General features: G+C 50.1%; 5 protein-coding genes across 7 annotated transcripts; 3 read left to right on the top strand and 2 right to left on the bottom strand.

Annotated features, from left to right (window-relative positions):
- Positions 1–3,821: 3,821 nt before the first annotated feature.
- LOC101045901 (putative tubulin polyglutamylase TTLL2) lies at positions 3,822–9,520 on the bottom strand. The gene is given in 4 exon segments (XM_039467690.2): positions 3,822–5,402; positions 6,599–6,663; positions 6,666–6,742; positions 9,474–9,520. Coding segments are annotated over 4 exon segments (1,770 nt in total).
- Positions 9,521–11,750: 2,230 nt separating this feature from the next.
- On the bottom strand, positions 11,751–48,616 carry LOC141584218 (protein unc-93 homolog A-like). 2 transcript variants are annotated; one of them, XM_074397150.1, is made up of 9 exons: positions 48,255–48,616; positions 38,281–38,418; positions 35,227–35,408; positions 34,043–34,272; positions 32,250–32,375; positions 26,292–26,506; positions 24,711–24,846; positions 23,142–23,273; positions 11,751–17,194 (listed from the first exon to the last, which is right to left on the bottom strand). In XM_074397150.1, exons 2-9 carry the CDS (start codon positions 38,365–38,367, stop codon positions 16,929–16,931), a joined length of 1,374 nt encoding a protein of 457 aa, XP_074253251.1. In that variant the 5' UTR covers positions 38,368–38,418; positions 48,255–48,616; the 3' UTR covers positions 11,751–16,928. The 2 variants fall into 2 exon arrangements, with proteins under 2 accessions (XP_074253251.1, XP_074253250.1); XM_074397149.1 differs by lacking the exon at positions 48,255–48,616 and having other exon boundaries at positions 38,281–38,510.
- A 14,619-nt stretch (positions 48,617–63,235) lies between these two features.
- Positions 63,236–100,762, top strand: UNC93A (unc-93 homolog A). 2 transcript variants are annotated; one of them, XM_074397152.1, is made up of 11 exons: positions 63,236–63,399; positions 67,968–68,127; positions 68,582–69,340; positions 79,034–79,171; positions 82,044–82,225; positions 82,872–83,101; positions 84,768–84,893; positions 90,639–90,853; positions 92,300–92,435; positions 93,872–94,003; positions 99,924–100,762. In XM_074397152.1, exons 4-11 carry the CDS (start codon positions 79,085–79,087, stop codon positions 100,187–100,189), a joined length of 1,374 nt encoding a protein of 457 aa, XP_074253253.1. In that variant the 5' UTR covers positions 63,236–63,399; positions 67,968–68,127; positions 68,582–69,340; positions 79,034–79,084; the 3' UTR covers positions 100,190–100,762. The 2 variants fall into 2 exon arrangements, with proteins under 2 accessions (XP_074253253.1, XP_074253252.1); XM_074397151.1 differs by lacking the exons at positions 67,968–68,127; positions 68,582–69,340.
- A 9,204-nt stretch (positions 100,763–109,966) lies between these two features.
- On the top strand, positions 109,967–116,798 carry LOC141584118 (putative tubulin polyglutamylase TTLL2). Its single transcript, XM_074397064.1, has 2 exons — positions 109,967–110,102; positions 114,251–116,798. Exon 2 carries the CDS (start codon positions 114,438–114,440, stop codon positions 115,824–115,826), a length of 1,389 nt encoding a protein of 462 aa, XP_074253165.1. The 5' UTR covers positions 109,967–110,102; positions 114,251–114,437; the 3' UTR covers positions 115,827–116,798.
- A 10,977-nt stretch (positions 116,799–127,775) lies between these two features.
- On the top strand, positions 127,776–129,870 carry GPR31 (G protein-coupled receptor 31). The gene has a single exon (XM_003933793.2). The coding sequence runs from the start codon at positions 127,833–127,835 to the stop codon at positions 128,802–128,804; it is 972 nt and encodes a 323-aa protein (XP_003933842.1). The 5' UTR covers positions 127,776–127,832; the 3' UTR covers positions 128,805–129,870.
- The last annotated feature ends 12,101 nt before the right edge of the window (positions 129,871–141,971 follow it).

Raw genomic sequence — 141,971 nt, forward strand, 5'->3', positions numbered from 1 at the left:
TTCTATATATAAGATTATGTCATCAATAAACAGAGACAATTTCATTTCTTTCTTTCCTATTTGTATGCCTTTTTTTTTTTTTTTCGTAATACTGTCTAGGACTCCAGTTTCATGTTGAGCAGAAGTGGTGAGAGGAGGTATCCTCATGTTGAACTGACCTGAGAGGAAAAGCTTTCAACACTTCGCTATTGAGTGTGATGTGATCTGCAGGCTTGTCATCTATGGCCTTTTCTGTGTTGAGGTACCTACTTTGAATTTACTTTGCTGAAAATTTTTATCATAAAAGGTTGTTGAATTTGTCAAATGCTTTGTTTTTTTATGCCTCTGTCAAGACGACCAAATTATTTTTGCCCTTTATTCTGTTAATGCAGGGTATTATATTGTTGAACCATCCTTGCATCCCAGGGGAAAATCCACTTGATTCTGTGAAGTGCTATTGAATTCAATTGGCTAGTATTTTGTTGAGGTTTTTTATCCTTAAGTATATTGGTCTATAATTTTCTTTCTTGTAGTGTCCTTGTCTGGCCTTGTAAAATGAGTTTGGAGGTATTTTCTTTTCTTCAGGTTTTTGCAAGAGTTGAGGAGTATTGGTATTTGCCATTCTCTAAATATTTGGTAGAATTTAGAAGTGACGTCATCAGATCCCGGACTTTTCTTTAATGAGCGACTTTCTGCTACGGATTCAATCTCCCTACTTGTTATTGGCCTATTCAGGTTTTCTGTTTCTTCGTGATTACGTCTTGGTAGGTTGTATGTGTCTAGAAATGTACCCATTTCTCTTAGGTTATCCAATTACTTGGAATGTAATTATTCACAATAGTCTCTTATGATTCTTTGTATTTCTGTGATATCAATCGTAATGTCTCTTCCTTCATATCTGTTTTTATTGTCATGTTATTTTCCCTCAGTTAGTGAAAGTTTAACGACTTTTAAAAATATTTTTTAAAGGCTAAGTAGTTTCACTGGTCTTTTATATTGTTTTTCTAATGTCCATTTCATTAAGTTCTGCTCCTTTTATTTCCTTTCTTCTCCTGACTTGGAGTTGAGTTTATTCTTTCTTCTAATTGCTTGAAATGCATTGTTCAGATGTTTATTTGAGATCTTTCTCTTTGTTTTGATGTGAACTTTTTTTTGATATAAAGTTTTCTTTTAGAACTTCTTTTTGCAGCATCTGTAAGTTTTGGTATGCTGTGTCTCCATTTTCATTTCTCTCAAGACATTTTAAGTTTTCCTTTTAAATTTCCTCTTTGACTCAGTGGTTGTTCAGGAGCATATTGCTTAATTTCCACATATTTGTGGGTTTTATTTTTTAATTCCTACTTTTTGATGTCTATTTTTATTCCACTATCGTCAGAAAAGAAACCTGATGTGATTCCAGTCTTCTTAAAGCTGCTAAGACTTGCTTTGTGCCCTAACCTGTGGTCTATCCTGGGGAATGTTCTGTGCATGACTGTCAGGTCCAGTTGGGCCAACGTGAGCCTCAAGCCCAGTATTTCCTTACGGATTTTCTGTCTCATGATCTGTCTGCAGTTGAAAGTAGGGTATCGAAGCCCCCCTGCTGCTATGGTATTGCAGTTTATGCCTCCCTTCAGATTGATTATTATTGACTTTACATATTTAGAGGGCCCAATGTTGGGTGCATAGACTGTAAAATTGTAACATGCTCTTGATTAATGCCCGCCTTTGTTATGAAGTAAGGATGATCTTTGTCTCTTTTTATAGTTATAGACGTAAGGTCTGTTTTGTCAGATAAAAGGATAACCATTCTTATTCCCTTTTGGTTTCCGTTTGCCTGGAATATCTTTTTCCATCCCGTCACTTCCAGTCTTCCTAAACCACCTGCCAAGGAGTCCAGGGGAAGTCATGCACAGCAGTGCCCCAGCAGGCAGGTCCGCCAACGTGGTCCCAGCCGTGGACCTGAAAATTGCCCTGTGCCTTGGCACGAGCCGCCCTCAGCTGTGGTTCCAATCAGTCCTGCTCCCCCAAGGACCCAGAGAGAGACATACCCATCTGAAACACCCACGGGCTTGTGGTGGGTCTTGTTCCACAGCGGATGCTGACGGGGCCTCTCTTGGCTCTAGGCCGTCTCAGCTGTGGCACAGGCACCATCTTAACACCACAGGGTCCTGCTGGAGACTCACCAGTTTGGGCCACCAGGATAGGCTTGCTGGCTTCTGTCCCATTGCAGAACATGAACGGGCCCGGAATGCTGGCTCCAGCCCCACTCTACTGTCACCCAGGAGAAGTTCTGGTCACATAGGGAACTGCTGGTGTCTCACCCAGCAGAACTCCTGGGTGGAACTTAATGAACTTGGACTTGGCAGATCCTGACATAGCCCTGGGGCTCGGGTCTAGCCCTTCCAGGCTATGGTCTAGGAGAGTTCTGCCCAGCCGGGGTCCTGCCAGGAGATACCCCGTTCTGTCACCGGAGTAGGCTTGCCCGCCACTGTCCTACGATAGATCCTCAGAGGGTCCTGGACTTCAGTCCTGGCCCCTCCTGCCTGCAGACTGAGAGTGGTTCCGCCCACCTGGGGACCCTGGAGGCGTGCGTCCAGCCATGCCCCTGCAGGCGGACTTCTGACCTTGGTACACTGTGGGTCTTCTCAAGTGGCTCCAGGTCTTCTCACCTGTGACCTGTGAACAGGCCTGCCCACCCAGGAACCTTCTGAGAGATACGCCTGTCTGAGTTTCCCCCTCCGCAACTTTCTTTCTTAATTAAAAAAATTAATTTTTCTCAAGTGATAAGAGGTTCGTTAGTTTCCCAGGCTGGACTTGAACACCTGGGCTTAAGATATCCTCCCACCTTGGCTTCCCAAAATACTGGGATTGAAGGCATGAGCCTCCATGCCCAGCTTTCACCTTTTTTATTGTAGTGAAATACACGTAACATGAAATGTCCCACTAGTGATATTGAGTGAATTTCTCGTGTTATGTAACCGGCACCTCTCTATAGTTTCAGAACATTTTTGTTGCCCTGAAGGGAAACCACCTACCCATTAGCAGGCACGCCTCGTTACTCCTCCCGTAAACCACCAAAGTGCTTTAGGAAGATTTGCCAGTTCTGACCTTTCATATCAATGGAGTCATTCCATATGTGGCCTTTGGTGTCTGACTGCTTTCACTAGAATCATGTTTTCAGGTGACCTATGGGAATTTTATGTCTTAGGACTGCAGACGCTGTTTACCTGGCAGGAAGGGCTGCATACCTTGATCTGGAGCCGTGACCTCATATGCTGTGATGGTGACCAAACAGCGACAAGGCCAAGGGGGGAACCATTTAAATACGGCTGAAGGAGGCCCCCTTCCCCCGGGGAGCTCTTTAGTACAAAGTCTGACTCAGAGTTTTCAGTAATTCATCTCACTCTGAATGACTGTCTTTAAGTTAACAAAATAAGTTTCACCAAATGTGGTTGATTATAAAAAAATACAAAGAGTTAACTCCTGGCCTCTTTTGTCCTGTTTTGACCTAATAATTCTTTTAAAATGTTATAATAAGCTTTTTCTCATGTTTAAATACGTACATAGCATAATTATGGTGTAGCCAATTCAATTACACATAGGATGCTGGGTGGTATTTGTGGAAATCTTTCAGAAGACCTGAGCAAATAAACATGTGACAAAATGTAGTTTAATTACGACTGGAACGTGCTATGCTTTGTCAGACCTCTTATATTTATACATACGGCCACATCTTCAGTCCCAATGACAGAGTTAATATGCCGATGGCATGGGTTATGGACTTGAATTATCGCTTTCTCAAGGATACGAATCCATGGTTTTTAAAAATCCATGTCGCTTGTCTTGGTTTTATTTCTCACCACTTAGGAATGTTGCTTATTCATGAGTTTCTGGAGCTCTTGGATTATTCTTTTGACATTTAGTCCATTCCTGGAAGCTCCAAGGGTAGCTTCATTGAAAGGAAAAACAAGAACAAAGTTGCCTGCTCGGGGGTCTGGGGCTTTGCCATGGTCTGAGAGGACAGGCGGGGTGGTCTTGGTCTTGCAGGGGTGCGACTGCATGAGGGCCGTGTAGGGCCTGAGCGTCTTGTGAGGTGTGTGCCTCCTCCGTAACTTGGGCTTGCTTTGTGGCGTCTTCCTCGTGGGTGGATGAAAATCCTCCTGCCCACTCACCTCCCCTTCCAGCTGGGAGGCGGGTGCAGCTTCAGGACACAGGCTCACAGCTTTCTCCACCACGGAGTCATCCTCATTGTACGTTCTGCCTGTGAACGAGAGAGACTCATAAGGAAGACAGTCGTGAGCGTGAAGCCCACGTCTCTCACTTTTTGCAGCATCGATGTTGGAATTTCCACGTGTGGCCTTACTGCCTTCTCGCCCCTCGTTTCTTAGATCATGTAAGTAAATCAGGTCGATAATATCGTGGATAAGTTTTCTCTTCACCAACACGTCTGTTGAACAATCCAAGGTCAACGCTGGGCTGTAGTTGACCTCTAAAAGCCATGGTTTCAAGTTCTCATCAATCAAAATATCAAACCCAAAGAGCTCAAAGCAATTGGCAGCGAAGGGGACAGATGGCGCAATGGCAAGGATGGTGAGAATAACCACGCGCTGGATTTTCTGCCACAAAAGCAGATCGTCCACATCCCAGCTCCGAAGGTAGGAGAAAAATCTGCTGAGGGTCCACTTACAACCGTGGCCAACCCCTTCTTTGATCTTCCCATAGGAAGCCCCGGATTTATTGATGCTGCTGTTGGTCAGATGGGCGTAATCGTTTTGCAAGTTACCGAGGTCGAACTTTTCTGTGGCGAACCGAACCAACCCTTCCCGATACACGTAAATGGTCAAAGGCTTAAAGCCGGTGACACAGACATAGATGCGGAGATCACTTTTATATCTGCCAATAAGTAAAGGGTTGGAGATGTATTTCTGCACTATGTACGTATCGTCAAAGATGAAGTCTTTAAAGTCACTGAAAATGAGTATCCCCCTCCCACGAGATAACTCGGCAGGCTTGCAAATCCAATAGCTGTGCGTGGCGCCTGGCGTCTGCCTCTCCTGGAAGTATTCAGCCACGAACTTGGTGTAGTCGCTGGGCATGACGAACGTCAGGGGTGTGAACTGGTACAGGGCAGTGCCGTATACCCTCCTCATGTGCTTCAGGTGTTTGGCCAGAGAGTCTTTCCTGGTGAGCCTGGTTGTTCCGGGGTGGTGGTTGAGCTGCTGCCACGGTTTAACGCTGATGTGCTCGGTCATTCGGAAGGACGACGTCCTCCAGTACAGGTTCCAGTCCTCCACGTTCTGCTCCTGCTCAGCGAACTTACTCCACCCTCGCTCCAGGAGGACGCTTTGCACCACGCCCGGGGTGGTCTCGTCAACGCGGAAAACCAGTGGCTTTGAGAGGACCCCTGGAGGTTCATCTTCCGCCACCAAATGAGGTTTTCTTTTCTAAAAATGGATCATCGAGAAAGGTCAGAGGAGTGTCCAAGATTACAACCTAGTAGATTTTCCTGATGAAAGCGTGCACCTGGTGCCGCCGGCCGTCCTGCCTGTCCACCCGCCCTCTGTGCGGTGTCACTGGACACCCCGTCTCTTCACCAACATGCCACCTCTGCTCCCTTTACTAGAATACATCCATCTCGTGCCGGGCACCCCTTTACTCTGTTCTTCAGAGTGTACCCTTCTACTGCATGGTGTTAGTAACAGTCAAAACTGTTTGCCAATACTGCGTCATACTTTCGAGGGCTGAGTCGCCGTCAACCCACGTCTGTTGGCCTAAAAAGTGAGCATGATTAAGAACAAAACAGGAATGGCGACTTTCATGTAGTTAAATGCATTTGAGTATGTTACAAGAGGTGTGAAACAATGATGCCATAAAATTAGTGGGTGTTCTATTTGCCTGAGAAATTTCAGAAGGCCAGACTCCTACCGTGGTTCCCCAAGCTCCGACCCGACCCAAGAGGCCCACTGGAGGGGTTTCAGTGTGCAACCCACTGGAGGGGTTGGGTCACTCAAATGGTGGTTTCAGTGAGAAAGAGAGTTGGAAAGAACAACTTACGTTTTTATAACCTATTTAGTAAGAACAATAATGTTGAGATTTTACCTCACATTTTGAAAGATAAAATGCAGATCTGAATGATGCATTTTGAAGAAGGAAAGCAGGATAATTATTAAGAAGATCATAACTGACGATGAAGCGTGATGTTTCATTAAGATCTAGAGAAAGGGCAGGGAAGGTCAAAGCCTCTTGGTAAAAATGTGCATATGTCTAAGTCCTGCGACAACGTGCTCATCTAAACTTTCAAGTTAAGGCAATTTTGATTTGTGTTGTTCGTGCATCGATGATCACATGATGACGCACATAACCTCCTCGGGGGACGTTCTACAGTGTTTAAAATGTCTAATTCATGTAAAAGAAGTAACTTTTGACAGACGCTGTACTTTCATTGAAGGTTTACAAGAAAGGAAGGAGGGAGGGAAGGAGGCAATGCGGGAAGGAAAGAGGAGAACAGGAGGAAGGAGAGAAGGAGGGAGGGAGGGAGGGAAGGAGGGAGGGAGGGAGGGAGCGAGTGACGGACGGAAGGAAGGTGGAAGGAAGGAAGGAAGGAGAAAGGAAGGGGGGACTTCCTGGCGTGCCCACCCACCTTTTTCTCCAGCGTTGCTGTTGGGCGGCCTGGTCCCGGAGGGAAGGAGACACCCGCCTCCTGTGGCTTGCTCCCAGGCCTGCAGGCCGCTGCTCAGTGTGATTTGCCTCGGAGGCACAGGCTGGGGTGGTGGTTCTCTAAGATCTCTGAACAAAGCAGCATCAACTGTGAACACACAGCTCTCCAGTGTTGCTGTTGCTTTGACAAGGAGCATACAGAATTGGTCAATCCATCAGGGTTATTAAAATTCAGTCATCCCAGTTTACAGCATACACACACACACACACACACACACACACACACACAGACATTTGTATAACATAAAATACAGCTTTGGATATTTGAGCTTATAGCCTATAATACATCAGAAGTGCTGGTGAGACACTGCTGGAACCAGACGAGAATGACTACTTGTGTAATAAATTTAATGAAAGCTGCAAATAACATATAAAACCACAGTGGTCTGGAGCACTTGACTGCAGAGGCTGGGTCCTGGCTAGGCCCTGAAGGCATCCATTTGTATTAGCCAAAGCTTATAGCTAATGATTTACATTATCTAGAGAAGATTAAATTAGGTTCACTGTACTCAGATTAAAAAGGCAAAGGAGTGTGTAATATACATGCTCTATGCAAATATACAAACATATTACAACAAAAAATAACGTGAAATTATGAATTATTTAACAATATTTCCCATGTATTTGAGGCAGAAGCTGGGACACCTGTCAATTTCACCAACCCTGTCTGAAGCCTGATTATAGATGGAACAACCCAATTAAAAGAGCTCTCCAGGCTGACAAGCGTTATCTGGAAAGAAGTTATTCAACATTCCCTCAAAATTGTGAAGAACTTTATTTGGAGCCAGGGTTTTCAGCCTCACTGGGAAGTCACACTGTTGAGTCCTGATTGTCTCTAAAGTGGATAGAAGTGTAATTTTGCTAATAATATGTAAACTACAAAAAACCTTTCTGATGATATCAGTAACGTCATGATCTCCGCCTTGCACCGCCAAATGCTTTCTCAGGTGGGAGCCTGTGTTTCAGGTGTGGCCAAGGGAGGGGTCCTGTGAGCAGGTCCCTGTCAAGGATGGGGCCACAGAGAGAAGGTTGGGCCCTTTGAGCCACCTGAAAGTTGAAGACCCTGAAGACCCCGAAGGTGCTCTAGCACATAAACTACCTAAATGATTGACTTGCCTTGGTCATTTTCTTTGATTTACATGGTCTACCAGGGGGTCCAGGCTTTTGGCTTCCATGGGCCGCACTGGAAAAAGAATTGTCTTGGGCCACACATAAAATACACTCACACCAACAACAGCTGATGAGCTAAAAACACACAAACAAAAAAAAAAAATGGCAAACAAAAACAAAAACAAAAAACACCTCGTGATGTTTTAAGAAAGTTTACAAATTTGTGTTGGGTCACATTCAAAGCTCTCCTAGGTTGCATGAGACCCGAGGGCTTGGGGCTGGGCAGGCTTGGCGTAGACAGACGAAATATCCCACCGTTATTGGGTAGGAACGCACAGTAGCTGCAGGCCTTGTGCGCGGTTATTCTAGGTCAGCAAAACCATTTGTGGAAATCAGTTGCCCTGAGGCATCTGGCCTGTAGTGGTCAGCGTCCTGCTGGTCACCTTTCCTGATGCGTAGTTGATAGCTGTGGCCTATGGTTTATATGGAATGAGGGTGCTTCTCACACTAATTATAGATGATATGGTTAGTCATGTTTTGAAAGTTGACCAACTTAAAATAGTTCTCACATAAATGTACTTTTGAATAAAATTTGTATTGCTTGAAATGCAGAATAATTATTTTATTATCAAACCAGAGAGCATGCGCTATTTTTTCTGTTCATTATCAGGAAAGTTCTGTTTTCTCAAGAACGTTCTAAGGTCCCAGAGGTCAAAGATCACATCCCATGTGCACGTTCGGCCCCAGGACACCCGGAGTAGCCTCATTTCCAACACACCCGGGGTGGACTGAGCTGATGGAAACGCACGCGCCGGCACTAGTCCCAGGCTGGGAACGCTGACTTTGCCCCTTTGCAGGCTGGAGAAGCAGGTGCGGTCTCTTCCTTCAGCAATACCTCTGCCTCCGGTGTGGAGTCCACAGGCCGGCACGCAGGCACCAGGGCCTTGCCCCTGTCCTCGGCCACTGTTCAGAATTTCACAGCCCGCTTCCCACCCTCAGGTGATGACAGGAGCCCCATGCTTTGGCCCACCCTCCTCGGCCTCAAAGGCCCCCAGAGCCCCTGAGTTTCTGCCGATGGAAGTCCACCTCTCCCAAGGAGCCCACCGTGAATGCCCACTCCTCCTCAAAGTCCTTCCTTTCCCCTACTGGGGGAATTTTATTCTCCCCCTGTGGGCTCCATACCACTTCACACTTACCCTATGGAACAATTATGCTCACCCCTAAATTATAGCCATGTGTGTTTCATATATGATCCAATTCAGTCTCATAACCCTAGCACCTGTCACAGCTCCCAGAAAACAGCGGCCATACAATCGGTTTTGGCTGAAATCAGTTGAATTTCCTATACCTACTATGGGATGCATTTAACTTGCACTCTCCTCCTTGGATCACTTGAGTCTCAGAACTGGGTCTACTTTGTGCCCTCTGGTATAACTGGCATCCCAGCATGCAGAAGGCCCTGGACGCCATGAGAACATGTGGACTGAAAAGTGCATAACTTAATAGAACCCTGGACGGCTTTTCCTTTGAAGGAGCATGAAGCACTGACTACCAGTGCCCCAGGGCTCCCCGGGCACACTCACTGCTCCTGGTGACCTGGCCTCTGTGCTCCCCGGGAGGGGCTGCTCCTGGGACAGAGCTGTACACGCAGCCACCCTCCCATCCTGCGTGTCTCTTCCTCCACTTACCCGGGCGCCTGGCTTGGTGTGGAGGAATGCAGGTCCGGCCTTCTCATCAGGTGCTGTTGTGAGGGTGGCCTCTGTGGGTCTCCGTGCACCTGCTGCAGGGCCCCGCTGAAAGGTGCGGGAGGCTGGAGGGAGGCTGGTGGCCTGATGATGCAGGGCCTGCTGTCCTCACAAAGGGTAGGCCAGTCATGGACTCAGGGCGGGGCCTGAACAGTTCAGTTTCCTAAATGAGTGTGTATCCTTTTGTTTAAGACAAGTTTGTGCCAGAGATCGCAGACGGACCCCTCCCGCCAGCTCAGGCCGTGTCCTCGCTAGTCTATCGGCCTGTGCCCGCCACCTCTGCAGTCCAGAACTGCAGGAACTAGAGAGACCTTGGCACGCATTTCAGCCGCAGACTCTCCCCTCGGCCCGTGTCGGCTCCGGCAAGTCGCTGCCTCTGTGCACGACAGCTGAGCGCGTTATTGCCATCCATGCAGTTACAGGCACCGCCTTCATCGTCCAGGAGGAATCAATTGCTTCACGTCACTCTATATAAACTGCGCAACAAGCCGCTGAAATGTGGCCTAAGCTCTGCCCAGCATAGGGAAACGTGGCTCATTTTCTAATCCGCAAACCAAGATCAAAAGTGATTCGTAATACGTCATCCGAAAGGGGTTTTTCTTTTCCCATGTGACGTGTTCATGCACTGTTAATTATTGATTGTTTTCTCCCAGCAGGTTCGGGGGTAAATTTTGTAAAAATAAGTGAAATTAAATTCTTCCACCTGGACTGTCCTACTGAGCGTACAGGAAGGGTGGATGGGTGGGGTTATTTTATCTGGGCGTCGTGCGTGGCCGAGGAATGCAATCCCGGCAGCAGCAAGAGCACCTGGGCCCACGTCACCTGGTGAGGCGATGTGTAAATCCTGCGGTCACTCCACCATGTGTCATCGGTCCCTTCACCTGGAATGTCCTCACACGCACCTCTGTCACCTCCATGCTGCCTTCTGCCGGGGTGTTGGCAGAAGAAGGCGAAGCGATCGAGATGGGAGGAGATGGCTAGGGGCACCTCAGCACGAAAAGCGTGCGGTGTGAATTTTCTATAAAAATGTGTGTTTTTCTAAAGTGCGCACTAGGAGCAAACACATCCTCCAAACCATCTGTTGTCCCCTTTGATTATTTCCCTGACTTCACGTGGGGCTCAGTTCTCTCCTCGGCTTGAGTTCTCCATGCAACTCCTGGTTACCAGACATAGAAAGGCTTGGAGATGGGCTTCATACCTCCTAGGGCCTGACTGCGCAGATTGTGGACTTGAGGTCAGAGGCCAACCCAGAGGAACCCTGGATCCCACCACAGGGTCCGTCCAGCGTCTCCTCCTGCCCTGGCCTCATGCTGCAGTCGGCATGCGCGGGAGGGGGTCTCTACATTCTGTTGTGTGGACCTCACAGATGCCCACTATTATGGCATAAATCTAGCCCTGGCTTCCCACTCTTGGCACCAGGACACACCTATTTTATACCTCTCCTGATGGGATCAAGAGGAGGTTGGATTCATAATGATGTTTGCATCTATAATTCTGGAGAAGTGAAAACATTCCGTAGAAATATGTAGAATTTTCTCCATTTTATGACACGCCTGCCCTATCCCTCCAGTGAGCACCAAGACTTGCCTCCTGGGTGGCTGATGGAAGAGGAACCCCGTCTACCCTCTACCGAGCCTGAGAGAGAAAGACTGAAAACAGCCTGGCTTCAGGGAACTCGGGGGGCCTTCTGTGCCTCCCAAAGATCTTCCCACCTGGTGGCCAAACCCTAGACGTTTTGCCAGTTACCTTCCCCAAAACCCCACAGGGAGCACAGTACCTGATTCACTGGGGGAGGTAGTAAACAGCAATTGGGAATGGACTTTCATTACCGCCATTACTTCAGTACTGCTTGAAGGACTATAATGAACATGATACTTTCATAATAAATGTTAATCAAGATGGGGAGACATCAAATTAAGTACATAAAATGAGCCTCCAGCTTTGGAAGCTGCTGTCTTGGGGGAAGTGCAGGCAGTGGGTGCCCAGGGTCTCGGCTGGTGCTGGTGGTGTTTCATGACATGGTCTGGGTGCTGGTTACCTAAGTGTGTTCTGTGTAAGATGCTTCAATCTCTGCACGTTCACAGTAGCGGCCCCTAATTCATGGTTTTGCTTTCCATAGTCTGGATATAGGTGATGAGTGCCCCAGAATAAGATATTGTAAGAGCAAGAGAGACCACAGTCACGTAACTCTCATCACAGTATATTGATCTAATTGTTCCATTTTATTATCAGTTTTATTGTTAACCTCTTACTGTGCCTATCATTATTTTTTTACTCTAAGTTCTAGGATACATGTGCTGAATGTGCAGGTTTGTGACATGGCGACACCTGTGCCGTGGCGGTTTGCTGCACCTATCAACCCGTCATCTAGGTTTTCAGCCCTGCATGCGCTGGGGATTTGTCCTAATGTTCTGCTTCCACTTTCCCCCCACCGCCAGAAAGGCCCTCCTGTGTGATATTTCCCTCTCTGTGTCCATGTGTGCTCATCGTTCAACTCCCCCTTATGAGTGAGAACACACAGTAGTTGGTTTTCTGTTCCTGTGTTAATTCGCTGAGGATGATGGTTTCCAGCTTCATCCACGTCCCTGCAAAGGACATGAACTCATTCTTTTTTATAGCTGCATAGTATCCCATGGTGTATATGTGCCACATTTTCTTTATCCAGTCTATTATTGATGGGCATTTGGGTTGGTTCCAAGTCTTTGCGATTGTAAATAGTGCTGCAGTAAACATTAAGGACTGACTACCAAGTGCCCCTGGGGGTCCCAGTCCACACCCCTGCTCCTAGGAACCCCATCTCCTGTGCTCTGCAGAAGGGGAAGGTCCTGGGGTGGGGGCATGCACAGGGCCACCCTCCCAACCTTGGCTTGAGTTCTCTATGCAACTGCAGGTTATCAGACACACAAAGGATTATAAATCATTCTACTATAAAATACAGGCACACATGCATACACCTGTCTTTATAGTAGAATGCTTATAATCCTTTTTGTGTGCATGTGTGTTTATAGTAGATAAATTGATAATTTTTTGTGTAGATACCCAGTAACCCATTGCTGGGTCAACTGGTGTTTCTGCTTCTAGATCCTTGAGGAATCGCCACATTATCTTCCACCATTGCTGAGCTAATTTATGCTCCCACCAGCAGTGTAAAAGTCTTCCTGTGTCTTTGCATCCTTGCCAGCGTCTGTTATTTCCATACTTTCTAATGACTGCCATTCTCACTGGCGACGGTAAATGAGATAGCATCTCATTGTGGTTTTGACTGCGTTTCTCTAATGACCAGTGATGATTTCATACGTCTGTTGGCCACATAAATGTCTTCTTTTGAGAAGTGTCTGTTCAGATACTTTGCCGATTTTTTTCATTGGGTTGTTTTTTCCTTGTAAACTTGTTTAAGTTCCTTGTAGATTCTGGATATTAGACCTCTGTCGGGTGGATAGATTGCAAAAATCTTTCTCCCATTTTGTAGGTTGCCTGTTCACTATGATAGCTTCTTTTGCTGAGCAGAAGCTCTTTAGTTTGATCAGATCCCATTTGTCAATGTTGGCCTTTGTTGCCATTGCTTTTGGTGTTTTCGTCATGAAGTCTTTGCCCATGCCTATGCCCTGAATGGTATTGCCTCGGTTTTCTTCTTGCGTTTTTATGGTTTTATGTTTTATGTTTAAGTCCTTAATCCATCTTGAGCTAATTTTTGTATAAGGTGTAAGGAAGGGGTCCAGTTTCAGTTTTCTGCATATGGCTGGCCAGTTTTCCCAGCACCATTTATTAAATAGGGAATCCTTTCTCCATTGCTTGTTTTTGTCAGGTTTGTCAAATTTCAGATGGTTGTAGATGTGTGGTGTTATCTCTGAGGTCTCTGTTCCATTCTGTTGGTCTGTACATCTGTTTTGGTACCAGTTATCATGCTGTTTTGGTTAATGTAGCACTGTAGTATGGTTTAAAGTCAGATAGTGTGATGCCTCCAGCTTTGTTCTTTTGCTTAGGATTGTCTTGGCTATAGGGGTCTTTTGTGGTTCCATATGAAGTTAAAAGTAGTTGTTTCTAGTTCTCTGAAGAAAGTCAATCGTAGCTTAATAAGAATAGCATTGAATCTATGAATTACTTTTGGGCAGTATGGTCATTTTCACAATGTTGATTCTGCCTATTCGTGAGCATGGAATTACTTTCAATTTGTTTGTGTCCTCTCTTATTTCCTTGAGCAGTGGTTTGTAGTTTGCCTCAAAGAGGTCCTTCACGTCCCTTGTAAGTTGTATTCCTAGGCATTTTGTTTGTAGCAATTGTGAATGGAAGTTTACTCTTGATTTGACTCTGCTTATCTATTATTTGTGTCTAGGAATGTTTGTGATTTTTGCACATGGATTTTGTATCCTGAGATTTTGCTGAAGTTATTAGCTTAAGGAGTTTTGGGGCCAAATGATGGGGTTTTCTAAATATACAATCATGTCATCTACAGAGACAATTTGACTTCTCCTCCTCCTACCTGAATACTCTTAATTTCTTTCTCTTGCTTGATTGCTCTGGTGAGAACTTCCAATACTAAGCTGAACAGGAGTAGGGAGAGAGGGCATCCTTGTCCTGTGTTGGTTTTCAAAGGGAATGCTTCCAGCTTTGGCTCCTTCACTATGATATTGACTATGTGTTTGTCATAAATAGCTCTTATTGTTTTGATATGTGTTCCATCAAAACTCAGTTTATTAAGAGTTTTTAGTATGAAGGGGTGTTGAGTTTTATCGAAGGCCTTTGCTATGTCTATTGAGATAATCGTGATTTTGGTCATTGGTTCTGTTTATGTGATGGATTACACTTATCGATTTGATTTGTGTATGTTGAAACAGCCTTGATCACAGTGATGGAGCCAACTTGATCATGGTGGATAAGCTTTTTGATATGCTACTGGGTTTGGTTTGTCTGTATTTTATTGAGAATTTTTATGTTGATGGTCATCAGAGAACTTGGCCTGAAATTTTCTTGTTTTGTTGTGTCTCTACCAGCTTTTGGAATCAGGATGATGCTGGCCTCATAAAATGAGATAGAGAGGAGTCCCTCTTTTTCTGTAGTTTGGAATAGTTCCAGAAGGAATGATACCAGCTCCTCTTTGTACCTCTGGTAGAATTTGGCTGTAAATCTCTCCAGTCCTGGACTTCTTTTAGTTGGTAGGCTACTAATTACTGCCTCAATTTCAGAACTTATTACTGGTCTATTCAGGAATTCAAATTCTTTCTGGTTTTGACCTCAGACGGTGTATGTGTCCAGGAATTTATCCATTTCTCCTGGATTTTTAAATTGATTTGCATAGAGGTGTTTATAGTATTCTTTGATGTTAGCTTGTATTTCTGTGTGATCAGTGGTGATATCCCCTTTATCATTTTTTAATGTGTCCATTTGATTCTTCTCTCTTTTCTTCTTTATCAGTCTGGCTTGGAATCTATCTAGTTTGCTAATCTTTTCAAAACCCAGCTTCTGGATTCATCAATTTTTTGAAGGGCTTTTTATGTCTCTATCTCCTTCAGTTCTTCTCTGATCTTAGTTCTTTCTTGCATTCTGGTAGCTTTTGAATGTGTTTGCTCTTGTTTCTCTAGTTCCTTCAATTGTGATTTTAGGGTATCGATTTTAGATCTTTCCTTCTTTCTGCTGAGGGCATTTAGGGCCATAAATTTCCTTCTACACACTGCTTTAACTGTGTCCCAAGATCCTGGTGTGTTGTCTATTTGCTCTCATTGCTTTCAAAGAACTTCATTATTTCTGCCTTAATTTTGCTATTTACTGTTATTGTTATTTAACAATAAAAATAATTATTGTTATTTAATAATAATAATTGTGTTATTATTAATGAATGCTCCATAGTCATTCAGGAGAAGGTTGTTCAGTTTTTAAGTAGTTGTATGGTTTTGAGTGAGTTTCTTAATCGTGATTTCTAATTTGATTGCACTCTGGTCTGAGAGGCTGTTTGCTATGATTTCCACTTTTTTCGTTAACTGAGGTGTGTATTACTTCCAATTATGCAGTCAATTTTAGAGTAAGTGCTATTTGGTGCTGAGAAGAATACGAATTCTGTTGATATCGGTTGGAGAGTTCTGTAGATATCTAATCTATTAGGTCCGTTTGGTCCAGAGCTGAGTTCAAATCCTGAATATCCTTGTTAATTTTCTGTGCCGTTCACCTGTCTAACGTTGACAGAGGTGTGTTTAGTCTCCCACTATTATCGTGGGAGTCTAAGTCCCTTTGTAGGTCTCTAAGAACTTACTTTATGAATCTGGGTGCTCCTGTATTGGGTGCATATATCCTTAGGAGAGTTAGCTCTTCTTGTTGCATTGATTCCTTTACCATTACCTAACGCCCTTCTTTTTTCCCTTATTTTTGTTCATTCAAAGTCCTATTTTACCGGATACTAGGATTGTAGCCCTGCTTTTCTTTTTCTTTCCATTGGCTTGGTAAATATTCCTCCATTCTTTTACTTTGAGCCTATCTGTGCCTTTGTATGTGAAATTAGTCACTCCAGTGACTCAGAGGACGCTCGTGCTCCTGACACACAGAGCCTGGCACTTTCCTGTAAGCACAGAACGTGATCATGGCTCACTCTCTGAGCAGAATTCTGACGATCCTGCTGCCTCAAGTGGACTCTTGTACACTGGCAAGCTCGCTGTCCCAGGAGCACTTGGAGATGCTGCCCTGCTTCACCTCAGTCCTGAAACGGAAATAACTCCTTGCTCCCTGTCATTGGGGTAAGGTTGGTCTTGGAGCCTGGAGTCCAAGATGGGGTCTCCCTACATGCTCCTCATGTTCGAGTGTCTACCACAGAGGGTCAGAGAGATACCAGCGGGGCAGGGGATTCCCAGCACTGAAATCCAGTCTCAGGAACTGAGTCCTTCCAGCAACACTCTGGCCACTCACGCCCTCTTTTAAGCCAGGTCAGTCCACCCTGCAGCTCCACCTCCTGACTGTGAGGCTGAGTCAGCTGACCTGTCAGGACCCCTTTGAGAAATGTTTGATGTTTTCATCCAAGTAGAGTCAGCGTTTAAAAGTTTGCCCACGTGTAAAATTATGGGGTTAGAGTACATTATTTTAAGCAGACTTCCAATTCTCAAAATAACTGTAAGAACAAAAGCTAGGGTGAGTCTATGATTGCAGGCAAATTCTGATTCTACTCTAGACCTTTTCCTTTTGTATCTAAAGTTTAATTAACTGACACCTTCCCGTATACACTTGATCTCTGTTGATAAGATGGTGCGCTAAAACGTGTCAGAAGAGAAGGAAGGGCCTGAAGCGTGCAATGATGTATCTTCAGAACGGCCACCGGTGCTGAATGGCGGTGAGGAGCCAGCTCTGAGTCCTGAGGCATGTTCTACAACACTCTCTGGCGGGTCCGTCCTGATTCCTCCTCCTCCGACCTCCCTGCTCTCACATTTTTGTTTGCGCTTCTTTGTCTTCTGTGAGGTTGGCCTGTCCCGGGTCCCAGGGTCTGGTCGTGCTCTTGGACTCCACACACTCCACAATCCCGTATGCCGCCATGGTCAGGCTCAGGACCCCCAGCAGAATGTAGAGCTTGACGTGGACGCACAAAAACGTGCTGTACCCGAAGGCAGCCACGAAGCCCAGGGCCTCGCCCAGGCGGTAGTTGGCGAAGGCAGCCTCCTTGCTCTTCTCGAACAGAACGCCGTAGAGAGCTGCGGGGAGAGAGCGGAGTGAGAGCCCTGCCGGCCGCAGCGACCCTGCTCCTGAACAGAGCACGGCCTTCCCGCCGCCCCGTGTTCTCAACAGAATCAAGGCATCTCCTAACAACAGAGTGCTCGTACATGGCGGATGAGAGTGTGGACCCCGAAAATCTGAGACAGGTCTCAGTTAATTTAGAAAGAGGGTTTTTCCGAGGTTGAGGACGGGTGCCCGTGACACAGCCTCAGGAGGTCCTGACCACGTGTGCCCAAGATGGTCAGAGCACAGGGGAGTGTTACCCTCTCTAGGGAGACCTGAGACATCAGTCAACACAGATAAGAGGAACACTGGGTTGGTCCGTAAAGGCGACACAACTCCAAGCAAAGTGGGAAGCCTGGAAGCGGGAGGAGCTTCTGGGTCCTGGGTAGGCAGAGACAAACGGCTGCACTTTTGAGTTACGGTCAGCCTCCAAGGAGACCACCAGATGTGCACCTGTCTCAGTGAGCAGAGGGGGACTTTGAATCGGATGAGAGGCAGATTGGCACTAAGCCGTTCCCAGCCTGACATTTCCCTTTAGCTTCGTGACTTTGGAGCCCCCGGATTTTTTTGCTTGTGCCACGGCCTTGGAGGGCCTGGGGGGGCGAGGCCAGGTCCATCTCAGGCAAACAGATGATGTCCCTGAGATAGGGATTTCCTGCAAGAAACGCAGCGCCCAGATAAACCCCCCACAACACAGGCGCTCACCTTCCTGGGGCCGGGTGCTTGTTTCAACAGCAATGTCACAGACGTCCTGGGAACAAGGCCCCGGGGACCTTCCACTCCCATCCAAAGACGTGTTCCCCCACCCCCACCACCTGATTTAAAGAAAGTGATGGCACGCAGCTGGTCCCAGGGTTTGTTAATTGGTTGTATACAAAAAAACTCACATCATGAATGTTCCTCTACTGATGAGGACCACGGTGCCCACAGGAACGGGGTTCGCATCGCTGGTGAGGAGGCCCATCACTCTCCGGTACCCCCCATATGACGGGACAAGCAAGCGCCTCACCAGGGGGTCGTCCACCCCAAACCCACAGCCCCAGCCTAATCATGAGAAAACAGTGAACAAACCCGAATTAAGGAACAGTCTTCAAAATACAGTGCTCTTCAAAAAAGGTCATGAAAAACAAGGAAAATCAAAAGTTGTCACAGACCAGCCTAGAAGATATGATGATTGAGTACAACGAGGAACCCAGGATGGGATCCTGGCAGAGAAATGAACACTCGTGGGAAAACGGGGGGAGCCCAAATAAAGGCTGTGCCTCCACTAACTGTCAGCTGGCAGTGCCACTTCCCAGCTGTAGGAATGTGCCGGGCTACGTAAGGTGCTCAGCATTCAGGGAAGCTGGCACAGGGCCGACGGGGTAGATGCCTTGGGTCTGTAGGTTGGTACCTTTCAAGAGGACTCTCTGTGCTATGTTTGCAACTTTCCTATAAAGCTACAACTCTTTCACAATAAAAAGTGTCTCTAAAAAGACAAAGCATTGCTCTCAGCGTGGCCTGTCTACCTGCTCTTCCCAGGTGGCCCAGGGTTAAGAGACCAGGATGTGGCTCTTGTCGTCTAACACGGGGACGTGGATGAGAAGTCCTACAATCATGTTTGGTCAGAGAAGACAGTGGAGTGAATGGGACATTGAAGGTAAGTCAGATTTTCTGAGTTTATCAGCTTGAAAACAGCCAACAGGACAAAGGAGCATTTTTAGAATACACATTCTGTATCTTAGTGGCTGCACATTGGTGGGGACGGTTGCCATGGTCACCGCACCAATGTTTCACTGGCTGTGGGGATGAACAAGCAGACAGGAGTGCCTGGCAGGGATCTCCCCGAGCAGAGGTGGGGGGCTCCCTGGAGCGCAGTGGGATAGTGAGCCTCGGATTCTGGATCCTGCCCCAGGAAGGAGGGGCTGGAACGAGGAAGTCCTCTGACCTGCCTCCAAGAGAGAGGCTGTAATGATCCGTCTTTCAACTGAGCAGCTGTGACTGCAAGGCGAGGACAGACGGCAGTGGGCTTTACTCAGTGTCGTTAATTAGGAAGGACTGTGGCCCGCAGGTTTTCTTTTTCTTTCTTTCTTTTTTTTTTTTTTTTTTTTGAGTTTCTCTCTTGTTGCTCAAGATGGAGTGCAATGGCGCTATCTCAGCTCAGCAGAAGCTCTGTCTTCTGGGTTCATATGATTCTCCTGCCTCAGCCTCCTGAGTAGCTGGCATTACAAGCGTGTGCCACCACACCTGGCTAATTTTGTATTTTTAGTAGAGATGCGGTTTCTGCATATTGGTCAGGCTGGTCTGGAACTTTCGACCTCAGGTGATCCACCCGCCTCAGGCTCCCAGAGTGCTGGAATTACAGGCACGAACCACTGTGCCCGGCCTACTCTTTCACTTTCTTTTCCTTTCTTTCTTTCTTTCTTCTTGTTTTTCTTTTTCTTTCTTTCTTTCTTTTTTTTTTTTTTAAGTGAGACAAAGTCTCCCTCTTATGTCCAGGCTGGAGGTCAGTGGCACGATCTTGGCTCACTGCCACCTCTGCCTCCCAGATTGAAGCGATTCTTGTGCCTCAGCCTCCTGAGTAGCTGGAATTACATTACAGGTGCCCACCACCATGCCCTGCTAATTTTTTGTATGTTTAGTAGAGATAAGGTTTCGTCATGCTGGCCAGGCTGGCCTCGAACTCCTGACCTCAGGTGATTGATTACCCCCTCAGCCTCCCTCAGTGCTGGGATTATAGGTGTGCCACGTATTTTCTTGAAGGAAAGCGCACATTTGGGGAGAACAGGATTAGAAATCTGACTTGCTGTTTAGAAAAAAAAAGTCAGAGAGAGCTTTCTTGAGATGCAGCCAAAGCTACATAAAATTTCCATTTTTTTCCAAAAAATAGAGAACAGAGACCTTGTGTGCGCTGTGCCACACGGAGAGCCACCCTGCCCGACGCGCAGGAACATGGCACTGAAGTGCCGCTCACGCAGGAAGATCACGAGTATAAAGCCTGCAGGAACTTCTCAACTAGATTAAAATATTTTCCCCAACATTTTTTTTTTCTTTTTGAGACAGAATCTTGCTCTGCTGCCCTGGCTGCAGTGCAATGACAAGATCTCGGCTCACTGCAGCCTCTGCCTCCTGGGTTCGAGGGAGCCTCCAGCCTCAGCCTCGGGAGCAGCCGGGACTACAGACGTGTGCCATCACACCTGGCTAATTTTTGTATTTTTAGTAGAGATGAGGTTTCACCATGTTGGCCAAGCTGATCTCGAACTTCTGAGCTCAAGGGATCTGCCCACCTCAGCCTCCTCAAGTGCTGGCATTGCAGGCGGGAGCCACCGTGCCCAGGCAATTTGGTTTATTTCTTTTTTAATTACTTTTTTCCTTTACAAAAATACAGAAATAATTTTCATTTAACTTAGCTTCCCTTATTAAAAGGAGCCTTTATTCCAGTCATTCACTGGACTTGGACATTCATACTCTGTTTGACCTCAGGTAACTTTAACAATTCAACAAGTTCTGCCTGAGAGGACCCTGCGTCCGCATAAGGAAGGGAAGAGTTGAGTCCACTATTCAATGTCTCAGGAAGAATAAAAATCAAATGTGAATGATCGCATTCACTGGGAGCATTTAGAGAATCATCGTATAGAACACTGTGGGGGTATTTGTCCCAGTGTTTTCCTTTTAATGTGTAAACACATTTTAAACTTAAGTCAGTTCAGAGAAGTCACTGTGCATTTCTGGCAATGGGGTGTGGCTTTGGGGAGCTCAGTAAAACCCTGGCTCTGCCACGCCTCCGGGCACGCTTGGAATAAATGCTGTCTGATGCTGACTGGTAGCGTAGCCAGGAGCACTGCAGCCACGTGGCATGCCACTAGCTCATCATTCTGCACTGCCAGAATCACGAGTGAGTTTCTGTTTGTCTCCCTCCATTAAATCAGTGTTCGTTCTGTGACGGAATGCCCCCGCCTGGCCTCCATGTCCCGTCCACCCGTCCCAGGCTCCTGGTCTCCATCCCGACAAGCCAGAGCGTGGCGCCCGGCCGAGGACACACCCATCTTGGTAAAGAGCTTCACTGCGTCTGCCTGCAACACTGAGGCAGCAGAAAGGACGTGAGGCACGGCTCCTGCAGTCCAACCGTGTGGGCTTTCTCAGCTGTCCTACAGAGAGGGGACCCATCACCGCCAGGAAGACAAGAGAGGAGGTGCCTGCAGTGTTCCCGCCGCGATCCGAGGTCACCCGTGCCCTTTACCTCAGCGCCAGGTCTCTCATCTCAGAAACACTGGCCTGTAGTTCGTTTGTGGATTCGCTTTTTCCCATTTTCTAAGCCCCACGCGTTTGCCGGATAAAGGCAGAAGGGTGATGTCTCTCCGGAAGGGAGGAGGGTCTCTGTGAGCCCTGCTCACCTCCGAGGGGACCCTTCCTCTGCCTCATCCGTGAGCCATGCTCACCTCCGAGGGGACCCTTCCTCTGCCTCATCCGCATCTCTGAGGCGGGCAGAGTCTCACCTCTTTGGGCCTCTGACAACCCTCGTGGCCTTAGATGGGTTTTTGGGAAACTCAGGGTTCTCACCCTAAGCCCTCATCTCTCCTTTTCCACCAACGCCCACCCCGCGGCCAGCCGCCACACACACGCCCCTGCTTCCTTCTCTCCCTCGGGACTTTCTCCAAAACCCTTCCGCACTTCTCCCTGTGGAAAACAAGGCCCAGCAGCACAAAGCATCGAAGGGCAGAGCCTGGCTGGGCTGCAGTGGTGCCGTCTCCACTCACTGCAAACTCTGTCTCCGGAGTTAAGTGATTCTCCTGCCTCAGCCTCCTGAGCAGCTGGGATTTAGGTGCAATGGCTCGTCCCCTTCTGGCTCGCCTGTCCTGAGGCCCCTTTCCTGCCCCCACCTGGGCCTGGGGCTGCTTCCTCCCTGGCTCCTCCTGGGCTTCTGCTCACCTCCCACCGGTGCCCTCACAGAATAGGGCCACCCTATTCTGTGAGGACTCTGGCATTGGCTCCTGCCATCATCAGGGGACGTGACCTTCCACCCAACAACCAGCCCTCCCGCTCCCTCCAGGGCTGCACCTTGGACCTTGTCACCTGCCCTTCAGATTTGATTGCTGGGACACGGGCCGGACTCCGTGTAGCTCCTGGTCATTCCGGGGTGTCAGCGCTTCCTGCTGCTTCCACTGAGCCTGGGTGCGTCCGGCCCTCTCCCGCAGGCCAGCCGGCGGGTGGGGACCTGCTTTGCCACTCCACCCCACCCCTCTGCACTTCCCCAGGCCGCCTTCTCAGGGACCCCAGCTTCTACAAGGCCTTGCAGCGCCCCTGCCCTCCTGCCCTGGCTTCCTCCTGCACCCCACCCCCCTGGAGAGCAGTCAGCCCAGAGGGGATGTCTCTAGGACGATGCCCACCCTGGCCTCCCCTCCTCCCCAGCATCCACAGGGCCCCCACCTGCTGCTCCCAGAAAACCGACCACTGCCCAGGGAACCCGAGAGCCTCATCCACAGACACGGATCCTGGTGACTTGTGACGCGTGTGGCTTGTGGTTCACACTGCCACCTCCATCGCCCCTAGGGCTCCTGGGAAGGCCCTGTGCGTTTACACCCCGGGCCCTGGTGCATGGAGAGTGCACCTCTGCTCAGGAGCTAGCCTGAATAAATGGTTTTATTCATGACGAGACCACTGTCCTGGGGTCAAGAGTCTCACCCCCAGGCTTGAACCGGAGACCTGACTTGAGGAAAATGACATCATCCCCAGGGAATGGTGCCCCAAAGGAACCTCGGGTGGTTTTCCTCTTGCATCATGAATCTGAACAAACGCTCAGAGGAAATACATCAGACCGAGAGGGGCCATCAAAGCCCTCTTGGCCCTCCCCTGTCTCCCCTCTCACCTCTCCTGCCTCGGGTCCATTGGCACGTAACGGGCCTAGGGACCCCCCAGAGGAAGGGGCGTGGGCTGGGTACTCACCGTTGTTCTGTGTCTGCCAGACAGCATCTGCCACGCCCCACAGGCCTGAGAACACGAAGAACACCACCAGCTGGTCGGCACGGGGTCTCCACAGCAGGAGGGCAATCATGCAGGACAGCTGGGTCACCGCGCCTGGGGGTGCAGAGGGGAGACCCCCGGGTGATGAGCGTCATCATCATGGCCTGAAGGAGCCCTCTGAGGGATCAGTGCTGGAGCCACCGTCTTCTGGAACATTAGCTGCATGCTCCATGTTCTCTTAGGCTCTGGAAATGTCTTTTCAGTTGGAACCTTGACATTTAATTTGTGAGCTGGTGTGTCTGCCTGTTGCCAGCTCTAAGTCAATGCTCTGTACCCTGCTGTGTGGCCCTCAGCCTCAGCCTGCAGCGTCTGGGTGTGGTCTGGCATCACCTTGGGAAGGAAGGTCGCCCTGTCTGGGCCTGAGGTTGCCCCTAATCTACGAGGATTAAAGTCAGAAAGAGAATGGACTTCTCATTAGGGAAGAGTTGAAGGATCCCAGCTCCCTTCCGGGGGTCAGGGGAAAGGACTCCGTGTGCCCTGCTGTCATCTGAGGCTTCCAAATGGGGGCATGGGGACAGGAGGGAGGAGGCCGCAGACCTCCCAGGCAGGTGGCATCTGTGGCCCCACCCCGTGACCCATCCTAGCAGGTCACAGCTTTGGGCCCCGATTTCCACAGACTGTGGCGTCCCTAGGATACAGTAACGAGGCTGCCCATTGATGCTGGAGACGCCACAGAGGAGTGGGAAGAGCAGGGTCTCGGGAGGCGGAAAGGCAGGTCCGCATCGCGTACCCAAAGCTGCGCCACCTGGGGCAAGTCCCTCCACTTCTCCGCTCCAGGATTTCCTGTCTGTAAGGAGATACTGTCTGCTTCACAGGGCGACTGTGAAGATGGATAGGAAACCCCAGGCAGAGACTCTGGGCTCCATGGCCCTGGGGGACTCTCAGTGCCTACCGTTCCTCTGGCTGCACCCCACGCCCAGCCCTGCCTGAGGCATTGATGTGCCAGGCGCTGTTTGTCTTAGTGCCCACATTTCTCATTGCTCACATGATCTCTAACCCTTCTCTTTCCTGCCCTTCCCAGGAAAAATGGAAGGTGCTGTGTGTTTAGGGAGGAATCTGCAGGCTTAGAAGTTTTGTCTTTATCTGCTGTGTGAACAGATGCCGAACAGAGCCCCCTCAACCCCAGCGTGGCCTTCCGTGACCCCCACGGCCTCACCACTGGCTTCCTGTCCCTCCATTGCGCCTGCAGAGACCCTGCCCCACCCCACCCTGGTCTGCTCACCACACCGAGTGCCCACTCGGAACAGGCACTTGCTCTGTGGCCTCGTGCCGGGCCCAGTGCCTGCCCAGAGTCAGCTCCGGGGGAGATCCGATTCATGCTTGTTGAGGGGACGAAGGAAGGCCTGAATGAACGCATGCATCTCTGCAGGACATTACTAATTTCAAAGCAGTTTCAGGGGCAGCTTTCCGGCCCTGCCCTGTCTGCGAGCTGCAGGCTTTGGCTACTTGGAACCGTGAGGACGGCCGGGATGGACCCACGCTGCCACCTACCCAGCACGTAGAGCGCGGCCCTGCCGGTGTACTGCGAGACCTTCCCGTACAGCACGGAGCACAGCGCGTCGGCGGCCGAGAAGCAGATCATCACGTAGCCCACGAAGCGGATGCCCAGGGCGCAGGTGACATAGGACTGGGGAGGGGAGCAGAGCCTCGTCAGGGACGCTCCCAGGCCTCCCGAGCTCAAGCGGAGGCTGCAGTCGGGTGCCTGGAACGTCCACTCTGAGAGGGCCGCGGGCCAGGGTGGCACACGCCTTCCTCTCGCCCCGTGGCTCCCGTGCAGGAGAAAAGCTCGGCTTTGTAAGAAAACCCTCTCTGGGGAAGAACCAAAATGCGGAGCTTGGGCGGCTCTGGACGAAATTCCTCCCCATACAGTCTCCGCCATTTGCTGTGAAATGTGCATGATTTCACATGGAAGCCGATAAGCCCTACCCTTGCCGGGGCCAGTCACTGCCTATTAGGGCTGAAGAGAGCTGAGGGAAAGAGGAAAGTGACGACGCTGCCCTGCCACCTCCCCGGGCCTCAGAGCAGCCCAGCCGCTGGCTGCAGTTGCCCTCCCTTGCCCACCCCGCCCCGCCCCCATCACGGGGGCTCCAGGGCTGGCACGCAGGACAGGGGCCGAGATGAGCGGACTGCGGCCACAGCCACATGAGGGGTGACAAGGACAAGCCCAGTGGAGGAGCAGGAGGGTCTCTCCCCAAAACGCCCAGTGGGCCTTTCTCTCTTGTGTTTGCTCTTCTAAGCCCCTAAGAGTCTCCGTCAAGACCGTCCTAGAAGTAGCAGTGCCAGATAGAAGCAGGTGCCCGGGACTGTTGCAAGGGCACACTCCCCTGAGAAACAGCTGCGGTTTATCTGAAATTCACCTTCCACCTGCAGGTGCGTTTTACTTGCTAAGCTGGCGTCTTGCCTGGGAGGGTCAGGGGTGGGGACAGCAGGGAAGGTTCCTGCAGACGGAGAGCCTCAGAGGGCGGGGCCGCAGACACAGGCCCCTGCTGGTCCGGCTCTGGCCCCCAGCTCTCAACAGTCCCCAAGAGAGGCTTCTTTCTTTATGGACCCGAGGTGGGCACCGCCTCTCTCACCTTGTGGGGGAAGGGGCAGGAGTGGACGGAGAAGCAGCCTGGGGAGCCACATGGACTTTTAGATTGTAAGGCATGATTGACAACTAGAGGGAGAAGGAATCTCAGTGGTACTCATGGACTGAATGCCTTTCTATCCAGAAACTCTAAAGTAACCGTGCAGGGTGAGGCCCAGGCAAGGTTAACCCGAGGGAGCGTCTGCCTGGAGAGTCAGCAGCAGCTTCCCAGTCACTTGCTCTGGCTCTTTCCCCAGGAAGCCACGGATCGGGCTAGAAGTTCCCTGGAGACAAGAAGTGGAACTCTGGGGAGCTGGAAGTGACTTGGAAGTTGAGCCCTGGAATCATGAACTCAGCTGTGGCAGGACTGGGAGTGCAGGATCCTGTTCCCTCCAGCCCCAGCCCCGAGGTGGCCTGAGACACTCTGTGGTCCTGCTGGTTCAGACACAGGCGGGGCAGTGATGCCCCTCCTGGCCTCGGCCACCAGCCCTGGCTTTCGTTCCTACCCTTGTGTATTCGCCGGAGAGGAAGCCTTGCTGCAGTCCACTGTACAGCGGCAGCAGGATTAACAGGCACAGTCGTTTATCCCGGTAGAGCTTGAAGGTCGACAGTAACGTGGACCAGAAAGGGGGTGATTGCTTCTCTCCTCCACTTTGTCGTTGAACATCTCGTATGGGTTCGAGGAATGCAGCTATCATCAGCACAGCCAGGACACCACTCCCTGAGAGGAAAGAGCAAAGGCTTCAGCGTTCAGGAAGGCCCCGAGGAGGGTGCCTGGACGGATTTACTTCAGTGGCTCATCCTCCTCTCCAGAGGGTGGGCTATTCAGATCCCGATTTCAGGTGACATTAGATGTGGCACGCTTCAGGATCTCAGGGGTCTAGTTGCATTGCCTGTGCTGATTCTATGATTAACTCATGACTCACCAGCTGTCACATGAAACCTGCCACAATAGGTCAGTATTGTCTTCACCGGCATAACATACAAAAAATTAGGGAGAGAACGCAGACCTCCTTAGCGTACTTAACCATTGAGAGTGTTCCTCGTTCTAATCCTCTCAGCAATTTATAACAGCAGCCAGCTTTTTATTGATTTTTTTTTTAGGATAAGGATTCTGACAAGGGTTCTTTGCTATACTTTTGTTTATTTCAAATAAATAATTTTGTGTAAAACTCCTCCAGTAGGAGCTGGTTAAAGATAATAAGGGGTATCCCAACTGCAAAGAAATGTTATGCATATGGAGAAAATAAAAAAGAAGTTCTTTATGCAAGGATGGGAAAATCCCCACCATAAATGGTAAAAAGAGAAAAACCAGCCCCGATGCAGAACTTGGTGTCGAGTGTGCTACCACTTGAATTTAGTAGGAAGGACGTGAAGATGTGTTTGTTTACAAGTGCGTTAAATATGACTAGGAAATAGACATGGGCTTTCCGGGTCTGGGGACAGCAGTGAGAAGGAGACCCCCGCACATGCCCCATTACACTGCAGTGGTTCCCGCTAAAGGGGTTCATTCCAACTCCCCAGCGGAGGCCTGAAACAATGGGTGGTGTCAGACGCTACACATAGCACGTATTGTCACTCAGACAACAGAGGTGGCTACGAGGGACTGTGGCACGGGAGCACATTTGGTGAGAACACGCCAGACAGAGGGGTGGGTCACGGCCTGGGCGGGACAGGCAGGCCCATGAGGGATTCCATCGCACCACTCAGAACAACGCAACTTAAACCTTATGAATTATTATTTCTGGAATTTTCCACTTAAGGTTCTCAGACTGCGCTGGCCTCAGGTCACTGGAGCCACACTCAACGAAATGGGGACAAGGGGGACTCCCGGATTTGCACTGTGAACTATATAAATGGGTTATCTATGCAAAAATATTGTAGCTATTCATGTCACCTATGAAGAAACATCCTGTACTTCCTCATAATTCCCAAATGTGATGAGTAAATGTCCATCACTTGTGTCCACCACTTGATTATTTGATAACTTAATTTCTGTCCATGGAGAACTGAGATTTGGGCGTTTCTCCCTGAACATAGAAGCCCTTTGGTCCCTTGACCCTTGTGAGTGCCCTCGGTGATGTGGTCACGTCTCCACTGCTGCTCTCCCACCTGGCAGTGGTGACGATACAGTGTCTGCAGCACCACAGGTCGCTCAAGAGGGGCGGCGATTCCTCCCTTCGCTCCGGGCCAGAACCTTTCAGAGCGGCTCATTCCTGCCTCCGAGAGCTTAGAGCCCTGCTCCTCTAAAGACGGGACTTGTCTTATCTGCCTGTGCCTGAGCAGCCTCATCTAGTGCTCTCTCTGCCTCCCTCGTGCCAGCCTCCTCACGTGCCACGCACTGGGCTTGCTGCCGCAGGACGGCCTAGCAGCTGAGCGTTCCTGAAACTGGGAGGTTTTGCAAAGCCAGCTGCCTTCCACACTGTGCGAAGACACAGCAGAATCCTAGCACCCATCTCAGAAGGCACCACTGGTGATGCTGGTCCACCCAGAAATGCACAGATTTATTTCTAGGCTTCACTTTCTGTTATCTGGCTACTTTCCATCTTGGCTAAACATATGCCCCTTCCCGTGTCACGACAATTCAACATTCTCTTGAAGTTTGTGAAATTCCGTATGAAAGCGGGAGTCCCGTGGCCCTGCTCCTTTCTCAGTCACCCTTCACTTCCCTTGGCGTTTTCCTGGCCCCTGCACGGTCTGGCAGGTTGTCACGCCTGCACGGGACGCCGTAGGGTATTTACAAGTGTCGGGGCTCCCTTCCAAGCTGACCCCTCGAGCTGACCGTGTGTAGGCCGTGTGGAAAACGCACATTTTCCCCCACTCCCTGAGGGAAGCTCCTTCTCCACCATCTCATCCTTTGGACCAGGACTTCAGTGTCAGGCAGCCCAACAGGACAGGACACAACCTGCCATCTCCCCCAGAAGCCTCCTGGGAGGGGAGAGGCAGGTCCCGGACACAGAAGCCACACGGCTTTGTTCAGAATTATGCGTCCAGATGACGTGTGACTCAGAGCCCTTGGAGGGGCCTGCACTGGGGGATGCTGAACAACTGTGTCCTAAGCTCTAAAGAGAACGGCTCTTTTGCAAGAAACCTGACTATGAGTGCAACGCTCAGGAAGCTGGGAAGGTTACCCAGGTAGAGGCTGTTCTTGTTCTTCCAGGTCCATTTTTCTCCTTCCTGTGTTTTCCTTTATGGTGACGTGGCCTGGCTTTATAGAAAAGGAGACCTGTGGGATCCTGCAGGTTGCGATGATCACAATGGTAAGACAGCTTCTCCATTCACATGCGTGTGATCTCTGCTGCAGGTCACTTCTACACCTGGACCCCCTTAGCCTGAGGGATTCCTTGAACCGAGAACTCTGTGAGGCCTACATGGCTGTGTCTGTGGCCAGGGAGCACTCTGAGGGTGTCCCTGCAGGGGAGGCCCAGCAGACAGCAGCCACCTGTGGAGGACACTGGGCAATGAAGGGCCTGGAAGCCACGGAGATGTCTGTGCTCTTCCTCTGGAGCAGGGGCGGACAAACTGTGGTCTGCGGGCCAAAGCCTGTTCACCGCCGGCTTTTGAAAATAAAGTTTTATTGGCACGTGGGCACGCTCACGTGCTTACGTGTTGCCTGTGGCTTTTCCCACTACAAAGACAACGTCCAGCAGTTGCAACAAGGACCCTGTGATCCTCAGAAAGGTCTTTACGTGGAGAAATATTTGCGGCCAGCCCTTCACAGAGGAAGGCTGCCAGCCCTACTCCAAACTTCGGTTCTTTAAAGACAGGAGACATCCTTGCTGGTGACTGCACTGGACCTGGCGGAGCTGGAAGGAGGCCTGAGGCTCTTGACTCAGCTCAGTGCCCTCGAGTCCCCCAGCCTCCCCGCTGTGTAGAGGAGGCGATGAGGGCAAGTGCGGAGGAAGCACAGGCCTGGCTGGTCCCGGGACTACGTGGATGGAACATCGGGGCCCACTGGGAAAACGTGAGCGGGATTCCAGGTCAGCAGAGGCTGGCAGGCCAGAGCGAACCGTGGCTTCTCCCTACTCCCTGTCCCCACGTTCCTCTTACTTCTACAACCCCCAATCTGGGCTTTGCATGCCAGGACCCCCACAGGTTGCCCTCTCGATGGGTGTCCGCAGCCTCTCACTGGCTGACAACTGGTCCAGCCTCCTCCCTGAGCCTCCTGGGAGCCCTGCCTCACTCAACACTCTCAAAACACGCCCCCAGCTGATTCTGCAGCCATGCTGTTTCCCCAGACCCTCGTCTGGCTTTCTGTCTCCTGCCAAGGCTCCGGGTGTCTGCCTGGCCCTCAGCGTTGCTGAACCAGGGGCCCGGCCGTACTCCTTTCTCCCCAACGATTCCCTCTGCCTTTTCTCCCGGAGATCCTCATCCCTGCCACGATTCCAGTCACCCCCTCAGAAGATGCCTCCGCGTCCACACTTGCATCTGCCTCTGGCCTGAGCCCTGCACGGCATCAGACTGCCCACTGGACACTACACAAAGGTCCCGCTGGGTCCCCAAGCCAGCTGTTTCCCGCCTGACCTCATCTTCCTGTCAACCCCAGCGCTGTCTCACTCTTCCCCACACCATGTCCAACCCACAGGAGCCCTGCTGGCCTCTCCCAGCCCCTCCGGCTCTGCCTCCCGTTCCTGCTCCCTCCTCTGGACTCTGCACTCCGTCCTCAGTGGGCCTCTGCCCGCTGTCCTTCTGCACCTCCAAGTTAGGCTGGCACAGGGTCTGCCTAGGAGGCAAGTCTGTGCCTGTCCAGACCCGTTGGCACAACGTTGAGGACCACAGCTCGTCCTGTGCCCCGTCTCTGCCCCTCCACCTTGCCCCAGCCCCACAGCTCATCCTGGACTTCTCTGCACCTCTGCCTCCAGGGCCCTCTGCCATCACCTCCCTGCCTGGCCAAATCTCGCTCATTGTCCAGACTCGGCTTAGGGACCACCCACCCTGGAGGCTTTCCCTCAACCCAATGCTCCAGGGAGATGCTGCTGGTCAGCTGGGAACCGAGCTCAGAACACCGTCGGACAGGGTCTCGGTGAGCTGGGAGTGCGTCCGCCTCCTTCGCTAAGCTCTCAGCTCACTAAGGCCAGCTTCTGGTCATCTGAGTGTCTGGACCAAGGGGGCCCAGCATGGCACACACACGTGCTCAGTACCCGTTGTCGACTGCCAGCGACCGTGTTACAAGTGCTCACTCGGAGCCTCTGATGTCCAAGTGGCTGTGGGGACCTGACGGTAGGGGCAGCGCATGGCCTCAGCATGAGGAAACGCTCTGCAGTGAGCACAAACCCTCCTCACCTCTGACCCCAGCAGAGCGCGGGACTCGGTGCCCCCAGAGCTCACAGCTGCCAGGCCTTTCATCTTCAAGAAGGACCCATTCCAAAGCCTTCATGAATCCCCAAATCCAAGAATGACAAAGAATACATATGTACATTGAGACAGAGTCTGGCTCTGTTGGCCACGCTAGACTGTAGGAGCACGATCTCAGCTCACAGCAACCTCTGCCTCCTGGGTTCAAGCCATTCTCCAGCCTCAGCTCCTGTGTAGCTGGGATCACAGGCCCCCAGCACCACACCAGCTTGTTTTTGTATTTTTAGTGGAGATGGGGTTTCCCCATGTTGGCCAGCCTGGTCTCAAACTCCTGACCTCATCTCCGGAACTCCTGAACTCCCGATCTTCCTGCCTCAGTCTCCTGAAGTGCTGGGATGACAGGTCACAGCCTGTGCCCAGTCAAAAAGAGCATAAATTCCTTTCAAAATGGTTTTAAAAACTCTCTGACTCTATTCCCTTCAAAGTTGCAATACACTTTTGAAATAACACTAAAGTCACATATGAAACTATTAACATAATATTCTCTATTAAAATAAACTCCTAGGAATAAGCTTCGTCACGACAATTAACTTCCTTTGGGCAGACATTTCGTCAGGACCTGGTGATGTCTCCAGCTGAGGTGGAACCAGCACTCGGGAGGACGCGCCCCACTGGCCTTTCCACGGAACGCACTCAGTACGTTTCCCAGAGAAAAATGGTGGGTCATAGAGATGATGAAGCTCAGGGTTCCGTCGACACAGCTGAAACACAAATACTCAACCCCCAGGGTCCCGGCCGGCCACCGAGCTGCCTGCTGTGGGAGCTGCCAGCCCCCCATACTGCTGAGCACTTGCAGTGCAGCTGGGAGACTCAGGAACGGAAACTTTGATCAGTTAGGACGTCAACAGGCCCAGAGGTGAGTGGCTACTGCCTTGGGCTCTGGAGATGTGCCACGATCTCCTCACCACAGGAGCCTCTGTTAGACAGCACTGCTAGACTGCATTTGATTCACGAGAAGAACGCCTGCATGTGACCCAGCCTAGCACATTCTGCAAGGATGTTTCAGAAGAAGAGAGATGACTCCTACATGGGGAGATGGTCTTTGTCAGCCAGGAGGACGCGTGGCTCTGCTTTGCTCGGGACCCTGCCGGGGCTGGTGGAGCACGTACCGGTGTAGATGCCCAGCAGGGTGTAGACCAGCTGCTGGGAGGGCCTCTGGGTGCTGTTGGTGGTCGCCGTGGCCATCACGCAGTCACTGGCCCCACAGGACGCGAGCTGCTCTTCTGGGATGGTCTCTGTGAAGTCAGAGCAAACAGGAGACAGGAGATGACCCCGAATGTGGTAAGACATAGGTTCCTGAGGAATGAAAGTGATGGTGGAAAGGATGGTGGACGCTTGGCGGGAGACATCACTACAGGTCACGTGGAGAGACCCAGTGTGTCAAAGTGCATGCACCCCTAGGCGCATGTCCCTCGACTGGATTTAAGACACTTTGGGAAGTGGGAAATCGTATTAGAGTTCTGCAGAGATTCAGGGAAGAATAAACATGGAAAAGTGAGGGTTACTTGTTATATTTCCTTTGTGACATAATTAAAATTTTTCAAGTTTTTAAATTTAGTCAAAGAGAAAAAAGGACATGAGATCAGGTGCCAGGAGTGCGGGATGCGCTTTCAGCTTTGTCTGTACCTGACTCCGTGACTTTGGGCAGGTGATTTCACAAGTTTTCTGTTTTTGAAAACTCATGTTAGTTCCATGATCTCTTAAAAGAATAAAATTTGAATCAACAATGACTCTCAGTCAGAACTCCTGACAGAATCTCTGGAGAGAGGAGAAAGATGTCGTAGGAGAAAGAATACTCAGTGCTTTTATTATTTTAATAACACAAAGTATGTAACAGACAGCTTCAGAAAATCTTCTAGGCAGTGAGATGTGCAGCTGAGGAGAGAAGGCACAAGAAGGTGGAGAAAGGAGTGACGCTCTCCAAATCCCTCCAGCCCCAGATTCTGCCTCCTGTGCTTGCCTGGCAAATTAACTCACCTGCAGATACGTCTTCCGAAGAAAAGCCTCTTAGTCACTTCACGCAGGCCCTGCTATGCAGACTGAGCTTTAACCCCAGTTTCTGGATCACTGTCGCTGACAGTGACAGCAATAATGAGTAAAAATCGCTTTGCATCCACTTCACAGCCTGCCTTCTTCAAATGTGCTCAGCAAGCATGACAGTGCATGAGAAGAAGGGAGAGGGATTTCGGCCACAGACTTGTTTTTTAATGGGACAGCAAGGTGGAGAATGCTGATGAAGTGATAGAAATAGTCATGGTAATTGTCAGGAATGCTGGATTGGTTTTTGCCTCATTGGGAAAGGTTTCCTATAAGCAGGAAAGAGGTGTATGTCCTCTGCCCTGGGCTTAAAGCCTCAACATGGGCACTAAGGGCGTGGGCATGAATGAGACGTCCATGTTATACAGGGCAAGGTCGGGTAGAGACAGAGGAGCCAGGGCTTTAGCTCATCCCACGTCCACATCCATCATGGGATGAGGGCCTGCCATGACACAGGTGACAGGCAGCTCAGTGGGTCACACCAGAAGGAAAAGTAACCAGGCCACCCCGTGCTCAGTCTCAAAAGGCTAGTTGTGCAGCTGTGACCCAATGAACCACAGTTGCACTGGCGTGGCCCTTAGTTTCCCCATGGCGCCCTCTCCCAAGGGCTCCCCTGTCCCTGCAGAGGCATCTGTGGAAGAAACAGGTGTTCTCCAGTCCCGCCTGACTGTCCAGAAAAGAGCAGGCAACAGGAGACTCTGAAGCACAGGCAGGTCGAGAACCCCACCTGGGGGGCCTGACTCAACTGCTCAGGTTACAGAATCAAGGCAGGTGCGCAAGTGAAATCAGGAGCCCACTCCCCCAGCTGCCACCGCTGAAACCCCCGCTCCACTTGCAGACAATGGCTCGCCCCTTTGCCTTTTACCTTGGCTGGGAGTCTGGCCAAACACCAGCGAGGAGATCAAGTTGCCCCACACACCGGACGACTGGAATATGAGGAAGAAGATGCCGAAATACTGGTTCACCACGTCCTTGCCACGCTTCCCGACCTTCTCTGCGTGTGTGTTTCCCATGACCGTCAGGTACGTGCACTGCGCGGACCACAGCGGGGCGGCCCCGAGCCCCAGCAGGATGGAGGTGGGGATCAAAGTGTACCTGTGGGTGGAAGCAGACCCACGGCACCGCCTGTGACCGGAGACGCAAGCCTGTGGCACCTGTGTCCCTGAGGTCTTTAGTCTATGTGGGAGCAGGGAGAGCCTGGCCTGGCCAGTTGCAAGCTTGGTGATGAGTGTGGCTGGTTGCCTGGAGGGATTCACCATTCGATTCAGATTAATGAGCAAAACCGGGGCCTTTTCCAGCTCGGGTTGATTTGCGAAAGTGAAATTCACAGCAGTGAGGTTCCTTGTGTTGGATGCAACCAGAAACAACAAGCTGGGAGCACGAGGAAGGCCGAGTGACAGCCCCGCTAAGAAGACCAAGCGACCAGCCATGCCTCAACAGTGGGGTGCTGTGTGAGACCCTGCAGCTCCCGGGGAGAAGGAAGTGCAGCCGTCACCATCGGCATGTCCAGGGTCCCAGCCAGGGCCTCTTGAGGCGCTGCTCCGTGGCTTGTTCCCAGGCCTGGGCGTGCAGCTTAAACCTCAAAGCTCGGCCTCTGTGGTCCTTCTCACCAGGGAGCAGGCTGGGCTCCCAACCCTGCTGCCTGGCCTGGCTATACCCACCTCATGGTGGGCAAGGGGCAGCTTTTGGTCCATGGGTGGCATCTGCCTAGGTGCCCACGAGACTGCATTGGAGTTAGAGTGCCCTGTGATACTAGAACCCTCGCCCAGCCAGGAAAGCTGAGGACCAGGATGGATCCCAGGGAGCCGCCACCGTGGGGATCAGGAGGGGGAGACGGAAGAGGTGGGGGGTACAGAGGAGCCTTGGTAGGAAAAGAGGAAGGAAGCCCAGCACCGTCTGTCACCAAAACGAGGCAGGGGAGGGGCAGCAGGGTTCACTTTAAAACGCCTGCCATGGACAGTAATCAGGAGCAAATGCAAGCTGTGTGCCCAGTGAGCGATCCTAGTGTGGGGAGAAGCCGGGGTGGGGCCGGGGTTGGGGGCTGCGTACCAGCTGGCGAAGAAGTTGCCCACGGAGAAGGCCACGTAGCCACACATGGAGAGGAGGATGGTCCCCTTGCAGCCCAGCCTCTGGATGAGGAGCGGTGGGAGGAACATGGAGGACAGGAGCATGCCTCCATAGAGGGTGCTGAGCGCCGTCACGCCCAGGCCCTCCTCGCTGTACAGACTGCTCTGTGGGAACAAAGCCAGCCCTGTCAGAGCACGGGATGGGCACAGCGGGATGAGGCCCCATCACGTCCTCAGCATCCCCTAGGCTGGAGGCTGCCGCAGCTCCAGGATCCGCCAGCCATAGGCCTGCAGCCCTGGAAGCCGCCTCTGCAGCTGGAGGAAGGACAGTGCATGTGAATTCGGAATAAAGCCGTCAGGGCGTCCAAACATCAGGCAGGGAAGTGTGGGTGCCCCTGTGAGGGCTTGTGTTGGGCTGAGTGGCTGTGAGAGGCACTCATGCCTCTGTGGACGTCTGCACCTGTTGACTGAGACCAAGTCAGTGTGGCAGATGGGGCTGGAGACGCTGCCAGAACTGGTCTGGAGGAGTCTGCGCCCTCCTGGGGACTGGAAGGGGTCCTCAGCCCATGGGAAGACCCCAAGCATGTGAGGCAAGTGAGTACTCATGATTGACTTCTTTCTTTGTCAAATAGCCATCTCCCACCTCTGAGTGCCCATCACTGCCTGAGGTTCCAGGATGGACCAGGGACATGGCCCTTGTGTCCTGGAACCCGCCAGCCACGGCTGCTGGTGGAGACACAGGCCAGGCACCGGCTGCACGAGGGTGTCCCCAACACCGGGAGTGCTGGGCGCCCCACCCAGACCTCAGCTCCTGGACAGGGTGGGGAGATGCGGTGATCTCAGGTTGAGAGCTGAGTGAGAACTTGCAGAACAGCAGCCAGGAAGGCTGAGAGGAGGTGGCGGCTGCAGAGGAGGTGCCACGAGTGAGTGTCCTCGGTCCTTGGATGAAGGGACCTAGTGCAGACCAAGACCAGGACTCATGGGAACTCCCTGGAATGAGGCCCTGTCTTCTCACTGGGGCTGCTGAGCTCTGAGGAGGGCCCTGGGGATGCATGTGCCTTGTTGGGGCCTGAGAGCCAAGTGAACCACGTGGAAGCCTTTGGGTTCACGGACAGAGGAGGGCTCCTCTGCGTGGTGGGACACAGCCATTTTCCAGTCACTTCTAGCTGCACAGTCTGTGTAGCTCCCGCTGGTCCTGACGAGCAGAGACAGCTGTCCCGTTAGAGGGTTAAAGCCCGTCCCCATGCTCAGGGTCAGCTGCGGACAGTAGGCTGGGTGGGGCTGGGACCCAGGGGGAAGAGGACTCGGGGCGACTGTTCCCCAGCCTGGGGACGCTGCAGAGAGGGAGGCCTGGCTCTCCTGCATCACCAGGCTTTTGAGGTAAAAGGACTCACGTTACACAACAGCAGCCCCACTGCCCACAGCCCCGGAGGAGTGGGAAGTGCCGGTGGGGCGTGGGGCGCGTCTCCTCCCCGGGCAGCTGCTGGCAGCCGTGGCGCTCGTCCAGAGAGCAGCATGTGTGACTCCCCACCAGGCACCCGCAAGCTGGGGTCACCGAGGCAAAGGGTTTTCTGCCACATTTGCCAGCAGCCTTGGGTCCTGCTGTCACAGCCTGAGAGGAGGGACCCCTGGGCACTCCCAGGACTCTCCTGCCCTCTTCCTCTGGCTCCCAAGTCCACAGGCCAATTCCAGACAGCGGCTGAGCCACAGCACATCCACCGGAACTGCTTCCTGGGAATCTGAGCCCAGGGGCTGTGGTGCCCGTAGGACAGCAGGGTCTCCTTCTGCAGCAGGAGAGCTTTCTAAAGAGAAAGTGCTACTGACCAGTCCCCATCCTTGTGACGCCCTCCTTCCAGAAAGCACGCACCTACCACATTCAACGTGGGCTCAGTTCCACCCAACAACACAACAGGCGTTTCACACACAAGAACATTCTGCGACAACAACACAAAGCTCTGGGCGAAGGAAGCAAGGACTCCAAAATCATGAACCATCGCGGCAAGAAAGGAGACCGTGTTCCCTTCCACTTGACTTGGGGAGTCACCGTTGGCTGCCATTTTATCCTCCGTAAGCCTGATCGGAAATGGGACCACATAGGAGTTCAGCAAAGGAAAACATGACTTGAGAATTTGGGCCTGAATTCCAGGGGTCCCAAGTGTTTGTATAATAAACCCTGGATCTGAGCTCCTGGGTGTGCTCTTCTGGTTCCATACGACGCACACAGTAGGTGCCTAATTCCTCTTCTTGACAAACCATGTGAGACCACACTCATTCATCCTCAGAAGCTCTGAAATGTTTCATTATGTGATTATCCCAGTCCACAGGGTACAACACTGTGGGAATGAATCACCCAGGGAAGTGACCATAGCCCTCCTGACCAGCCCTTGGAATTCCCTGGAATTCAGACTGGAATCCAGGTAAAGATCAGACTTGGAAGGTAACTAGCTTGAGAAAATGTGTCAGATCTATTTCCTGGTGCATGTGAAGAATGCTGCAGCCTTTCAGAGAATGCCCTTAGGCTTTTTCGTGGGCTGACGGACCTATGGAGGAAAGCAGGCTGTAAGGAGTTACAGTGTAGACAGACCATTGTGCCCAAGTTCACAGTTCTGCAGAGAGTGGGCTTGGAGTCTCTAAGGTCTAGGGAAATTGGTTACATTCACATGACTGCCCCTAAACGCAAAGCTAAGGGCATGGAACCATACAATTCACAATGGCTTTTCCTGTGTCTCCTTTTGACCATGCAAAGGCAAAGACTGTCCCAACAAATCATGATCCCAGGACGCCTCCTTTCCTTGTCCAAGAACCAGGCCCGCCTGGCTGCTGTAGAATCCTATTCTGACGTGAGTGGGAACTGCACACTGTAGGACTCATCTGGGAACCACTGGGTGTTTCAGCGGATTTGGTGTGGAGTGAAAAAGAAACACTAGAGGAATTAGATTTTTTAAAATTCCAATTCATTATCCTCTGTGACCACGGGGATTCTTGGAGGCTAAAAGGGTTCAGAAGCTCAGGTAACAGGGTGACCGGAAACACGTACCTGCAGGCTCTGCAGACCTCCATAGGCTGTAAAGAGAAGCAGGAACCCAAAGGAAACCACAAGGACGTTCCGCAGACTTCTCTCCATTGTGCTGGATGAAAACTTCAATCATCAGTGGACACAGACATTTGTAGCTCCCTACAAGGAACCAGTTGAGGTACAGGAAAAACAGTCAGTACCGGTAAGTCCCATTCTCTCTTTGATCTGAGCTGGAGGTGTGTTAGTCATTAAGCCTGCCACCAGTTACTGAACTTGGGTATCACTGACCCCGTGAAGCACACGCAAGCATGTTACTCATTCACCTTCTCTGGGATCCACAAAATCCATTTTCTACGGAGTGGAAGATCATGACTCTGACCAGCTTCCACGTCATTGTACTTATCTTGTAGGTCATTGTACTTTTTACTTACTAAATTCTAATAGACATGGTCCAGGTGGTAAAGTGATACATTTTGCTTTTTGTATGTGTATGGAATGGTATCTTCCACAGTAAGAGACACTGTCAGAAGTTGTCACCACTGCAGAATGTGGACTTCAGTCTTAAGGAACAAAGCATACATGTTAACTTCAAGATGCATAGTTCAACTTCTGAAAAAGTGCTAATGTGATTATAAGATCCTGGGGCCAAAGTCTTAGTATTGCAAAGACCATATGGTTTCACAACACCGTTCAGCAATTATCAAAGACAACAAATGTACGTAAGTATAGTCCTTCACCATAAGCAAAGCGTTTCATGCATTCTATCATGTGACCAGCCACAGTGCTATGATAATGATGTCAGCAATCTTAGCCCCATTATAACACAGGAGACTGAGCTTCAGGAAAAGTGAAGTGACTGAGTATTTTGGTCTGGGGCAGTGTTGTCCAGTAAGGCAGCCACTCACCACATGTGACTACTGAGTCTCCGAAATGTGGCAAGTACAGCTGATAAACTGAGCTCACAACTGCATCTCCCTTTAGTTAATTAAAATTAAGTTTTAATAGCCACATGTGGCTCTAGACTATCCTATTAGACCGGGCAAGTCTAGAGCTTTAAACAACTTACCCCAAACATAGCTAACAATAAGAAAATCCGCTTTTCTATTCAATTGTAAGCCAAACTTGATGTTTGGAGATTGTTTCCAAAGTTCTGTGAAGTCGGCCATTTCTGTCTAGTTTAGATCTAAAGGCAAATCTTGCAGGTAAATGTCACGTGCTGGCAACACTGCTCAGGGAAGCTTGTCAAACCATTGGAAGATGATGGTCAATGATAAATGGGTAAAGTTCTTGTCACTTAACATATTCTCGTTAAAAGTAAAGATTCATGAAAAAAATAGCTTCCTATATTGACCAAACATGGATGCTCATGCTTCCATGAGAGTGACGTAGTCTAGCAAAGGGATTCTGAGCATGGAGACAGATGAGCCCAAAGGGTTCACATCCTGATCCCATAATTTCTGAGCTGGGTGATCTCAGGTGGGTCACTGGCTCACCGAACCTGTTTCCTCTTTGAAAAGCAGGGTTGCAGAAGTTCAAGACTTGGATAATTTGGAAGCCTGTAGGACAGCATAAATGCCAACTTCTAGATGCATAGTTCAACTTCACCAACAAACGTTATCATCAATGAATATTAATCGACTAAGATGATATTTTGACTTTCAGAGAAAATACAAGTTGGAATAATGTGTAAAGAAATTAGGAGAACCTGCACTTCCATCAGGGAATCATCTTTGACCTTATTTTTACTTTTTGGCAACACTTTCATTTACTTCAGTTCCGGCCTGTGTGTCATTCCCACGAATGACCTCTATTTTGATATCAGAAGAACTTCGTGATGTTTTATTGCACTGCCTGCTGGTCTTTCTCCCTTGGTTGCTTACACTCAGCAGCCCCGTCCTCTAGGACTCGCTCTCTGGCTCTGGGGGCTGTTTCTAGAAGCTGCTCTGCCATCCCTCTCAGCAGCCTGTGTCTCCTGAGGAGCTTCCCTTTGTGCACAAATAAACCCAGTCTGTTTCCACCCTTCCCAGCCACTCCCTCCATGTCCCTCCAGCAGCCCTGCTTCTTCTGGGATTGAATTTCTGAAACCGTGGCTTCAGTTACATCTGCTTTTTCTTTCTTTTCTTCCTAGTTGTTTCCCTTTATCTATGTTAAAAGGGATTAAAAAAAAAAAAAAAACAGTATATTTCACTCTCTGCCTTTTCTCTGCGGCAGAATCAAATGTTCCTCAAAGGAGATGATCACCTGGCCCTCGCCAGTGTTCCTGTGACCAGGGCAGGTCTTAGACCCGGTTGCCCAGCGGTTTCATCATAAGCAAAGGGACATACTATCTTACCCGACCCCTGAAGCTGCCTTCCCGCAGCCCACACGTTCCCACAGACATGGGGCTGCCTGAGGGAAGAGAATGCAACCTCTAGAAACCCAGAGCTGACTTGCTTGTCACAGCTGGTTTTGACATCACGAGCCATGTGCGTACTGGAGCCATGACCTGGGCCAGGGCTGACCTCCCAAGGCGGGAGACATGTGCGTGTACAGGACTCGAAAGGTCCATAACCATTCCACTCCTTAAAATTAACAGCTGGGCTCCGTCAGCTTGAGAACAGAGGTGATTCTGAAGTTGTGCTAGAGTCTGGGGGTCACTCATTGGACGTTAAAACGACAGAGACCCTGGGTGGTGCAGAGCTCAGAGCGGCCTGTTCTGGAGAACCGCGACTCCAGCGGCCGCTAGATGGCACCGTTCTGCCACCGCTGGGTTCCCGCAGCTCCACGGGCTCCTCCAGCTGCAGAACCGCGCTGGAAATCAGCAAACTGCCTGCCAGGAAGCTAAGACTCATTTAAGGGAAGTCTAATCAATGGTTTGCTTTTTTAAGGAAGGTTCTCATGTAAGCAAATTAATATCAGTTTTCTTGACATTTGCATCTGAAATCTGTTAATAAAAGCAACACCCCATCAATTTGAATGTAACATGATTTTCTATCAGTGCGAAGATGAAGAATGTGTCTGTTTCTAAAGGGAGTAGAACAAAGTATTGGCTACTTTAGGGAATTTCACATTTTGGAAATAAATGTACTCATGCAGTGTGTGTGTGTTTAAAGGAAGAACAATTTGTAGTAGCGCAACCATGGCTTGAGAACGTGTTTCTCTTAGCCAATGTTCCAAAGCATCTAAAACCTCGGTACGGGCTGACAACTCGGCCGGGAGTCCCCAGTCTCATAGAAGCCGAGTTCTAGTGGGGGAAACAGACAGGGAACAACTAAGCAAAACAGAGAACACCAACAAATTCCCACGGAGAGGCGTGTGATTCCAAACCAGAGCAGGTGGGATGACTGGCAGTGTGGGATGGTGCACACGCTATCCACAGCCCCCTCCACACGGTGGCAGCGCGGTGCCCGGCTGCAGAGAGAGCAGCTCGGCTCACCCAGGCACCACCTGGGCTGCAGCCCCGAGCCCCGCAGCCCGGAGCAGGTGGCGCCTTGGGTGGAAAAGAGCCAGCTGAGTGCGTGGAGGACGCAAAGCTGTGATTGGACACCTGAGGGCCAGCACGGCTGTGATTGGACACATGAGGGCCAGCACGGCTGTGATTGGACACCTGAGGGCCAGCACAGCTGTGATTGTACACCTGAGGGCCAGCACGGCTGTGATTGGACACCTGAGGACCAGCACGGCTGTGATTGGACACATGAGGGCCAGCACGGCTGTGATTGGACACCTGAGGGCCAGCACAGCTGTGATTGTACACCTGAGGGCCAGCACGGCTGTGATTGGACACCTGAGGGCCAGCACGGCTGTGATTGGACACCTGAGGGCAAGCACGGCTGTGATTGGACACCTGAGGGCAAGCACGGCTGTGATTGGACAGTGGAGGCCGAGGCCCTCCTGGTCTCCCGTGCCGGATCAGGGGCAGAGTGCTGAGCGTGCTGGATTTTCTGGCATTTTTTCCATCAGTTCTTGTCTGTACAGACAAAGATACAGCGACGGTAAACCATGTCCACAGTCTCCAATGGCATTTTGTGCCTTTGCTCCCGCAACCACACGCATCCACACGATTTGAACTTTGTCCCCAGGCAAGATAGCTCCGCCTGGGTGGATGCGACCATTCCAAGCCCCTTGGTCCCAGCGGCTCTCGTGGCGCGTGGCTGCTGAGATCCCAGCGAGTGGCTGCTGAGATCCCAGCGAGTGTCCGCCGGGAGACTCGGGCGTTCTCCCCGTTTGCCTCCAGCTACGGTGCAGTGACCGCTCTTTTCAGTGGTCCCTCGAGCAGCCACCGTGCCACGCTTCTTCCCTCCCAGCGGGCGACAAGGCCTGTGTGTGCAGGGTGGGGCTCTCAGCAGCGCCTGCTGGAAACTCTGCACTGTCCTTGGAAAGGTTTTGCTGGAAAGCTCTAGAAAGACTGGAAAGGAGGTGCCTGACAGGATGAAGGGAGAACACCTTGTAAAGACAAGCACCGAAAATTATTGCTTAGTGTTGACTAAAAATGCATATACACATTTTGCATACATGTGTGTCCATATATACATGAATCTATTTATATGAATATATATGAATATATCTGAATATAAAGATATGTATAGCGTGCATATATACAGAATCTATTATCGTGTGTGTTTGTGAATACATATATTATATATATAATATAAATATATATATAATATATATTATATATATTATAATATATTATATATATATATGGAGAGAGAGATCAAACTCCTCTGGACAACAGAATTGCTGGGAGGAAAGGGGCATGTTTACTCCTTTATTTCATGCACGTATATACCATTTCTGTACTTTTCATAAGAACATCTCATTTAAGAAGAATACAATTTTTAAAGAAAGCCATGCTCTTATAAAGGAATTGTCACACGTAGAACTCTACAAGGTAAGCTAAGCCCCACCTGCCCTCTGGCCTGCCCGCTCTTATGGCTGAGCCCCTTCCCCATGCTGCCCTACAGAACCTCCACTCCGTGGTGGTCTATAAAGAAACTGTGAATGGGAGCTTAGGCACCAGGCGCTGCCGCCTGGGTCAGCACAGCTGCAGGGACGCCGATGCCACCACCCGGCCCTGGGCTTGCGACCGAGGCTGACTCTCATCCCTGCCAGCCCCACAGGCCGAGGCAGGCAGCCATCAAGCCCATGTGGACACTGCAGTGTGAGTCCCGGCTCGTCGCCCATCATTTAGGTCCCGGCTCACTTCCCACCCGGCTGGGCAACTCCTTTTGTCCTGACCGGTTTACGATGGGCTGGAAAGAAGCAGGCAGTGGGGCTGGACTCCAGGATGAACCCTGGCGGACAGCTGTGTACGTGGTAATCCTGCCTTCAGCAAGTAGTTTCCGAATTCTGCACATTACACATGGGAAGACATGTGACAACAACCGCTCAGGGCTCCTCCCTTGGCCTAAACACCATGGCTCAGGGCCAGCCTGCGTGGCAGGGAGTGTGCCCGGGCACGGTGTCCCAGACGGCCAACCACCCTCCCTCTGGCCGGTAACCACACACCTACGTGACCACTCAGGCCTGCCTCTCTGCAGTGGGGCCACCTGGCAGGGCCTGAAGGCTCAGACGGTGTGGAAGAAATGGGAGACTCACACTGGCTCAGCCAAGGAGAAAATCAAGCTGATGATGTGAGAACTGGGAGGATTATGACTCGTAAGGCGAGTAAGAGTTCTGTGTTTACAGCATGGTACCTCCAGGGCTCTGGGGTTGGTGGGCTGCGTGCACTGTATCCAGAGTTCCCAAGATAGGGATCCACGGACATCTGTAGCGAGATCCCCCAATGTTCTCAAGAAGCCATGATTTGTCCACACGGCCACCTGTGTCAACTGCCCTCAGAGTCCCAGGCTGTGGGTCTGCAGCCTGGACATGGGACCAGGGCCCTTCTCGGGAAAATGGGTTGTGTGTGAGCACTACGGGCAAAACTGTGTTTTTCCAAGGAAGCCCCATTTCCTGTGTCTTTCTTACCCAGTGTGTTCACTTAATGATATGATACTGAATGTTGTATTTCCAGTGGCCCAAAAGCCATCATCGGTACCTACTCAACTGGGCAACATGAGCTCTGTATGGAGAATCTAATGAAAAGGGCCTAGCGGAGAGGAAGGGTGCGCCGGGCCTTCTCTTTCTAGTCCCCTCTCCTGTCCCCCACCCAACCCAAGTCCAGGTGTTCCGAAGCTGTTGCAAAACCACTTTCGCCCCACTGCCTTCACGAGGTGTCCCTTAGTTTTTTAGGAGCTGAGTATCTTGACTTATTTGCTCATCAGCTGTTAATTAACACTGAGCCAGACAATATCTACAAGCTCTAATAACACAGTTGTTATCCTTGTGATCTGTGACGAAAAATGTCACATAAAGTTTAAAACATAAATACAGAGAAGAAAGAGCCCATGCTGCAGCAGAGGGGCTGTAAGTGCTCCCCTATCCATCGGGTTTGTAGATACAGTGAACCTCAAGTTTCTCTTCAAAGAATCAGTATGTCAGTATGTTCAGCTTTCCTATTCTTTAATTCTCTGCATTAAAGCTTAACTTTCTTGTAATTTCAGTAAACGTTTCCACCAGTTCTAATCAGTAGTTCACATCTGTTCCCCCGGCCCCCTGCTCCATCCTGACTCATCCCGGTCACCTGCTACGGTCACCTGCTTTGACTTCTGCTTACCAGCCCTGACCTGCCCAGAACTGTCCTTCCTGCCACTCCAGCTCTACCCCTGCTCCCTTTAAAATAGCGAATCGGAATTAGACTAGACGGTGTGGTCTAACCCAAGCCAACAGGGCAATGACACAGCAGGAGGGGCAACCTCCAGCAGGCATAAACGCCCCTTCCCCTCCTTGTCCAGGTGTGCCCTGGCCATTGTTCCATCTGTGAGCCACACCCTTCTACAAAAGTCAATTGCCTTGCTGAGGAAATTTCTCTTCCAGTGCTACTTCTTTTGCGGCATTGAAAATTCTACTTATAACAGGGTTCTGGTGAAATCTCCCCCATCCATAGCGTTTTGGAGACAGCCCAAGGCTTGTTTTACAAGACTGCCTCCAGCTCCAGACCTGAGCAGGAGCCAGAGAGCATTGTGCCCTGGGTTTTGCACTCCATTTGCATTCAGCAAGTATTTGTTGGATTTTCATAGAATTTTAGGAGGACGTACATGCTCTGCCGAAACAAGAGAAAGCCTGACCTTGAATGTGAACCTTTCCAGAGGACAGGCAATGTACTGTGAGACCCTGATGCTACGAAAACATTTCCTGAAGTGCCCACATACCAGAAAGACTCAATTCATCTTTGAAATACCAACAAATTACTGTCCTTTTCACATTTTAAGTTGTTATTGATGAAGGATTTTGGACATTCTTTCTTGTGACTATACTCTTTTAACCACTGGGTATTTATAATTTCTTTCTGAACATGATGACAGTTCTCTGTTACCTTTTATTCATCAGACCAACTATGAAAGAATGAAAATTAAGGTGTGTGTATCTCAAACCAGGTGCATTCCACAGCTGATTCTAGCAGGTGGGCAATGCGGGGCAGTGAGGGCGTGAGCATGTTTCAAAGGCAGGCTGGCACAGAAATCATCTTTGCAGATGTACCTGCACCCACTTCTTTCCCTGTCACCTTACCCAACTCACTTTCCAATAACTGCAAACCAAAAATGACATTGTAATACCCCCAACTCACTGAAGGGCCCCCTCTTCTCAGCCAAGGGGATTCCATAGAATCCTGACAACCTAGTTCAGGCCACCATGGGAAGGCAAGGTGGATGGACCTCTTTATACTCTCTTTGCTTTGGAATTCAGGAACAACAGGCCAGAATTAACATGAAAACAGAGACCTTAAGCCTGGCAAAAGGCTCTTTGTAGAAATAAGCTACCACATTGCACCCTAACTTTACCATAGCATCACATCACAGATAGCAGGCTTTGAAAGAAAACAAAATATTTTACCCCAAAAAACATTTCTTTAACACATTTTGAAATGGCTTTGCAAAGCTGTCTCTTGAAGGGAAATCTGCATTTTGTAGAAAATTCTCGTCGTTTTCCAGGTCTTTGTGGACCCCAATGTGATTAGCACAGAGTCTAGCATTTTTTTAAAGGTCTGAACAGAAAACATTTGGTATTTATTGTCTCTAAGAGTGCCACCTATGAGACTTCATCTACATAATAAGAACCTTGGTCTTCACAATTGCTTATCTGAACCTAGATACTCCTTGCTTTTCTTCGTCTTCTTTTTTGTTTGTTTGTTTGTGATGAAGTCTCACCCTGTCTCCCAGGCTGTGGGGCAATGAATGGCTCCATCTCGGCTCACTGCAACCTCTGCCTCCCAGGTTCAAGCACTTCTACTGCCTCAGCCTCCAAAGCTGCTGGGATTACAGGTGCCCACCACCATGCCCAGCTAATTTTTTGTATCTTCAGTAGAGATGGGGTTTAATCATGTTGGCCAGGCTGATCTCAAACTCCTGACCTTGTGATCTGCCCACCTGCGCCTTCCAGAGTGATGGGATTACAGACACTCCTTTCTATGGATTCCAGATCTTTAGATAATAACTCCTTCAAGCAATTACTATTCTGAAAATTTAAGAATTCACCTATGACCTCGGAGCCCCTGCTTTGAGTTCTCTTGCCCCTGAGGACTGAACCAATGCACTCCTTACACGCATTGACTGATGTCTTCTGTCTCCCTAAAACAGATCAGACCAAGCTGTAGCCCGATCACCTTGGGGACACATTCTCAGGACCTGTGTTCTGGGTCATGGTCCTCATACTTGGCTCAAAATAAATACCTTAAAATATTTTACAGAGTTTAGCTTTTTTCATCACACATGGAATCCACATTTCACCTAATATTTGGGACACAAGAAAATCTATAGTCAACCCCACTGTTCCTTGAACATTTGCTACAAAATCTGTTGGTGCTTTTACTGGCAATAATGAACCTGACAACATTTTCGGGTGAACCTGACTGAGCCCATACTCTAAGAAAACAAGGATAGTCGTAAAATGCCCCAACTTATTTTCCCGAACATCGCACCACATTTTTCTGTTCCAGGAAAGGATCAGCACAAAAAACTCACTCTCTCCCACAGACCTGGGCGGCACCCCCTATGCACACTTTCTCTTGACCCCATCAGGTGTGGGATGACCTCTTGTTTACCTGTGACGAGGCCACATCCACACCCTGCAGGCCTCCACTCTCTGTCTCATGGTTGAGTAGCCGAGAGTAGAACCTCTAGACCTCTGGAATGACACAGACACGTTGAAAGTGTTTCCTGGTCAGCCGATGGGCTGAGGCACCCCCCAGTTCCACATCACCCTGTCTGACACTTATCTACCATCCCAGAAAAGTCCAAGACAAGCCACCCGGCCAAGACGGATTCTGGCATGAGCCTCTCCCTGGTACGATAAAAATTAGTCTGCTAGTCTGTTTGGGTTTTATTTCTGACATCACACACATATTTCCACGTGAATCTTAAGGGAAGACTATGAAGTCTCAGTCCACTTTCTCAGGAAATAAGAAGTCTGTCATCTAATGTCACCATGACTTGGAGTGTTACATTTCCTTTTCTTTAATTGGGAAACCAGAATCCTTATCTCCTCTGAAAGGAAAGTCAAGGGGTGAGCCTGAGCATCAGCCACATGGGCTGAGCTCCACCCGCAGATGTGGGCACTGCTCCCGGCTGGCCTGCTGCGCCAGCTTCTGAACAGCCTACTGCTTGGCTTGACTTGTGGACATCCGCACCTGGCAGATGAAGAGTCCCCAGTCCACGAGGCCAGCAGCCCCTGTCACCTTTTTGACAGCCCCTGATCCACGCAGAGTTTAGTCACAGAGCCTAAATCTGCCCTCTCACCACACACCAGCTACGTTGTAAAAAGATACACATTTTATGGGAGTTTTGTGGAGCTGCTGGCTCCTGCACACACACTCTCCTCCCGTTTCCCAGGGGCCTTTCAGGCCAGGGAGTGAGTATTAGAATCCTGCTCTGTGCTGGGCTCCTGGATGCCTTTTATCTGCAAGAAATATTCACCTGGTCATGTCCTTGGCTCCCATCCAATCTCGCTCCTGGCCAGGGAGGGCATGTATGACTTTCTGGTCTCAGAACAAACAGGCAGCTCGGGAGTAGGAGGACTTGCTCATGATGTGCCCTGAAGCTCCTGGGGCTCCGCTTGGTGGGGTGACTTCTTTGGGGTCCTCCTGGTGGGACACCCTGCTGGCAATCGTGGTAACTTCAGCTTCAGAAGAACCTCTGAAGGATAGGTTGATGTGCTTGTTTATTTTGCTAAGGGAAACAAGGATGGGTTGGGCTTCCTGTTGAAGGTGATTCTAAATGCTGTGACAGAGATAAATTTGTTCTCCTTTTTGTTACTGACACAGCAAGTTCAACTTAAAGGCCTGCTGATGGGCATTTCCGGTATCAACCTTGATCCAACCAGTTACCTGATTCAGTACTTCTGTATTTCCTCAACCATGAAGCATACTCTCTCTAATTTCACCCAGAAGGAAGAAGTTCCTCAGTTCTCTCACAGTTCCAAAGCACAATTCTTAGGAAAGGAAGAGGCAGATAGCGATGCCCTTGAGTTGTATATCCCCGCTCAGGCTCATTCACAGGGCGTAGGAGGTGTTCAGAGGCCACCAACATGGCCACGAGGCCCGTCCTTGTGGACAGGGTAGGAACAGTGTGCAGAACACGGGGGCATTGTCTTGGGGCCACTGCAGGGACACCCTCTACAAATGAACTTGGTGAAGACCCCACCCTCTTCTGTGAGAGACCAGAAGGGATCCACTTCCTTCTGTGAAAGGAAAATAAAATCTCAGGACCCCATTCACTATGCCCAACGGAAAAGATAATGTCAGAAGCTGAGTCATGCAAGAAGCTGCCTTTGCTTTTGTTCCTAAGCAGACAACCTTAGGCAGAAGGCCAGATGTCTCCCAGGCAGCTGCTCTGCGGTCACCTTACCTTAGGTAAAGTGACAACTTACTGAGCATGAGGTGAATACATAGCTGAGTGTTCCCCATCCCTCCTTTTCACACACAACCCGTGGATTCAGTCCGTCTAATCGCAGCCTCACAGGAGCGTGACCCTCCCCTCCAGCTCTCCCCTCCTGCCCACTTCTCCTCTTTAAGTGTTGAAGCCCCAAAATCCTCTTTGGAAAACGCACAGATGGCAGATGTTCCTGTGGTTCTATGTTCCCTTTTCCCAGGCACATCCTGGGAAAACTTGACTAAACAAACCCTACACTGACCGGGAACAGCCTCAGGCGCTTTTTGGTGTGCACCTCCTGGGAGTCCGGACTGGTGGATCTCTGTGGAGTCATTGTTTGATGCGTCAATTCTTCCTTTGTTTACCATGCACACACCAGTGACGGAGATGACTCAGTCAGGGGTGTCGTATAGTTTTAAACTCTGAAAATATGATATCAATCAATTTACGTGCAATATAACTTTCAAACAGATCGAATTTACATTATAAAATGTTTAAAAATAATTGTGAGTTCTCCATCATGGGCCCATACTCAGTATTTCCCTCAAATCCAACCTGCTCACACAGCCCGTCAACTTAACCCCCATCAGAAGCCTTGCTTTTGTCTCTTATCTGAAGCCGACTGCACTCCCGCTGTCCTGGGTCCTGTCGGCAGTGACTCCTCCTGTAACCGTAAGATGCTGTGCAAATCGTGTCCTTTGCTTTGCTCCCCCCATCCCAGGTAGACTTGAGATTGTCAGCTGAAATTAAGGCTGTTGAGGCAGAAATAATTTTATCAAGGTTTATTGAAAGTCAAACGTGAGGTTGGACCTGGGAAGACGCACCCACGGAGTTGAGTGTTCCAGAGTCTGTCACAAGGTGAAAGGATTTTGTGGGAAAGTTTAAATGAGTTGTCCTCTTATTTGAGGATGCAACACAGAGGTCACAATCTTTAGCTACAGATGACAACGTGCAGGCTAACAGTGCCACATGCAGGCGACTCAGTAGCACTTCCTGCTTCAGCTCAGCTTAAAACAGCAGCGCCCTCTCCCGTGTCAGCGGGTTATACCTTGGTCCATAGGCCCATCATGTGAGGAACTTAACGTCCCTTGTAAGCTCCAGCTTCCGGCTCTGGGGGCCCTTATTCATCCACTGCAGACAAGTGAGAGCCCCGGGTGGGGCCCGCCACGTTCCGGCCTTGGGGGCTGGCTGGGGAGGCACTCGGGGAACTTCAGCCTTTCTTCTTCCCAGGACCGGGTTCCAGCCAGCAAAGGGACCCACAAAGGGAGCTGCTCCAGGTGACCTCGACTGAGCGGCCTCGGGGCTCTCGGTCTGACTGTGTTAAGGACTGAAATATCCATAATCCTTTTTAAATTGTCCATGGAAACAGCAGGACAAGAAGTGCACAGGGCCCCCTGGTGCCTGGGGGAATGTGCTCAGCCCTCTTTGAAGAGAAACCTCAAGGACAGGGAATTGAAGGCTTTGAAAGATGGGATTCTATTTAGAGGGAAGGGTGCCTATTTCCTAACAGCAATTAGGACGCTGCTGTAATGAATTCAGCATTTTCTCTGGAAAGCACACAGCATTTTCCCCTCATTAACACATGTGCTCCTGCTTCCCCTCCCCCAGCCTGGACAAAGGCTTTGAAGGCACCATCTGAGCTCAGGGAGAGCCTGCAGGGAGTGAGGAGCTGCTCTCAAGGCTGGTGGCCAGCTTTGCTGATCCTGAGACCGCATCCTTGGCTTCTGAGTATCTAATGTACAGTTGTATCTGTACCTTGAAACACGAGACTGGGTTTTGAGATCTCAAACTACTGTGAATCAGTGAAAGGCCAGTGCTGGGGCTGAGGAGGCAAGGACGCTGGAATTCACCCAAAGCGAATACCTCCCTCCGCTCATGGACTTCTCTGAGAACACGGTTTATGACGAAATTTCACAGTGAATTGTGGATTGCCTGGTTTTATCTTCTAGGTATTTCATGCAATCTTATTTTCCAAGCTGGACTCCACTGATATTCAACTGACTGTCGTATGTCAGGCAGTCCGAATCTCTTTCATACCTGCCACCTTTTCTATTCTCCAAGGATAAGGGTCTGGCGTCTTTGTTTTCCTCTTCCGTGTGCAAACTAAATGCTTTGTCCTTTGATTTTTCTGTTGCACTGCCCTGCTTGATGCAAAATACACCCATATTTTTCTGTGGACCATATCATGAGAACTGCACACTTCATTTATGGTCATACTTAACTGAATCAAGGAAAGAATATGTTTTCTGGTTCCTCAAAGTCCACTCTTACTCACATATAACAAAATATAAGCAATGGCTTAAAAATATAAACAGTACAGCATGTTCTTTACTTTGTATATATATACCATCTGAAAGATAATTTTCAGAGGTAAGTAAAATCATGACTTGCCCCAAGATATTAAAATGCAGAAGCATTAAAGACTTCATTTTCCACATAAGATTGGAGGGATATAGGTGTTAGAAACAGTTCAAAGGAAAAGTGAAAACATTTACATGGAGTAAAGAATTTTGAAATTAATTGCAAATGGAGAAAAACTGATTTTTTACAGGGGGAAGAAGCCAGTAAAAATCACTACTAGACAGGGCAGAATCAATCTCTCTCTCTTTAACTCTCTCTCTCTTTCTCTCTCTCTCTCTCTCTCTCTCTCTCTGTCTCTCTATCTCTATCACTTACCTGCAATTTGCAAAGGATTGTAAAATGGTTCAGAGACATTGAACAGCCCAGAAGTATGCGCTATAGTTTTCCACTGAAACACACTCTTTTAAACGTATCTAATAAGAATGTCTTAACTAGAGAATTCACACCACTCTGCAGGAAAAAGACTCTTTTTAACTTCCTTTAATTTATCATCTGCCTGTATGTTGCAGGTTAGTGTCTATCTTTTCAAAATTTGAAGTGAAGATTTTCATTAAAGGTTTTCACCAGAGTTAATTAAAAATCAAAACTCAAATCAAAACAGAACACACAACGAGCTGTGCTAATCCCATGGATGACAACTTTTCGTGGGGATTACACCTCTCAAGCTAACATCCGTGTAGATGATTCTGTAACTCTGTTAAAGAGAAAAACTGCCACCCTGTGGGAACAGAGCCGGGTGAGTCCTGGCTTCCACACCGTGCCACCCTGAGAAGGCAAGGTCTCCCTAGCATATGTCTGTCATGCCTCCAGGGCAGAGGAAGGAAATGCCACATCAAGAAGCTGATGGCTGCATTTGCAGATAACAGATCTAAAGACTCTTGCAGCCCCTTTCGGGGAAATTTGGCTAAGCAGCACCCTATTGCTGGAAGTCATCTAATGAACTAAGTTACTGGCGTTCTTGCTTGTCTGATAGCCCTGGAACATGGTATGGATTTTATCATCATTTTCTTCTTTGAGACTGACAAAGTGTAAATTCTTGCTGATTACTGACAAGTCTAAATTCTAAAGAATGCTACCCATGGATGAAAGTTTTTGCTTAGACTTGAGAACGGGAGGACAAATAACAGGAGTAGTGTCCTGTGCAAATTTCCGAAATGTGGAGGTGTCCTGGAATGAACCATACCTGGGATTCCACAAGCGGAAGGAGGAGCACAGCACAGCTGGGATCAGGAGGACTCTGAGGTCTCCTGGACGTGACAGGAGCAGGCTCAGACACTGTGCACAGCGTACGTCCTTGAGCAGGCCACCTGAACTGCTTGGATCTGCCACCCCTGGTCTGTAAAGCAGGAAGAATAATACTGTTGTTTAAGGTTTATAAATCATTCATAAAACTATTGGTGGGAGTGTAAACTACTATAGCCACTGAAGAACAGTATGGCGATTTGTCAAAAAACCACAAATAGAATCAGGATATGAGCCCGCTCTCCCACTCCTGGGTATTCATCCAGAGAAAAGGAAGTCAGTATATCACAGGGACATCTGTCTCCCCACATTCATCACAGTGCTGTCACAGTAGCCGAGATATCACACCAACCTAGGTGTCCAGCACCGGATGAGCGGACGAGGAACGTGGTATATATACACAACAGAATACTATTCAGTCATAAAAGAATAAAACCCTATCATTGTGGCCACACAAATGGAACTGGGGAACACGATGTGAAGTGAAGTAAGCCAGGAACAGAAATTTTAACACACATTCTCGCTTATTTGTGTGAGCTAAAAACAAAATGATCTCATAGAGTTAAAAAGCAGAATGGAGGATGCTGGAGGTTGGAAGTGGTAGGGAGAGCAGAGGGGTAGGGAGAGTCATGGGAAAGGTCACAGAATCACAGCTAGACGGGAGGAAGGAGTCCCAGCAGAGTTAACAGTAACACACGTGGCATCCATTCTCACTGCACCCTCACTAATCCGAGAGAGATTAGCTCAGGTCCAGTCAAAAGACTCACTTCTTGAATAGTCAAGAGCATACGACCCAGGAGAAGCACAAGCTCTGTGTCAGAGCTGGACACAGATGAGAGCAGGGTAGCAACCCGAATGTGGACCCAGCGTCCCGTCCGTGCTGGGTGGGGCGGGGGAGTCGGACTGGGTGGAACCTGCCGGTCCGGCCAGCCTGCTAGGACACGTGCCTCACACAGAGCCAGGCCTGCAGATGCCGCAAGGCTGTGAGTAGGCTGCCACGGGCACACGCACTGTCTTTGTGCAGGCACATCAGGAAGTCACCGCTCCCATGGCCAAGAGTTCCTGGGAGATCCCCCCACTGACTACCCTTGTGGGGTGGATTAGCCGACCACCAGGTATCATGAAAGCCCAAATTTGGGGAGTGAGTGCCCATTCCTGGAAACTGATTTGCATTCTCAGGACAACCTTGGGAATCATTAGGGAAACAGAAGGATGTGAAGAGGACTGACCTGTACTCAAACAGAAAGCCACAGCGCCAAACGCCACTGAGGAGGCCACCTGCATCGCTGCTGGGACCAGCACTCTGTGGGCCAGTGGCCGTCCTGCCAGAGGAGAGGGTGGCAGAACAACAGGCTGAACGGGTCCAACAGGAACCCCAAAGACCGGGAGTTCCAGACGCCCCTGCAGAGTTTCACAGGCAACCAGGCAGCTCAGCGCGAAGCTGGAAGAGCCACATGCCAGCCCCTGTGTCCTACGTGCAGCTGCCCAGACACCTGAACACACGGATGCCCACCCCGGTCAGCTCCTCCAGGAGAAAGCCCCTCAACACTTCCACGTGGTGTCACTGCCACTGGAAAAGCAGAACTCAGTCTGTCTTAGGACCACACTCGGACTGAGTGCCACATCTGATAACACCAGTTGATGTATGAAGGACTTGTTTTTTCTCCCTGTCTGAGAGACACTTATCTGGAAGAAGGTACAGGAATGAGCCTTATCAAAGTAGCTGTGCAGAGGCCATTGGCACTGTGAGCTCGGACCTTGGGGAAGCTGACAGCAAGGGGAGTGGTGGCTGCCACTGTACCATGCCTTCATTGCTCCCGTCTGTGCAGCGCAGAGAAGCTCCGCACGGTAGCTTTGTTATCACCGTTACTGTTTTTAAGGATGAGAAAACAAAGCTCAGCAAGACTAAAGGAGGCGCCCTCATCACGTAGTGGGTGAGAGATGGTGTCTGGACAGCCTCTGATCAGCTAAGAGTGTCATTGAGAAAACATCAACTCTGCAGCCAGCAACGGGAAGCAGCCTTCTGCTTCCCAACTTGGGTTAATGTACAAATAAAAATGAAAGGAACTCAGTGTGGGAAGCAGAAATTTGGGCAGGAGGAGGAGATAAACAAGAACAGGATGAAGCTTCCGGAAGAAATAACCATCCCCACCGTATCCCTACACACACCTAGAACCCTTTAGCCAGGAGCGGGGAGCACGGGCCGTGGAATCTGCAGGATTTTTCCGTTAGCCTGAGCGTACTGCCAGATGGAAGGAGGGTCACAGAACAAAAGTCTCTGCCTTGAGGACTAAAGTATGACCTTTTTCTTTCCTGCTCAAATTCCCACCTAAGAGGTCTGGGGAGTCTGCCCTACAGGCCACAAAGCCTCACCAGAGGGGTCTTACTAACCCTGTAACATGGCTCTTTCCAAGCTCACTCTGGCATCACTTCACATGGCAGATAATGAAGAAAATCAAAACATTTTAACTCCAAATATGTTTCTTCATCATATCTTGAAATGTCCATGCAAAGCTGTCTCTTGCAGGGAAAGCTCCATTCTGTGGAGAATCCCGTTCCCTTTCCAGGACTTTTCCTGATCCAGGAGCAAGCCCACTAAGTTTCTGGCACCTTTGAAGTCTGATAAGAAACGCTGACCATGGATTCTCTCTAACCTGCTACCTGGAGGCTGTGTCGGCTTAATAAGAACCCTGGTCTCCACAACCCTTATCCCAACCCACACGTTTCCTTTCTGTTGGTTCCAGGTCTTTAGAGGAACTCTTTCAACCAACTGCCAATCAGAAACTCTGTGAATCCGCCTATGACCCGGAAGCTCCTGCTTTCCAGCCCGAACTGAAGGGCACTTTAAATTATTGATTGATGTCTTATGTCCCCATAGCATGTACCAAACCTAGCTGCGCCCTGACCACCTGGAACACATGTTCTTGGGTCTCCTGAGGATCGTGTCATGGGCCGTGGCCACTCACGTTTGGCGCAGGATAAATCTCCTCCAATATTGTGCAGAGTTTGTTTCTTTTTGTTGACAACCTTTTAAAATGCCTAATTAGGAGACAATTTCACTCTTACAGAGCACCCAAAGGTGTGCTGGCTGCACACTGATCAGTCTAGTCCCCAGGGCCAGGTACAGGAGTCAGAGCCACAGCAGCTCCCGTGGGCCGATGAGGAGACACGGCTGGGGAGGAGGCTCCGTCTCTCCACACCCGACAGAGGCAGCACCGCTCCTGAGCTCAGGATGGGCTGCACCTGGCATTGGGAGTCAGGGACCTGAGTCCTGCTTCCTCACTGCTCTGGTGGCCAAAAAGATGAGCAGTCATGCTGAGATGGGGCCTGGCCCAGCATGCACAAGACCAGGGAAGGAAAAAGGGCCTGCTTCCCCAGGGACCAGAGCGAAGAGGAGAAAGAGAGTAAGTGATTCATGTCACCTGGGTTAGAAGGACCCAGTAGAGAGGAGCAGGTTGGCATTAGGGGCTCACCTGGGAAGTCGCTCAGGGCCCCACACTCAGGAGGGTCTGCAAATCAAAAATACAATTCTAAGGCTCTCCAACCATATGAATGAAACTCTTCCTTAGCCAAGGCAACCTTAAAATCTAACCTGAGAGTCTGGTTCGGGCCATGATGGGAAGTGGGGTCAGGACAGACCTCATTACACCCTCCAGCACCAACATCAACAGAGACCTTATGTCCGATGAGAAACATTTACCATCTATTTTCGCTGAAGCTGCTACCTGAGGGCTTTCTCTGCAAAGAAGAACTTAGGTCTCCGTAACCTCTTACGGTAACCCAGACATTTCTTTCTACTGATTCCATGTCTTTAGATAAACTCAACCAATAATTGTCAATCAGAACGTTTAAAAATCTAACTATAAGCTATTGATAGAAACACACCCTCCAAGCCTCCCACCCCACTTCAAGTTGTCCCACCATTCTGGACCAAACCAATGTGTTTCTCAAATGTATTTGAAGTCTCCCTAAAATGTATACGACCAGGCTGCGCCCTGACAACCTTGCGCACATGTTCTCAGGATCTCCTGGGGCTCTGTCACAGGCCATGGCCACTCATCCTCGGCTCAGAATAAATCTCTTCCAATATTTGACAGAGTTTGAGTCTTCGTCGACAGGCCCCTTGCTGGTCTAATGCTCAGCTGTCACCACCTGGAAAGTCTTCATCATCTTATCTTGGGATGTGTGTTCTGAACATGAAGTCCCCTGGGATTGGGAGCGTGCCTGTGGGCAGATTTGCGCCACCTACTAACGTCTGCCACTGCTCCTGGCCTCTCTGTTTATGAATCATCTCCTCCAAGCCCTGTGGGATTCTGGAGCAGCCATGACGGTGGGAGTTCAAGGTCAGTGACGAGCAGCAGAGTTAGCCACCCCCAAAGACGCCACTTCGGCATCAGGATTACTTTGGGCTGAAGACAGTTTTTAAAATGTGGATTTAAGTGACGCTTTCTATCCTGCCCCTCTTTGCCTAAAAGCAAAACATAAGTTAGTAAAGGTATCCTCCCTTCCCTCTCTACCTAGACGGACAGAAGTCAGTCACTGGGACAAGTCTGGGCCTTACCAGCCTGGGTGGAGACAGCACGGAGGAATCTGCTTCGCAAGCCCGACTGTCGTTAACCAGCCCTTACCCTCCATTCATTTCCCGTGGGCTTACCTACTTGCAGTTTGCTGCCCTAGAAGCTCAAAGGTCTTTTCCTTTGACTTGCCACTTCTCTAAAATGTATCGTTATTTTGTTCAGAAGCTCTGTCAGCTCAAGTTCTAGCAAGCCCTTGGAGTGCCTCACGGCTGAGTGCTCCTGTGTGTACGCACGGTGTGCGTGTTAATAACCTTGTTTGTTTCTCTTTTGTCAACCTGTCTTTTGTCAGTCTAATTTATAGGACCTCCACCAGAGAACCTAGGATGGGTAGAAGGAAAAGGAAATTTTTCCTCCCCTACCTGTGTCCCGCTTATGGCAGATAAGTTGGGGCCTGACCGCCCTGAGAGGCCTCGCTACCTCCTTGAATCAGAACTTCACAGACAGAAGGCAGGAAACACAGGCAGCCACGGAGCCCATCCCACGCCGCCCCACCTGTGCTGCTTCCCTGAATGGCCCTTTCATTTATCCTAGAGACGACGGCACGGGAGGGTGGGCAGAGGGCAGCAGCCTGGCTCCTTTCCTTCAGTCCTCCTGATGAGGTTCTTGAACTCTGGCCTCAGCAGAAGCACCTGGAGAACGTGTTAACACCTGCACAGCTGGGCCGCAGCCAGGATTGCAATTCCCTCAATTGCCACCTGGTGACTCCCAAGGCTGCGATGCTCCTGGCCAGGGGAATACTCTGTAAGAACCCATGCCTGGCACAATCCTCCCATCCGGGCCTCCGCCCACATGGCAGCCCACGCCGGCAGCAGCCGTATCTTCCTGGACAGCTAAGCTCAAACACCCCTTTGTGTTAGTTTCCTGAGGTCACCACAGCAGGAACCCCTTGTCTCCCCGTCCTGGAGGCCAGAAGTCCGCACTCACCATGTCAGCAGGGCCACACTCGCTCCGAAGGCACCGCAGCAGGGAGGTGCTTCACCTTGCTCCTAGCTCTGGTGTTCTGGGAAACCCTTGTTTGCAGATGCGTCACGCCAACGTCTGCCTTCGTCCTTACATGCCACCTTCTCCCTGTGCGCCCCTCTCCTCCCGTGATGACACTGTCACATGGAACTCGAGGGTCACCCTGCTCCAGTGCAACCCCATCTCAACTTGATCAGTTCTACAAGTAAGGGCTTGTTCACAGGCACCAGGTTAGGGCTCCAATGTACCTTTCTGGGGGACACAACTCGACCCACAACCCTTTCTCCTCGGAAAGTTTCTTCACTAGAAGGGTCCTCTTCCCCCCGACCCCCGACACTGCATCCTTCGTGATGGGGCCCTGCTCCCTCATCCCACTGACAGCCCCCCGACAACAGCACTCATCTTATGCACCCCTGGGTGCTCCACAGCCCCCAGCATTGCACCCTCTGCTCATAGTTTGGGGCCAGTTTGTTAAGAGATGGCATCAGCGACTTTAACGCCTGGCCAAGTTGTGACAAGCTCTGTTTTAAGAACTTGAGGGGGACGGAAGGCAGCAAACCACACTGCCATGTGTGTACCTATGCAACAATCTTGCATGTTCATCATATGTACCCCAAAACCTAAAATGCAATATAAAAAAATAATAATAATAGCTATTCATATTGAAAACAGTTGATTAAAAACACAATGTAAATAATTATCAAATGTAACTCTTTTAAAATAAGATAAAATAAAAGTTATCATTTGAAGTAAAAAAAAAAAAAAAAAAGAACTTGACACAGAGCTTCACAACAGCCACTAACAGGTATATGCTGTCAGTATCCTCATTTTAGAGAAGAAAAAAAGAGGTGCAAAATGATTGGGTGATTTTGAGAGGCCGTGGCCAATAGATGCCACAGCCACACGTGAACGTGGATGGACGGGTGCTCTAGACCATGCCAGACGTGAACCCAGATCGATGTGCACTCTAGACTATGCCACATGTGAACGCGGATGGATGGGTGCTCTAGACTATGCCACATGTGAATGCGGATGGATGGGCGCTCTAGACCCTGCCAGGTGTGAACGTGGGTGGACAGGCATGAACGCAGGTGGACGGGCGCTCTAGACCATGCCAGATGTGAACCCAGATCAATGGGCACTCTAGACCATGCCAGGTGTGAACGTGGGTGGACGGTCATGAACGTGGGTGGACGGGTGCTTCAGACCATGCCAGACGTGAATGCAGATGGTCAGGCATGAACCCGGGTGGATGGGCGCTCTAGACCATGCCAGATGTGAACCCGGATCGATGCACACTCTAGACTATGCCACATGTGAACGCGGGTGGATGGGTGCTCTAGACTATGCCACATGTGAATGCGGATGGATGGGCGCTCTAGACCCTGCCAGGTGTGAACGTGGGTGGACGGGCATGAACGCAGGTGGACGGGTGCTCTAGACCATGCCAGACGTGAACCTGGATCGATGGGCACTCTAGACCATGCCAGGCGTGAACGTGGGTGGACGGGCATGAACGTGGGTGGACGGGCATGAACGTGGGTGGACAGGCGCTTTAGACCATGCCAGACGTGAACGCGGATGGCCAAGCATGAACCCGGGTGGATGGGCGCTCTAGACCATGCCAGACGTGAACCCGGATCGATGGGCACTCTAGACCATGCCAGGTGTGAACGCAGATGGATGGGCGCTCTAGACTATGCCACATGTGAACGCGGATGGATGGGCGCTCTAGTACATGCCAGGCGTGAACATGGGTGGACGGGCATAAACGCGGGTGGACGGGCGCTCTAGACCATGCCAGACGTGAATGTGGGGGCAGGAGGGTGCTCACATGGACCACCCTCTCTGACTCTGAAGCCTTGCCCCGGGTTCACGGGCTCCTGGAGACACTGAGTCTTACCTGGTCTCCAAGCCACTCCCTGAGGAGCAGAGTGGAGCACGAGCCCCATTGCCCATTAGCAAATCAAAGTGAGAAACGAAGGCAGCTGCTGGGGGATTGGGGCAAATGGCCTGTGTCTGTCCCTAGCAGCCAGGGCGATCACGCACGGTGGCCGCTTTCTTCGCCTTAACCAGTCCAGCCATCCTGACACTCTTGCCTTTTCTTTCTTGCGGGATGTTGAGAAAGGAATGCTCACTGACACTCACACATCCAGCTGGCTGCTTCCCAGCGTCCTACAGGAGAGCTACTGGCTTCCAGCAACACAGGATGGGCTCTGCAGGGGAATCCTGGCCACGCCTGGAGATTCCAAGATCAAAGAAAGGCATTCCGGATGCAAAGGATTTTATCTTGGAAAGCTGCTTTGAAGATATGATAGTTACTCCTTATTGTTCACTTTAAGGCAAGCAATTTACATTTTTATGTGTCAGGCTCCTCTGTGAAGTGGGTAAAACTAGCTTAGTTTGCTCCCATCTCCTGTTCTGTCCTGCTGGATTTGCAATTGTGCTTCACTGAACGGCCATCAGACGTCCATTCACCGACTGTGTGTGCGGGGCTGGAGTGGGAGGTGAGAGGCGGCCTTTCAGACTCACTCTGCTGTGAGCCCCAATTCAGGAGGCACCCTCTTTGTTGATGCTCCCTCAGAACTAAAGAGAGACTCTAGCACCACCCTTTTTCCTGGTGCCCTGTCCATAACTAAGTGTCCAGGAATGTCCTCTGCAAGCATTTTCTCTGCTCATTCTCCTGGCAATCCTGTGAAGGAGATGTTTTCTCCATTCTACAGGAGAGGACTCTGAGGTTCAGAAAACTCAAGTCAGAGAACGTGTGAACTTGGACTCTGCTGCCTGACCTGTGCCGGACTGCAGGCTGCTGCTGGAGCGCTGCGGTTTCGGGTACCTGGCCAGAGCACTGTGTCCACCAAGCACACTTCTTCCATCGTCCCAGCCTCTCCTGTCAGGCTCAGCAATGGAATTGAGCAGGGGGGCCCTGTGCTCCACGCAGGCTGGATCCAGAAACATCTGAGGATCTGAAGCCCTCAGAGGGGGACAGAATGGGGAGCACAGAGACAGCCTGGAATGAGCTTGCGGAAAGTCGCTTATCCACCAGGAACTCCGGTTCTGAACTTCTAAGCAACAGTTAACTTCTCTTGGAGTAAGCCCCTGAGGACTGGGCCTTAATACCTGTGGTGTTAGCTGCACTCAAAGAAACCTGGGCTGCTTACTGAGCCCTCGGGAGCCTTGACCTCTCTAAAGCAGGAGGAGCTGTGACACCGGCCTCGCGGCATTCGAGCAACGTTAAATGACTTGCACTATCTGGGCGCTTCTGGACCAATGTCCCACCTTGGGAGGTGCTGGGCGAATATTTATTTCTCTACTTCAAGGCAGCCTTTCTACCTTGTTCCTCTTCTCAGCTGCCTTTCTCTGAGCCTTCTTCATCTCTCTGTTCATTTCTGTGAGATAAAGATAGTTACAACTGCCCTAATATTTCAGGGCAAGAAGCACCGTGAGCTGACGTCGCTCTACCCACCGCCTGCCATGATTATCCTTTTCTAGCAATATTCATTCCTCCAGCTTCACTTCATGCAACGAGTGAAACCAGAGTCACAGCACCGGGGCAGCTGAGCCTGTCTAAGCCTCCACCTAATGACAGACATGCTTGAGTCCCACAGTCACAAGGAGGATGAAGTCTCTCCCTGGCTGGACCTGGACTGCAGTCGCATTTAAGAGCTCAGCATTTCATGCCCCTGCCAGTGTGTGTTCAGTCAGGGGCAAGCTGTGGCACCGGGCCCGGAAGCACGTGAGGGCTCTTACCAGGGAAGGGGCCGCCCGAGTGGCCTGAGTGGCTGTGCGCAGCCTTTGCTCCCGAGACGTGCCGGGAACAGGCATCTCCGCAGGCCCAGGCTCCTCTGGCGGCCCTCGGAGCAGGGCCCTGTTGGACAAGGTGATGGTGGAGGGGAAGAAACGAAGAGGACTGCCTCAGAGATTAGAGCTGCCTGGAAGCTGGGTGCCCCCTTTCAAGGCAGAAACTCGGGGTTTTGCATCAGGAACCTGTTGAGGAAGTTCTCGTCAGGCCGAGGAACATGACCAGGACCCAGCCCCATCACTGATGACTGCATAATGTGTGTGGGAGCCGGGCATGGTGGCTCACGCCTGTCATCCCAGCCCTTTGGGAGGCCAAGGTGGGAGGATCACTTGAACTCAGGAGTTTGAGGCTGCCAAGGCAAAATAGTGAGAACCCATTTCTACAGTAGTAATAATAATAATAAAGCCAGGTGTAGTATTGCATGCCTGTAGTTCCAGCTACTTGGGAGGCTGAGGTGGGAGGATCTCTTGAGCCCAGGAGGTGGAGGCTGCAGTGAGTCATGATTGTGCCACTGCACTGTAGCCTGGCTGACACAGGGAGTCCCTGTGGAAGAAAGAAGAGAAAGAGAGAGAGAAAAAAGACTTTCCTTCTTAAACTAAAAAGAGTACGTGTGTATATAGGCATCACACACACACACACACCCTTTCATTAATCACTCGCTGGGCCCCAGGCACTTGCCGTGTACTTAACGTCAGCTTCTTGGTACACGCATCCATAAGCCCGTTGGAGGTGAAAACCTTAATCAGCCTCGGTGTCTGGTCCCAGGTCCCACAGCGGTAGCATGGGAAGCCACAAGCTGACCGCTAGGCCAATGTAACCACCGTGCCGCATGGCCCCTAAAGGTCGTGTCCGGTTCTGGATAAACGTGTCCAGTTGGTTCAGGTTTCACGGCGAGGCACAGAGGACCTGACCACTCCGCGCTCATTGCTCTCCCCAGCTGGCTGTGGCCTGAAAGTGCCTGAACACTGCGGCCGTCTTGCATCAGCCATTCAGGGGGTGGTTACTCACCGGAGGGCCTCAGCTGGGACAAAAGTCCACTTCTGTCCAATCAGCGTAACTGTGAAAACAACCCTTTTGTGCAGGGACAGAGTAAAGAAACGTTAAATGTGAATTTGCATCAGGTGGACATTTTCAAATGGGACATTTTCACTTTTACCTGGTGGACCATCAGGACAGGACGCGGCAGCCAGAGGGGCCCTGATACATGACTGAGAGAGGAATGTTTGGGTGGCCATGACCAGGCTGACAGGTGAGCAGGCTGGGAAAACCCAGCGAGGAGCGTGGCTGGAGGCCGGGGAACAGGCAGCCTGCTCAGGGCTCACGTGGGTGAGTGAGGTTCCGGGTCCGGCCAGAGCACTCTGGCTCAGTGCTGAGGGAACCGAGAGGAGCCGTGCCCAGAGACCCAGCCTTGGATCGGGAGCTGCAGCTCAGGGAGCTCTGTGTAGTGCTTCACGGCTCTGAGAAGAAGAAAACAAGTACAAGCTACAAACTTCAAATTGAGGAATGTTGGTGATTTTGCAAATGAGATAAATGCTCCTATATTTGCATTTGAAATTGGCATTGGCACAAAATAGGTTGACTAAGAATTTTTAATTTTCCTTCTTGGAATGGCAATGTAGCAAATAAAAGAATTCCTAGGAAAGTGGGGTGAGGGAGAGGGAAGGAAAAAGCTCTGCATTTTAGTACCATAATGGCACTTTCTCCTGCTTTCTATACAGGCCACACTACATTGTGTTATGTCTTGGGCCTCTAAATTCTGCAGCTGGTCCTGGTAGAGAGCTGAGAAGTCAGAACAAAGAACTCATGCCCAGAGACCCCACACAGGTGGGGGGCGTGGGCCTAGGCGTCTGTGTTGATGTTGATGCTGGAGGGAATATGAGGCCTGTCTGACCCCCACTTTTCATCATGGCCTGAGCCTGTCTGACCGCCACTTTTCATCACGGCCTGAGTCTGACCCCCACTTTTCATCATGTCCTGAGCCTGTCTGATCCCCACTTTTCATCATGGCCTGAGCCTGTCTGACCCCCACTTTTCATGATGGCCTGAGCCTGTCTGACCCCCACTTTTCATGACGACCTGAGCCTGTCTGACCCCACTTTTTATCATGGCCTGAGCCTGTCTGACCCCACTTTTCATGATGGCCTGAGACTGTCTGAACCCCACTTTCCATCACGGCCTGAACCCGTCTTTTAGGTTAAATTTTAAGAGCACCCTGGCTGAGGAGGAAATCCATTCAGACGGTTGTGACATGGGACTTTTCCTTTGACTTTGGCCGCCTTGTGCACAGGAGCTGTAGTGGCTCATTTCACTCAGGTGCAGTCTGTGGACAGCTAATGTTAACAGCCCAGCAAAGGGTCAGGGACACGGCCTTCCGCACCGGCCCTTGTCGACACCCAAGTTCTTGTGCAGTGTCCAGGGAGAATCAGGTCACACGAACTGTTTAAATGATGACACAGGTGGAACTGGAAAGGGGACGGTGTAGAAAGGGGATCTTCCCCTGAAGCCCCGCCCTCTCCGGCCGGGCTCCCCGCTAAAACACCATCGGAAGTTGTCACTGTCATATCTGACGCTCAGCCGCCTGTATCCCCAACATTCAGCAACTCGAATCCCCACCAGTCAGCAGCTCGCCGCCCTGACGGCCTGCCCCAGAAGCTTCTTTGCTCTGCCAAACGAAGTCTTTTTATACGGGCACAGGATAGGGAACACAGATGGCCAAAAAGGCCAAAGGGTGAGCTGCTTTCACTTAGGGCCAAAGTTCTAGGTTTGAGGGTGGACTTGAGCCAGGAGCCTGTCCATTCTGTACCAGTTGGGGGTCCTTAGAATTGTATTTCTGGTTTACAGGCTCGTCTGCCTGTGATGCCCTTTGCGACTGCCCGGGCAAGGCCCTAATGCCAACCTGCTCCTCTCTACTGGGTCCTTTTAACCCAGGCGACGTGAATCGCTTACTCTCTTTCTCCTCTTTGCTCTGGTCCCTGGGGAGGCAGGTCCATTTTCCTTCCTCTGGCTTGTGTACGCTGGGCCAGGCCCTGTCTCTCTGCGACTGCTCAGCTTTTCAAGAACCAGAGCACTGAGGAAGCAGGACTCAGGTCCCTGACTCCCAACGCCAGGTGCAGCCCACCCTGAGCTCAGGGATGGTGGTGCACGACTCTAGTCCCAGCTACTCAGGAGGCTGAGGCAGGAGACTCACTCAAACCCAACTCAGGAAGTAGAGGTTGCAGTGAGCCAAGATGGTGCCACTGTCCTCCAGCCTGGGCTACTGAGGAAGATTCTGTCTCAAAAAAAAAAAAAAAAAAAAAAAGAGAGAGAGAGAAGAAAGAAAGAGCCAACTGAGACCCCCAGGAGCCAAACCAAGATAGACACCCTGAATTGGGTTACAGACAACCCGTGCTGGAGCTACAAACTGACACCCCTCAGTGGGACTACAGACACCCCACCAGGGGATACAGGGCAAGTTGGCAGAAGGAAGGAGGCGTTGGCTACACCTAGGATACTCGCCATTCCAGACACCCTGCAATGAAGTGACAGACAGATACTCTGCCACAGGGCTACAGACAGATACGCTGTGATAGGGCGATAGTTAAGGGAGGTCTCCCAGGACCGTTTCTCTATTGAAGTGAAATCCATGTGCATTGGGTCCGCAGCGCCCCACCAGTAGAGAGAATACCACAGTTAGCCCCCATCCAAGAGAACTGGGTGGCCATTTGGTCTGGCCTCTGGATCCATTGCTGGAGGGGGGCTACGGAACCATCGGAAGCTAGCCACACGGGAGATCCTGGATGAACCCACACATTTGTAAATGCCCAAGGGGTTCACCTTGCCCACTGCGTAGACATCCGATTTTTCAATAGAGGGTAATTGCAATAGAGAAAGAGTAATTTACGCAGAGTCAGCTGGATGGCAGACCAGAGTTTTATCATTACTCAAATCAGTCTCTGTTTAGAATTTTAACCCATTGCTTATATTTTGTTGTTTGCGAAGGAGAATGGGCTTCCAGGAATCAGAACACATATTCTCTCCTTAACTCAGTTGAGTATGACCATAAATGAAGTGTGCAGTACTCATGATATGGTCCACAGAAAAATATGTATTTTGCATGAAGCAGGGCAATGAAACAGAAAAATCAAAGGACAAAGCATTTAGTTTGCACACGGAAGAGGATAACAAAGACGCCAGACCCTTATCCTTGGAGAATAGAAAAGGTGGCAAGTATGAAAGAGATTCGGACTGCCTGACATATGACAGTCAGTTGAATTTCAGTGGAGTCCAGCTAGGAAAATAAGACTGCATGAAATACCTAGAAGATAAAACCAGGCAATCCACAATTCACTGTGAAATTTCATAATAAACCGTGTTCTCAGAGAAGTCCATGAGCGCAGGGAGGTATGCGCTTTGGGTGAATTCCAGCGTCCTTGCCTCCTCAGCCCCAGCACTGGCCTTTCACTGATTCACAGTAGTTTGAGATCTCAAAACCCAGTCTCGTGTTTCAAGGTACAGATACAACTGTACATTAGATACTCAGAAGCCAAGGATGTGGTTTCAGGATCAGCAAAGCTGGCCACCAGCCTTGAGAGCAGCTCCTCACTCCCTGCAGGCTCTCCCTGAGCTCAGATGGTGCCTTCAAAGCCTTTGTCCAGGCTGGGGGAGGGGAAGCAGGAGCACATGTGTTAATGAGGGGAAAATGCTGTGTGCTTTCCAGAGAAAATGCTGAATTCATTACAGCAGCGTCCTAATTGCTGTTAGGAAATAGGCACCCTTCCCTCTAAATAGAATCCCATCTTTCAAAGCCTTCAATTCCCTGTCCTTGAGGTTTTTCTTCAAAGAGAGCTGAGCACATTCCCCCAGGCACCAGGGGGCCCTGTGCACTTCTTGTCCTGCTGTTTCTATGGACAATTTAAAAAGGATTATGGATATTTCAGTCCTTAACACAGTCAGACCGAGAGCCCTGAGGCCGCTCAGTCGAGGTCACCTGGAGCAGCTCCCTTTGTGGGTCCCTTTGCTGGCTGGAACCCGGTCCTGGGAAGAAGAAAGGCTGAAGTTCCCCGAGTGCCTCCCCAGCCAGCCCCCCAGGCCAGAACGTGGCGGGCCCCACCCTGGGCTCTCACTTGTCTGCAGTGGATGAATAAGGGCCCCCAGAGCCGGAAGCTGGAGCTTACAAGGGACGTAAGCGCCTCACATGATGGGCCTATGGACCAGGGTATAACCCGCTGACACGGGAGAGGGCGCTGCTGTTTTAAGCTGAGCTGAAGCAGGAAGTGCTACTGAGTCGCCTTCATGTGGCACTGTTAGCCTGCACGTCGTCATCTGTAGCTAATGATTGTGACCTCTGTGTTGCATCCTCAAATAAGAGGACAACTCATTTAAACTTTCCCACCAAATCCTTTCACCTTGTGACAGACTCCGGAACACTCAACTCCGTGGGTGCGTCTTCCCAGGTCCAACCTCACCTTTGACTTTCAATAAACCTTGATAAAATTATTTCTGCCTCAACAGCCTTAATTTCAGCTGTCAATCTCAAGTCTACCCGTGATGGGGGGAGCAAAGCAGAGGACACGATTTGCACAGCATCTTACGGTTACAGGAGTCACTGCCGACAGGACCCAGGACAGCGGGAGTGCAGTCGGCTTCAGATAAGAGACAAAAGCAAGGCTTCTGATGGGGGTTAAGTTGACGGGCTGTGTGAGCAGGTTGGATTTGAGGGAAATACTGAGTATGGGCCCATGATGGAGAACTCACAATTATTTTTAAACATTTTATAATGTAAATTCGATCTGTTTCAAAGTTATATTGCACGTAAACTGATTGATATCATATTTTCAGAGTTTAAAACTATACGACACCCCTGACTCAGTCATCTCCGTCACTGGCGTGTGCATGGTAAACAAAGGAAGAATTGACGCATCAAACAATGACTCCACAGAGATCCACCAGTCCGGACTCCCAGGAGGTGCACACCAAAAAGCGCCTGAGGCTGCTCCCGGTCAGTGTAGGGTTTGTTTTGTCAAGTTTTCCCAGGATATGCCTGGGAAAAGGGAACACAGAACCACAGGAACATCTGCCATCTGTGCGTTTTCCAAAGAGGATTTTGGGGGCTTCAACACTTAAAGAGGAGAAGTGGGCAGGAGGGGACAGCGGGAGGGGAGGGTCAGGCTCCTGTGAGGCTGCGATTAGACGGACTGAATCCACGGGTTGTGTGTGAAAAGGAGGGATGGGGAACACTCACCTATGTATTCACCTCATGCTCAGTAAGTTGTCACTTTACCTAAGGTAAGGTGACCGCAGAGCAGCTGCCTGGGAGACATCTGGCCTTCTGCCTAAGGTTGTCTGCTTAGGAACAAAAGCAAAGGCAGCTTCTTGCATGACTCAGCTTCTGACATTATCTTTTCCGTTGGGCATAGTGAATGGGGTCCTGAGATTTTATTTTCCTTTCACAGAAGGAAGTGGATCCCTTCTGGTCTCTCACAGAAGAGGGTGGGGTCTTCACCAAGTTCATTTGTAGAGGGTGTCCCTGCAGTGGCCCCAAGACAATGCCCCCGTGTTCTGCACACTGTTCCTACCCTGTCCACAAGGATGGGCCTCGTGGCCATGTTGGTGGCCTCTGAACACCTCCTACGCCCTGTGAATGAGCCTGAGCGGGGAGATACAACTCAAGGGCATCACTATCTGCCTCTTTCCTAAGAATTGTGCTTTGGAACTGTGAGAGAACTGAGGAACTTCTTCCTTCTGGGTGAAATTAGAGAGAGTATGCTTCATGGTTGAGGAAAGACAGAACTACTGAATCAGGTAACTGGTTGGATCAAGGTTGATACTGGAAATGCCCATCAGCAGGCCTTTAAGTTGAACTTGCTGTGTCAGTAACAAAAAGGAGAACAAATTTATCTCTGTCACAGCATTTAGAATCACCTTCAACAGGAAGCCCAACCCATCCTTGTTTCCCTTAGCAAAATAAACAAGCACATCAACCTATCCTTCAGAGGTTCTTCTGAAGCTGAAGTTACCACGATTGCCAGCAGGGTGTCCCACCAGGAGGACCCCAAAGAAGTCACCCCACCAAGCGGAGCCCCAGGAGCTTCAGGGCACATCATGAGCACGTCCTCCTACTCCCGAGCTGCCTGTTTGTTCTGAGACCAGAAAGTCATACATGCCCTCCCTGGCCAGGAGCGAGATTGGATGGGAGCCAAGGACATGACCAGGTGAATATTTCTTGCAGATAAAAGGCATCCAGGAGCCCAGCACAGAGCAGGATTCTAATACTCACTCCCTGGCCTGAAAGGCCCCTGGGAAACGGGAGGAGAGTGTGTGTGCAGCAGCCAGCAGCTCCACAAAACTCCCATAAAATGTGTATCTTTTTACAACGTAGCCGGTGTGTGGTGAGAGGGCAGATTTAGGCTCTGTGACTAAACTCTGCGTGGATCAGGGGCTGTCAAAAAGGTGACAGGGGCTGCTGGCCTCGTGGACTGGGGACTCTTCATCTGCCAGGTGCGGATGTCCACAAGTCAAGCCAAACAGTAGGCTGTTCAGAAGCTGGCGCAGCAGGCCAGCCGGCAGCAGTGCCCACATCTGCGGGTGGAGCTCAGCCCATGTGGCTGACGCTCAGGCTCACCCCTTGACTTTCCTCTCAGAGGAGATAAGGATTCTGGTTTCCCAATTAAAGAAAAGGAAATGAAAAACTCCAAGTCATGGTGACATTAGATGACAGACTTCTTACTTCCTGAGAAAGTGGACTGAGACTTCATAGTCTTCCCTTAAGATTCACGTGGAAATACGTGTGTGATGTCAGAAATAAAACCCAAACAGACTAGCAGACTAATTTTTATCGTACCAGGGAGAGGCTCATGCCAGAATCCGTCTTGGCCGGGTGGCTTGTCTTGGACTTTTCTGGGATGGTAGATAAGTGTCAGACAGGGTGATGTGGAACTGGGGGGTGCCTCAGCCCATCGGCTGACCAGGAAACACTTTCAATGTGTCTGTGTCATTCCAGAGGTCTAGAGGTTCTACTCTCGGCTACTCAACCGTGAGACAGAGAGTGGAGGCCTGCAGGGTGTGGATGTGGCCTCGTCACAGGTAAACAAGAGGTCATCCCACACCTGATGGGGTCAAGAGAAAGTGTGCATAGGGGGCCCCACCCAGGTCTGTGGGAGAGAGTGAGTTTTTTGTGCTGATCCTTTCCTGGAACAGAAAAATGTGGTGCGATGTTCGGGAAAATAAGTTGGGGCATTTTACGACTATCCATGTTTTCTTAGAGTATGGGCTCAGTCAGGTTCACCCGAAAATGTTGTCAGGTTCATTATTGCCAGTAAAAGCACCAACAGATTTTGTAGCAAATGTTCAAGGAACAGTGGGGTTGACTATAGATTTTCTTGTGTCCCAAATATTACGTGAAATGTGGATTCCATGTGTGATGAAAAAAGCTAAACTCTGTAAAATATTTGAAGGTATTTATTTTGAGCCAAGTATGAGGACCATGACCCAGAACACAGGTCCTGAGAATGTGTCCCCAAGGTGATCGGGCTACAGCTTGGTCTGATCTGTTTTAGGGAGACAGAAGACATCAGTCAATGCGTGTAAGGAGTGCATTGGTTCAGTCCTCAGGGGCAAGAGAACTCAAAGCAGGGGCTTCCAGGTCATAGGTGAATTCTTAAATTTTTGGAATAGTAATTGGTTGAAGGAGTTATTATCTAAAGATCTGGAATCCATAGAAAGGAGTGTCTGTATTCCCATCACTCTGGAAGGCACAGGTGGGCAGATCACAAGGTCAGGAGTTTGAGATCAGCCTGGCCAACATGATTAAACCCCATCTCTACTGAAGATACAAAAAATTAGCTGGGCATGGTGGTGGGCACCTGTAATCCCAGCAGCTTTGGAGGCTGAGGCAGTAGAAGTGCTTGAACCTGGGAGGCAGAGGTTGCAGTGAGCCAAGATGGAGCCATTCATTGCCCCACAGCCTGGGAGACAGGGTGAGACTTCATCACAAACAAACAAACAATAAAAAGAAGACGAAGAAAAGCAAGGAGTATCTAGGTTCAGATAAGCAGTTGTGAAGACCAAGGTTCTTATTATATAGATGAAGTCTCATAGGTGGCACTCTTAGAGACAATAAATACCAAATGTTTTCTGTTCAGACCTTTAAAAAAATGCTAGACTCTGTGCTAATCACATTGGGGTCCACAAAGACCTGGAAAACGACGAGAATTTTCTACAAAATGCAGATTTCCCTTCAAGAGACAGCTTTGCAAAGCCATTTCAAAATGTGTTAAAGAAATGTTTTTTGGGGTAAAATATTTTGTTTTCTTTCAAAGCCTGCTATCTGTGATGTGATGCTATGGTAAAGTTAGGGTGCAATGTGGTAGCTTATTTCTACAAAGAGCCTTTTGCCAGGCTTAAGTTCTCTGTTTTCATGTTAATTCTGGCCTGTTGTTCCTGAATTCCAAAGCAAGGAGAGTATAAAGAGGTCCATCCACCTTGCCTTCCCATGGTGGCCTGAACTAGGTTGTCAGGATTCTATGGAATCCCCTTGGCTGAGAAGAGGGGGACCTTCAGTGAGTTGGGGGTATTACAATGTCATTTTTGGTTTACAGTTATCTGAAAGTGAGTTGGGTAAGGTGGCAGGGAAAGAAGTGGGTGCAGGTACATCTGCAAAGATGATTTCTGTGCCAGCCTGCCTTTGAAACATGCTCACGCCTTCACTGCCCCGCATTGCCCACCTGCTAGAATCAGCTGTGGAACGCACCTAGTTTGAGATACACATACCTTAATTTTCATTCTTTCATCATTGGTCTGATGAATAAAAGGTAACAGAGAACTTTCATCATGTTCAGAAAGAAATTATAAATACCCAGTGGTTAAAAGAGTATAGTCACAAGAAAGAATGTCCAAAATCCTTCATCAATAACAATTTAAAATATGAAAAGGACAGTAATTTGTTGATATTTCAAAGATGAATTGAGTCTTTCTGGTATGTGGGCACTTCAGGAAATGTTTTCGTAGCATCAGGGTCTCACAGTACATTACCTGTCCTCTGGAAAGGTTCACATTCAAGGTCAGGCTTTCTCTTGTTTCGGCAGAGCATGTACGTCCTCCTAAAATTCTATGAAAATCCAACAAATACTTGCTGAATGCAAATGGAGTGCAAAACCCAGGACACAATGCTCTCTGGCTCCTGCTCAGGTCTGGAGCTGGAGGCAGTCTTGTAAAACAAGCCTTGGGCCGTCTCCAAAACGCTATGGATGGGGGAGATTTCACCAGAACCCTGTTATAAGTAGAATTTTCAATGCCGCAAAAGAAGTAGCACTGGAAGAGAAATTTCCTCAGCAAGGCAATTGACTTTTGTAGAAGGGTGTGGCTCACAGATGGAACAATGGCCAGGGCACACCTGGACAAGGAGGGGAAGGGGCGTTTATGCCTGCTGGAGGTTGCCCCTCCTGCTGTGTCATTGCCCTGTTGGCTTGGGTTAGACCACACCGTCTAGTCTAATTCCGATTCGCTATTTTAAAGGGAGCAGGGGTAGAGCTGGAGTGGCAGGAAGGACAGTTCTGGGCAGGTCAGGGCTGGTAAGCAGAAGTCAAAGCAGGTGACCGTAGCAGGTGACCGGGATGAGTCAGGATGGAGCAGGGGGCCGGGGGAACGGATGTGAACTACTGATTAGAACTGGTGGAAACGTTTACTGAAATTACAAGAAAGTTAAGCTTTAATGCAGAGAATTAAACAATAGGAAAGCTGAACATACTGACATACTGATTCTTTGAAGAGAAACTTGAGGTTCACTGTATCTACAAACCCAATGGATAGGGGAGCACTTACAGCCCCTCTGCTGCAGCATGGGCTCTTTCTTCTCTGTATTTATGTTTTAAACTTTATGTGACATTTTTCTTCACAGATCACAAGGATAACAACTGTGTTATTAGAGCTTGTAGATATTGTCTGGCTCAGTGTTAATTAACAGCTGATGAGCAAATAAGTCAAGATACTCAGCTCCTGAAAAACTAAGGGACACCTCGTGAAGGCAGTGGGGGGAAAGTGGTTTTGCAACAGCTTCGGAACACCTGGACTTGGGTTGGGTGGGGGACAGGAGAGGGGACTAGAAAGAGAAGGCCCGGCGCACCCTTCCTCTCCGCTAAGCCCTTTTCATTAGATTCTCCACACAGAGCTCATGTTGCCCAGTTGAGTAGGTACCGATGATGGCTTTTGGGCCACTGGAAATACAACATTCAGTATCATATCATTAAGTGAACACACTGGGTAAGAAAGACACAGGAAATGGGGATTCCTTTGAAAAACACAGTTTTGCCTGTACTGCTCACACACAACCCATTTTCCCGAGAAGGGCCCTGGTCCCATGTCCAGGCTGCAGACCCACAGCCTGGGACTCTGAGGGCAGTTGACACAGGTGGCCGTGTGGACAAATCATGGCTTCTTGAGAACATTGGGGGATCTCACTACAGATGTCCGTGGATCCCTATCTTGGGAACTCTGGATACAGTGCACGCAGCCCACCAACCCCAGAGCCCTGGAGGTACCATGCTGTAAACACAGAACTCTTACTCGCCTTACGAGTCATAATCCTCCCAGTTCTCACATCATCAGCTTGATTTTCTCCTTGGCTGAGCCAGTGTGAGTCTCCCATTTCTTCCCACACCGTCTGAGCCTTCAGGCCCTGCCAGGTGGCCCCACTGCAGAGAGGCAGGCCTGAGTGGTCACGTAGGTGTGTGGTTACCGGCCAGAGGGAGGGTGGTTGGCCGTCTGGGACACCGTGCCCGGGCACACTCCCTGCCACACAGGCTGGCCCTGAGCCATGGTGTTTAGGCCAAGGGGTGGAGCCCTGAGCGGTTGTTGTCACATGTCTTCCCATGTGTAATGTGCAGAATTCGGAAACTACTTGCTGAAGGCAGGATCACCACGTACACAGCTGTCCGCCAGGGTTCATCCTGGAGTCCAGCCCCACTGCCTGCTTCTTTCCAGCCCATCGTAAACCGGTCAGGACAAAAGGAGTTGCCCAGCCGGGTGGGAAGTGAGCCGGGACCTAAATGATGGGCGACGAGCCGGGACTCACACTGCAGTGTCCACATGGGCTTGATGGCTGCCTGCCTCGGCCTGTGGGGCTGGCAGGGATGAGAGTCAGCCTCGGTCGCAAGCCCAGGACTGGGTGGTGGCATCGGCGTCCCTGCAGCTGTGCTGACCCGGGCGGCAGCGCCTGGTGCCTAAGCTCCCATTCACAGTTTCTTTATAGACCACCACGGAGTGGAGGTTCTGTAGGGCAGCATGGGGAAGGGGCTCAGCCATAAGAGCGGGCAGGCCAGAGGGCAGGTGGGGCTTAGCTTACCTTGTAGAGTTCTACGTGTGACAATTCCTTTATAAGAGCATGGCTTTCTTTAAAAATTGTATTCTTCTTAAATGAGATGTTCTTATGAAAAGTACAGAAATGGTATATACGTGCATGAAATAAAGGAGTAAACATGCCCCTTTCCTCCCACCAATTCTATTGTGCAGAGGAATTTGATCTCTCTCTCCATATATATATATAATATATTATAATATATATAATATATATTATATATATTTATATTATATATATATGTATTCACAAACACACACGATAATAGATTCTGTATATATGCACGCTATACATATCTTTATATTCAGATATATTCATATATATTCATATAAATAGATTCATGTATATATGGACACGCATGTATGCAAAATGTGTATATGCATTTTTAGTCAACACTAAGCAATAATTTTCGGTGCTTGTCTTTACAAGGTGTTCTCCCTTCATCCTGTCAGGCACCTCCTTTCCAGTCTGTCTTTCTAGAGCTTTCCAGCAAAACCTTTCCAAGGACAGTGCAGAGTTTCCAGCAGGCGCTGCTGAGAGCCCCACCCTGCACGCACAGGCCTTGTCGCCCGCTGGGAGGGAAGAAGCGTGGCACGGTGGCTGCTCGAGGGACCACTGAAAAGAGCGGTCACTGCACCGTAGCTGGAGGCAAACGGGGAGAACGCCCGAGTCTCCCGGCGGACACTCGCTGGGATCTCAGCAGCCACGCGCCGCGAGAGCCGCTGGGACCAAGGGGCTTGGAATGGTCGCATCCACCCAGGCGGAGCTATCTTGCCTGGGGACAAAGTTCAAATCGTGTGGATGCGTGTGGTTGCGGGAGCAAAGGCACAAAATGCCATTGGAGACTGTGGACATGGTTTACCGTCGCTGTATCTTTGTCTGTACAGACAAGAACTGATGGAAAAAATGCCAGAAAATCCAGCACGCTCAGCACTCTGCCCCTGATCCGGCACGGGAGACCAGGAGGGCCTCGGCCTCCACTGTCCAATCACAGCCGTGCTTGCCCTCAGGTGTCCAATCACAGCCGTGCTTGCCCTCAGGTGTCCAATCACAGCCGTGCTGGCCCTCAGGTGTCCAATCACAGCCGTGCTGGCCCTCAGGTGTCCAATCACAGCCGTGCTGGTCCTCAGGTGTCCAATCACAGCCGTGCTGGCCCTCATGTGTCCAATCACAGCCGTGCTGGCCCTCAGGTGTCCAATCACAGCTTTGCGTCCTCCACGCACTCAGCTGGCTCTTTTCCACCCAAGGCACCACCTGCTCCGGGCTGCGGGGCTCGGGGCTGCAGCCCTGGTGGTGCCTGGGTGAGCCGAGCTGCTCTCTCTGCAGCCGGGCACCGCGCTGCCACCGTGTGGAGGGGGCTGTGGATAGCGTGTGCACCATCCCACACTGCCAGTCATCCCACCTGCTCTGGTTTGGAATCACACGCCTCTCCGTGGGAATTTGTTGGTGTTCTCTGTTTTGCTTAGTTGTTCCCTGTCTGTTTCCCCCACTAGAACTCGGCTTCTATGAGACTGGGGACTCCCGGCCGAGTTGTCAGCCCGTACCGAGGTTTTAGATGCTTTGGAACATTGGCTAAGAGAAACACGTTCTCAAGCCATGGTTGCGCTACTACAAATTGTTCTTCCTTTAAACACACACACACTGCATGAGTACATTTATTTCCAAAATGTGAAATTCCCTAAAGTAGCCAATACTTTGTTCTACTCCCTTTAGAAACAGACACATTCTTCATCTTCGCACTGATAGAAAATCATGTTACATTCAAATTGATGGGGTGTTGCTTTTATTAACAGATTTCAGATGTAAATGTCAAGAAAACTGATATTAATTTGCTTACATGAGAACCTTCCTTAAAAAAGCAAACCATTGATTAGACTTCCCTTAAATGAGTCTTAGCTTCCTGGCAGGCAGTTTGCTGATTTCCAGCGCGGTTCTGCAGCTGGAGGAGCCCGTGGAGCTGCGGGAACCCAGCGGTGGCAGAACGGTGCCATCTAGCGGCCGCTGGAGTCGCGGTTCTCCAGAACAGGCCGCTCTGAGCTCTGCACCACCCAGGGTCTCTGTCGTTTTAACGTCCAATGAGTGACCCCCAGACTCTAGCACAACTTCAGAATCACCTCTGTTCTCAAGCTGACGGAGCCCAGCTGTTAATTTTAAGGAGTGGAATGGTTATGGACCTTTCGAGTCCTGTACACGCACATGTCTCCCGCCTTGGGAGGTCAGCCCTGGCCCAGGTCATGGCTCCAGTACGCACATGGCTCGTGATGTCAAAACCAGCTGTGACAAGCAAGTCAGCTCTGGGTTTCTAGAGATTGCATTCTCTTCCCTCAGGCAGCCCCATGTCTGTGGGAACGTGTGGGCTGCGGGAAGGCAGCTTCAGGGGTCGGGTAAGATAATATGTCCCTTTGCTTATGATGAAACCGCTGGGCAACCGGGTCTAAGACCTGCCCTGGTCACAGGAACACTGGCGAGGGCCAGGTGATCATCTCCTCTGAGGAACATTTGATTCTGCCGCAGAGAAAAGGCAGAGAGTGAAATATACTGTTTTTTTTTTTTTTAATCCCTTTTATCATAGATAAAGGGAAACAACTAGGAAGAAAAGAAAGAAAAAGCAGATGTAACTGAAGCCACGGTTTCAGAAATTCAATCCCAGAAGAAGCAGGGCTGCTGGAGGGACATGGAGGGAGTGGCTGGGAAGGGTGGAAACAGACTGGGTTTATTTGTGCACAAAGGGAAGCTCCTCAGGAGACACAGGCTGCTGAGAGGGATGGCAGAGCAGCTTCTAGAAACAGCCCCCAGAGCCAGAGAGCGAGTCCTAGAGGACGGGGCTGCTGAGTGTAAGCAACCAAGGGAGAAAGACCAGCAGGCAGTGCAATAAAACATCACGAAGTTCTTCTGATATCAAAATAGAGGTCATTCGTGGGAATGACACACAGGCCGGAACTGAAGTAAATGAAAGTGTTGCCAAAAAGTAAAAATAAGGTCAAAGATGATTCCCTGATGGAAGTGCAGGTTCTCCTAATTTCTTTACACATTATTCCAACTTGTATTTTCTCTGAAAGTCAAAATATCATCTTAGTCGATTAATATTCATTGATGATAACGTTTGTTGGTGAAGTTGAACTATGCATCTAGAAGTTGGCATTTATGCTGTCCTACAGGCTTCCAAATTATCCAAGTCTTGAACTTCTGCAACCCTGCTTTTCAAAGAGGAAACAGGTTCGGTGAGCCAGTGACCCACCTGAGATCACCCAGCTCAGAAATTATGGGATCAGGATGTGAACCCTTTGGGCTCATCTGTCTCCATGCTCAGAATCCCTTTGCTAGACTACGTCACTCTCATGGAAGCATGAGCATCCATGTTTGGTCAATATAGGAAGCTATTTTTTTCATGAATCTTTACTTTTAACGAGAATATGTTAAGTGACAAGAACTTTACCCATTTATCATTGACCATCATCTTCCAATGGTTTGACAAGCTTCCCTGAGCAGTGTTGCCAGCACGTGACATTTACCTGCAAGATTTGCCTTTAGATCTAAACTAGACAGAAATGGCCGACTTCACAGAACTTTGGAAACAATCTCCAAACACCAAGTTTGGCTTACAATGGAATAGAAAAGCGGATTTTCTTATTGTTAGCTATGTTTGGGGTAAGTTGTTTAAAGCTCTAGACTTGCCCGGTCTAATAGGATAGTCTAGAGCCACATGTGGCTATTAAAACTTAATTTTAATTAACTAAAGGGAGATGCAGTTGTGAGCTCAGTTTATCAGCTGTACTTGCCACATTTCGGAGACTCAGTAGTCACATGTGGTGAGTGGCTGCCTTACTGGACAACACTGCCCCAGACCAAAATACTCAGTCACTTCACTTTTCCTGAAGCTCAGTCTCCTGTGTTATAATGGGGCTAAGATTGCTGACATCATTATCATAGCACTGTGGCTGGTCACATGATAGAATGCATGAAACGCTTTGCTTATGGTGAAGGACTATACTTACGTACATTTGTTGTCTTTGATAATTGCTGAACGGTGTTGTGAAACCATATGGTCTTTGCAATACTAAGACTTTGGCCCCAGGATCTTATAATCACATTAGCACTTCTTCAGAAGTTGAACTATGCATCTTGAAGTTAACATGTATGCTTTGTTCCTTAAGACTGAAGTCCACATTCTGCAGTGGTGACAACTTCTGACAGTGTCTCTTACTGTGGAAGATACCATTCCATACACATACAAAAAGCAAAATGTATCACTTTACCACCTGGACCATGTCTATTAGAATTTAGTAAGAAAAAAGTATAATGACCTACAAGATAAGTACAATGACGTGGAAGCTGGTCAGAGTCATGATCTTCCACTCTGTAGAAAATGGATTTTGTGGATCCCAGAGAAGGTGAATGAGTAACATGCTCGCGTGTGCTTCACGGGGTCAGTGATACCCAAGTTCAGTAACTGGTGGCAAGCTTAATGACTAACACACCTCCAGCTCAGATCAAAGAGAGAATGGGACTTACCGGTACTGACTGTTTTTCCTGTACCTCAACTGGTTCCTTGTAGGGAGCTACAAATGTCTGTGTCCACTGATGATTGAAGTTTTCATCCAGCACAATGGAGAGAAGTCTGCGGAATGTCCTTGTGGTTTCCTTTGGGTTCCTGCTTCTCTTTACAGCCTATGGAGGTCTGCAGAGCCTGCAGGTACGTGTTTCCGGTCACCCTGTTACCTGAGCTTCTGAACCCTTTTAGCCTCCAAGAATCCCCGTGGTCACAGAGGATAATGAATTGGAATTTTAAAAAATCTAATTCCTCTAGTGTTTCTTTTTCACTCCACACCAAATCCGCTGAAACACCCAGTGGTTCCCAGATGAGTCCTACAGTGTGCAGTTCCCACTCACGTCAGAATAGGATTCTACAGCAGCCAGGCGGGCCTGGCTCTTGGACAAGGACAGGAGGCGTCCTGGGATCATGATTTGTTGGGACAGTCTTTGCCTTTGCGTGGTCAAAAGGAGACACAGGAAAAGCGACTGTGAATTGTATGGTTCCATGCCCTTAGCTTTGCGTTTAGGGGCAGTCATGTGAATGTAACCAGTTTCCCTAGACCTTAGAGACTCCAAGCCCACTCTCTGCAGAACTGTGAACTTGGGCACAATGGTCTGTCTACACTGTAACTCCTTACAGCCTGCTTTCCTCCATAGGTCCGTCAGCCCACGAAAAAGCCTAAGGGCATTCTCTGAAAGGCTGCAGCATTCTTCACATGCACCAGGAAATAGATCTGACACATTTTCTCAAGCTAGTTACCTTCCAAGTCTGATCTTTACCTGGATTCTAGTCTGAATTCCAGGGAATTCCAAGGGCTGGTCAGGAGGGCTATGGTCACTTCCCTGGGTGATTCATTCCCACAGTGCTGTACCCTGTGGACTGGGATAGTCACATAATGAAACATTTCAGAGCTTCTGAGGATGAATGAGTGTGGTCTCACATGGTTTGTCAAGAAGAGGAATTAGGCACCTACTGTGTGCGTCGTATGGAACCAGAAGAGCACACCCAGGAGCTCAGATCCAGGGTTTATTATACAAACACTTGGGACCCCTGGAATTCAGGCCCAAATTCTCAAGTCATGTTTTCCTTTGCTGAACTCCTATGTGGTCCCATTTCCGATCAGGCTTACGGAGGATAAAATGGCAGCCAACGGTGACTCCCCAAGTCAAGTGGAAGGGAACACGGTCTCCTTTCTTGCCGCGATGGTTCATGATTTTGGAGTCCTTGCTTCCTTCGCCCAGAGCTTTGTGTTGTTGTCGCAGAATGTTCTTGTGTGTGAAACGCCTGTTGTGTTGTTGGGTGGAACTGAGCCCACGTTGAATGTGGTAGGTGCGTGCTTTCTGGAAGGAGGGCGTCACAAGGATGGGGACTGGTCAGTAGCACTTTCTCTTTAGAAAGCTCTCCTGCTGCAGAAGGAGACCCTGCTGTCCTACGGGCACCACAGCCCCTGGGCTCAGATTCCCAGGAAGCAGTTCCGGTGGATGTGCTGTGGCTCAGCCGCTGTCTGGAATTGGCCTGTGGACTTGGGAGCCAGAGGAAGAGGGCAGGAGAGTCCTGGGAGTGCCCAGGGGTCCCTCCTCTCAGGCTGTGACAGCAGGACCCAAGGCTGCTGGCAAATGTGGCAGAAAACCCTTTGCCTCGGTGACCCCAGCTTGCGGGTGCCTGGTGGGGAGTCACACATGCTGCTCTCTGGACGAGCGCCACGGCTGCCAGCAGCTGCCCGGGGAGGAGACGCGCCCCACGCCCCACCGGCACTTCCCACTCCTCCGGGGCTGTGGGCAGTGGGGCTGCTGTTGTGTAACGTGAGTCCTTTTACCTCAAAAGCCTGGTGATGCAGGAGAGCCAGGCCTCCCTCTCTGCAGCGTCCCCAGGCTGGGGAACAGTCGCCCCGAGTCCTCTTCCCCCTGGGTCCCAGCCCCACCCAGCCTACTGTCCGCAGCTGACCCTGAGCATGGGGACGGGCTTTAACCCTCTAACGGGACAGCTGTCTCTGCTCGTCAAGACCAGCGTGAGCTACACAGACTGTGCAGCTAGAAGTGACTGGAAAATGGCTGTGTCCCACCACGCAGAGGAGCCCTCCTCTGTCCGTGAACCCAAAGGCTTCCACGTGGTTCACTTGGCTCTCAGGCCCCAACAAGGCACATGCATCCCCAGGGCCCTCCTCAGAGCTCAGCAGCCCCAGTGAGAAGACAGGGCCTCATTCCAGGGAGTTCCCGTGAGTCCTGGTCTTGGTCTGCACTAGGTCCCCTCATCCAAGGACCGAGGACACTCACTTGTGGCACCTCCTCTGCAGCCGCCACCTCCTCTCAGCCTTCCTGGCTGCTGTTCTGCAAGTTCTCACTCAGCTCTCAACCTGAGATCACCGCATCTCCCCACCCTGCCCAGGAGCTGAGGTCTGGGTGGGGCGCCCAGCACTCCCGGTGTTGGGGACACCCTCGTGCAGCCGGTGCCTGGCCTGTGTCTCCACCAGCAGCCGTGGCTGGCGGGTTCCAGGACACAAGGGCCATGTCCCTGGTCCATCCTGGAACCTCAGGCAGTGATGGGCACTCAGAGGTGGGAGATGGCTATTTGACAAAGAAAGAAGTCAATCATGAGTACTCACTTGCCTCACATGCTTGGGGTCTTCCCATGGGCTGAGGACCCCTTCCAGTCCCCAGGAGGGCGCAGACTCCTCCAGACCAGTTCTGGCGGCGTCTCCAGCCCCGTCTGCCACACTGACTTGGTCTCAGTCAACAGGTGCAGACGTCCAGAGAGGCATGAGCGCCTCTCACAGCCACTCAGCCCAACACAAGCCCTCACAGGGGCACCCACACTTCCCTGCCTGATGTTTGGACGCCCTGACGGCTTTACTCCGAATTCACATGCACCGTCCTTCCTCCAGCTGCAGAGGCGGCTTCCAGGGCTGCAGGCCTGTGGCTGGCGGATCCTGGAGCTGCGGCAGCCTCCAGCCTAGGGGATGCTGAGGACGTGATGGGGCCTCATCCCGCTGTGCCCATCCCGTGCTCTGACAGGGCTGGCTTTGTTCCCACAGAGCAGTCTGTACAGCGAGGAGGGCCTGGGCGTGACGGCGCTCAGCACCCTCTATGGAGGCATGCTCCTGTCCTCCATGTTCCTCCCACCGCTCCTCATCCAGAGGCTGGGCTGCAAGGGGACCATCCTCCTCTCCATGTGTGGCTACGTGGCCTTCTCCGTGGGCAACTTCTTCGCCAGCTGGTACGCAGCCCCCAGCCCCAGCCCCACCCCGGCTTCTCCCCACACTAGGATCACTCACTGGGCACACAGCTTGCATTTGCGCCTGATTACTGTCCATGGCAGGCGTTTTAAAGTGAACCCTGCTGCCCCTCCCCTGCCTCGTTTTGGTGACAGACGGTGCTGGGCTTCCTTCCTCTTTTCCTACCAAGGCTCCTCTGTACCCCCCACCTCTTCCGTCTCCTCCTCCTGATCCCCACGCTGGCGGCTCCCTGGGATCCATCCTGGTCCTCAGCTTTCCTGGCTGGGCGAGGGTTCTAGTAACACAGGGCACTCTAACTCCAATGCAGTCTCTTGGGCACCTAGGCAGATGCCACCCATGGACCAAAACCTGCCCCTTGCCCACCATGAGGTGGGTACAGCCAGGCCAGGCAGCAGGGTTGGGAGCCCAGCCTGCTCCCTGGTGAGAAGGACCACAGAGGCCGAGCTCTGAGGTTTAAGCTGCACGCCCAGGCCTGGGAACAAGCCACGGAGCAGCGCCTCAAGAGGCCCTGGCTGGGACCCTGGACATGTCGATGGTGACGGCTGCACTAAAGACCTCAGGGACACAGGTGCCACAGGCTTGCGTCTCCGGTCACAGGCGGTGCCGTGGGTCTGCTTCCACCCACAGGTACACTTTGATCCCCACCTCCATCCTGCTGGGGCTCGGGGCCGCCCCGCTGTGGTCCGCGCAGTGCACGTACCTGACGGTCATGGGAAACACACACGCAGAGAAGGTCGGGAAGCGTGGCAAGGACGTGGTGAACCAGTATTTCGGCATCTTCTTCCTCATATTCCAGTCGTCCGGTGTGTGGGGCAACTTGATCTCCTCGCTGGTGTTTGGCCAGACTCCCAGCCAAGGTAAAAGGCAAAGGGGCGAGCCATTGTCTGCAAGTGGAGCGGGGGTTTCAGCGGTGGCAGCTGGGGGAGAGGGCTCCTGATTTCACTTGCGCACCTGCCTTGATTCTGTAACCTGAGCAGTTGAGTCAGGCCCCCCAGGTGGGGTTCTCGACCTGCCTGTGCTTCAGAGTCTCCTGTTGCCTGCTCTTTTCTGGACAGTCAGGCGGGACTGGAGAATACCTGTTTCTTCCACAGATGCCTCTGCAGGGACAGGGGAGCCCTTGGGAGAGGGCGCCATGGGGAAACTAAGGGCCACGCCAGCGCAACTGGGGTTCATGGAGTCACAGCTGCACAACTAGCCTTTTGAGACTGAGCACGGGGTGGCCTGGTTACTTTTCCTTCTGGTGTGACCCACTGAGCTGCCTGTCACCTGTGTCATGGCAGGCCCTCATCCCACGACGGATGTGGACGTGGGATGAGCTAAAGCCCTGGCTCCTCTGTCTCTACCCGACCTTGCCCTGTATAACATGGACGTCTCATTCATGCCCACGCCCTTAGTGCCCATGTTGAGGCTTTAAGCCCAGGGCAGAGGACATACACCTCTTTCCTGCTTATAGGAAACCTTTCCCAATGAGGCAAAAACCAATCCAGCATTCCTGACAATTACCATGACTATTTCTATCACTTCATCAGCATTCTCCACCTTGCTGCCCCATTAAAAAACAAGTCTGTGGCCGAAATCCCTCTCCCTTCTTCTCATGCACTGTCATGCTTGCTGAGCACATTTGAAGAAGGCAGGCTGTGAAGTGGATGCAAAGCGATTTTTACTCATTATTGCTGTCACTGTCAGCGACAGTGATCCAGAAACTGGGGTTAAAGCTCAGTCTGCATAGCAGGGCCTGCGTGAAGTGACTAAGAGGCTTTTCTTCGGAAGACGTATCTGCGGGTGAGTTAATTCGCCAGGCGAGCACGGGAGGCAGAATCTGGGGCTGGAGGGATTTGGAGAGCGTCACTCCTTTCTCCACCTTCTTGTGCCTTCTCTCCTCAGCTGCACATCTCACTGCCTAGAAGATTTTCTGAAGCTGTCTGTTACATACTTTATGTTATTAAAACAATAAAAGCACTGAGTATTCTTTCTCCTACGACTTCTTTCTCCTCTCTCCAGAGATTCTGTCAGGACTTCTGACTGAGAGTCATTGTTGATTCAAATTTTATTCTTTTAAGAGATCATGGAACTAACATGAGTTTTCAAAAACAGAAAACTTGTGAAATCACCTGCCCAAAGTCACGGAGTCGGGTACAGACAAAGCTGAAAGCGCATCCCGCACTCCTGGCACCTGATCTCATGTCCTTTTTTCTCTTTGACTAAATTTAAAAACTTGAAAAATTTTAATTATGTCCCAAAGGAAATATAACAAGTAACCCTCACTTTTCCATGTTTATTCTTCCCTGAATCTCTGCAGAACTCTAATATGATTTCCCACTTCCCAAAGTGTCTTAAATCTAGTCGGGGACATGCGCCTAGGGGTGCATGCACTTTGACACACTGGGTCTCTCCACGTGACCTGTAGTGATGTCTCCCGCCAAGCGCCCACCATCCTTTCCACCGTCACTTTCATTCCTCAGGAACCTATGTCTTACCACATTCGGGGTCATCTCGTGTCTCCTGTTTGCTCTGACTTCACAGAGACCATCCCAGAAGAGCAGCTCACGTCCTGTGGGGCCAGTGACTGCGTGATGGCCACGGCGACCACCAACAGCACCCAGAGGCCCTCCCAGCAGCTGGTCTACACCCTGCTGGGCATCTACACTGGTACGTGCTCCACCAGCCCCGGCAGGGTCCCGAGCAAAGCAGAGCCACGCGTCCTCCCAGCTGACAAAGACCATCTCCCCATGTAGGAGTCATCTCTCTTCTTCTGAAACATCCTTGCAGAATGTGCTAGGCTGGGTCACATGCAGGCGTTCTTCTCGTGAATCAAATGCAGTCTAGCAGTGCTGTCTAACAGAGGCTCCTGTGGTGAGGAGATCGTGGCACATCTCCAGAGCCCAAGGCAGTAGCCACTCACCTCTGGGCCTGTTGACGTCCTAACTGATCAAAGTTTCCCTTCCTGAGTCTCCCAGCTGCACTGCAAGTGCTCAGCAGTATGGGGGGCTGGCAGCTCCCACAGCAGGCAGCTCGGTGGCCGGCCGGGACCCTGGGGGTTGAGTATTTGTGTTTCAGCTGTGTCGACGGAACCCTGAGCTTCATCATCTCTATGACCCACCATTTTTCTCTGGGAAACGTACTGAGTGCCTTCCGTGGAAAGGCCAGTGGGGCACGTCCTCCCGAGTTCTGGTTCCACTTCAGCTGGAGACATCGCCAGGTCCTGACGAAATGTCTGCCCAAAGGAAGTTAATTGTCCTGATGAAGCTTATTCTTAGGAGTTCATTTTAATAGAGAATGTTATGCTAATAGTTTCATATGTGACTTTAGTGTTATTTCAAAAGTGTATTGCAACTTTGAAGGGAATAGAGTCAGAGAGTTTTTAAAACCATTTTGAAAGGAATTTATGCTCTTTTTGGCTGGGCACAGGCTGTGACCTGTTATCCCAGCACTTTGGGAGACTGAGGCAGGAAGATCAGGAGTTCAGGAGTTCTGGAGTTGATGTCAGGAGTTCGAGACCAGGCTGGCCAACATGGGGAAAACCCATCTCCACTAAAAATACAAAAACAAGCTGGGTGTGGTGCTGGGGGCCTGTGATCCCAGCTACACAGGAGGCTGAGGCCAGAGAATGGCTTGAACCCAGGAAGCAGAGGTTGCTGTGAGCTGAGATCGTGCTCCTACAGTCTAGCCTGGCCAACAGAGCAAGACTCTGTCTCAATGTACATATGTATTCTTTGTCATTCTTGGATTTGGGGATTCATAAAGGCCTTGGAATGGGTCCTTCTTGAAGATGAAAGGCCTGGCAGCTGTGAGCTCTGGGGGCACCGAGTCCCGCGCTCTGCTGGGGTCAGAGGTGAGGAGGGTTTGTGCTCACTGCAGAGCGTTTCCTCATGCTGAGGCCATGCGCTGCCCCTACCGTCAGGTCCCCACAGCCACTTGGACATCAGAGGCTCCGAGTGAGCACTTGTAACGCGGTCGCTGGCAGTCGACAACGGGTACTGAGCACGTGTATGTGCCATCCTGGGCCCCCTTGGTCCAGACACTCAGATGACCAGAAGCTGGCCTTAGTGAGCTGAGAGCTTAGCGAAGGAGGCAGACGCACTCCCAGCTCACCGAGACCCTGTCCGACGGTGTTCTGAGCTCGGTTCCTAGCTGAACGGCAGCATCTCCCTGGAGCACTGGGTTGAGGGAAAGCCTCCAGGGTGGGTGGTCCCTAAGCCGAGTCTGGACAATGAGTGAGATTTGACCAGGCAGGGAGGTGATGGCAGAGGGCCCTGGGGGCAGAGGTGCAGAGAAGTCCAGGATGAGCTGTGGGGCTGGGGCAAGGTGGAGGGGCAGAGACGGGGCACAGGACGAGCTGTGGTCCTCAACGTTGTGCCAACGGGTCTGGACGGACACAGACTTGCCTCCTAGGCAGACCCTGTGCCATGCTGACTTGGAGGTGCAGAAGGACAGCGGGCAGAGGCCCACTGAGGACGGAGTGCAGAGTCCAGAGGAGGGAGCAGGAATGGGAGGCAGAGCCGGAGGGGCTGGGAGAGGCCAGCAGGGCTCCGGTGGGTTGGACATGGTGTGGGGAAGAGTGAGACAGCCCTGAGGTTGACAGGAAGATGAGGTCAGGCGGGGAACACCTGGCTTGGGGACCCAGCGGGAACTTTGTGTAGTGTCCAGTGGGCAGTCTGATGCCGTGCAGGGCTCAGGCCAGAGGCAGATGCAAGTGTGGACGCGGAGGCATCTTCCGAGGGGGTGACTGGAATCGTGGCAGGGATGAGGATCTCAGGAAGAAAAGGCAGAGGGAATCGTTGGGGAGAAAGGAGTACGGCCGGGCCCCTGGTTCAGCAACGCTGAGGGCCAGGCAGAGACCCGGAGCCTTGGCAGGAGACAGAAAGCCAGACGAGGGTCTGGGGAAACAGCATGGCTGCAGAATCAGCTGGGGCGTGTTTTGAGAGTGTTGAGTGAGGCAGGGCTCCCAGGAGGCTCAGGGAGGAGGCTGGACCAGTTGTCAGCCAGTGAGAGGCTGCGGACACCCATCAAGAGAGCAACCTGTGGGGGTCCTGGCATGCAAAGCCCAGATTGGGGGTTGTAGAAGTAAGAGGAACGTGGGGACAGGGAGTAGGGAGAAGCCACGGTTCGCTCTGGCCTGCCAGCCTCTGCTGACCTGGAATCCCTCTCACGTTTTCCCAGTGGGCCCCGATGTCCCATCCACGTGGTCCCGGGACCAGCCAGGCCTGTGCTTCCTCCGCACTTCCCCTCATCGCCTCCTCTACACAGCGGGGAGGCTGGGGGACTCGAGGGCACTGAGCTGAGTCAAGAGCCTCAGGCCTCCTTCCAGCTCCACCAGGTCCAGTGCAGTCACCAGCAAGGATGTCTCCTGTCTTTAAAGAACAGAAGTTTGGAGTAGGGCTGGCAGCCTTCCTCTGTGAAGGGCTGGCCGCAAATATTTCTCCACCTAAAGACCTTTCTGAGGATCACAGGGTCCTTGTTGCAACTGCTGGACGTTGTCTTTGTAGTGGGAAAAGCCACAGGCAACACGTAAGCACGTGAGCGTGCCCACATGCCAATAAAACTTTATTTTCAAAAGCCGGCGGTGAACAGGCTTTGGCCCGCAGACCACAGTTTGTCCGCCCCTGCTCCAGAGGAAGAGCACAGACATCTCCGTGGCTTCCAGGCCCTTCATTGCCCAGTGTCCTCCACAGGTGGCTGCTGTCTGCTGGGCCTCCCCTGCAGGGACACCCTCAGAGTGCTCCCTGGCCACAGACACAGCCATGTAGGCCTCACAGAGTTCTCGGTTCAAGGAATCCCTCAGGCTAAGGGGGTCCAGGTGTAGAAGTGACCTGCAGCAGAGATCACACGCATGTGAATGGAGAAGCTGTCTTACCATTGTGATCATCGCAACCTGCAGGATCCCACAGGCCTCCTTTTCCATAAAGCCAGGCCACGTCACCATAAAGGAAAACACAGGAAGGAGAAAAATGGACCTAGAAGAGCAAGAATAGCCTCTCCCTGGGTAACCTTCCCAGCTTCCTGAGCGTTGCACTCATAGTCAGGTTTCTTGCAAAAGAGCCGTTCTCTTTAGAGCTTAGGACACAGTTGTTCAGCATCCCCCAGTGCAGGCCCCTCCAAGGGCTCTGAGTCACACGTCATCTGGACGCATAATTCTGAACAAAGCCGTGTGGCTTCTGCGTCCGGGACCTGCCTCTCCCCTCCCAGGAGGCTTCTGGGGGAGATGGCAGGTTGTGTCCTGTCCTGTTGGGCTGCCTGACACTGAAGTCCTGGTCCAAAGGATGAGATGGTGGAGAAGGAGCTTCCCTCAGGGAGTGGGGGAAAATGTGCCTTTTCCACACGGCCTACACACGGTCAGCTCGAGGGCTCAGCTTGGAAGGGAGCCCCGACACTTGTAAATACCCTACGACGTCCCGTGCAGGCGTGACAACCTGCCAGACCGTGCAGGGGCCAGGACAACGCCGAGGGAAGTGAAGGGTGACTGAGAAAGGAGCAGGGCCACGGGACTCCTGCTTTCATACGGAATTTCACAAACTTCAAGAGAATGTTGAATTGTCGTGACACGGGAAGGGGGATATGTTTAGCCAAAATGGAAAGTAGCCAGATAACAGAAAGTGAAGCCTAGAAATAAATCTGTGCATTTCTGGGTGGACCAGCATTACCAGTGGTGCCTTCTGAGACGGGTGCTAGGATTCTGCTGTGTCTTCGCACAGTGTGGAAGACAGCTGGCTTTGCAAAACCTCCCAGTTTCAGGAACGCTCAGCTGCTAGGCCGTCCTGCGGCAGCAAGCCCAGTGCGTGGCACGTGAGGAGGCTGGCACGAGGGAGGCAGAGAGAGCACTAGATGAGGCTGCTCAGGCACAGGAAGATAAGACAAATCCCGTCTTTAGAGGAGCAGGGCTCTAAGCTCTCGGAGGCAGGAATGAGCCGCTCTGAAAGGTTCTGGCCCGGAGCGAAGGGAGGAATCGCCGCCCCTCTTGAGCGACCTGTGGTGCCGCAGACACTGTATCGTCACCACTGCCAGGTGGGAGAGCAGCAGTGGAGACGTGACCACATCACCGAGGGCACTCACAAGGGTCAAGGGACCAAAGGGCTTCTATGTTCAGGGAGAAACGCCCAAATCTCAGTTCTCCATGGACAGAAATTAAGTTATCAAATAATCAAGTGGTGGACACAAGTGATGGACATTTACTCATCACATTTGGGAATTATGAGGAAGTACAGGATGTTTCTTCATAGGTGACATGAATAGCTACAATATTTTTGCATAGATAACCCATTTATATAGTTCACAATGCAAATCCGGGAGTCCCCCTTGTCCCCACTTCGTTGAGTGTGGCTCCAGTGACCTGAGGCCAGCACAGTCTGAGAACCTTAAGTGGAAAATTCCAGAAATAATAATTCATAAGGTTTAAGTTGCGTTGTTCTGAGTGGTGTGATGGAATCCCTCACGGTCCTGCCTGTCCCGCCAAGCCGTGACCCTCCCCTCTGTCTGGCGTGTCCACACCAAATGTGCTCCCGTGCCACAGTCTCTCGTAGCCACCTCTGTTGTCCGAGTGACAATACGAGCTATGTGTAGCGTCTGACACCACCCATTGTTTCAGGCCTCCGCTGGGGAGTTGGAATGAACCCCTTTAGCGGGAACCACTGCAGTGTAATGGGGCATGTGCGGGGGTCTCCTTCTCACTGCTGTCCCCAGACCCGGAAAGCCCATGTCTATTTCCTAGTCATATTTAACGCACTTGTAAACAAACACATCTTCATGTCCTTCCTACTAAATTCAAGTGGTAGCACACTCGACACCAAGTTCTGCATCTGGGCTGGTTTTTCTCTTTTTACCATTTATGGTGGGGATTTTCCCATCCTTGCATAAAGAACTTCTTTTTTATTTTCTCCATATGCATAACATTTCTTTGCAGTTGGGATACCCCTTATTATCTTTAACCAGCTCCTACTGGAGGAGTTTTACACAAAATTATTTATTTGAAATAAACAAAAGTATAGCAAAGAACCCTTGTCAGAATCATTATCCTAAAAAAAAAAAATCAATAAAAAGCTGGCTGCTGTTATAAATTGCTGAGAGGATTAGAACGAGGAACACTCTCAATGGTTAAGTACGCTAAGGAGGTCTGCGTTCTCTCCCTAATTTTTTGTATGTTATGCCGGTGAAGACAATACTGACCTATTGTGGCAGGTTTCATGTGACAGCTGGTGAGTCATGAGTTAATCATAGAATCAGCACAGGCAATGCAACTAGACCCCTGAGATCCTGAAGCGTGCCACATCTAATGTCACCTGAAATCGGGATCTGAATAGCCCACCCTCTGGAGAGGAGGATGAGCCACTGAAGTAAATCCGTCCAGGCACCCTCCTCGGGGCCTTCCTGAACGCTGAAGCCTTTGCTCTTTCCTCTCAGGGAGTGGTGTCCTGGCTGTGCTGATGATAGCTGCATTCCTCGAACCCATACGAGATGTTCAACGACAAAGTGGAGGAGAGAAGAAATCACCCCCTTTCTGGTCCACGTTACTGTCGACCTTCAAGCTCTACCGGGATAAACGACTGTGCCTGTTAATCCTGCTGCCGCTGTACAGTGGACTGCAGCAAGGCTTCCTCTCCGGCGAATACACAAGGGTAGGAACGAAAGCCAGGGCTGGTGGCCGAGGCCAGGAGGGGCATCACTGCCCCGCCTGTGTCTGAACCAGCAGGACCACAGAGTGTCTCAGGCCACCTCGGGGCTGGGGCTGGAGGGAACGGGATCCTGCACTCCCAGTCCTGCCACAGCTGAGTTCATGATTCCAGGGCTCAACTTCCAAGTCACTTCCAGCTCCCCAGAGTTCCACTTCTTGTCTCCAGGGAACTTCTAGCCCGATCCGTGGCTTCCTGGGGAAAGAGCCAGAGCAAGTGACTGGGAAGCTGCTGCTGACTCTCCAGGCAGACGCTCCCTCGGGTTAACCTTGCCTGGGCCTCACCCTGCACGGTTACTTTAGAGTTTCTGGATAGAAAGGCATTCAGTCCATGAGTACCACTGAGATTCCTTCTCCCTCTAGTTGTCAATCATGCCTTACAATCTAAAAGTCCATGTGGCTCCCCAGGCTGCTTCTCCGTCCACTCCTGCCCCTTCCCCCACAAGGTGAGAGAGGCGGTGCCCACCTCGGGTCCATAAAGAAAGAAGCCTCTCTTGGGGACTGTTGAGAGCTGGGGGCCAGAGCCGGACCAGCAGGGGCCTGTGTCTGCGGCCCCGCCCTCTGAGGCTCTTCTTCTGGAGGAACCTTCCCTGCTGTCCCCACCCCTGACCCTCCCAGGCAAGACTGCCAGCTTAGCAAGTAAAACGCACCTGCAGGTGGAAGGTGAATTTCAGATAAACCGCAGCTGTTTCTCAGAGGAGTGTGCCCTTGCAACAGTCCCGGGCACCTGCTTCTATCTGGCACTGCTACTTCTAGGACGGTCTTGACGGAGACTCTTAGGGGCTTAGAAGAGCAAACACAAGAGAGAAAGGCCCACTGGGCGTTTTGGGGACAGCCCCTCCTGCTCCTCCGCTGGGCTTGTCCTTGTCAGCCCTCATGTGGCTGTGGCCGCAGTCCGCTCATCTCGGCCCCTGTCCTGCGTGCCAGCCCTGGAGCCCCCGTGATGGGGGCGGGGCGGCGTGGGCAAGGGAGGGCAACTGCAGCCAGCGGCTGGGCTGCTCTGAGGCCCGGGGAGGTGGCAGGGCAGCGTCTTCACTTTCCTCTTTCCCTCAGCTCTCTTCAGCCCTAATAGGCAGTGACTGGCCCCGGCAAGGGTAGGGCTTATCGGCTTCCATGTGAAATCATGCACATTTCACAGCAAATGGCGGAGACTGTATGGGGAGGAATTTCGTCCAGAGCCGCCCAAGCTCCGCATTTTGGTTCTTCCCCAGAGAGGGTTTTCTTACAAAGCCGAGCTTTTCTCCTGCACGGGAGCCACGGGGCGAGAGGAAGGCGTGTGCCACCCTGGCCCGCGGCCCTCTCAGAGTGGACGTTCCAGGCACCCGACTGCAGCCTCCGCTTGAGCTCGGGAGGCCTGGGAGCGTCCCTGACGAGGCTCTGCTCCCCTCCCCAGTCCTATGTCACCTGCGCCCTGGGCATCCGCTTCGTGGGCTACGTGATGATCTGCTTCTCGGCCGCCGACGCGCTGTGCTCCGTGCTGTACGGGAAGGTCTCGCAGTACACCGGCAGGGCCGCGCTCTACGTGCTGGGTAGGTGGCAGCGTGGGTCCATCCCGGCCGTCCTCACGGTTCCAAGTAGCCAAAGCCTGCAGCTCGCAGACAGGGCAGGGCCGGAAAGCTGCCCCTGAAACTGCTTTGAAATTAGTAATGTCCTGCAGAGATGCATGCGTTCATTCAGGCCTTCCTTCGTCCCCTCAACAAGCATGAATCGGATCTCCCCCGGAGCTGACTCTGGGCAGGCACTGGGCCCGGCACGAGGCCACAGAGCAAGTGCCTGTTCCGAGTGGGCACTCGGTGTGGTGAGCAGACCAGGGTGGGGTGGGGCAGGGTCTCTGCAGGTGCAATGGAGGGACAGGAAGCCAGTGGTGAGGCCGTGGGGGTCACGGAAGGCCACGCTGGGGTTGGGGGGCTCTGTTCGGCATCTGTTCACACAGCAGATAAAGACAAAACTTCTAAGCCTGCAGATTCCTCCCTAAACACACAGCACCTTCCATTTTTCCTGGGAAGGGCAGGAAAGAGAAGGGTTAGAGATCATGTGAGCAATGAGAAATGTGGGCACTAAGACAAACAGCGCCTGGCACGTCAATGCCTCAGGCAGGGCTGGGCGTGGGGTGCAGCCAGAGGAACGGTAGGCACTGAGAGTCCCCCAGGGCCATGGAGCCCAGAGTCTCTGCCTGGGGTTTCCTATCCATCTTCACAGTCGCCCTGTGAAGCAGACAGTATCTCCTTACAGACAGGAAATCCTGGAGCGGAGAAGTGGAGGGACTTGCCCCAGGTGGCGCAGCTTTGGGTACGCGGTGCGGACCTGCCTTTCCGCCTCCCGAGACCCTGCTCTTCCCACTCCTCTGTGGCGTCTCCAGCATCAATGGGCAGCCTCGTTACTGTATCCTAGAGACGCCACAGTCTGTGGAAATCGGGGCCCAAAGCTGTGACCTGCTAGGATGGGTCACGGGGTGGGGCCACAGATGCCACCTGCCTGGGAGGTCTGCGGCCTCCTCCCTCCTGTCCCCATGCCCCCATTTGGAAGCCTCAGATGACAGCAGGGCACACGGAGTCCTCTCCCCTGACCCCCGGAAGGGAGCTGGGATCCTTCAACTCTTCCCTAATGAGAAGTCCGTTCTCTTTCTGACTTTAATCCTCGTAGATTAGGGGCAACCTCAGGCCCAGACAGGGCGACCTTCCTTCCCAAGGTGATGCCAGACCACACCCAGACGCTGCAGGCTGAGGCTGAGGGCCACACAGCAGGGTACAGAGCATTGACTTAGAGCTGGCAACAGGCAGACACACCAGCTCACAAATTAAATGTCAAGGTTCCAACTGAAAAGACATTTCCAGAGCCTAAGAGAACATGGAGCATGCAGCTAATGTTCCAGAAGACGGTGGCTCCAGCACTGATCCCTCAGAGGGCTCCTTCAGGCCATGATGATGACGCTCATCACCCGGGGGTCTCCCCTCTGCACCCCCAGGTGTGGTGACCCAGCTGTCCTGCATGATTGCCCTCCTGCTGTGGAGACCCCGTGCCGACCAGCTGGTGGTGTTCTTCGTGTTCTCAGGCCTGTGGGGCGTGGCAGATGCTGTCTGGCAGACACAGAACAACGGTGAGTACCCAGCCCACGCCCCTTCCTCTGGGGGGTCCCTAGGCCCGTTACGTGCCAATGGACCCGAGGCAGGAGAGGTGAGAGGGGAGACAGGGGAGGGCCAAGAGGGCTTTGATGGCCCCTCTCGGTCTGATGTATTTCCTCTGAGCGTTTGTTCAGATTCATGATGCAAGAGGAAAACCACCCGAGGTTCCTTTGGGGCACCATTCCCTGGGGATGATGTCATTTTCCTCAAGTCAGGTCTCCGGTTCAAGCCTGGGGGTGAGACTCTTGACCCCAGGACAGTGGTCTCGTCATGAATAAAACCATTTATTCAGGCTAGCTCCTGAGCAGAGGTGCACTCTCCATGCACCAGGGCCCGGGGTGTAAACGCACAGGGCCTTCCCAGGAGCCCTAGGGGCGATGGAGGTGGCAGTGTGAACCACAAGCCACACGCGTCACAAGTCACCAGGATCCGTGTCTGTGGATGAGGCTCTCGGGTTCCCTGGGCAGTGGTCGGTTTTCTGGGAGCAGCAGGTGGGGGCCCTGTGGATGCTGGGGAGGAGGGGAGGCCAGGGTGGGCATCGTCCTAGAGACATCCCCTCTGGGCTGACTGCTCTCCAGGGGGGTGGGGTGCAGGAGGAAGCCAGGGCAGGAGGGCAGGGGCGCTGCAAGGCCTTGTAGAAGCTGGGGTCCCTGAGAAGGCGGCCTGGGGAAGTGCAGAGGGGTGGGGTGGAGTGGCAAAGCAGGTCCCCACCCGCCGGCTGGCCTGCGGGAGAGGGCCGGACGCACCCAGGCTCAGTGGAAGCAGCAGGAAGCGCTGACACCCCGGAATGACCAGGAGCTACACGGAGTCCGGCCCGTGTCCCAGCAATCAAATCTGAAGGGCAGGTGACAAGGTCCAAGGTGCAGCCCTGGAGGGAGCGGGAGGGCTGGTTGTTGGGTGGAAGGTCACGTCCCCTGATGATGGCAGGAGCCAATGCCAGAGTCCTCACAGAATAGGGTGGCCCTATTCTGTGAGGGCACCGGTGGGAGGTGAGCAGAAGCCCAGGAGGAGCCAGGGAGGAAGCAGCCCCAGGCCCAGGTGGGGGCAGGAAAGGGGCCTCAGGACAGGCGAGCCAGAAGGGGACGAGCCATTGCACCTAAATCCCAGCTGCTCAGGAGGCTGAGGCAGGAGAATCACTTAACTCCGGAGACAGAGTTTGCAGTGAGTGGAGACGGCACCACTGCAGCCCAGCCAGGCTCTGCCCTTCGATGCTTTGTGCTGCTGGGCCTTGTTTTCCACAGGGAGAAGTGCGGAAGGGTTTTGGAGAAAGTCCCGAGGGAGAGAAGGAAGCAGGGGCGTGTGTGTGGCGGCTGGCCGCGGGGTGGGCGTTGGTGGAAAAGGAGAGATGAGGGCTTAGGGTGAGAACCCTGAGTTTCCCAAAAACCCATCTAAGGCCACGAGGGTTGTCAGAGGCCCAAAGAGGTGAGACTCTGCCCGCCTCAGAGATGCGGATGAGGCAGAGGAAGGGTCCCCTCGGAGGTGAGCATGGCTCACGGATGAGGCAGAGGAAGGGTCCCCTCGGAGGTGAGCAGGGCTCACAGAGACCCTCCTCCCTTCCGGAGAGACATCACCCTTCTGCCTTTATCCGGCAAACGCGTGGGGCTTAGAAAATGGGAAAAAGCGAATCCACAAACGAACTACAGGCCAGTGTTTCTGAGATGAGAGACCTGGCGCTGAGGTAAAGGGCACGGGTGACCTCGGATCGCGGCGGGAACACTGCAGGCACCTCCTCTCTTGTCTTCCTGGCGGTGATGGGTCCCCTCTCTGTAGGACAGCTGAGAAAGCCCACACGGTTGGACTGCAGGAGCCGTGCCTCACGTCCTTTCTGCTGCCTCAGTGTTGCAGGCAGACGCAGTGAAGCTCTTTACCAAGATGGGTGTGTCCTCGGCCGGGCGCCACGCTCTGGCTTGTCGGGATGGAGACCAGGAGCCTGGGACGGGTGGACGGGACATGGAGGCCAGGCGGGGGCATTCCGTCACAGAACGAACACTGATTTAATGGAGGGAGACAAACAGAAACTCACTCGTGATTCTGGCAGTGCAGAATGATGAGCTAGTGGCATGCCACGTGGCTGCAGTGCTCCTGGCTACGCTACCAGTCAGCATCAGACAGCATTTATTCCAAGCGTGCCCGGAGGCGTGGCAGAGCCAGGGTTTTACTGAGCTCCCCAAAGCCACACCCCATTGCCAGAAATGCACAGTGACTTCTCTGAACTGACTTAAGTTTAAAATGTGTTTACACATTAAAAGGAAAACACTGGGACAAATACCCCCACAGTGTTCTATACGATGATTCTCTAAATGCTCCCAGTGAATGCGATCATTCACATTTGATTTTTATTCTTCCTGAGACATTGAATAGTGGACTCAACTCTTCCCTTCCTTATGCGGACACAGGGTCCTCTCAGGCAAAACTTGTTGAATTGTTAAAGTTACCTGAGGTCAAACAGAGTATGAATGTCCAAGTCCAGTGAATGACTGGAATAAAGGCTCCTTTTAATAAGGGAAGCTAATTTAAATGAAAATTATTTCTGTATTTTGTAAAGGAAAAAAGTAATTAAAAAAGAAATAAACCAAATTGCCTGGGCACGGTGGCTCCCGCCTGCAATGCCAGCACTTGAGGAGGCTGAGGTGGGCAGATCCCTTGAGCTCAGAAGTTCGAGATCAGCTTGGCCAACATGGTGAAACCTCATCTCTACTAAAAATACAAAAATTAGCCAGGTGTGATGGCACACGCCTGTAGTCCCGGCTGCTCCCGAGGCTGAGGCTGGAGGCTCCCTCGAACCCAGGAGGTAGAGGCTGCAGTGAGCCGAGATCTTGTCATTGCACTGCAGCCAGGGCAGCAGAGCAAGATTCTGTCTCAAAAAGAAAAAAAAAAATGTTGGGGAAAATATTTTAATCTAGTTGAGAAGTTCCTGCAGGCTTTATACTCGTGATCCTCCTGCGTGAGCAGCACTTCAGTGCCATGTTCCTGCGCATCGGGCAGGGTGGCTCTCCGTGTGGCACAGCGCACACAAGGTCTCTGTTCTCTATTTTCTGGAAAAAACTGGGAATTTTATGTAGCTTTGTCTCCATCTAAAGAAAGCTCTCTCTGACATTTTTTTTTCTAAACAGCAAGTCAGATTTCTAATCCTGTTCTCCCCAAATGTGCGCTTTCCTTCAAGAAAATACGTGGCACACCTATGATCCCAGCACTGAGGGAGGCTGAGGGGGTAATCAATCACCTGAGGTCAGGAGTTCGAGGCCAGCCTGGCCAGCATGACGAAACCTTATCTCTACTAAACATACAAAAAATTAGCAGGGCATGGTGGTGGGCACCTGTAATGTAATTCCAGCTACTCAGGAGGCTGAGGCACAAGAATCGCTTCAATCTGGGAGGCAGAGGTGGCAGTGAGCCAAGATCGTGCCACTGACCTCCAGCCTGGGCAACAGAGGGAGACTTTGTCTCACCAAAAAAAAGAAAGAAAGAAAAGAGAAGAAAGTGAAAGAGTAGGCCGGGCACAGTGGCTCGTGCCTGTAATTCCAGCACTCTGGGAGCCTGAGGCGGGTGGATCACCTGAGGTCGAAAGTTCCAGACCAGCCTGACCAATATGCAGAAACTGCATCTCTACTAAAAATACAAAATTAGCCAGGTGTGGTGGCACACGCTTGTAATGCCAGCTACTCAGGAGGCTGAGGCAGGAGAATCATATGAACCCAGAAGGCAGAGCTTCTGCTGAGCTGAGATAGCGCCATTGCACTCCATCTTGAGCAACAAGAGAGAAACTCAAAAAAAAAAAAAAAAAAAAAAAAGAAAGAAAGAAAAAAGAAAGAAAAAGAAAACCTGCGGGCCACAGTCCTTCCTAATTAACGACACTGAGTAAAGCCCACTGCCGTCTGTCCTCGCCTTGCAGTCACAGCTGCTCAGTTGAAAGACGGATCATTACAGCCTCTCACTTGAAGGCAGGTCAGAGGACTTCCTCGTTCCAGCCCCTCCTTCCTGGGGCAGGATCCAGAATCCGAGGCTCACTATCCCACTGCGCTCCAGGGAGCCCCCCACCTCTGCTCGGGGAGATCCCTGCCAGGCACTCCTGTCTGCTTGTTCATCCCCACAGCCAGTGAAACATTGGTGCGGTGACCATGGCAACCGTCCCCACCAATGTGCAGCCACTAAGATACAGAATGTGTATTCTAAAAATGCTCCTTTGTCCTGTTGGCTGTTTTCAAGCTGATAAACTCAGAAAATCTGACTTACCTTCAATGCCCCATTCACTCCACTGTCTTCTCTGACCAAACACGATTGCAGGACTTCTCATCCACGTCCCCGTGTCAGACGACCAGAGCCACATCCTGGTCTCTTAACCCTGGGCCACCTGGGAAGAGCAGGTAGACAGCCCACGCTGAGAGCAATGCTTTGTCTTTTTAGAGACACTTTTTATTGTGAAAGAGTTGTAACTTTATAGGAAAGTTGCAGACAGGACAGAGAGTCCTCTTGAAAGGTACCAACCTACAGACCCAAGGCATCTACCCCGTCGGCCCTGTGCCAGCTTCCCTGAATGCTGAGCACCTTACGTAGCCCGGCACATTCCTACAGCTGGGAAGTGGCACTGCCAGCTGACAGTCAGTGGAGGCACAGCCTTTATTTGGGCTCCCCCCGTTTTCCCACGAGTGTTCATTTCTCTGCCAGGATCCCGTCCTGGGTTCCTCGTTGTACTCAGTCATCATATATTCTAGGTTGGTCTGTGACAGCTTTTGATTTTCCTTGTTTTTCATGACCTTTTTTGAAGAGCACTGTATTTTGAAGACTTTTCCTTAATTTGGGTTTGTTCACTGTTTTCTCATGATTAGGCTGGGGCTGTGGGTTTGGGGTGGACGACTCCCTGGTGAGGCTCTTGCTTGTCCCGTCATATGGGGGGTACCGGAGAGTGATGGGCCTCCTCACCAGCGATGCGAACCCTGTTCCTGTGGGCACCATGGTTCTCATCAGTAGAGGAACATTCATGATGTGAGTTTTTTTGTATACAACCAATTAACAAACCCTGGGACCAGCTGCGTGCCATCACTTTCTTTAAATCAGGTGGTGGGGGTGGGGGAACACGTCTTTGGATGGGAGTGGAAGGTCCCCGGGGCCTTGTTCCCAGGATGTCTGTGACATTGCTGTTGAAACAAGCACCTGGCCCCAGGAGGGCGAGCGCCTGTGTTGTGGGGGGTTTATCTGGGCGCTGCGTTTCTTGCAGGGAATCCCTATCTCAGGGACATCATCTGTTTGCCTGAGATGGACCTGGCCTCGCCCCCCCAGGCCCTCCAAGGCCGTGGCACAAGCAAGAAAATCCAGGGGCTCCAAAGTCACGAAGCTAAAGGGAAAAGTCAGGCTGGGAACGGCTTAGTGCCAATCTGCCTCTCATCCGATTCAAAGTCCCCCTCTGCTCACTGAGACAGGTGCACATCTGGTGGTCTCCTTGGAGGCTGACCGTAACTCAAAAGTGCAGCCGTTTGTCTCTGCCTACCCAGGACCCAGAAGCTCCTCCCGCTTCCAGGCTTCCCACTTTGCTTGGAGTTGTGTCGCCTTTACGGACCAACCCAGTGTTCCTCTTATCTGTGTTGACTGATGTCTCAGGTCTCCCTAGAGAGGGTAACACTCCCCTGTGCTCTGACCATCTTGGGCACACGTGGTCAGGACCTCCTGAGGCTGTGTCACGGGCACCCGTCCTCAACCTCGGAAAAACCCTCTTTCTAAATTAACTGAGACCTGTCTCAGATTTTCGGGGTCCACACTCTCATCCGCCATGTACGAGCACTCTGTTGTTAGGAGATGCCTTGATTCTGTTGAGAACACGGGGCGGCGGGAAGGCCGTGCTCTGTTCAGGAGCAGGGTCGCTGCGGCCGGCAGGGCTCTCACTCCGCTCTCTCCCCGCAGCTCTCTACGGCGTTCTGTTCGAGAAGAGCAAGGAGGCTGCCTTCGCCAACTACCGCCTGGGCGAGGCCCTGGGCTTCGTGGCTGCCTTCGGGTACAGCACGTTTTTGTGCGTCCACGTCAAGCTCTACATTCTGCTGGGGGTCCTGAGCCTGACCATGGCGGCGTACGGGATTGTGGAGTGTGTGGAGTCCAAGAACGCGACCAGACCCTGCGACCCGGGACAGGCCAACCCCGCAGAAGACAAAGAAGCGCAAACAAAAATGTGAGAGCAGGGAGGTCGGAGGAGGAGGAATCAGGACGGACCCGCCAGAGAGTGTTCTAGAACATGCCTCAGGACTCAGAGCTGGCTCCTCACCGCCATTCAGCACTGGTGGCCGTTCTGAAGATACATCATTGCACGCTTCAGGCCCTTCCTTCTCTTCTGACACGTTTTAGCACACCATCTTATCAACAGAGATCAAGTGTATACGGGAAGGTGTCAGTTAATTAAACTTTAGATACAAAAGGAAAAGGTCTAGAGTAGAATCAGAATTTGCCTGCAATCATAGACTCACCCTAGCTTTTGTTCTTACAGTTATTTTGAGAATCGGAATCCTGCTTAAAATAATGTAGTCTAACCCCATAATTTTACACGTGGGCAAACTTTTAAACGCTGACTCTACTTGGGTGAAAACGTCAAACATTTCTCAAAGGGGTCCTGACAGGTCAGCTGACTCAGCCTCACAGAGTCAGGAGGAGGCAAAGCCAGACTGGGGCTCAGGATTCTTGAAGCTACGGGGTCTGCGTTTCTAAATAAAGGCAGTTATTTACAGGACACGCTCCTGCCCGGGTACTGTGGTGCTGAGTACCCACATGGACACACACAGGCTTCATCTCACCAGTGCTCTACTGCGCTGTGGCCTTCACAGACCGAGTCTGTTGGTGTGGAAAATGGCGCCAGCCGTGGGTTGGGTGATGTTTGCCCGCTTCACAGTCGCCATCTGGTCCCTGGGCACCTGGTCTCCTCTCTCACTTGTTCTTAGCGGAGCTGCTGGCCACCCATCTGCAAGGCCTCTTTCTTGCCCACTGCACTGCACCGGGGTCCTCTGGGCCTTCCCCGCCCTCACCTGTCACCAGCACCCGCCCTGCCCAGCCCCCTCCAGCCTTCCCCCTCCTCCTCCTTCCCTCCCTCATGATCCTCCCCTACAACCCAGCCTCCCCCACCCTCCCTAAACCCCCCACTCCTCCCCTGACCCGTTCCTGGCCCCTTCTCCAGCCCTGCTCAGGACCCTCCACCCTCGCCCAACTCCCCACGCCTCCCTGACCACTCCCTGCTCTCCCCGACTCCCGGGCCCGCCGCAGCCTGTGCACCTGGAGCTTTGTTTCTCTTCTCCGTTAACCCTAAGCTGCTTCCCTTCCCTTCCCCCTCTTCTTCCTCCCCTTTCTGTTTGGTTCACACCGAGGCTTCTTCTAGACCCTGGTGTCCTGTCGGCAGCTCTCACACCTGCCTGTGCTTGGATTTGTTGTTTGTAGCAGGATCTCCTCCTCCTGGAACTGCAGCTTCCAGCGTGGGGCACCCAGCACTGGCACGTGCTGCATGCGTGCGGAAGGAAATGGGCCTCTCCCTGAAATCCCAGAGGCCGCCTCCACTCACCGTCATTCCTGAGGGTGCCGGCCACCTCAGGCCATGGGAAGGGGAGCAAATGCCGCCCGGCCCTGGCCTTTTCTCCTTCTTGTCAGTGTCAGCAGGTGCCCAGATGGGTGATGATCAAAGTCAGAGAAAAGTGTAACTGCCACGAGCTAATGCTTCCTCACCTCTCACACGTCGGCTCTCACACTGTCCCACACGAAGCTGGGGATTTTCTCCCTGTTAGAATTCCCCTGATAGCCCAGTGGCTCTGACCACCAGTGACCTTCTTCTCATCACCCAGGCCCACGTGCCCTTAACGTGGAAGGTGCTACCCTGTCCACCACCCGCCTGGTCAGGGAGCAGGCCCTGCTGTTCCTCCTCCCATTCCTTCTCGGTGGCTTCCTGGTTGACTGTCCTCCTGCAGGGCTCATCCTCGCCTCCATCCGGGCTATTGAGAGAGAATTTGCTAAAGCGCAGGACTGGCTTCACCCTCCAGCACCCATCCGTCTAAAGAGCACAGTCTTATCCCCTGGCCATGACAGTCCAGGCCTCCGTGAGTTAAGCCTGGCTGCCTCTCCAGCCTTCTGTCTGTTTCACCGGACCTCTCTATCCAGTGCTCCCCTTAAATGCTGAGGTCCTTCCCTGTGACCCCTTAGCTCGTGCTGCTCCTGTGTCTCTATCCAAACCATGCTCATCCTCCCAGACCTGACGGAAGGTCCCTAACTCTTTGCAGCCTTCAGCCATCTTCCCAAAGCTGGATGTCTTCGCTCTCCAATCCCTGCCTTGCTTTGCCCTCCATTTTCCTGCTGTGCTCCACGGGCTGCCTGGCGCCATCCCTGTGTGTGGGACCCATAATCGTCTTGCTTGGTACCATCCCTGTCTGTGGGATCCATGGCTGTCTTGCCGGGCACCATCCCTGTCTGTGGGATCCATGGCTGTCTTGCCGGGCACCATCCCTGTCTGTGGGACCCATGCTGTCCTGCCCGGCACCATCCCTGTTTGTGAGATCCATAACAGTCTTTGCAGCTCCCACAACATCAAGCTAGGGTCTTCTCAAAAGGAGTAGAGACCGGCTAGGGTATTCGTGCAGATGGCCTTCATTGAGGGCGAGGTGACATGTCACGTCCCCTCGGCTGGAGGTTTAGGATTTTTAAATTGATGATGGGGACGCTCCTGCTGCTCCTCAGGATGTCTTATTTGGAACTGGTCTTTGGATTTTCACTCTGCTCAGAGCATTTTGAGGCCTGTAGACCCTAAGTCAGCAGGAAGTCCTTAGAGCTTCGGGGGTAACAAGGCCTTTGCAGAATATCTTGGCAACAATGAACTAGGCCTGCTCATGTGGTACAGGGGGCACTAAGGAGTGAGCCCTGGGCCAAAGGCTGGAGGGAAGGACCCCAGACCTGAGAGGAGTCGGAATGTGCACGTTCACGTGTCCAAACCAGTGTGCAGTCCCGGGATTCAGAGCCCAGAGACATACAGGAGTGTGAGCAGAAGTCTTGATTTTTATTGTAGTTGTTTCAAAGGCAGGCTGGGAGGAGCCCTGGTTGATCTTCTACACTGGATGTTTCCTAGTGACTGGGTGGCCTGCGGCTAGACCTCGGGGTGAGCTGCAGGGTGGACTGATCTGGCTTAAAAGAGGGCGTGAGTGGCCAGAGTGTTGCGGGAAGGACTCAGTTCCTGAGACTGGATTTCAGTGCTGGGAATCCCCTGCCCCGCTGGTATCTCTCTGACCCTCTGTGGTAGACACTCGAACATGAGGAGCATGTAGAGAGACCCCGTCTTGGACTCCAAGGTCCAAGACCAACCTTACCCCAATGACAGGAAGCAAGGAGTTATTTCTGTTTCAGGACTGAGGTGAAGCAGGGCAGCATTTCCAAGTGCTCCTGGGACAGCGAGCTTGCCAGTGTACAAGAGTCCACTTGAGGCAGCAGGATCATCAGAATTCTGCTCAGAGAGTGAGCCATGATCACGTTCTGTGCTTACAGGAAAGTGCCAGGCTCTGTGTGTCAGGAGCACGAGCGTCCTCTGAGTCACTGGAGTGACTAATTTCACATACAAAGGCACAGATAGGCTCAAAGTAAAAGAATGGAGGAATATTTACCAAGCCAATGGAAAGAAAAAGAAAAGCAGGGTTACAATCCTAGTATCTGGTAAAATAGGACTTTGAATGAACAAAAATAAGGGAAAAAAGAAGGGCGTTAGGTAATGGTAAAGGAAGCAATGGAACAGGAAGAGCTAACTCTCCTAAGGATATATGCACCCAATACAGGAGCAGCCAGGTTCATAAAGCAAGTTCTTTGAGACCTACAAAGGGACTTAGACTCTTGCATAATAATACTGGGAGACTTTACACACCTCTGTCAATGTTAGACAGGTGAACAACACAGAAAATTAACAAGGATATTCAGGATTTGAACTCAGCTCTGGACCAAACGGACCTAATAGATATCTACAGAACTCTCCAACCGATATCAACAGAATTCGCATTCTTCTCAGCACCAAATAGCACTTATTCTAAAATTGACTGCATAATTGGAAGTAAAACACACTTCAGTTAATGAAAAAAATGGAAATCATAGCAAACAGCCTCTCAGACCAGAGTGCAATCAAATTAGAAATCACGATTAAGAAACTCACTCAAAACCATACAACTACTTAAAAACTGAACAACCTTCTCCTGAATGACTGTGGAGTAGTCATTAATAATAACAATAATTATTTTTATTATTAAATAACAATAACAGTAAATAACAAAATTAAGGCAGAAATAATGAAGTTCTTGGAAAGCAATGAGAAAAAAGAGACAACACACCAGGATCTTGGGACACAGTTAAAGCAGTGTGTAGAAGGAAATTTATGGCCCTAAATGCCCTCAGCAGAAAGAAGGAAAGATCTAAAATCGATACCCTAAAATCACAATTGAAGGAACTAGAGAAACAAGAGCAAACACATTGAAAAGCTACCAGAATGCAAGAAAGAACTAAGATCAGAGAAGAACTGAAGGAGATAGAGACACAAAAAGCCCTTCAAAAAATTGATTAATCCAGAAACTGGGTTTTGAAAAGATTAACAAACTAGATAGATTCCAAGCCAGATTGATAAAGAAGAAAACACAGAAGAATCAAATGGACACATTAAAAAATGATAAAGGGGATATCACCACTGATCACACAGAAATACAAGGTACCATCAGAGAATACTATAAACACCTCTATGCAAATCAATTTAAAAATCCAGGAGAAATGGATAAATTCCTGGACACATACACCGTCTGAGGTCAAAACCAGGAAGAATTTGAATTCCTGAATAGATCAGTAATAAGTTCTGAAATTGAGGCAGTAATTAGTAGCCTACCAACTAAAAGAAGTCCAGGACTGGAGAGATTTACAGCCAAATTCTACCAGAGGTACAAAGAGGAGCTGGTATCGTTCCTTCTGGAACTATTCCAAACTACGGAAAAAGAGGGACTCCTCTCTATCTCATTTTATGAGGCCAGCGTCATCCTGATTCCAAAAGCTGGTAGAGACACAACAAAACAAGAAAATTTCAGGCCAAGTTCTCTGATGACCATCAACATAAAAATTCTCAATAAAATACAGGCAAATCAAATCCAGTAGCATATCAAAAAGCTTATCCACCATGATCAAGTTGGCTCCATCGCGGTGATCAAGGCTGTTTCAACATACACAAATCAAATCGATAAGGGTAATCCATCACATAAACAGAACCAATGACCAAAACCATGATTATCTCAATAGACATAGCAAAGGCCTTCCATAAAACTCAACACCCCTTCATACTAAAAACTCTTAATAAACTGAGTTTTGATGGAACACATATCAAAACAATAAGAGCTATTTATGACAAACACATAGTCAATATCATAGTGAAGCCAAAGTTGGAAGCATTCCCTTTGAAAACCAACACAGGACAAGGATGCCCTCTCTCCCTACTCCTGTTCAGCTTAGTATTGGAAGTTCTCACCAGAGCAATCAAGCAAGAGAAAGAAATTAAGAGTATTCAGGTAAGAGGAGGGGAAGTCAAATTATCTCTGTAGATGATATGATTGTATATTTAGAACACCCCATCATTTTGGCCCCAAAACTCCTTAAGCTAATAACTTCAGCAAAATCTCAGGATACAAAATCCATGTGCAAAAATCACAAACATTCCTAGACACAAATAATAGATAAGCAGAGTCAAATCAAGAGTAAACTTCCATTCACAATTGCTACAAACAAAATAAAATACCTAGGAATACAACTTACAAGGGACGTGAAGGACCTCTTTGAGGCAAACTACAAACCACTGCTCAAGGAAATAAGAGAGGACACAAACAAATTCAAAGTAATTCCATGCTCATGAATAGGCAGAATTAACGTTGTGAAAATGACCATACTGCCCAAAAGTAATTCATAGAATCAATGCTATTCTTATTAAGCTACGATTGACTTTCCTCAGAGAACTAGAAACAACTACTTTTAATTTCATATGGAACCACAAAAGACTCCTATAGCTAAGACAATCCTAAGCAAAAGAACAAAGCTGGAAGCATCACGTTATCTGACTTTAAACTATACTACAGTGCTACATTAACCAAAACAGCATGATAACTGGTACCAAAACAGATGTATAGACCAACAGAACAGAACAGACCTCAGAGATCACACCACACATCTACAACCATCTGAAATTTGACAAACCTGACAAAAACAAGCAATGGAGAAAGGATTCCCTATTTAATAAATGGTGCTGGGAAAACTGGCCAGCCATATGCAGAAAACTGAAACTGGACCCCTTCCTTACACCTTATACAAAAATTAGCTCAAGATGGATTAAGGACTTAAACATAAAACATAAAACCATAAAAATGCAAGAAGAAAACCGAGGCAATACCATTCAGGGCATAGGCATGGGCAAAGACTTCATGATGAAAACACCAAAAGCAATGGCAACAAAGGCCAACATTGACAAATGGGATCTGATCAAACTAAAGAGCTTCTGCTCAGCAAAAGAAGCTATCATAGTGAACAGGGAACCTACAAAATGGGAGAAAGATTTTTGCAATCTATCCACCCGACAGAGGTCTAATATCCAGAATCTACAAGGAACTTAAACAAATTTACAAGGAAAAAACAACCCCATGAAAAAAATCAGCAAAGTATATGAACAGACACTTCTCAAAAGAAGACATTTATGTGGCCAACAGACGCATGAAATCATCACTGGTCATTAGAGAAATGCAGTCAAAACCACAATGAGATGCCATCTCATTTACCATCGCCAGTGAGAATGGCAGTCATTAGAAAGTATGGAAATAACAGATGCTGGCAAGGATGCAAAGACACAGGAAGACTTTTACACTGCTGGTGGGAGCATAAATTAGCTCAGCAATGGTGGAAGATAATGTGGCGATTCCTCAAGGATCTAGAAGCAGAAACACCAGTTGACCCAGCAATGGGTTACTGGGTATATACACAAAAAATTATCAATTTATCTACTATAAACACACACGCACACAAAAAGGATTATAAGCATTCTACTATAAAGACAGGTGTATGCATGTGTGCCTGTATTTTATAGTAGAATGATTTATAATCCTTTGTGTGTCTGATAACCTGCAGTTGCATAGAGAACTCAAGCCAAGGTTGGGAGGGTGGCCCTGTGCATGCCCCCACCCCAGGACCTTCTCCTTCTGCAGAGCACAGGAGATGGGGTTCCTAGGAGCAGGGGTGTGGACTGGGACCCCCAGGGGCACTTGGTAGTCAGTCCTTAATGTTTACTGCAGCACTATTTACAATCGCAAAGACTTGGAACCAACCCAAATGCCCATCAATAATAGACTGGATAAAGAAAATGTGGCACATATACACCATGGGATACTATGCAGCCGTAAAAAAGAATGAGTTCATGTCCTTTGCAGGGACATGGATGAAGCTGGAAACCATCATCCTCAGCGAATTAACACAGGAACAGAAAACCAACTACTGTGTGTTCTCACTCATAAGGGGGAGTTGAACGATGAGCACACATGGACACAGGGAGGGAAATATCACACAGGAGGGCCTTTCTGGCGGTGGGGGGAAAGTGGAAGCAGAACATTAGGACAAATCCCCAGCGCATGCAGGGCTGAAAACCTGGATGACGGGTTGATAGGTGCAGCAAACCGCCACGGCACAGGTGTCGCCATGTCACAAACCTGCACATTCAGCACATGTATCCTAGAACTTAGAGTAAAAAAATAATGATAGGCACAGTAAGAGGTTAACAATAAAACTGATAATAAAATGGAACAATTAGAACAATATACTGTGATGAGAGTTATGTGACTGTGGTCTCTCTCGCTCTTACAATATCTTATTCTGGGGCACTCATCACCTATATCCAGACTATGGAAAGCAAAACCATGAATTAGGGGCCGCTACTGTGAACGTGTAGAGATTGAAGCATCTTACACAGAACGCACATAGGTAACCAGCACCCAGACCAAGTCATGAAACACCACCAGCACGAGCCGAGACCCTGGACACCCACTGCCAGCACTTCCCCCAAGACAGCAGCTTCCAAAGCTGGAGGCTCATTTTATGTACTTAATTTGATGTCTCCCCATCTTGATTAACATTTATTATGAAAGTATCATGTTCATTATAGTCCTTCAAGCAGTACTGAAGTAATGGCGGTAATGAAAGTCCATTCCCAATTGCTGTTTACTACCTCCCCCAGTGAATCAGGTACTGTGCTCCCTGTGGGGTTTTGGGGAAGGTAACTGGCAAAACGTCTAGGGTTTGGCCACCAGGTGGGAAGATCTTTGGGAGGCACAGAAGGCCCCCCGAGTTCCCTGAAGCCAGGCTGTTTTCAGTCTTTCTCTCTCAGGCTCGGTAGAGGGTAGACGGGGTTCCTCTTCCATCAGCCACCCAGGAGGCAAGTCTTGGTGCTCACTGGAGGGATGGGGCAGGCGTGTCATAAAATGGAGAAAATTCTACATATTTCTACGGAATGTTTTCACTTCTCCAGAATTATAGATGCAAACATCATTATGAATCCAACCTCCTCTTGATCCCATCAGGAGAGCGTATAAAATAAGTGTGTCCTGGTGCCAAGAGTGGGAAGCCAGGGCTAGATTTATGCCATAATAGTGGGCATCTGTGAGGTCCACACAACAGAATGTAGAGACCCCCTCCCGCGCATGCCGACTGCAGCATGAGGCCAGGGCAGGAGGAGACGCTGGACAGACCCTGTGGTGGGATCCAGGGTTCCTCTGGGTTGGCCTCTGACCTCAAGTCCACAATCTGCGCAGTCAGGCCCTGGGAGGTATGAAGCCCATCTCCAAGCCTTTCTATGTCTGGTAACCAGGAGTTGCATGGAGAACTCAAGCCGAGGAGAGAACTGAGCCCCACGTGATGTCAGGGAAATAATCAAAGGGGACAACAGATGGTTTGGAGGATGTGTTTGCTCCTAGTGCGCACTTCAGAAAAACACACATTTTTATAGAAAATTCACACCGCACGCTTTTCGTGCTGAGGTGCCCCTAGCCATCTCCTCCCATCTCGATCGCTTCGCCTTCTTCTGCCAACACCCCGGCAGAAGGCAGCATGGAGGTGACGGAGGTGCGTGTGAGGACATTCCAGGTGAAGGGACCAATGACACACGGTGGAGTGACCGCAGGATTTACACATCGCCTCACCAGGTGACGTGGGCCCAGGTGCTCTTGCTGCTGCCGGGATTGCATTCCTCGGCCACGCACGACGCCCAGATAAAATAACCCCACCCATCCACCCTTCCTGTACGCTCAGTAGGACAGTCCAGGTGGAAGAATTTCATTTCACTTGTTTTTACAAAATTTACCCCTGAATCTGCTGGGAGAAAACAATCAATAATTAACAGTGCATGAACACGTCACATGGGAAAAGAAAAACCCCTTTCGGATGACGTATTACGAATCACTTTTGTTCTTGGTTTGCGGATTAGAAAATGAGCCACGTTTCCCTATGCTGGGCAGAGCTTAGGCCACATTTCAGCGGCTTGTTGCGCAGTTTATATAGAGTGACGTGAAGCAATTGATTGCTCCCGGACAATGAAGGCGGTGCCTGTAACTGCATGGATGGCAATAACGCGCTCAGCTGTCGTGCACAGAGGCAGCGACTTGCCGGAGCCGACACGGGCCGAGGGGAGAGTCTGCGGCTGAGATGCGTGCCAAGGTCTCTCCAGTTCCTGCAGTTCTGGACTGCAGAGGTGGCGGGCACAGGCCTTTAGACTAGCGAGGACACGGCCTGAGCTGGTGGGAGGGGTCCGTCTGCGATCTCTGGCACAAACTTGTCTTAAACAAAAGGATACACATTCATTTAAGAAACAAAACTGTTCAGGCCCCGCCCTGAGTCCATGACTGGCCTACCCTTTGTGAGGACAGCAGGCCCTGCATCATCAGGCCACCAGCCTCCCTCCAGCCTCCTGCACCTTTCAGCTGGGCCCTGCAGCAGGTGCACGGAGACCCACAGAGGCCACCCTCACAACAGCACCTGACGAGAAGGCTGGACCTGCATTCCTCCACACCAAGCCAGGCGCCCGGGTAAGTGGAGGAAGAGACACGCAGGATGGGAGGGTGGCTGCGTGCATGGCTCTGTCCCAGGAGCAGCCCCTTCCGGGGAGCACAGAGGCCATGTCACCAGGAGCAGTGAGTGTGCCCGGGGAGCCCTGGGGCGCTGGTAGTCAGTCCTTCATGCTCCTTCAAAGGAAAAGCCGTCCAGGGTTCTATTAAGTTATGCACTTTTCAGTCCACATGTTCTCATGGTGTCCAGGGCCTTCTGCATGCTGGGATGCCAGTTATACCAAAGGGCACAAAGTAGACCCAGTTCTGAGACTCAAGTGATCCAAGGAGGAGAGTGCAAGTTAAATGCATCCCATAGTAGGTATAGGAAATTCAACTGATTTCAGCCAAAACCGATTGTATGGCCGCTGTTTTCTGGGAGCTGTGACAGGTGCTAGGGTTATGAGACTGAATTGGATCATATATGAAACACACATGGCTGTAATTTAGGGGTGAGCATAATTGTTCCATAGGGTAAGTGTGAAGTGGTAGGGACCCCACAGAGGGAAAAAAAAATTCCCCCAGTAGGGGAAAGGAAGGACTTTGAGGAGGAGTGGGCATTCACGGTGGGCTCCTTGGGAGAGGTGGACTTCCATCGGCAGAAACTCAGGGGCTCTGGGGGCCTTTGAGGCCGAGGAGGGTGGGCCAAAGCATGGGGCTCCTGTCATCACCTGAGGGTGGGAAGCGGGCTGTGAAATTCTGAACAGTGGCCGAGGACAGGGGCAAGGTCCTGGTGCCTCCGTGCCGGCCTGTGGACTCCACACCGGAGGCAGAGGTATTGCTGAAGGAAGAGACCGCACCTGCTTCTCCAGCCTGCAAAGGGGCAAAGTCAGCGTTCCCAGCCTGGGACTAGTGCCGGCGTGGGCGTTTCCATCAGCTCAGTCCACCCCGAGTGTGTTGGAAATGAGGCTACTCCGGGTGTCCTGGGGCCGAACGTGCACATGGGATGTGATCTTTGACCTCTGGGACCTTAGAACTTTCTTGAGAAAACAGAACTTTCCTGATAATGAACAGAAAAAATAGCGCATGCTCTCTGGTTTGATAATAAAATAATTATTCTGCATTTCAAGCAATACAAATTTTATTCAAAAGTACATTTATGTGAGAACTATTTTAAGTTGGTCAACTTTCAAAACATGACTAACCATATCATCTATAATTAGTGTGAGAAGCACCCTCATTCCATATAAACCATAGGCCACAGCTATCAACTACGCATCAGGAAAGGTGACCAGCAGGACGCTGACCACTACAGGCCAGATGCCTCAGGGCAACTGATTTCCACAAATGGTTTTGCTGACCTAGAATAACCGCGCACAAGGCCTGCAGCTACTGTGCGTTCCTACCCAATAACGGTGGGATATTTCGTCTGTCTAGGCCAAGCCTGCCCAGCCCGAAGCCCTCGGGTCTCATGCAACCTAGGAGAGCTTTGAATGTGACCCAACACAAATTTGTAAACTTTCTTAAAACATCACGAGGTGGTTTTTTTTTGTTTTTTTTTTTTTGTTTTTTTTTGCCATTTTTTGTTTGTTTGTGTGTTTTTAGCTCATCAGCTGTCGTTGGTGTGAGTGTATTTTATGTGTGACCCAAGACAATTCTTTTTCCAATGCGGCTCATGGAAGCCAAAAGCCTGGACCCCCTGGTAGACCATGTAAATCAAAGAAAATGACCAAGGCAAGTCAATCATTTAGGTAGTTTATGTGCTAGAGCACCTTCGGGGTCTTCAGGGTCTTCAACTTTCAGGTGGCTCAAAGGGCCCAACCTTCTCTCTGTGGCCCCATCCTTGACAGGGACCTGCTCACAGGACCCCTCCCTTGGCCACACCTGAAACACAGGCTCCCACCTGAGAAAGCATTTGGCAGTGCAAGATCATGACGTTACTGATATCATCAGAAAGGTTTTTTGTAGTTTACATATTATTAGCAAAATTACACTTCTATCCACTTTAGAGACAATCAGGACTCAACAGTGTGACACTTCCCAGTGAGGCTGAAAACCCTGGTTCCCAATAAAGTTCTTCACAATTTTGAGGGAATGTTGAATAACTTCTTTCCAGATAACGCTTGTCAGCCTGGAGAGCTCTTTTAATTGGGTTGTTCCATCTATGATCAGGCTTCAGACAGGGTTGGTGAAATTGACAGGTGTCCCAGCCTCTGCCTCAAATACATGGGAAATATTGTTAAATAATTCATAACTTCATGTTATTTTTTGTTGTAATATGTTTGTATATTTGCATAGAGCATGTATATTACACACTCCTTTGCCTTTTTAATCTGAGTACAGTGAACCTAATTTAATCTTCTCTAGATAATGTAAATCATTAGCTATAAGCTTTGGCTAATACGAATGGATGCCTTCAGGGCCTAGCCAGGACCCAGCCTCTGCAGTCAAGTGCTCCAGACCACTGTGGTTTTATACGTTATTTGCAGCTTTCATTAAATTTATTACACAAGTAGTCATTCTCGTCTGGATCCAGCACCGTCTCACCAGCACCTCTGATGTATTATAGGCTATAAGCCCAAATATCCAAAGCTGTATTTTATGTTATACAAATGTCTCTCTCTGTGTGTGTGTGTGTGTGTGTGTGTATGCTGTAAACCGGGATGACTGAATTTTAATAACCCTGATGGATTGACCAATTCTGTATGCTCCTTGTCAAAGCAACAGCAACACTGGAGAGCTGTGTGTTCACAGTTGATGCTGCTTTGTTCAGAGATCTTAGAGAACCACCGCCCCAGCCTGTGCCTCCGAGGCAAATCACACTGAGCAGCGGCCTGCAGGCCTGGGAGCAAGGCCACAGGAGGCGGGTGTCTCCTTCCCTCCGTGACCAGGCCGCCCAACAGCAACGCTGGAGAAAAAGGTGGGTGGGCACGCCAGGAAGTCCCCCCTTCCTTTCTCCTTTCTCCTTCCTTCCTTCCTTCTTTCTTCCACCTTCCTTCCTTCCTTCCACCTTCCTTCCGCCGGTCACTCGCTCCCTCCCTCCATTCCTCCCTCCCTCCCCTCCCTCCCTCCCTCCTTTTTCCCTCTCTCCTCTTCCTTCTCCCTTTTCCTTCCTCCTACTCTCCTTCCTTCCCTTCCTCCTTCCTTCCCTCCCTCCTTCCCTCCCTCCTTCCTTTCTTGTAAACCTTCAATGAAAGTACAGCGTCTGTCAAAAGTTACTTCTTTTACATGAATTAGACATTTTAAACACTGTAGAACGTCCCCCGAGGAAGTTACGTGCGTCATCATGTGATCATCGATGCACAAACAACACAAATCAAAATTGCCTTAACTTGAAAGTTTAGATGAGCACGTTGTCGCAGGACTTAGACATATGCACATTTTTACCAAGAGGCTTTGACCTTCCCTGCCCTTTCTCTAGATCTTAATGAAACATCACGCTTCATCGTCAGTTATGATCTTCTTAATAATTATCCTGCTTTCCTTCTTCAAAATGCATCATTCAGATCTGCATTTTATCTTTCAAAATGTGAGGTAAAATCTCAACATTATTGTTCTTACTAAATAGGTTATAAAAACGTAAGTTGTTCTTTCCAACTCTCTTTCTCACTGAAACCACCATTTGAGTGACCCAACCCCTCCAGTGGGTTCCACACTGAAACCCCTCCAGTGGGCCTCTTGGGTCGGGTCGGAGCTTGGGGAACCACGGTAGGAGTCTGGCCTTCTGAAATTTCTCAGGCAAATAGAACACCCACTAATTTTATGGCATCATTGTTTCACACCTCTTGTAACATACTCAAATGCATTTAACTACATGAAAGTCGCCATTCCTGTTTTGTTCTTAATCATGCTCACTTTTTAGGCCAACAGACGTGGGTTGACGGCGACTCAGCCCTCGAAAGTATGACGCAGTATTGGCAAACAGTTTTGACTGTTACTAACACCATGCAGTAGAAGGGTACACTCTGAAGAACAGAGTAAAGGGGTGCCCGGCACGAGATGGATGTATTCTAGTAAAGGGAGCAGAGGTGGCATGTTGGTGAAGAGACGGGGTGTCCAGTGACACCGCACAGAGGGCGGGTGGACAGACAGGACGGCCGGCGGCACCAGGTGCACGCTTTCATCAGGAAAATCTACTAGGTTGTAATCTTGGACACTCCTCTGACCTTTCTCGATGATCCATTTTTAGAAAAGAAAACCTCATTTGGTGGCGGAAGATGAACCTCCAGGGGTCCTCTCAAAGCCACTGGTTTTCCGCGTTGACGAGACCACCCCGGGCGTGGTGCAAAGCGTCCTCCTGGAGCGAGGGTGGAGTAAGTTCGCTGAGCAGGAGCAGAACGTGGAGGACTGGAACCTGTACTGGAGGACGTCGTCCTTCCGAATGACCGAGCACATCAGCGTTAAACCGTGGCAGCAGCTCAACCACCACCCCGGAACAACCAGGCTCACCAGGAAAGACTCTCTGGCCAAACACCTGAAGCACATGAGGAGGGTATACGGCACTGCCCTGTACCAGTTCACACCCCTGACGTTCGTCATGCCCAGCGACTACACCAAGTTCGTGGCTGAATACTTCCAGGAGAGGCAGACGCCAGGCGCCACGCACAGCTATTGGATTTGCAAGCCTGCCGAGTTATCTCGTGGGAGGGGGATACTCATTTTCAGTGACTTTAAAGACTTCATCTTTGACGATACGTACATAGTGCAGAAATACATCTCCAACCCTTTACTTATTGGCAGATATAAAAGTGATCTCCGCATCTATGTCTGTGTCACCGGCTTTAAGCCTTTGACCATTTACGTGTATCGGGAAGGGTTGGTTCGGTTCGCCACAGAAAAGTTCGACCTCGGTAACTTGCAAAACGATTACGCCCATCTGACCAACAGCAGCATCAATAAATCCGGGGCTTCCTATGGGAAGATCAAAGAAGGGGTTGGCCACGGTTGTAAGTGGACCCTCAGCAGATTTTTCTCCTACCTTCGGAGCTGGGATGTGGACGATCTGCTTTTGTGGCAGAAAATCCAGCGCGTGGTTATTCTCACCATCCTCGCCATTGCGCCATCTGTCCCCTTCGCTGCCAATTGCTTTGAGCTCTTTGGGTTTGATATTTTGATTGATGAGAACTTGAAACCATGGCTTTTAGAGGTCAACTACAGCCCAGCGTTGACCTTGGATTGTTCAACAGACGTGTTGGTGAAGAGAAAACTTATCCACGATATTATCGACCTGATTTACTTACATGGTCTAAGAAACGAGGGGAGAGAAGGCAGTAAGGCCACACGTGGAAATTCCAACATCGATGCTGCAAAAAGTGAGAGACGTGGGCTTCATGCTCACGACTGTCTTCCTTATGAGTCTCTCTCGTTCACAGGCAGAACGTACAATGAGGATGACTCCGTGGTGGAGAAAGCTGTGAGCCTGTGTCCTGAAGCTGCACCCGCCTCCCAGCTGGAAGGGGAGGTGAGTGGGCAGGAGGATTTTCATCCACCCACGAGGAAGACGCCACAAAGCAAGCCCAAGTTACGGAGGAGGCACACACCTCACAAGACGCTCAGGCCCTACACGGCCCTCGTGCAGTCGCACCCCTGCAAGACTAAGACCACCCCGCCTGTCCTCTCAGACCACGGCAAAGCCCCAGACCCCCGAGCAGGCAACTTTGTTCTTGTTTTTCCTTTCAATGAAGCTACCCTTGGAGCTTCCAGGAATGGACTAAATGTCAAAAGAATAATCCAAGAGCTCCAGAAACTCATGAATAAGCAACATTCCTAAGTGGTGAGAAATAAAACCAAGACAAGAGACATGGATTTTTAAAAACCATGGATTCGTATCCTTGAGAAAGCGATAGTTCAAGTCCATAACCCATGCCATCGGCATGTTAACTCTGTCATTGGGACTGAAGGTGTGGCCGTATGTATAAATGTAACAGGTCTGACAAAGCATAGCACATTCCAGGGATGATTAAACTACATTATGTCACATGTTTATTTTCTCAGGTCTCCTGAAAGACTTCCACAAATACCACCCAGCCTCCTATGTGTAATGGAATTGGCTACACCATAATTATGCTATGTATGTATTTAAACATGCGAAAAAGCTTATTTTAATATTTTAAACGAATTATTAGGTCAAAACAGGACAAAAGAGGCCAGGTGTTAACTCTTTGTATTTTTTATAATCAACCACATTTGGTGAAACTTACTTTGTTAACTTAAAGACAATCATTCAGAGTGAGATGAATTACTGAAAACTCTGAGTCAGACTTTGTACTAAAGAGCTCCCCGGGGGAAGGGGGCCTCCTTCAGCCGTATTTAAATGGTTCCCCCCTTGGCCTTGTCGCTGTTTGGTCACCATCACAGCGTATGAGGTCACGGCTCCAGATCAAGGTATGGTGCCCTTCCTGCCAGGTAAACAGCGTCTGCAGTCCTAAGACACAAAATTCCCATAGGTCACCTGAAAACATGATTCTAGTGAAAGCAGTCAGACACCAAAGGCCACATATGGAATGACTCCATTGATATGAAAGGTCAGAACTGGCAAATCTTTCTAAAGCACTTTGGTGGTTTACGGGAGGAGTAACGAGGCGTGCCTGCTAATGGGTAGGTGGTTTCCCTTCAGGGCAACAAGAATGTTCTGAAACTATAGAGAGGTGCCGGTTACACAACACAGGAAATTCACTCAATATCACTAGTGGGACATTTCATGTTACGTGTATTTTACCACAATAAAAAAGGTGAAAGCTGGGCATGGAGGCTCATGTCTTCAATCCCAGTATTTTGGGAAGCCAAGGTGGGAGGATATCTTAAGCCCAGGTGTTCAAGTCCAGCCTGGGAAACTAACAAGCCTCTTATCACTTAAGAAAAAATAATTTTCTTAATTAAGAAAGGTGGGGAGGGGGAAACTCAGACAGGCTTATCTCTCAGAAGGTTCCTGGGTGGGCAGGCCTGTTCACAGGTCACAGGTGAGAAGAGCTGAAGCCACTTGAGAAGACCCACAGTGTACCAAGGTCAGAAGTCAGCCTGCAGGGGCACGGCTGGACGCACGCCACCAGGGTCCCCAGGTGGGCGGAACCACTCTCAGTCTGCAGGCAGGAGGGGCCAGGACTGAAGTCCAGGACCCTCTGAGGATCTATCATAGGACAGTGGCTGGCAAGCCTACTCCGGTGACAAAACGGGGTACCTCCTGGCAGGACCCCGGCTGGGCAGACTCTCCTAGACCATAGCCTGGAAGGGCTAGACCCGAGCCCCAGGGCTATGTCAGGATCTGCCAGGTCCAAGTTCATTAAGTTCCACCCAGGAGTTCTGCTGGGTGAGACACCAGCAGTTCCCTATGTGACCAGAACTTCTCCTGGGTGACAGTAGAGTGGGTCTGGAGCCAGCATTCCGGGCCCGTTCATGTTCTGCAATGGGACAGAAGCCAGCGAGCTTATCCTGGTGGCCCAAACTGGCAAGTCCCTAACAGGCCCCTGTGGTTTTAAGATGGTGCCTGGACCACAGCTGAGATAGCCTAGAGCCAAGAGAGGCCCCGTCAGCATCTGCTGTGGAACAAGACCCACCACAAGCCCGTGGGTGTTTCAGATGGGTGAGTCTCTCTCTGGGTTCTCGGAGGAGCAGGACTGATTGGAACCACAGCTGAGGGTGGCTCGTGCCAAGGCACAGGGCAATTTTCAGGTCCACGGCTGGGACCACGTTGGCGGACCTGCCTGCTGGGGCATTGCTGTGCATGACTTCCCCTGGACTCCTTGGCAGATGGTTTAGGAAGACTGGAAGTGACGGGATGGAAAAAGATATTCCAGGCAAACGGAAACCAAAAGAGAACAAGAAGGCTATCCTTTTATCCGACAAAACAGACCTTATGTCAATAACTGCAAAAAGAGACAAAGATCATCCTTACTTCATAACAAAGGCGGGTGTTAATCAAGAGCATGTTACAATTTTACAGTCTATGCACCCAACATTGGGCCCTCTAAATATGTAAAGCCAATAATAATCAATCTGAAGGGAGGCATAGACTGCAATACCATAGCAACAGGGGGGCTTCGATACCCTACTTTCAACTGCAGACAGATCATGAGACAGAAAATCCGTAAGGAAATACTGGGCTTGAGGCTCACGTTGGCCCAACGGGACCTGACAGTCATGCACAGAACATTCTTCAGGATAGACCACAGGTTAGGGCACAAAGCAAGTCTTAGCAGCTTTAAGAGGACTGGAATCACATCAGGTTTCTTTTCTGACGATAGTGGAATAAAAACAGACATCAAAAACAGTAGGAATTTTTACAAAACCACAAATATGTGGAAATTAGGCAATATGCTCCTGAACAACCACTGAGTCAAAGAGGAAATTTAAAAGGAAAATTTAAAATGTCTTGAGACAATGAAAATGGAGACACAGCATACCAAAACTTACGGATGCTGCAAAAAGAAGTTCTAAAAGAAAAGGTTATATCAAAAAATGTCCACATCAAAACAAAGAGAAAGATCTCAGATAAACATCTGAACAATGCATTTCAAGCAATTAGAAGAAAGAACAAATTCAACTCTAAGTCAGGAGAAGAAAGGAAATAAAAAGAGCAGAAATTAATGAAAAGGACATTAGAAAAACAATAGAAAAGACCAGTGAAACTACTTAGCTTTTAACAAATATTTTTAAAAATCGTTAAACTTTCACTGAGGGGAAAAAAGATGACAATAAAAACAGATATGAGGGAAGAGACATTACAACTGATATCACAGAATTACAAAGAATCATAAGAGACTATTGTGAATAATTACATTCCAACTAATTGAATAACCTAAGAGAAATGGATAAATTTCTAGACACATACAACCTACAAAGACGTAATCACGAAGAAATAGAAAACCTGAATAGACCAATAACAAGTAGGGAGATTGAATCCATAGTAGAAAGTCGCTCATTAAAGAAAAGTCCGGGATCTGATGACGTCACTTCTAAATTCTACCAAATATTTAGGGAATGGCAAATACCAATACTCCTCAACTCTTGCAAAAACCTGAAGAAAAGAAAATACCTCCAAACTCATTTTACAAGGCCAGACAAGGACACTACAAGAAAGAAAATTATAGACCAATATCCTTAAGGATAAAAAACCTCAACAAAATACTAGCCAACTGAATTCAATAGCACTTCACAGAATCAAGTGGATTTTCCCCTGGGATGCAAGGATGGTTCAACATAGGCAAATTAATAAATATAATACCCTGCATTAACAGAATAAAGGGCAAAAATCATTTGGTCATCTTGATAGAGACACAAAAAACAAAGCATTTGACAAATTCAACAACCTTTTATGATAAAAATTTTCAGCAAAGTAGAATCAAAGAAGGTACCTCAACGCAGAGAAGACCATAGACGACAAGCCTGCAGATCACATCACACTCGACAGTGAAGTGTTGAAAGCTTTTCCTCTCAGGTCAGGACAACATGAGGATACCTCCTCTCACCACTTCTGCTCAACATGAAACTGGAGTCCTAGACAGTATTATGGAGAGAAAAAAAAGCATACAAATAGGAAAGAAAGAAATGAAATTGTCTCTGTTTATTGATGACATAATCTTATATATAGAAAACACTAGCAACCTCATCCAAAAATTGTTGCAAACTCATAAACAAATTCAGAAAAGTTGCAGGATACAAAATCAACAAGTAAAAATCAGTTGCATTTCTACACACTAACAACAAACTCCATAAAAAAGAAATTAAGAAAACAATCCCATTTACAATAACATCAAAACAATAAAAATACTCAGCAGTAAATTTAACCAGAGGTAAAAAATATGTATACTGAAAACTATAAAATGAAAGGAATTGAACATGACACACATTAAAAGATTTTCCTGTGTCCATAAACCACAATGAATAGCATTAAAATGTCTGGACTAGCCAAAGTAATCTACAGATTCAATGCAATTCCTACCAAAATCCCAATATCATTTTTCATATAAATAGAAAACATAATCTTAAAATTTGTATGGAACCATAAAAGATCCCAAGTAGCCACAGCAATCCTGAGCATAGAGAACAGAGCTAGAAGCATTGCACTATCTGCTTTCAAAACAGATTACAAAGTTAGAGTAACCAAACCAGTATGGTGTTCACATGAACACAGACACATTGACCGGTGGGACAGGATAGAGAGGCCAGAAATCAAGCCACATGCTTACAGGGAATTGATCTTTGACTAAGGTACCAGGAACACACAATGAGATAGGGCAGTCTCTTCCGTAAATGGTGCTGGGAAAACTGGTTATCTACACACAGAAGGTTGAGACTGGACCTTTTATTTGCAACGTATAAAAAATCTCCAGGTTGACAGTTCCTAGCTGACTGGGATCTGCCACCGGGAAGAGCATCTTTAATTCTGTCTTGTGGAACAGAAAACAATTTTCAGAATAAATTCTTTAAAACAGAAGTGCAAAGTACATGGAGGCACATTGGTAATATTCCACATTCCCAACTTTTTTCTTCTCCATGATGTTCCTATTTCTGCATCATGATGAGAGTGTTTTAATTTCTATAACCAAAGAGTACACTTTAGCATCTCATTTTAAATGATGGTGTTGCATACTTCTACTTCTTCTTCCAAAAAACAATTATGGAAATTTCTTCAAGTTCTAAGAAAAATCCTGCATCTTTCGTTTCCCCAGTATGTTCCCTGTACCCATAGGAGTCCTTCGAATACTACCTAAGACGTTCCCTCTTGAGAAGGCCTCAGCCAGCCAGCTGTTCCCGGTGCTCCTGCCTCCATGCTCACTGATGTGGGTTCCCGCAGAGCGTGGCTGCATGGGCAGAGGGCTCTTGCTTCACATTTTGCTGCACCCCTAGGGCCAGAGGGGTGCTTGTGTGGAATAGCTACTCAATACGTTTAGTTGGATGAGCAAGCAAGTGAATGAACAAAATATTGTTTAAAGTATCCCTTTCACACCAAAAATATAATGCAACTTTCTGATGCCTTAAATCAAATTCTCCAGTAGCTATTAACATAACAAGAACTCACCTTTTTGTTCACTGATAATGTGCTATCACTTTTACTTCTCTTTATAGCTTCCTGTTGAGTGTCCACTTGGGAAGATCTACATAGGGGTTTTCCATCATTTTAAGCTGAAAACTCTATGTTTATATTAATTCTGTCAAAATAAAACAAAAAAATAATAAAAGCTGTTTCTACTAACAAGGACATTTGCACATTTCATGTCTAGACAGTGTTGGAGTCCCAATACAATCATTTAACTTTCATTAAAATTTTATTGTATAGGATTAAAATTTTTCTATAACAATATAATTATGTTCAAAATGATTTCTTATACATGAAATCCTGATTTCATTAGTAACTCATTTCTTTGACTATATTCACATTGCGGAAATACTCTGAAGCTGCTAAAATTATTTTATTGCAAACTATAACTGTAACTGTCCCATAGGTTCCTCCTGCTCACTGCACAAAGACCATGACATCGCAGTAAAAACAGAGTTTAATTGACACAAGGTCCCTGACACCATGTGACAGAGGTATGACTCAAATTAATCTCACGGAAAGTTCAGGGGTTAGAGGTTTTTCAAAGGTAATTTGGTGGGAAGGGGTAGGGATAGCTAAACAACGGGGGTTTGCTGCTGATTGTGGGGTGCAGTCATAGGGGTGTGGGAAAGGGTCCTCTTGTGCACTGAGTCACCTCTGGGTGGGACCACAGGAGCCATTGCCAGGTCCAGGCTCTGATCCATGTGGAGGTATCTGTGTCAGACGGGCAGAAAAACCTGAAATGATATCTCAAAAGGACAACCTCAGGTTCTACAACAGTGACGTTACCTGCAGGAGTGATTGGAGAAGTCACATACCTAGTGACCTCCTGAATCATTCACGTCTGTGCCTTAGCAGAATTCAGGCTCCTCCTCTCCCCTAGCCTGGTGGTCTTTCATTAGCTTTACAAAGGTGATTGAGCTTTGGGGAAGGGCGATGATCATTTCAACTATAAACTAAATGTCTCCCAAAATTAGCGCAGACTAAGCTCAGGAATAATTAAGGCAGCATGAAAGCGAAAGGCCAGAAGGGGGGCTGGCTAGATCAAGATCTCCCCCAGCCACAGTTTTCTCACTGATGTAATTTTTGCCAAGGTGGTTTCATAAACTCCAGCACGTGCTCAGGACCGTCACAGGACCCGCGACTTCCAACCTCCAAGATTGTACCTTGCCTCCGACCGCTCCCAGCTTCTTTTTCTACAGTGATTCCAGTTTTCTTGGAAATGACCAAAGCTCCTTTCTCCTGAAGCTCAGTTTCCCTGTGGCCAGAGGTGAAAACAAGAAAAGAGAAAGGAGGGGTTAGCAAGACCTGGACCTGGCAGGGGAGCCAGTGTTAGGAAAACCCGGCGTTCCTGCCAGAAGAGGAAACGGTGGTATTAAAGAGACTGAGGACCGTTTGGATGTGAGAGCAAGAAAAGAAAACGAAACGCAACGAAACTGTGAGAGCCGACAAGAGAGTCGCTGACCGTGGTTGAAAAAAATGGGCCGTCCTTCCAGCTCACTCTAAGTGTCTCACAACTGGGCGTTAGTCCAAACTGCACCATTTGGTAAGCTGCCCGCTATTTTGCAGACCTTGGTTAAAATGAAACATCTCACAGGGATTGGGGCCGTGAGAAGCATCCTGCCCAACCACTTGACCACAAGGTGGAAAAAGCCCCGCTGAAGAAACAGCATGCTTCTTCTTATATTCTTCCGGGAGAAAGTGCAAGGAGCACCACATTCAGCCAGAACAAGGCACAGAACCGCCTCATCACCGCAGCATCTGATCAGTGTCCTGCCGGGCAGTAACCCTTCCTGCTCATACCCCTCCCGCCCATACCTATAAATTGCCCCGTCCTATAAGAAGCAGTGGTCCCTGGCCTCGGGTGGTCCCCCACTTCTGTAGGTTTTATGCTGGACATAAAGCCTGCACTGGCTGACAAGCCACCCTCTTTCTGTGTGTGTGTCTTTCTTTAACCCTCGCCTTTCCTTTAAAACTTAACACTGGCACACTCAGTGGGCAGTCCCCTCTGCCCAGCTGGACTTTCCCTGCCCAGAGCTTCCCCCATCCCTCAGCCCCTTAGCTGACTTCTCTTCGTTCTCCTCGCTCCCTGGCACTACTCCCACCCACCCCACTGTGGGTGCACCTTCTAGCTAATTGTATCATACTGATCTCTCCATTGATCTTCCCCACTAGAACATAAGCTCCTTACAATCAGAATGTACTATTGCCAGAGGTGTTTGAACCAAAGCGATTTCATCTTGAGTAGGGGCTGGGGAAAACACGGCTGAGACCTACTGGACTGCATTCTGAGACAGTTAGACATTGTTGTCACGGGATGGGATAGGAGGTCAGCACAAGGCACAGGCCATAAAGACCTTGCTAATGAATGTGGTAAAGAAGCTGGCTGAAACCTGCCAAAACCAAGATGGCGACAGGTGACCTCTGCTCATCCTCCCTGTTCGTTCTAATGCGTTAGCAGGCTGAAAGACACTCCCACCCGCGTCATGACAGTTTACAAATGCCGTGGAAACATCAGAAAGTTACCCCATGTGATCTAAAAAGGGGAGGAACCCTCAGTTCCAGGAATTGCCCTCCCCTTTTTTAGAAAAATAATGAACAATCTACCCTTTGTTTAGCATATAATCAAGAAATAACCATAAAACTAGCCACCTAGCAGCCTCTGGAGATGCTATGCCTATGGACCAGCCATTCTTTACTCCTTCACTTTCTTAATAAACTTGCTTTCACTTTACTCTGTGAATTCATCCCGAATTCTTTTCTGCGTGAGGTCCAGGAGCCCTTTCTTGGGGTCTGGATCAGGACCCTCTCTGGTAACGCTATAAGCATTATAAGAATTTGTTTTCTCAATATAAAATGAGTCACGCATGTGTTCTAAATTTGTTGAATAAATAAGAAAAGAACTTAACTTTGTCCAAAACGCAAAGCTAAAGAGGTCTGATCTTGGCCCTCAGTAGCCAGGAGGTCATCTCCCAGGCTTGGGAAAGGTCTTTGTTTGCCTGGGGACCCTCAGCCAGACAGACAGTAATAATGTGGTCTAGGGTGGGGGCTTCGGTCCTGCAGCTTTGGCTAAGCCTCCAGAGCAGATGGAGACTAAGCATAACCTCCGGGTGGCCAGTCATGCCTGGGTGAGGAACCAGTGAAGACTGGACAGGAAAACCCAGGTGAGCTTCCTGGGGTGGGAGTGGTCTAGGCACCGTCATCCATCACACTGAAAAAGTAACACTGTCTCAACTCACAGCAAAAGGGCGATCGGAGCCCCACGCTTACGGTTTTCCTGGGCTCTGTTCCATGCTCCTCTCCCCTTGGCTGATTTTAACCTGTATCTTTTCAGTGTAAATAAATATAGCTGTGAAAGTAACAGTTTTCTGTGAGTTCTGTGAGTCCTTCTAGAGAATTATCAAAACTGAAAGTGGTCTTGGGGACTCCCAAACTTTAAGCTGGTGTCTGACAGAAGGTGGTGTTGTGCAAACTGTACCGGCTCCCTAGACTTCAGGGTGGGCTAACTTCCCAATAAGTAGCAGGAGAATCTAAGTCTGAATAGTCATTCAGTCTTTAGAAATAACCAACTTTCTGACTATTGTAAGATATAACAGATAAATTGGAAAGGAAAAATACAGAGAATGAAATTTATGTAGCTGAGCCCGGTGGCACACGCCTATAGTCTTAACTACACAGGAGGCTGAGGCAGGAGGATCCCTTGAGCCCGGGAGTTGGAGATTACGATGAAGTACAATCATGCCACTACACTCCAGCCTGTGCAATAGAACAAGACCCTGTCTCAAAAAAAAAACCAAAAAACCCTTAAATGTATATGTGGGTTTAAGTAATAATTCAGTTTTCATTTAAAGTTGGATACACATGCGTAAATAAAATATACACCATAAAAATGGAAATGAACAGAGAAATTTCCTACACAAGTAGAGTATTGGAGAAATAGTCATGATGACTGAAAATAGAGTCTCTAGGAGTGATACGATTTAATAAATTAAGATTCCTCTGGGAGTAGCTCAAACACTGTAACTTTAAAAGAGATGGACTGAACAATTCAGTGTCTTTCAGAAGAAAAGAAGATAAATCAAAGCACTTTAAAAGGGGGCAGAAGTTGTTTTTAAGGGAAATTATGTAATTATTAATGTTTACATACAAGTTGAGCTAAAATATTTATGATTTAGTTTTTGGTATAAACTAAAATCTGAAATTAAGAGGTCGTTTTTGCAGTCTGTTAAAGTTTTTAGGGCATTGCAAGGAGGACAGTTCAATCCCTTTCTTTCCTGCATTTATGAAACTTTAATCTCTAAAGAGTTGAATTTGCTGCCAGGTTTTCTGAGGGTCATTGTGTGCCTGACAACATTCGTCCAAATGAGACGAACTACACCGCCCACAGGTGAGTGTTGTGCCCGCTCCTCTTGTTCCCCAGGAACCTTGTCCTAAGGAGCATGCAACTGGAGAGCCTACTTCATAGGCGGTGTCATTGTGCAGAGACTCGCTGGGACATTTCCACAATTCCAGAGGCTCAGAGGTCTCTCCAAATTCGCCTCCTTAGGAAACAAAAAGGCATGCGAAGTTGTGAGACGTAGAACTGGGTGATCTGTGAGCTGGTAGCCCAGTTTTTAAAAATACCGGAATAATGAAAGCAAGAAGGATGCAAGTCAAATTACCTCAATATCATACAAATTCACAGCCCTGTGGGACCTGAAAAGGAGCAGAGCCTGACCCATTAGGCATAGGACTACAGGGAAGCTGTGGACCCAGTTCTGGTTGAAATCTGGGCTGGGAGAATTCTGGTCCCACCACTTGCGTGCCTGTGACCATGAGCAAATTACTTAGCCTTACCATGCCTCCATTTATTTATTCATAAAAGAAAGCTTAACATTGTACCTACTGCGTCTCACTATTGTGCAGTTCATCGGAATAACTTAAGCCAGCACTAACAATGACATTATATAAAGTAGTATACTTTAATAATCACAATGATTACAATCTTAAAGCCTTAAACTTGGATTTTATAATTGAAGGCATCAAAACACCATAGAACTCATATTTGCCACAAAAGGGTTGTACTGTATTAGAAGATGAAGAATAATTTTTCTAAGCCTAAGCACCAGAGAGGCATTAATAAATACCCTAGTAAGTGCATAAACCAGGTGTCCCCAAACTTTTTACACAGGGGGCCAGTTCACTGTCCCTCAGACCGTTGGAGGGCCACCACATACTGCGCTCCTCTCATTGACCACCAATGAAAGAAGTGCCCCTTCCTGAAGTGCGGCGGGGGGCCAGATAAATGGCCTCAGGGGGCCACATGTGGCCCATGGGCCATAGTTTGGGGACGCCTGGCATAAACTCTCACAATGTCCAGACATGGTGCTGAGTGCTCTGCCCATCATAACACCTTGACTACTCACGAGAACTGTGCAAAACAGTGTTACCATCTTTACCTCTCAAGTGAACAGCCTGGAGTACAGAGAAGTTAATTTGTTTTTCCAAAACCATACTGCTAATAAATGGAGAAATAAAAATGATAACTAAAGTCTGCTTGACTCCAAAACTCAAACCAGGCTGAATGGAACCAAGATAAATTAGAGTCAACAGTGGGAGGGGACCAACATAAATTAGGGTCAATGTGGGTAAGCCCCAGGATGAAGCAGGGACACCAGCTGGTAAGGGTCAAGAGGAAGTAGGGTGAAGAGTGGTTAGGACCGAGATAACTTAGGATCTTCAGTGGGTAAGAACCAAGATGTATTAAGGTCAGAAGTGGGTAAAGATCAAGGTGAAGTAAGGTCAACATGGGGTAAGGACCAAGGTGAATTAAGTCAGTAGTGGGTGAGAACCAAGTATAAAATAGGGTCATCGGTGGGTAAGGGTTGAGATGTATTAGGGTCGACAGAGGGCAACGATGTCTGCATACATTTATTCATCCCACAAATGCTGGTTGATAATGCTGTGTGTCAGGCATTGTCTGTCAATAGCAACACATGGATGTGTGGAGTATATCCCTGGCTCATGAACTTAACTCAAGGAGTCCATGCACCTTGACAAGCCATTGATGCCATGCTTCCGGGGCTCACCCCAGGCCCTGCCAGTCCAGATCCCAACATAGGTGGTGTACTAGATAGGAAACACTCCAGCTGAGAAAACAAAATAAATTTGCGTTTAACAAAACGCAAGCACAAGTGAAACCGTCGGCTCTGGAATGAGCAGTTGTCTCAAATCTCCTTTCAAGTAAATGTGGGGGCCACATCTGACCAGTTTGTAAAATCAAACCCCACGCAGACGGATCCCAGCAAGTGTCTTTCATGTATGCAAAGGAAGAAGAAAACTTCCCCATGAAACATATTCAGAGAACATTTTCTATATCATTGTATCTTAAGTGTATGCAGACATAGGAGTCCTTGCATAACTGAATGTCTCACGTTCCTTCTTCCGTGACTGTGGATGCAAAGCTCTGGTCCCCAGACGTTGTAGGGCATCATCCCTCAGCTTTGCAGCCCGGTGATGTGAAGCGAAACACCATTTCCCCTTTTTTGTGGCAGAAGAAAACAGAACACAACTGCAAGGGGCTTTTCCCTCCTCTGCTCATCCTCTTTCCCCAGGCAAATTTTAGTTTGCTATGGACTCTATTCTGCTGCTGGCTGAGGAACTCTTCTTGTTGGGGAAATACAGACCTCCTCTCCCTGCGGCAGGGAAAGGCCTTTTCTTGCACTTTGTTAAGAAGGCACACAGAGTTTCTCCTGCTGAGCGATGCTGCTCCCAAACTGCTCAGCCCCCAGCACTGTGGTGGCCATGGCTGTCGGTGTCCTGCTGGCACTGGAGTGTGGGCTGGGCCTGCTGGGCAACGCGGTGGCACTGTGGACCTTCCTGTTTCGGATCAAGGTGTGGAAGCCCTACGCTGTCTACCTGCTCAACCTGGCCCTGGCCGACCTGCTGCTGGCTGGGGCCCTGCCGTTCCTGGCTGCCTTCTACCTGAGCCTCCGGGCTTGGCATCTGGGTGAGGAGGGCTGCCGGGTCCTGCGCTTCCTGCTGGACCTCAGCCGTGGCGTCGGGGTGGCCTTCCTGGCGGCCGTAGCCGTGGACCGGTACCTCCGTGTGATCCACCCTCGGCTCAGAGTCAACCTGCTGTCTCCTCGGGCGGCCCTGGGCGTCTCTGGCCTCATCTGGCTCCTGATGGTCGCCCTCACTTACCCAGGCTTGCTCCTCTCCGAGGCTGCCCAGAACTCCACCCGGTGTTCTGTCCATTCCTACCCCAGGGCAAACTGGGCAGACGGCTCCTTCGGCGGAATCTGGCAGGAAGCGCTCTTCTTCCTTCAGATCGCCCTCCCCTTTGGCCTCATCGTGATCTGCAATGCAGGCATCATCAGGGCTCTCCGGAAAAGACTCCGGGAGCCAGAGAAACAGCGCAGGCTTCGGCGGACCGAGGCGCTGGTCACCGTGGTGGTGGTGCTGTTTGCTCTGTGCTTCCTGCCCTGCTTCCTGGCCAGAGTCCTGATGCACACCTTCCAGAACCTGCGGAGTTTCCAGGCCCTGTGCGCGGTGGCACACACCTGGGACGTCACGGGCAGCCTCACCTACCTGCAGAGCGCGCTCAACCCCGTGGTCTACTGCTTCTCCAGCCCCACCTTCAGGCGCTCCTATCGGAGGGTCTTCCACACCCTCCAAGGCCAAGGGAAGGCCACAGAGCCTCCGGGTTTCGACCTCAGAGACTCCTATTCCTGACAACAGCAGGCGCCCTCAAGCTCGTCTTTATAAGAACTACCCGCGACCTGAATAATAATTACTGCTACTTTGGGATTCTGGAGGAAGAGGAAATCTTGAGACTGCAGTGCAAGGATCAGCGCTTCGGCTTGGGCACAGGTGCCGCAGGTGTGGTCTCGGTGGTCTGTGCTGCTACCTTGCGGAGCGGCAAATCAAAATGAACCGGCCACAGCCTCCTTCTCCCCGGCTGTGCTGCAGACTCCGTTGCTGAACTGAAAAGTCGGCAGCTGCTGCATCTCCACACTTGAAGAAATGTAATTTGTCAAATCAGTGAAGGAAGAGAAGAAGGCTGGGTGCTGGCATCTTTCCAGTTCCACTCGGTCTCAGCAAGTCATTTTCATTTACTACGCTTCAGTTTTAAATGCAAGAAAACTAGGCTTTCTTTTCACCTGCTGTGCAGACAGGGGATGGTTGACATCAGAAAGTGCCCTGGTTCTAAACAGAGGCTCCGCTGTGTATAAGGTACTGTCATGTATGCTGGGCTTTATTTGGTACATAGCATTGTTGTTTTTATAAAATTTCGCTTCATTTTTCTAGATTATACATTATGTTAAGGAAAATCCAGTGAGTTCCCTAGCTTGCTGTAAGAAATGCTTTCCTGCTACATTTCTGAAATTTGCCTCTAGAACAGTTTTTTAAGTTTGGATGTCTAAAAGGCTTTTGAAATTTACTTTGCTTCCCCTGATGTGAGAAAAAGGTCACAGAACCTTATACCTCCCGGGAGAAATGCACAGTGTAAGCTGTCACAGGGCGCTGGCCAAACTGGTGGACAGGGCCCTCGGGACCTGCCGGGGCTCCAAGGTTGACACTGAAGGTGGGCAGGCGACCAGCCCCAGCCCCAGCCCCGGGACGCTGTTGCAATGGCTGCATCTTTTCATCTCATTCCTCGTAAACTGTATGCCAAAACTGAGTCTCATGATGATAAAAGATTTCCAAAGTCACTTTCCTTGTCGCCTTATCTCTCTCTGCTCGAACCTAGAAGTTTGCTTAGGGCCAAAAAGCAGTCACCACCGTGCCCAGGGGAGGCGGGAGGCCTGCCTTGCTGTGACCTGGGCCTCACGCAGCCGCCCTTGGGCCTCCCTGGAGCTGCACACATGTTGTTCCTGTGCAGACACCACTGCTCTTCCCATGGGGCTGGTCCCAGGCTTTCTGTCATATTCCAGGTCAAAACCGACTGCTCTAGGCAGTAGAAAACGGTAAATCTCCCGTCTTCAGAGCTGCTGACCTGCCAGCGAGGTTCCTAATCAGAAGCAAATTTGAAATGTGGGAGGGGGTTCCGCCTGTTCTGCTAAGGAAGGATATAAAGATCTGCCTAACAAAAGGAGTGTAATTTGGAATTCTACTAGCATTACTTTGCTACTGTCTCGGGTTTTATTTCCTCCAAAGTGAATGAAATTTCAAAGGGCTAAGAAGGGAACAATGACCAGACAGCTGTGAGGTGTCTGAATAAAGTTCTCTAATGTAGACACGGGCTATACCGTGCCTGTTTTCTTCCCTTGAAACAGAAATGTCTTCATTTTTCTTCCCCTGATCTTAATGCATATTTAATTTTAAATACTGCTTTGAAACACCTAACATTTAACAGAATCATTTTCATATCATAATAAAGTCCCAATAAGCATTCTTTGCACAATTACACAATAGTCCTCACCATGGGTATTTCTGAACTGTTTTTCCGCTGTTGGATGTTGAGATCCGTAACTCTCTGCGCAGGTGGAATCCATGCACTGAAGTGGCATGGCCACCTGAAGATGCCCTGTAGCAATAGACCCCCACAGCCAGCGCTTCCACTCACAGGGAAGGCCCCGCAGGCCAGCACTGGGCACAGGGCAGTCACGGGGCTACTGATGCTCCCAAACCCCATGATCTATGGCTTTTTCCCTGGGATGCACACTTTTCTCCAGGATGCCGCACCTTCCTGTACACTCTGCCTTCTCTGAACACATTTTTAGCCTGGGCAAAATCCCCATCTCTGGGTGGTCTCAGCTCCACACTGCTGTCTCTCGAGTTCTGACATTGCCTGGGCAGAGCTGGCAGCCCTTCATTCTGCTCACAGGCATGCCTGATGCAGCACTGCAGGCCTGAGGGGTCCAGAGCTTTTAGGAGGCCCTAATGCCTCAGCCAGCCCTGGGTGTTCTGACTCAGTTGCCTGGGAGGAGCCTGGGCACTGGTAGGCCTGAAGTCCCCTCGTTAATTCCATCCATGCGCAGCCAGGTCTGAGCCGTGCCTGGTGAGTGGCTCAGGGCCCAGGCAACAGCATCCTGCCCCATGACTTCTTAGCTCAGTGACCTGGGACGAATCACTGCACTGCTCTCAACTTGCCCCTTCTGTAAAATGGGGAGAGTAAAACCTACCCCATGGAATTATGGCGGGGATTAAGTAAAACAACACCAAGCATTTAGCACATAGCCTGGTATGTCATAAGCACTCAGCAAATACTAATTTGTTGTTTTTAAGTGACTATACAACTCTATTTTCATTGCTCACTTCCCCAACCAGATTGTGGCGCCCGTGGGAACACAGTGTTTCCCTCTGTATTCGCAACACAGAACCTGGCGTGGGAAGGGTGTTTCGTGAACTGCAATTTGAAAAGTTCTGTTAAATCAACGGTTGATGATCATTCTTCCTGCATAGTAGATCCTTTTCAGATATTTTATGGCCATTCTGTGTGGCTCGTTTTGCTTTTCACGTCTGCGAAGTGGGACTTCTATTGTCCCTCAGGAGGCTGAGGGCCACACAAGCACCACCCCCCACCCACCCACGACCGGGGATGTTTCTCACGTGACCAGCCCCATCCCATCAAAGGAGCAAAGGAGCACCCACAGCACTGCACACAGGTGGGGTTCTTCTTCAGGGAGATGAGGTAACAAGGGTCTGTCCTCTGGGTTATTGTCTCTGAATAAAGAAATGACTCAGAAGGAAACTGGGAACAGACAGTGAACGGTGAGCCTCCGACCCACAACTGCTTTGCTGTCACTAACAAGTTCCAGTTTCTTTTCTGGTGTGACTCACTTGTGATGAGTCGGGCACCATCAAGTCTGACAGTCGTGAGAACGAGCACCATTAGAATTCTGGCGGATCCAGGGAGGACAGCCAGGAGCTTCATTTTCCACTGGAGCGATGAATTCTTCTTCACACGGAGACAGTGCTCTCAGCTGTGAAACTCCGTTATTTGTTTCTCTTTCTAAAATCTACTGGGCTGCAGCTAGAGAAAGCTGGTCCTCTGTCTTCTCAGAATCATTTCTGCCGCTAATAAATCAACACTTCTGGTTTATTTAAAGGTGAGGACCATAAATGGACTCTGCATTTGCCTGTGGGCGTGGCTGGGGACTGTGAAATGCATTTTGTGACTCTCAGGGGCTTCCAGAACATTCCACTGAGTGCTTACGAAATCCTCAAATAAGAGTCATCCTTACAATGCCTCTTCTGTGTGTGGTAAAAGATACATAGAGTTTATCATTCTGATCATGTTTAAGTGGCATTAAGTACATTCGAGTTGCTGTGCAGCCACCACGAGCCACCTCCAGAACTCTCCTCGCTGGCAAAACAGAAGCTCTGCCCCTTTAGACAGGAACCCACCACTTCCCTTTCCCCAGCCTCTGTCAGTGACCACTCTACGTTATCTCACTATGGATTTGACCACTCTATGCACCTCATATGATTGGAAGCCTATAGAATTTGTCCTTTCCTGGCTAGTTTATTCTGCTTAGCATAGTATCTTTGAGGCTCGCCCATGTGACTGCATGTGTCGAATTTCCTTTTTGTTGAAGGATGAACAATATGCCATTGTTTGCATACACCACATATTGCTGATTCACTCATCTGAGGGTTACACTCACCTTTTAACTATTGTAAATAGTGCTGTTGTGAACACAGGTGTACAAACATCTCTTAGAGACCCACTTCAGTTCTGTCGCATGCATACCCAGCAGTGAAATTTCGGAATCACATGACAAGTCAATGTTTGATGTTCTGAGGAACTGTTTTCCACAGCAGTCGCACAATCCTGCATTCCCACCAACAGCGCACGAGAGCGCCAGGGTCTTCACACCCTCACCAACACTTGTTCTTTTCCAGTTTGTTTGCTTGGTTTTATAACAGCCATCCTAATGGAAGTGAGATAGAGAAATGCTTCTCTGAAAATCAGGAAGTGCTTAGCATCTTCAGAAACTAAGGAGGAATCTCTGTAGCTGGACCCCGGACACTACGATCAGTGGACAATTAGTGCATGATGTGGTCACAGCACACTCCAGTCCAGGAGATCACAGGCCATTTACATACAACAATCAGTGTATGATGTGGTCACAGCACACTCCAGTCCAGGACAACGCAGGCCATTTACATGCAACCATCAGTGTATGATTTGTTCACAGCACACTCCAGGAGATCACAGGCCATTTACATACAACAGTCAGTGTATGATGTGTTCACAGCACACTCCAGTCCTGGAGATCACAAGCCATTTACATACAACAGTCAGCGTATGATGTACTCACAGCACACTCCAGTCCAGGAGATCACAGGCCATTTACATACAACAGTCAGTGTATGATGTGGTCACAACATATTCCAGTCTAGGAGATCGCAGGCCATTTGCATTTTTAAGTCTTCTTTGTCACTGAAATCACAGGTTAGAGGACAAGTGTATCAGGAATTCTGTCAGCATGACCATGACCAGCGGCAGAGAGTCCTCGTGACAGCTCCGTGTGCCACTGGATCACCTCTTCTCATGCCTCTGAACTCTGCAATTAGAACGGCAGCCTGGACCTCCCATTCTATCACACAGCTAAGGAGCAGCGGAGATGAGACTCACACTAAGGGCCTGCAGGCTTCGAGGCTGGGGAACGCAGCACCCCCTCGTCTCAGACTCCACGTTTTGGTTTGCGGTCCCCTGCGCTGAAAGCTGGTAGGCCGGCAGTTTGAGTCTCATCGCTGCTGTTCTTTGGCTGCATGGCCTTGGACACATCACCACGTGGTGTCTACTTTTTTATCAGAAAAAATGAGGATAGTGACACCTTCTTCAAGGGACTGTGGAGGTGGCTGGATGAGCACACGAAGTACCACTCAAAACCAGCCGGGAGTTCAGCAGCTTGCAGCCCAGACCCTGCCCCACATGCAGAGGAGGGATCAATGTTTCCCTCCGTGTAACTTAGAAGCCCACATTCTCCTCTCCACAAATGGCGCAAGACCCTTAAAAGATATTGTGGGTTGTGGTGAGAAAACAAAAGCGTGGTGAGGACGACGGAAGAGCAAACCATCTTCTCTTCTGTCTTCCTCGGGTGGGGTCCTGCCTCCCTGCTTCCTCCCAGCGTCACAGCAATGCCGCCCTTGCACAGCGCCCAGCCCTCTTTGTTTTCTTCTTTCTCTGCAGTTAATGCTCCTCTACTCCTTCTCTCTCCAACATTTCAAAGCCTCGTTCAGGTAATGCCCTTCCTTTACCAGAATGTGACAGATCCTCCTTCATGGTCCCGGCTGCTTTACCTCCGCTTCCTCATCATCGGCCTGCTGTGGTTCAAATGGCCCCTTCCAAACTCAAGGTGAAATTTAATTGTCAATCTAGTAGTGCAGGAGGTGAAGCCTTTAAGAAGTGATTTCTCTTTTGTAGATTTTATTCCAGAAGTATACAGTAGCATGGAAGATTTGCTTTTTCACATTGAACATCCCAGTAAAGGATAACAGCATGAATATTGGGCCCAGACTACGTCTTGTTTCCTAGGGAAGCCAGCTGAGTCTGCCTGGCAGGAATTGCAGGAATTGGGAAGAGGCTGGGCCTCCTCTGTGGCTCATTTGGAGAGGGTAACTGGTCACCACCCTGCCCACCCTGGCTTTCTTGCCCGCACCTCATCCTCCCATGCAGACTAGAGCCCCAGGATGCTCTTGTCTGAATCATGGTGATGTTTATGACATACTGGCTCTAAGACAGACACTTATCCATCTTAAACACACATGGGATAAGTACTGTCACTAATGCCCATTTTACAGATAAGAAAACCGGGAATGTGAGGGTTGGAATAACTCACACAACCGGGAAGGGACAACACTTGACTCAAATGCTAGATGCAGGCTTCAGGGCACGGCTCTGGCCTCCCGCCTGTCTGCCGGCGAAACCTAGGGACAGCATTTCCCAGCAGCCACCTGCTTCCAAAAGTCATGCAAGGACAGAAAGGCAGAATTTGCCAAGGAACTGAGCTGGGCCAAGACCACCAACTTTGTGTATGTCAACCTCCTCCCCTGGGGTGTGGCCGCCAGCTCAGGCTGTGGCCACGTGGGCGCATGGAGGAGCCCTCTCTGTGTCAGCCCAGCTCAGCCCGTGGAAAGGAGAACAAAATGCTCCTCACGTCTCCATTCAAAAGGGACAGTTCCCTCAACGCGCCACTTTGAGTCAAGAGGGGAACTGAGTCTGCCTTCTGTGACATTTCTGCCACCGTTTTCAGTTTACAGCTCCAGCAGTTTCTGGAGGCAAGCGTGGGATGGAGATCTGCCCAGAGGGTTTCCTTTTGCTCCTGACCAGCAGATTTCGACTGACTCACAAATAATTTTAAAATGTTCACAGTCTATTTAGTTGAGTTGTTTTTGCTTTCCGAATGAAGCTCTGCATTTTTAAAAGGCTAGATTTTCAGCTCCTCTTGAACACCAGAAGATTTGCAAGCCCTGGGCCCTCGCTCCCTTGCGCATTGGCTGGGCTGAGGAGCCGGCACTCAGAGGTGGGGTGTACTCACCCTTCTCCCGTTCGGGTCCCTGCCTGGCCTCTGCAGGCATTTATGTGTGTGGGCCACACCTCACTGGGTTTCAAACATAATTTTGGTGTCCCTTCTTTGGGAAGCGTGATGCTTAATCTCATGTGTCAACTTGGCTGGGCCATGGTGCCCGGTGGTCAGACACAAGACTAGATGCGGCTGTGGGGGGTGCGCCGAGGCTGCGGGGGGTGCCCCGAGGCTATGACGAGCGCCTGTTCTCAGATGGCTCTGAGTAGAGCAGACGCCCCTCCACGATGTGTGTGCACCTCATCCAATCCCTTGGCTTTAAGAGCAAACAAAACAGGGGTCCCTGGAGAAGGAATCCTGCCTCGATTTTGCGCCGCGCAAACTGCGCCTGAGTTTTCCGCCTGCCAGCCTGCCCTGTGGGTCTCAGACTCGCCTGTCTCAAGGTTAGGGAACCACTGTCTTTAAATAAATACCTTAATCTACATGCACCGCTTGTGATTCTGCTTCCTGGAGAGCCGAGGCTGACTGTCAGGAATGTGCTGTGCTCTCGTGTTCCCCAGAGGCAGCGATTTCGGGGTTGGCTGGCAGGGCAGATTTTCAAAAGGTTTCGTTTTATCCCTTCATTTCCATTTCCACCGCCTCCAGCTTCTCTCACCCACGTGTGCTTTGTACCTCTTACTTTCAAGCTTTCCTCTCTTCCCTCCATCAGGCAGCATGTGCCCCCCGCACCATGCAGCATGGCAACCCCCAGAGTCCCCGACTAAATCCTGCTCTGCCCCGCGGCCCCCAGAGCTGTGGCCTGGGCTCTGTTCTACAGCAAACCAAGCAGTTCTCACGCAACACCACACCCATCGTGTATTTGTATAGTGCTATTAAAAAAATGAAAATTCACCGGATTTCCTATTGACCTCTGGACAAGGCCCAGAAACTCAAATTGCTCTATTAGCTATATATTTGTATTATACTTTCTTCATTCCTCAAGATAAAAGCAGCCAACTCTTGCCACAAACCTATCCCCACTTAACCCATGTATGAAGCAGAATCACCAATTCTGAATTAAGTGCTTTTGCCATTTAAAACACATTAAATAATAGGGATTGTTTTTAACTATTTTAAGTGCTGGCAAAAGAAGCCCCCTTTAAACTTGAGCAGACACTTGGGCCAGAACACAGTGGACGTTCTAGACCAAGAAACTTGTTCCTGGAACACCACTTCTCTGGGAACTGACCGAGCAGTGCAGGGGAGGAGGCTGAGTGGAGGGTTTTGGTTTCTGATGAGGACATCAGTGGCTAGGGAAATTCCTCTGGGAAAGGAAATCCTGTGTTTCATGACTCCTTCTCAGATTTACGAAAACTCTGAAGCCCTCATACATCTATTTTCAAAAGGCTCCAATCCAGTTACATGGTAATGAGTCCACGGTGCCTGGAGCACAACTGTGATTGCATTATTTTACCTACAGCATGGGAAAAGCAATTAGAGCGTTTACTGTATTCCAAAACATTTTGTTTGTCAAACACCAGAGTACTGCAATTTTAAGAGCTTGCCGTCTAGAAAATGCATTAGTTATTTCTTTTGCCAATATGAAGGTTAAAAATAAAAACCTGCTAAAAACAAAGGAAGGGAACAAAGAGTTAAAATGTAGGCAACGTGTACTGGAAACCAGGGTGACTTCATCACAGAGTAACTAGGTACATAGGAGTGTGTGGGGTCAGGGAACTGATGAAAGCAGGCTCATTAGCAGACGGGGCGGAGGACACCCACCACCCTTCATGGGTGGGAGAAGGGTGGGGCTGGGAGATGACACAGACTGATCCGGAACTCCACGGGTGCGATGCTCATATCCAGATGGCAGATGGAGTGGCCCCACAGGGTGCTGGTGGTGGGTAGGTGGGCGCCCTCCCCCAGCCTGGCCCACCCTCACTGAGAGAGCCCCAACTGGCACTGTGGAGCCCCAGCTGCCCTCTGAACCATGGCAAGTAGAACAGAGGACAGGAGCCGTGGGGTAGCATGGCTGGCAGCTGGCTGGCCCAGCATCCCTTCTTTAGTTGCAAAATGTTGACATGGTTTGAAAATCTCCAGGCGAGGGTCAAGGAAGCCAACCCTGCCATTTAAAAGACAAGATCTACGTAATACCCAAAAAAGAGGAAAACATGTTTGCTTCTCCGAGAAAATAGGCATCAGAACAGATGCTCATAATAGAACATGTTGCTTTGACCCACCTTGAACTCAGCTGAATACTACTAACCATGGCTTAATAAATTCACAGCTTGGTCCACAGTGCAACCTCAGAAAGTCTCACCCGTGCCTGTGACTCATCTTACCGAGACAAGCCTGGAACAGAGGTATTGGTGCTGTAGGTTGGAATGAAGAGTTCACAGAGAAGAAAACATCTGAGTGACAATTATATGCGTGATAGACATTTCTCAAACTAGGGACTCAGAGTTGAAAAGTGATTCCCTGCCAAAGAACTCACTTTAGGGACCTCCTATCATGCAAACAAAAATAAAGGTGATTCATTGGTAATCGCTATAGGTAGGGTTTATTTACAAAGCACAATGGAATCAGAAGCGCAGCCCAAACAGAGAAGCCAAGGATGGCCCTTGAAGTGGCACTAAGAGCCTTTTCCCCCGCTGTGCATTAACTGGACGCAGGTCTTGAGTGCATGACTCTGCATGACACGATACAGCCCCACCGCTGCTTCACCTCCACGGCGGACACAGGCTACGGAAGGTAAGATGCACAGGACGAATCCACACGCAGGCGGATAGGCGAGTGTATGCAAAGCAGGGAAGCTGAGGAGAGGGTGTGGCATCCGCGGGAGGGCCCGCTAGCACAGCCTTGCAAGGTGAGCCCACCTGATCCATGCCGAGGGGCCAGAGACGAGGGCCCGGCGGAGGCGGCTGTCCCAGGGCGGAAGGTGTGACCTTGGGAAGACACAGCTGTGGGGCAGCACTTGCTGTGGGAAGGGAAGGAGATGGGTGAGGGCACAGTGAGGACTGCACAGGGTCAGGCCTGGTGGGTCCTTGAGGAAGGTCTAGAGTGGAGATGCACATGCTGTGACATCAGCCTGTGTACCATCCTGAAGTCCAGGGATGACAGGGTGCCCTGGGGAGAGTGCAGGGACAGGATGAAGAGAAACCCAGCCTGCGCCGGGAGCACGCCACATGTCAGCGTCAGATAGAGCTGGAGGGGCCAAAGTGAGGCAGAGATGGAGCCACCCACCTGAGAGGGAAAACAGCAAAACCCATTGCTAAGCCCTGGAGGGGGCTCATGCCACCTACAGGAGGCCCCTGAGAGGGGTCTGCTGAGTTGGCCACATAGGGCACAGGGCAGCTTTCTCAAAGACAGCTTGGTGGGATGAGGCAGGGGCCAAACCTCAGGGTGAACGGGAGCATGAGAAACAGGCAGAAGACCAGGTGGAGAGAGGACAGAATACGGACCTGCTGTTCGGGGCCTGTGTGCATCTCACTTTTCTTTTTCCTGTTAGATGGGAACAATAAGGAACGCTCTTCTGCTTGACCCACAGCAGGCCCGTGGCAGGGGTGTGGGCTGCAGCTCCGCTACTGCGAGTGGAGTTGAGGCCCATCAACAGCACCACTGGTGCATCCGAGCCACGCGAGGTCGGCCTTTGCTGAGGACAGTGGCTTCCGCCTGTGACGCTGGCAACAAACGGCCAGGAGAGAGCCAACGCCCTGGGCTCTTGAACTGGCCACAGAAGATGGCAGAGCCCCAGCAATGCCAACACCTACTGGGCAAAGCTTCCACCAAGGCCAGTGGGCACACGTGAGTGGGGAAGAAGCGGGGGCGAGTGGAAGGACTCGGGCCAGAGCCACGGAGGTTCGGGCCTGGGGACATCTCATAACAACGGCCCCTCCGATGAGTAAATCATGAAACAAAATTCAATATAGATGGACTCAAACCCAACGGAAGTTCATTTCCTGCTTGCATAGGAGCACCAGGCACATGGAGGGCCAGTGTATTCAGGTTCTGCTGCTTCCAGCAGCCGCTTCCAAGTCTCCTGGGCCTGCTCCCTCCAGCCATCAGGAGAAAGCCAGCGTGCACCAGCCATGGGCCCAGGAGGCAAGGGTGGTGGACAGCTGGTTAGTGTGAGCGGTGAACAGAGCAATGGCTGATGGCAGAGCTCTCAGGCCATGAACACTTACCTGGTTGCACCCCCAGCCCCACCACCAGCCATGTCCTCTCTGTCACATTCCCTGGAGAAAAGTGAGTGGGGAGGCCCAGGAGGCCGAGGGGCAGGGCCAGGGGACTGGTTCTCAGCGGGCACCCCCGGCCACAGCCTTTGATGCATCCCGTAGAACTGCCTATCCCGCCTGACCCGGACAACTAGGGGCTCAGAGGCAGTAACGACAGCCATGAAAGTCAGTCTCTCCCACCCGGCACGGGCACCTGGAAGCCCGGAGGCAGTGAGGACAGCCGCGAAACTCAGCTCACCCAGGGCCATACACACTCCTCTGCTGTCCCAGTGCACACGCAGAGGAAAACAGAGTCCGGCGTGCCGGAATTCACAAAGCTGGAAAAGGGAGGTGGCCTGGAATGCTTATTTACCTTTCTCCTTAATTTTGGACTTGTATCATGAATTCCTGATGAGTAGAGGTTACATTTATTTTAAATATCTTCTTTTCATTCACTTAATATCTAAAAGTCATTCTGCAACATCTGCCATAAAAATATAGAGATGCTGTATTTCCTGATTGACACATATATTTTTTCTCCTATGTATACATTCATGTGCACATACACATATGCTGTAACTTTCAAATATACCTGAAACTGAATGTCAGCAGTCATATAGCAAATTATAACATAAAAAAGGAAAGAGCCGATCTACTGTTGTGAATGTTAAAAGCAACAAGGAAAGTGAACAGCAGCAATACTTTTCTAAAGATTTTACACCTGCTTTAGAGAAGATGGCAAAAGATTCTATTAATTTCACGTACTTGTTATTCAAAGTAAATTTTAAAGTTTCCCTAGGAAGACATACATGTGACATTTATCCTTTGAAATGTTGCAGAATTGGGGCAACAGTCTAGGGGAGCATCTCCTGGAGCAGATGCAGGCGCTGGGAGGCGACCCGCACACCAGAGGGCAGCAGCGTCCCGCCCAAGGCAGGGGCACCCCTGCCGGCTCAGGAGCTCCAGCTCCTGGTAAAGCCAAGACTTTAGGAAACACACTTGCTTCCCGCTGGTGTGGAGACAGGAGCTAGCTGATCTGTTTACATTCTAGGTTCAGAAAGAGACCCTAAAATGTCTTTTGAAATCCAGGTATCCAGTTCATCTTTCAACATTAGGCAGGAAAATGAAATCTCATTCAAATGTTAACACTAATTCTAAATGCAGTATTCTGGGCATTCGCATGGACCGGCCGTGGGCTCAGTGGTAATTATTGGTGGGATACAGAAGGAAAGGCCCCAGCGACCTGACCCCATGTCCAGGTCACCTCCTGGGTGACCTCAGCCTTGCTGCACAGGGCCAGCAATACCTCCTGAGCTGAGTGGCCTCAGCCTCGTGGGCTGCCTGGGCTGCTCCTCATCTACCGCTGTGTAGACACAGATCCTCCCCTCTGTTGGAAGACAGGAGTCTGGCTGTTTGCCCTCCGTAAAAACTGTTTTCTCAGTATCTCTCCCTTTTCCTACATGGCGTGTTTGTGATTACTGCATGTGTGTGGATACATGACCACCTGCTGAAGAGTGTTCCAGAATTGTTTATTATTCCTGCATGTGTGTGGACACACGGCCACCCACTGAAGAGTGTTCCGGGGTGTTTATTATTCCTGCATGTGTGTGGACACACGACCACCCGCTGAAGAGCGTTCCGGGGTGTTTATTATTCCTGCATGTGTGTGGACACATGACCACCCACTGAAGAGCGTTCCGGGGTGTTTATTATTCCTGCATGTGTGTGGACACACGACCACCCGCTGAAGAGCGTTCCAGGGAGTTTATTATTCCTGCATGTGTGTAGTCACATGACCACCCACGGAAGACTGTTCCAGGTATGTTTGTTGTTACTGCGTCCACGTGGACACACGGCCACCTGGTAGAGAGCATCCCAGCATTTCTTTCACCTGGCCGTAAGCAGGTGGCTAAGTTAAGGCTCCTGCATCGGGAGCAGAACTGATTTCCACAGCTTCCCAGCTGTGTCTTTAAGCCCACCTGCTTCCCCATGCTGCTTCTTGTTGGCTAGAGTGGAAATGGGCCGGATGGAGGCACAGCAGCCCCCTGGGCTGAGGACAACCTTGAGGTGAGAACAGCGCTCTGCTCCTCTTCCCAGATGGTCTACCTGGGATCTGACTGAAGCGAGGAGTCAGCCAAGAAGTACAAAATAAACAGGTCCTACCTTCGCTCTTGTATGGATTTCCCCATATAAGGCATCGGGAATACGATGCTATTGGCAAACGCAGCGCA

Source organism: Saimiri boliviensis, chromosome 4 (assembly GCF_048565385.1).
Source record: "Saimiri boliviensis isolate mSaiBol1 chromosome 4, mSaiBol1.pri, whole genome shotgun sequence".
In the NCBI taxonomy this organism is placed as follows: domain Eukaryota; kingdom Metazoa; phylum Chordata; class Mammalia; order Primates; family Cebidae; genus Saimiri; species Saimiri boliviensis.

Coding starts and splice junctions, on each gene's coding strand:
- LOC141584218 (XM_074397150.1), bottom strand. CDS start 38,367: ATGGAGAGAAGTCTGCGGAACGTCCTTGTGGTTTCCTTTGGGTTCCTG. Junction 26,507..32,249: donor CCTGCTGGGCATCTACACCG/GTACGTGCTCCA, acceptor CTTTCCTCTCAG/GGAGTGGTGTCCTGGCTGTG. Junction 23,274..24,710: donor GGCCGCGCTCTACGTGCTGG/GTAGGTGGCAGC, acceptor CTGCACCCCCAG/GCGCGGTGACCCAGCTGTCC.
- UNC93A (XM_074397152.1), top strand. CDS start 79,085: ATGGAGAGAAGTCTGCGGAATGTCCTTGTGGTTTCCTTTGGGTTCCTG. Junction 82,226..82,871: donor GGCAACTTCTTCGCCAGCTG/GTACGCAGCCCC, acceptor TTCCACCCACAG/GTACACTTTGATCCCCACCT. Junction 90,854..92,299: donor TCTCCGGCGAATACACAAGG/GTAGGAACGAAA, acceptor TCCCCTCCCCAG/TCCTATGTCACCTGCGCCCT.
- LOC141584118 (XM_074397064.1), top strand. CDS start 114,438: ATGACCGAGCACATCAGCGTTAAACCGTGGCAGCAGCTCAACCACCAC.
- GPR31 (XM_003933793.2), top strand. CDS start 127,833: ATGCTGCTCCCAAACTGCTCAGCCCCCAGCACTGTGGTGGCCATGGCT.